The sequence below is a fragment of the Microcebus murinus genome, chromosome 12, assembly GCF_040939455.1.
Source record: "Microcebus murinus isolate Inina chromosome 12, M.murinus_Inina_mat1.0, whole genome shotgun sequence".
Classification (NCBI taxonomy): Eukaryota; Metazoa; Chordata; class Mammalia; order Primates; family Cheirogaleidae; genus Microcebus; species Microcebus murinus.
The window spans coordinates 58,877,596-59,013,541 of NC_134115.1; the positions used below are offsets into that span (position 1 = coordinate 58,877,596).

At 47.1% G+C, this 135,946-nt stretch overlaps 8 protein-coding genes and 1 pseudogene across 13 annotated transcripts; 4 read left to right on the forward strand and 5 right to left on the reverse strand.

Moving 5' to 3' along the window:
• The first annotated feature begins 14,682 nt into the window (after positions 1-14,682).
• On the forward strand, positions 14,683-31,869 carry NPR2 (natriuretic peptide receptor 2). 4 transcript variants are annotated; one of them, XM_012769991.3, is made up of 22 exons: positions 14,683-16,167; positions 16,958-17,163; positions 22,648-22,761; positions 23,028-23,163; positions 23,381-23,475; positions 23,700-23,832; positions 24,037-24,121; positions 24,605-24,725; positions 24,888-24,962; positions 25,174-25,251; positions 25,471-25,575; positions 25,697-25,768; positions 27,528-27,687; positions 27,854-28,009; positions 28,090-28,258; positions 28,418-28,564; positions 29,025-29,148; positions 29,323-29,391; positions 30,719-30,893; positions 30,964-31,062; positions 31,300-31,391; positions 31,526-31,869. In XM_012769991.3, exons 1-22 carry the CDS (start codon positions 15,495-15,497, stop codon positions 31,589-31,591), a joined length of 3,150 nt encoding a protein of 1,049 aa, XP_012625445.1. In that variant the 5' UTR covers positions 14,683-15,494; the 3' UTR covers positions 31,592-31,869. The 4 variants fall into 4 exon arrangements, with proteins under 4 accessions (XP_012625445.1, XP_075864959.1, XP_012625446.1 ...); XM_076008844.1 differs by having other exon boundaries at positions 14,698-16,167; positions 23,700-24,121; XM_012769992.3 differs by lacking the exon at positions 24,888-24,962 and having other exon boundaries at positions 14,698-16,167.
• A 92-nt stretch (positions 31,870-31,961) lies between these two features.
• SPAG8 (sperm associated antigen 8) lies at positions 31,962-35,140 on the reverse strand. Its single transcript, XM_012769994.3, has 7 exons — positions 34,084-35,140; positions 33,270-33,981; positions 32,972-33,146; positions 32,744-32,789; positions 32,550-32,664; positions 32,402-32,464; positions 31,962-32,285 (listed from the first exon to the last, which is right to left on the reverse strand). Exons 1-7 carry the CDS (start codon positions 34,116-34,118, stop codon positions 32,091-32,093), a joined length of 1,341 nt encoding a protein of 446 aa, XP_012625448.1. The 5' UTR covers positions 34,119-35,140; the 3' UTR covers positions 31,962-32,090.
• Positions 35,141-35,268: 128 nt separating this feature from the next.
• HINT2 (histidine triad nucleotide binding protein 2) lies at positions 35,269-37,470 on the reverse strand. Its single transcript, XM_012769984.3, has 5 exons — positions 37,270-37,470; positions 35,958-36,098; positions 35,756-35,860; positions 35,574-35,646; positions 35,269-35,453 (listed from the first exon to the last, which is right to left on the reverse strand). The coding sequence occupies exons 1-5, from the start codon at positions 37,468-37,470 to the stop codon at positions 35,362-35,364; spliced, it is 612 nt and encodes a 203-aa protein (XP_012625438.2). The 3' UTR covers positions 35,269-35,361.
• Positions 37,471-40,783: 3,313 nt separating this feature from the next.
• FAM221B (family with sequence similarity 221 member B) lies at positions 40,784-51,314 on the reverse strand. 3 transcript variants are annotated; one of them, XM_012769979.3, is made up of 7 exons: positions 50,722-51,314; positions 47,334-48,366; positions 47,035-47,178; positions 41,961-42,071; positions 41,549-41,746; positions 41,238-41,357; positions 40,784-41,072 (listed from the first exon to the last, which is right to left on the reverse strand). In XM_012769979.3, the coding sequence occupies exons 2-7, from the start codon at positions 48,364-48,366 to the stop codon at positions 40,891-40,893; spliced, it is 1,788 nt and encodes a 595-aa protein (XP_012625433.2). In that variant the 5' UTR covers positions 50,722-51,314; the 3' UTR covers positions 40,784-40,890. The 3 variants fall into 3 exon arrangements, with proteins under 3 accessions (XP_012625433.2, XP_012625435.2, XP_012625436.2); XM_012769981.2 differs by having other exon boundaries at positions 40,784-40,860; positions 50,722-51,241; XM_012769982.2 differs by lacking the exon at positions 47,035-47,178 and having other exon boundaries at positions 50,722-51,310.
• A 226-nt stretch (positions 51,315-51,540) lies between these two features.
• Positions 51,541-76,166, forward strand: TMEM8B (transmembrane protein 8B). Its single transcript, XM_012769977.2, has 13 exons — positions 51,541-52,226; positions 56,601-56,790; positions 57,168-57,375; positions 63,806-63,939; positions 64,227-64,495; positions 65,104-65,429; positions 67,325-67,418; positions 67,584-67,707; positions 67,780-67,922; positions 68,192-68,370; positions 74,585-74,731; positions 74,895-75,011; positions 75,258-76,166. Exons 1-13 carry the CDS (start codon positions 51,719-51,721, stop codon positions 75,591-75,593), a joined length of 2,775 nt encoding a protein of 924 aa, XP_012625431.2. The 5' UTR covers positions 51,541-51,718; the 3' UTR covers positions 75,594-76,166.
• Positions 76,167-80,190: 4,024 nt separating this feature from the next.
• Positions 80,191-81,173, reverse strand: LOC105874297 (olfactory receptor 13C7-like; annotated as a pseudogene).
• An 8,367-nt stretch (positions 81,174-89,540) lies between these two features.
• Positions 89,541-90,479, reverse strand: LOC105874392 (olfactory receptor 13J1). The gene has a single exon (XM_012770186.2). The coding sequence runs from the start codon at positions 90,477-90,479 to the stop codon at positions 89,541-89,543; it is 939 nt and encodes a 312-aa protein (XP_012625640.1).
• Positions 90,480-114,964: 24,485 nt separating this feature from the next.
• On the forward strand, positions 114,965-117,428 carry HRCT1 (histidine rich carboxyl terminus 1). The gene is made up of 2 exons (XM_076008846.1): positions 114,965-115,525; positions 116,844-117,428. The coding sequence occupies exon 1, from the start codon at positions 115,058-115,060 to the stop codon at positions 115,433-115,435; it is 378 nt and encodes a 125-aa protein (XP_075864961.1). The 5' UTR covers positions 114,965-115,057; the 3' UTR covers positions 115,436-115,525; positions 116,844-117,428.
• Positions 117,429-117,622: 194 nt separating this feature from the next.
• On the forward strand, positions 117,623-120,253 carry SPAAR (small regulatory polypeptide of amino acid response). The gene has a single exon (XM_076008847.1). It carries the CDS (start codon positions 118,913-118,915, stop codon positions 119,204-119,206), a length of 294 nt encoding a protein of 97 aa, XP_075864962.1. The 5' UTR covers positions 117,623-118,912; the 3' UTR covers positions 119,207-120,253.
• Positions 120,254-135,946: the final 15,693 nt, after the last annotated feature.

The window sequence follows — 135,946 nt, forward strand, 5'->3', positions numbered from 1 at the left end:
GGTGAGGTTTGGTAGGATCAGAGTGAATCCCAATCTGTGGCCCTGAACCATCCCGCAAAGTTTGTTGCCTTCTTATCACTTTTTAGAAGCTGGTCCTCCCCCTTTTTTCTGTCTTTGCCTGTATCTTTGCCCCTCTGATTCTCTTGCCCAATTGATTGCCCTTGGCTGTTGCCCTCGGTTTAGTTTGGCTAGCATTCCTTTTCTGAGGAGTAATTTCCATGTACAGATATTTATAATAACCCCTCTTCTTGGCTGGCAAGCCCTGGAACCTGTGTCTTTATTCACGTCCCTAATAAGCAGGCACCACAGAGCACGGCCCAGCTTTGTAGGCCTTGATACTGTGTAGATGCTTCCCGTCCCCCTCCCGGAGGTGTTAGTGGCTCTGAGTCTTGCAAGTTCTGTTCTTCCCCTCAGCCATCTCCTTCTCTCCTGTTTTGCTTGCCTGAAGCATTTTATTAGGTAAGTGTTAAGGCTCCCTGAAACTTGGCCAAAATTTATCCCAAAATTGCTGTCTTCTTATTCCAAAAGTCTATAATTTCTATGTTCTGTGTATTGGGTCTGAGGGATGCTTCTAGATCTTAGCTTATTTTAGGACCTATAATTAACATACCCTGAGTCTCAATAATGAATCTGCAACCCAATGGTGGCTTGTAATTTCTATATAAGAGAAGCTTAAGGGCAGAAATCTGATTAGGAGGGGAGGGAGGCAGTGAGATTTATTTATTTATTTATTTTTTGAGACAGAGTCTCACTCTATTGCCTGGGCTAGAGTGCTGTGACATCAGCCTAGCTCACAGCAACCTCAAACTCCTGAGCTCAAGCAATCCTTCTGCCTCAGCCTCCCGAGTAGCTGAGACTACAGACATGCACCACCATGCCTGGCTAATTTTTTCTCTATACATATTTTTTTCTTTTAATTTTTTCTTTTTTCTTTTTTTTATGTGGATTTCTTGGGCCTCACATTTTTCTATATATTTTAGTTGGCCAGTTAATTTCTTTCTATTTTTAGTAGAGACAGGGTCTCGCTTTTGCTCAGGCTGGTTTCGAACTCCTGACCTTGAGTGATCCGCCCACCTCGGCCTCCCAGAGTGCTAGGATTACAGGCATGAGCCACCATGCCCTGCCGAAGCAGTGAGATTTGCTGTGAAGCTGAGGCCACAAGAGTAATGTGATTAGCTGGCTAGGATTGATCACCAGAAAAATAGAAAACAAAGATATGATTAATAAAAATGTGTACTTTGTTTATATAAGTGAATTTTATAAATGTATTAATAGAATCTAGGATCTCGTTTTTTTTACTTTCCTTTGTCCAATTATTGCATTTACTTAGTTTCTTCCTTCCCCAAACAAGGTATGACACAATTAACCTGAGAATTTGAAACACATGGTTTGCTGACTGTTTTCTATTTACATATTATTTTTATTTGGTTTGCTTCTCTGGGAAGGAAGGAGTTCACTGCCATCAGTGCCAACAACTCTTCCTCAAATCTTGTGAGCAATCTTTTCCTTGGTGAGTTGTACTGAAAAATTCTAATCATTACTGTTGGGCAATATCAAGATACCTTACATATGTAACAACAACAGTACACATGCCCACACCCAGTGAAACAAGGCCATTTTCTACTGGCAGTTATGTAACCTTGAGGTGATAGGTGAAGCCATGATTGTGGATGAACTCACCAAGGAAATGAGTCTGGAAAAAAGAATGCAACAATCTGAGGACTAGAGCTCACGTTCAGAGGAGGAAGAGGATCATCATGGTAACGTATCAGTTGGACATTGAGATAGAAGGATGACTAGGAGTATGAGCTGTTGTAGAAGCTATGGTAAGGGTTTTAAGAAGGAAGTGACAGTCAATAGTGTCAAATGTGATTGAGGTGTAACTGGAGGAAATTATTGTCATCTGCAAACTAACAACTTCCTTGTGTTCTTCCTGTTCTAGATCATTTATAATCTATTCCACAAATATTTATTGAGCTTAATACTTTCTGTGGTGGAGTTGTATAAAAGAGCTGTAAAGTTGTGTTTTAAAGTTATAAGTCTGTTTTTATCCTTCTCCAGCAAACACAACTGTAAAGTTGTGCTTTAAAGTTATATGTCTGTTTTTTTCCTTCGCTGATCTCTGATGCTGAGATCAGAATTAAAGTTACACATCTTTATAGATAAATACACTGGTAATTTATACATACAATTCTATCAATTTTTATAATTTTTGTTAAATGGAAACTACAGACCTATTTTGGTGACATTTTATTATTTTATTTTATTTTTATTTTTTTTAAGACAGAGTCTCACTCTGTTGCCTGGGCTAGAGTGCCATGGCATCAGACTAGCTCACAGCAACCTCAAACTCCTGGGCTCAAGCAATCCTACTGCCTCAGCCTCCTGAGTAGCTGGGACTACAGGCATGTGCCACCATGCCCGGCTAATTTTTTTCTATATATTTTTAGTTGGCCAATTAATTTCTTTCTATTTTTAGTAGAGACAGGGTCTCGCTCTTGCTCAGGCTGGTCTCGAACTCCTGAGCTCAAATGATCTGCCCGCCTCGGCCTCCCCGAGTGCTAGGATTACAGGCATGAGCCACTGCACCAGGCCTTCAGTGACATTTTAAAAAACTTTTGTTATTCTTTCATCCCTGTGGTACCTTTAAAAACTGCTTATATAGTTTCTCTTATTAGAAAAGTAATGCATAATTATTGAAAAATACAGATTATATATATTTTTATATATGTTTATATATAAATTCTAACTCTTTTTTTTTTTTTTTTTTTTTGAGACAGAGTCTCCCTTTGTTGTCCAGGCTAGAGTGAGTGCTGTGGCGTCAGCCTAGCTCACAGCAACCTCAAACTCCTGGGCTCGAGCGATCCTTCTGCCTCAGCCTCCCGAGTAGCTGGGACTACAGGCATGCGCCACCATGCCCGGCTAATTTTTTATATATATATCAATTGGCCAATTAATTTCTTTCTATTTATAGTAGAGACGGGGTCTCGCTCTTGCTCAGGCTGGTTTTGAACTCCTGACCTTGAGCAATCCGCCCGCCTCGGCCTCCCAAGAGCTAGGATTACAGGCGTGAGCCACAGCGCCCGGCCAATTCTAACTCTTATTACCCCCAGAAGATAACTACTTTTAACATTTTGATTTATGTTGTGTCAGGTTCCTACTATGTATGTGTATTTTTAATGAATGTGAGCTTGTTCCATACATTTTTCAACCTTCTGTTTTCACTTAATGAAGTATGGTGAACCATCTTTGAATATCATAAATCTCTGGAACAATGTTTAATGGGCTGCTTGGATTTTAATGTGTGAGTGTAACATAACTTAATTATACAGAGCCCTATTAATAGATATTTAGATCTTTCCTAATTTGTCATTATTATAAGCAGTACTGTGATGAGTATCTTTGAAGCTTAATCTATGATTGTTTTCTTTAGCTAAATTCTTGAAGTGGGATTGATGGTTAATGGTAAAATTGTTTTAAAGGCTTTTGATAGCGATTGTCAAGCTGCTCTCTAAAGTTATACTGGGTTGTACTCTCATTAGCAGTGTATGAGGTAACATTAGGTATTATTATTTCTAAAAATCTTTTTTATAGGTGAAAAAATAGGCTTTCATTTTTATTTCAATTTTATAGCCACTTTCATAAATATGCATTTCTTGGTGGCAAAAACTTATTCTTTGAAGATAAATTTTATCTGAAACAGGCAGAAATTATTCTAAATTGGTTGAATGAAGTGAAAGGTTAATCTGGCGCATATTGTTTTTGACTGAATGTTGACGTGACTGTGAGGCGTCATGTTCTAGTTCTGTCATACACTGCGCGCCTTGCAACAGCAGGTGAACCCTGCACATCCTCTTGCTCTCCTGGAGAAGCCTCTTAGGCCTGGCACATCTAAAGCCTCTTAGGCCTGGCCAGCTCACCTTCACTTCTAAATCCCACAGACCCCTCAGGGCCCATGTGAAACTTGAGAATTGCTTCTTGCCACTCTGGGGTCCTAGGGGACTCAGCTTTCAGCACCCTGCTTCCCTGTGGAAGCAAGTGCCACCCTCCTGGACAGGCTGACTGCTGAGGCTTTGGACAGGGCAGGCTGGACAGACCCTTCACTGCATGACCCAATAGGCAGACTAAGTGTGCTCTTAGGGGCACCAGCAAAGCTGGGGCACCAAATAGAATTGGAGGAAAAGATTTTGATATAGTTTTAAAAACATGGAAGTAGTTACTATGGAAAGAAATCTGAATTTATTGTACTTCTTTGCACTTATATTTTAGTTTAGGGTTAATTTTGGGGGTGTGGGGGAATACCATAATCTTTTCAGTATTTTGTTTTTTTATACAGGTCCATTCTCCTGTTTTACTCATCCACATTTTAAGAGGGCTTCAAGCATGTCCTTGTCCTTGTCAGCAGCCCCCTCCCCATATTGTCCTGAGGACTAGGAAGCAGGAAATCCATAATGCTCTTTTCTCTCTGTTTTCCTCAAACTCATTTTCTCTCATGTCTTTTGGGAGAAGAGGCAAATCAATTGTCTCTTTACTCTGTTTAACTCAGTCTGGACTCACAGTGATAGCAGTGAACTTTGAACTTGGCAATTTTTGAATCAGGGTCTTTGCTTTCAATACAGTAACCTCATTTTTGGTTTAGCTGCCAGATTTAGGGTCCAGCCAGGAAAACAGAAATCTCTCTAAGTATTTAAAAACAGAGGGAATTTAATATTAAGAATTAGCTAGCTGTCAAAGCAATGGAAGAGCCGAGAAGCTACTCCAATCTAAGGTGAGGCAAGTCGGGGAAGATTAGCAACAGCAGGAATTGTCTATTATTCCTAGGCTGAAGGAAGGAGAGGAAGTCCAGGGGCCATGATTATTTAGAGCTGGAATGTTGGAGGGTCTGTTCTAGAGAAGGGGGAGCCAAAGAGTTTCTGTCCAGATGCTGGCCAAGGCTCAGAGAAGGGGAAGAGATATCTGGCTTCTCTGTCTTTCTCTCTCTTTTTCTTTTCTTTTTTTACACCAACAAAGGAAAGGCAAATCTGGCTTCTCTCTTCCTCCTGCCTTCCAGTCTTCTGCCAGCGCTTCCTGTTGTCTGAACTCAGCAGGGTGGTCTTATACAGAGGTAGGACTCTGCCAGGGTCAGGGCCAGCTGGTGGGAATGGGAAGCACAGCTATTTATGATTTCACATCATCGCCCTGCTACGTGAGCTTGCTTTTGTGGGTGTGCAGGGCAGAGAACTATATTTTGACTTCTCTTTGTATCCCCTAAAGGCCCCTCAATAAATATTTGTTATGTTGACCCGAATTGAACAGTTTCTTTTCCATGGTCATGTATCAATGATCAGCTCCTCTTATTAGAGTTTTCAATGAAGAGATGAAAAATTTGAAAACCTTTACACAATGTTATGAAAACAAGCAATTCTTTTTAAAAAAAAAATTTTTTTTTACCTTTCCAGAAAATGGCCCTAAACTGCTGATGGTAGGATCTAGTTCACTTTTGGATACGCAAGACACCTAATAATTACCCTAGTAATTAACATTTATATAATGCTTTACAATATACAAGGTACTGTTATATTTATTTTTGTTGTAAATAGGTTTTAATCAGGGGATCCTGGAATCTGTTTACTTTACCTCTGTCAGGTTAGTTCAAAGCCTAGATTTGTTTTTCTTTTTCTTTTTTATATATTCTGCATTACATTTATCATGTGCTTTAAAAAGCCTAGATTTGAAAGAAAAAACATCAGTGTTCTTGTCTTGTTTTCCTTTGAACCACAGATGATGGAAAAACTTCTTTGACCTTTTTGTTAGACAGCTTACCTCAGTAAACTGTTGATGGGAGATGTTCTCAGCTGTCACTTGGTGGGAGAGGCTGGCATCACATTACTGTTGGTGACCTAGCAGGTGTTTGAGGACAATGACTGACTCATCTACTCATATGGAGTGTTTGCAGTAATATAGATCATGCCCGTTGTTTTTAAAATCCTATACTTATCTAAATAAACATTTTGGTTTGTTTTTAAATTATCATCAAGGAAGAGTCTAAGTCAGGTTTACAGTTCATTTTTGGTGTTTGGTCAAGATTTGCTTTGTGGCAAATCAAAATATTAATAATTTCATTCTTGGTCCAGAGATACCCCAACCAATCTCACCTTTGTTTTTATGACATTATACATGAAAGTATCTAAATCATGTTTTGTGGGTTATTTTTTCTTCTGGTACCTGTTTCTTATGTTCTAGTTCTGACTCTTCTTCTTTAAACCTACTAATCTTGGATTATACTTTCTGTAATAAATACCTAATTATTATCTTTTGGTCCCAAATTACTGGTTTTCAGAAAAGCTCTCTTAGCTCTGATGTCACCATTCTGCCTCTGATGTTTTTAATTTCCATCATGCAGCTATGAGGGATTCGTCGTGTGGGTTTATTTAATAAAGGAAATCCCATCTTTCCCTTTGACCTCCCATTGCTTTCCTTTAAGATATTTAAAATATCCAAACACCCTATATCAATATTATATATTTTTATACCTTCTTGTCTGATTAATACTAATTTCTAATTAAAAATTCTGAATAGGTAATACTCGCACGCATGTTACAAAATGATAAATAATGAAAAAAACTCCCTTTCCTGTCTTGTCCCTCAGATACCTTGTTCCCCTTTAGGGACATAGACAATGTTACCATTTCCTAGTCCAGCTTTTACATTTTAAGATATAATGAATTTTCTAGCCCCTTCTTCCAACTTCCTTAATTATTAATCATATTTACTACATAGTAGGATATATTATGGCATAATACTGAAAAATAAGTTAAATATACAAAAGTATTCAAGCAATCAGAGACTGTTTAGGATTATAACATTACATTTAGAGAACTGGTGTCTGGCATGGAATGCTTCTAGGTATACAAAAGTCCCTAGATGTCGGACTTTCTTTACATGCATTTTCTTTGCCTGCTTAAATATCCACTCCTTTCTCTCACATTATTATACAAACAACGAACTGTTTGTAATAATAATGAACAGTTTGTTCAACCTTTCTGTTTGCTTTCTCTTAGCCCAAGGCTTGTTAATCTGGGATTCTTTGGCCCCTTTGAGGGTTTCCAGATGATCCATGGGTACCTGAAATGATACCTAAAATTTTGTATAATGTGTATATGTCCCTTTTTTTTAAATGGGAAGAAAGCATACATGGCTTTCATCCAATGTTCTATCCCTAGTCTATCTCCGAGTTCTTTATTCTGCCTGAACCTGCAACTCCTGATCCTTTTACTCTCAAGATGACTTTGCCTGCTCACCTAGGAATGTAGTTGAATTCCTTACTTTATATAATCTTCCCTTCATGTCAGTATATTGTAGAAGATATGGAGTAGAATTTTTTCTATTACCCTGAAATTGGTGACTAGGGTCCAAAGCTGGGGATAAGGAAGAGCTAAGTACCATACATTCTAGAGAGAGCTGCTAATAATTGGGGTCCAACACCTTCTCCAGGGCTTACAAAGAGCGGAACTGGCCCTGCTATTTCTGATCACTAACCAACCCCAACCCATATCTTACCACCCCACCTCCATTCCCAGTCTACATAAGATATAAGAAGACTTAAGGGAGGGAGACATGGATCTAGCAGAGAATACTTTTCCATCCTTTCCACCAAGTGATAGAAGGGACCATATTCTCCTTCAATTCCAGGCCGTGGCTTAAGAGGGGTGGGGATGAACTCTGGATTGGACCTGAGACTGGAGTTTTAAAAACAGATTGGACTGAATTTTTTATTTTAATTTTAATTTTTTTTTCTTTTTGGACTGAGCTTTTAAATGATCAAAAAGGAGAAGAGAGTGTTATGGACTCTGTCCACAATGCTGTGAAGAAGTAAAAAGACTTTTTTCATGGCACAGGTGAAGACTGATGGGGTCAGAGGTTATGTTTCTAGCCTACCAAGTTCAATGCTCAACAGGTACGTGAAAGTTACCTATCACTATATCCATCTGTTGTCCCATCTTTCTTCAGCCTCAGAGGAATTATTTCTTTTTCCTGGAAAGTGAATCCCTTCATCTGTACTCTTGTTTATTCACTGAGAAAACATTTATTTGACATCTAAAATGTCTTGCCTGTGTTGAGGTACAAAATTTAAACAGGATAAAATTCCTTCTCACGAATACACAATATAGTGAGGTAGGTAGAAAGACCTACTTTAAAAACAATGTATTAAATTAAGGATTATGAAAAGTGGTCTGGGAAAGCCTCAAAGAAGAATAGTTAGAAAGCAAGGGAAGAGAAGACTTTCCGGCTGATGGAACATCCGTGGGCACGGAATCCCGTGGCCCACTTAGGGAACTACAAAGAGTTCTGTGTGTTGGGAAGGCATATGTAGCTGCAGAGGAGTCTGGAGAGGAAGGCAGAGCCAGACCTTGGTGGTCTTATTCTCTGTCCTGTATGCTTGCATCTCTTAACGACATTAGTACCTCCCCCAGGGGCATGTGGAAATGTGTGGGGCATGATTGGTTGCTATAGTGATGAGAGGTGGTGTTACTGGCATTTTAGTAGTTGGGGGTGACAGATGCTAGACTCTGCAATGTGAGAACTGTTCCACATAATTAAGAATGTAGTCCATGAGAGAAGGAACTTTATCTTTATACCTTGACACTAGAAATACATTTTAGATGTTATAAATGTCCTGAATTCTGCATGACTTAGATATCCCGAGTTCTGAACAATCTTTGAATGTTCCACCAAACAGTTGTGTAGGGTGTTATATAGAAATAAATCTGGTCTTTTATTACTTATCCTAACACTGGTGTTTAATCTAGTATCTTTCTTTATGAAATTGCTTCTGATATTATCTTTAATTCTAATTTACTCATTCCTTATAATTAGGTGGAAACATCTGAGTGCTTCCTTGTCTTCTATCACAGTCATATCTAACCATTTACATATTGAAATGTCTACTTTTTATAAGTTATTGTCTTTTTATTTCTCTTTTATATTACAGTTAGGACTTTTATTGCTGTTTTGAAATTATGTGGATAGATAGATTGCATTATCTATGAATTTCAATTTAGATTAGTAAAGGTATTGTTAGAAAATATTTACTAGAAGGAAGACTTAGATTTGATAGGATTGAGGGTCACTATGGAGCCATTGATTTTCAGTGTTGTTTTAAGCTGCAAAGCTCAAACATTTTTGCCCATGAGCTTCTAAAATAATAACCCACTAACACAATTTTGAGTTGGAAACTAACATTTATTACCACGAGTTAAAATGTATACATTGTTAATAGGAACTTGAAGATATTAATCACTTTAAAAGTTGAAATAAGCTCCAGATTGACTGTAATCATAATAAATATTTCATGATGATTTGATAAAGCAGATTTTTATCTATCTTATGGAATAAAGCACACCAACTATGAAATAACTTACTTAATTTTTTTATTCATGGATTTTATTCAATGTATCTAAAATTTTTTGGTGGCTTGTAAAACTTTTCAGTTACATTTTTCTGTTTTATTTTTTATTTTATTTTTAATTGACATGTAATAATTATACATATTTATGGGGTACAATGTGACGTTTTGATACACAGACACAATGTGTAATGATCAAATTAAGGTAACTAGCATATCCATCACCTCAAACATTTATCATTTCTTTGTGGTGAGAACATTAAAGATCCTCTCTTTTAGCTATTTTAAAACACAATATATATATATTTTTTGAGACAGAGTCTCACTCTCTTGCCTGGGCTAGAGTGCTGTGGCATCAGCCTAGCTCACAGCAACCTCAAACTCCTGGGCTCAAGTGATCCTCCTGCCTCAGCCTCCCGGGTAGCTGGGACTACAGACACATACTGCGCAGATAATTTTTTCTATTTTTAGTTGTTTGGCTAATTTCTTTCTGTTTATAGTAGAGACGGGGTCTCGCTCTTGTTCAGGCTGCTCTCGAACTCCTGAGCTCAAGCAATTCTCCTGCCTTGGCTTCCCACAGTGCTAGGATTACAGGCATGCACCACCGTGCCTGGCCCTGAAATATAATATTGTTAACTGTAGTCACCCTACTGTGTAGTGAAACACCAGAACTTATTGCTCTTATTTAACTGTAACTTTGTACCCATTGACTAACCTCACCTCATCCTCCTCTCTCCCAAGCCTTCCCAGCCTCTAGTAACTACTATTCTATTCTCTACTTCTATAAGATTTTTTTTTTTTTTAGAGTCCACAAATGAGTGAGATCATGCAGTATTTATCTTTCTGTGTCTGGTTTATTTCACTTAACACAGTATTCTCCAAGATTATCCATGTTGCTGCAAACTACATGATTTCATTCTTTTTAATAGCTGAATGCTATTCCATTGTGTAAATAGTCCATATTTTCTTTATCCATTCATCCATTGATGGACACTTAGGTTGATTCCATATCTTGGTTACTATGAATAGTGCTGCAATCAAAATAGGGGTGCAGATGTCTCTTCAACATACTGATATCATTTCCTTTGGATAAATTCCCAGTAGTAGGATCACTGGATCATGTGGTAGTTATATTATAGAACAGAGAAACTTATATTTGAGACTTTATACTATCGGGTGCTTCCAAGGGGTGGTAAGTAACTACTGGGGTTGGTAATGGCAAAGAGTGGTGATAGGAACATGGGGAAGCAGTGTATGTACCTAGGTAGATAGGCCCATGTGGGAGAGCAGAAGAGACCACGGGGGCCTTCCTGGACACTTGAAGGAGGTGCTGGTCCAGGCCTGGATGGAGCAGACACGTGAAATACGGTTCACCTGGAGCTTGAATCATCAAGAAAATAAATGTACATAGTTGCTTCTCTTGACAATTCTTAAATTTCTCTCTTAGGAATATTGGCTCTCCATAAAGCAATTTCCATGGGAAAACTATTTGTTTGGACTATTTTCACAAAGGTGATATTTCTGGCCCTCAGACTATGGTACCACTTCACCTTTTAGAACACATATCTGGACAGGTGAGTTGGAAACAGGGATATGATTTGAAAATATTTTAAATTTAAAAACTTTTTAACTTACAAAAGAAAGAGATGTGTAAATTCAAAGTAAAAACACTTCGCCCTTTAAACAATCATAGCAGCCCTTGGAGGCTGTTTAATATTTATGAGGAGGAGAACTAGACCCCAGGTCTAGAATCACACTGTGCACTGCTGTGGGCTGGGGAAGAGAGAAGGAAGTGGAGGGGGATGGGTCCTCGGTAGTTTTCAGGATTCTGGAAATTGTTTTGGATTCTGTCTCTCCCTCACTGGGGCTAAAATAAATAATGTAAAATTTAAATAAAGTCTTTCTTTTCTTTTTATATACTTGACTATGTTCCTCTTTTGACATTGCCTTCTTCTTTTCCCACTGAAATGTGTCATTTAAAATGTATCTTTTCTGCCTTATTTGATCTTACTTTCTGTGGCTGTTCTCTGAACCTCTACAGGTTCTTGTGGACCTTTCTTGTGTGTGGGTGACAATCACCATGTTGTCAAAGCACTTTTCTGCTGGTCAGGTCAACAGAAAGAAGACTGGAAGATATTTTGTTTCTCTGGAATCCTGTGGGTCTGGGAGGCATGGTTTGGTGTAGAACAAACCTGAAGGTCCTGATTTAGCTGTGGAATCTGGTCAGTTATAAAACTCTTCAGTGCTGTCAATTTGGGGCATCAGAGCCTGTCATGGAGAAGATTAGTATGAGCCTGAATCCCATGGTGGTCTCAGAACTCAACTAGGGTCTTAAGGCTCCTTTGGCCTGAGTGTGCATGGGGTTAGGATTTCTTGCCACTAGGGAACAGGGCATCTTGGAAACCACAGCAGCTTCTAGTAGCTGGTCAATTTGATGCTCTGCAGTTTAGTTCTGGATCAGAAATGAGATGTTTGGGCTGACCCTGTCCAGAAGAAATTGGAAGTGGTATCTGTCTATGGTGCAGTAGGAGGCCATAACAACCCTACAGAGAGAAAGTTGGATCCTAGCTGGGTGCTGTGTAGGCCAACAGAGTGTGTAGATTTCCCAAGCTTTGTATGTGTTGCAGCAGGGTCACCAAATACAGCCAAGATCTTATTGTTTCTATCAATAAACAGTGATAGCTTGGATCATCAGATATATAGATAACCAAAGATCTCATTTATCTACTATTTTCAGATTCCCTCCCAAAATGAAAAAGCAAAAAACAAAAACCTCTTATTGGATGTTAAAAAGAAAACTTCATCAGGGCATTTTTATCTCCCCAACCCTTCCCACTTTCTAGTATAAGTGGCCACTTGGAAGGAAGAGGGAAGGGGTAAGATGCTTTAATGTTTAATCCCTACATAATGAAGAATTATCCTTCGTATTCAGAATAATGACATCTTGTACCTGAACTTATCTGAGAGTCTGGGTAACAGTGATGGCTGGTCCTCACTGGGGTCTGCAAGTGTTCCAGAGGGATTCCTTTGGGTTATTGGTGGCCATTACACTGTAAGCATGGCTTTCTACAGTACATTCCACAAGTTAGCAGAATATCTGTAAGAGCTCCAACTTAGGGACCAAGAAGCCTGGATTTTAGTCTCTGTTATACAACTAAAAAGCACAGGGGTTGGGGAAGAGGGGCAGGGAAGGAAGCTATATGGCTTCCTTCTCTGGGACTCAATTTGCAATTATCTTTATTTTTTTTCTATTTTTTTATTTCACCATATTATGGGGGTACAAATGTTAAGGTTACATATATTGCCCATGTCCCTCCTCCCCTCTCGAGTCAGAGCTTCAAGCGTGACTATCCTCCAAATGTTGCACATCTCACTCATTATGTTTGTATATACCCATCCTCTCCTCCCTCCTCCCACCCGCCCAATACCTAATAAATGTTATTCCTATATGTCCACTTAGGTGTTGATCTGTTAGTACCAATTTGCTGGTGAGTACATGTAGTGCTTGTTTTTCCATTCTTGAGCTACTTCACTTAGTAGAATGGGTTCCAGCTCTATCCAGGAAAATACAAGAGGTGCTATATCACCATTGTTTCTTAAAGCCGAATAGTACTCCATGGTATACATATACCACATACAATTATCTTTAAATGAGAGGATTGAACAATATGTTTATAAGACTCCTCTTAGCCTTGCCATTCTGTGATTCTCTCAGAGATTTTGTCATTTTGGATTCATTTGTCTTATAAAGCTGTGTGCAGTTGCTTTAAAAAGCAATTATTTGGTTGACTTGGTCTAAAGCCTTTTTCAGATTGTCTTGTCACCCTTTTGACTGTTCCAACCTTCTCTGCCTTGCCCATATGGGATGAAATTGCTTTTCACTTACAGTGTTGGAAGTCTGGAACTAGGGTTACCATCTCACAGTGCTAAAGATGTTGTCCTAAGGCTTCCATACAGGGCTCGAGACAAGAGACATTGTCAGAGGCAGCCTATGAACCCTAGAGGGATTCCAATTGTATGTTCCTCAAAGGTAAGAGCTGTGTCATTTGGCTTTTTTTTGTATTCACCCTCGACAGCTTGTGCAAGGCAGCCAGTGTTCAATAAATAAATAAATACCGTGCAGAAGGTAAAATGGCATTGCTCTTAATTTCCTCCCCAAAACCACTAGGTGTCGCCTTCATCTCAGAGAAACTATGCCCCTCCTCACTGTACGCTCCCATCCGCCTCCAGAAGTCAAGGAGCGCTCTCAGCTCTTGGCACTGTGATTTCTGGAGAAGTGGCTTGAAGAGGGAGAGAAGCTGTGGCTCTCAGCACAGGGAGGAGAATGGGCTCATGTGCATGTCCTTTATGACAGTTGGAGAAAAGTCCCCAAGGTCCCATAGCAAATCTCTCCAGCAACCATGATATCATCCCTCACAAGCTGTTCCTCAGGATCCGATTGACGCTCCAGACATGGGGTGCCTGGGGTGCACTTTCTATCTAGGTTGGAAGCTTGGGAGTGGGGTGGAACCCAAGTGGGGTACAATGGGCTCTCATTGCTGGGGGCTATGTTTTGCTTAGTCAGTCCATAAGCTTTGATCGGTGCTAGCCTCTACTGTGTAGGAGACAAAGGAAAAGAAGATACCCTGAGCAGATGGTGTGGTGGAAGCTGGGTGGGGTGTGGTAGGCCTCTGAGGACGAGGGGAGGGCACGAGAGGGGGCATGGAGACGAGGAGCATGGAGGATTGAGTCCCAGGGAAGAAAGAGCCTCATGGACTTTATAAGGATTCATGAAAATGGAACACGGGAGCCCCTTGTTGCTGGAGGGGCCTGCCCAGTGAGCAGGCAGGTCTTCCTGGTGGAGCGAGAGGTCTCTGGGAGTTAGGAGGGTGGTATGGTTCACTAGGTGGGGGACTGGAGAGGATACCAAATGGGGATTTCTGACTATTCCGGGAGACTGAAGCTATTGAGAGACTCTGAGAGTTAAGAGAGGGGACCCTAAGAAGAGCAGGATGAGCGAGGGGGAGAAGACAAGCCCCGGGTCGCAGGAACGTGTGAGATGGAAAGAGAGCGGCGGGGTGGCCCAGGGGCTTGGGGAGACAGGAGCAGGCCCTCCCAGCGAGGGAACGCCCGGGAACCTCGCCGGCCCGCGAGGCCCTCGGGCGGAGCCCCCAAGCGTTCACTGGGGTGGGCTCGAGGTCCCTGGGCGCCCGGCTGGGGGCTGGGGGCTGGGGGGAGACAGCAGGCGCCGGAGGGTGGGGCCGGGAGGGGGAGGAGGAGGGGCGGGCGGGCGGAGGCGGGGGCAGGCGGCCTGCCCGGGGAGTCACACTCGGCCGCCGCCGGCGCAGCGAGCGGAGACTGGCCGGGCCGAGGCGACCTGACCCGGACGAGCGGCGCGCGCGGGGGCCCAGGCGGGGGGCGGGAGGAAGCGCCGGGCAGCGCCGGCCGCCGGGCCCAGGAGAAGCGGAGCGGAGAGGAGCGGGGACACGGGCGGGGCCGCCGCAGCTCCGGATGGGACCAGCGCCCGGGGCCCGTTAGTCCAAGCAGGAGCTTCGGGAGAAGCCTTCACAGGGAGATTTACCCCTGCCTTCCCTCCCCTCCGGCCCAGGCCTCGCTTCGCTCCCCGCCAGCCCATGGTCCCAGTCCTTCCGCGGCGCGGGCACCCTCCCACCTTACCCCCTTTGGGCCTATTTTCCCCAGTTCCCTGCCCGCCCAGCCTCTTCAGCTGCGAGGTTCCCCCAGGCCGTTTCTTTGTATCAGCCTCCCCCCAACCCCCATCCCATCCCAACCTCAGATCCCCTTTTCCTTCTAAGCTTTGGATTCATCAGGCTACTTCACCTCTCACTGTCCCCATCACGGCGCAGGCCCCCTTGGTCCCTCCCTTCTCCTGCCACCCTGCTCTCAGTCTGGAGTCCTTGCCCTAGGCTGGTAGCCCACTCCTTACCCACCAGGCGTCCTCCCATCTCCTCCTCCTCTCCCTGGTCCCCAGCACTTTCTGTATCCCAGCCTACTTGGTTTATCCCTCCGCTCTCCCTGGCCCTCCTCCCCAGTCTCCAGGTTAGGTGGTGCTTGTGTCTCCCCTGCAGGCCGGAGCAGCCCCCGGTTCTGGGGGCAGTGGGGTTGCTGCTTTATGCCCATGGCACTGCCATCACTCCTGCTGTTGGTGGCAGCCCTGGCAGGTGGGGTGCGTCCTCCCGGGGCGCGGAACCTGACGCTGGCGGTGGTGCTGCCAGAACACAACCTGAGCTATGCCTGGGCCTGGCCACGGGTCGGTCCTGCTGTGGCACTAGCTGTGGAGGCCCTGGGCCGGGCACTGCCCGTGGACCTGCGGTTTGTCAGCTCTGAACTAGATGGCGCCTGCTCTGAGTACCTGGCACCGCTGCGCGCTGTGGACCTCAAGCTGTACCATGACCCTGACCTTCTGTTGGGCCCTGGTTGCGTGTACCCTGCTGCCTCCGTGGCCCGCTTTGCCTCACATTGGCGCCTTCCCCTGCTGACTGCGGGCGCTGTGGCCTCTGGTTTTGCAGCTAAGAATGAGCATTATCGTACCCTGGTTCGCACTGGCCCCTCTGCTCCCAAGCTGGGTGAGTTTGTAGTGACACTACACGGGCACTTCAATTGGACTGCCCGTGCTGCCTTGCTGTATCTGGACGCTCGCACAGATGACCGGCCTCACTACTTCACCATCGAGGGCGTCTTTGAGGCCCTGCAGGGCAGCAACCTCAGTGTGCAGCACCAGGTGTATGCCCGCGAGCCAGGGGGCCCTGAGCAGGCCACCCACTTCATCCGGGCCAACGGGCGCAGTGAGTGTGGCCCGGGCAATTTTAGGGTTAGGGGAGGAGGGTCGCAGTGTCCCTGGAGCTGGGCATTGAGCTGCGTGTGGTGGTTGGGATCAAGAAGCACATGTGGACAGAGCACCTGTGAGGGGGCCAGGGCTTTAAGAGGGGAGCTTGTGGACGGCATAGGCAGGTGTGAACAAGGAGGAAGAGAGCAGGGGAGATGAAGCTTGTATGGGGGGATTGTGGGGGAGGATATTGAGTTTGGGGAGCAATGTGAGTACCCTGGAGGAGTAAATGTGCTTGATGGCCACTCTGAAATGTGCACCTGTGAGCAGATCTGCCTCCCAGACTGGTCACCAAGACCCCACAGGGGTGTAAAAATAGCCAGGATTCCATAAAGGGGCTCAGGGCTCAGCAGATTTGGTGAAAAAGACAGGTAGAACTCACGCTGAGAAATTATGAGCAATCAGTGTGTTTGAGCCCAGGAAACGGGCAGGAAAGAGTTGGGTGGGGGTTGAAGAGGGCTGGATGAGGAGCATTGAGCAGGGCTCTGGGGGAAGGAAGGGACCTGAGAGTGACAGCTCCTTTCCTCTGGGGTCTAGAATCAGGCTCTGATCCCTGCCAGATGGTCCATATGGCCCCAGGGTACTGATGGTATGGATTTCAAGGGAGAGGACTGGGGAGCATCTGCTGGATGGTTGATGAGTTAGGGCACTCTCTTTCTTGCTAGAGGGAAATGCAGATGATTCAAAGAGGTGGGTGTTGGGGGCCTTGGATACTTTCTCAGGGTGCTCTGTCATGTACCTGCTCCCAGTTGTGTATATCTGCGGCCCTCTGGAGATGCTGCATGAGATCCTGCTTCAGGCTCAGAGGGAGAATCTGACCAATGGGGATTATGTCTTCTTTTACCTGGATGTCTTTGGGGAGAGTCTCCGTGCGGGCCCTACACGCTCTACAGGCCGGCCCTGGCAGGACAATCGCACCCAGGAACAGGCCCAGGCCCTCAGAGAGGCCTTTCAGGTATCATTTGAGCCAAATCTGAAGGAGGAGGGGGATGAAGTAGTTCATTGGAGATTTGCTATCTCTCACAAGACCCCACAGAAACCCCAGGAATTGTGAGCTACAGGAGTGAAATGAACAGAAGCTTTCCGTGTCTAGTATCACTCTTTCTTACTTCCCCACTGTCGTGACTCTTAGTGAGTCTGCTGCCAAGATGGACTTTGGCTACCTCCAAAGATCCTAGTAACACTGACCTTCCTAAGTGCCAGTATCAGGGTATACTGTAGGGAGGACAGTTAAGGAAGTGATCTGATCCTAGTCGCTGGGTGGGCTTTCACCTTTCTGGAAAGGCGACGCATAATTATGGTATAGTTAGATAAAGTTCAAGAAAGGATATGATCACGTGTCCTGCAACAGACACTGAGAACTTTAGTGGTTCAGAGGAGGAAGAGCCAATGTAGGCTGGGTTTGAGGAAGGCTTTTATAAAGCAAGAGAAACTTTAAAGATATATGTCATATTCATAGTCAGAGTGGGAGAGGGCATCCAGGTAGCCTAAGCAAAAAAAAAGATAGGAATGGGCACGTTGGGGAGACCAAGAAGATACTGACCTGACAAGAAAAAGCGTTTACTTAAGATATAGGAAATAAAGTTGCAAAGGTATAAACAGATTAAGGAGAGCCCTAAACCCTAAGACACTAGGACTTGAATTTTGGGGTCCTGGAAATATTTCTGTGAAGATGAATATATAGTAGTGACAAAATTCAGGTTGGATTAGAAGAAGGGGGGACCAGAGGCAGTGAGACCACCTGTAACAGGCTAAAAAGGAGTGCGGTATTATGGCTTGAACTAGGATGATCATAGCAGGAATGGAAAGAAATGGCTTTAAGAAAATCTGTAGGGAAGGTTGGTATGACTCTGTTCATTTCACTCCTTTGCTCAAAACTTTCAATGACTTGTTGCCTACAGAATAAAATCCTGACTCCTTTAAGACCTTCTATAAGCTGTTCTCAACCCGTTTTTCCAGTCTCACCTCCTAGTGCCCTCATGTTGAGTACTGTAGCCCACTAGCCCTCTCTCAGACCCCCACCCCAGGCCTTCCTGCCCCCATGCTTTTGTGCTCTTTCTCCATTTGTATGGCATGCTCTATCTTCCCTCACCTCCAATCTCTGCCTCTTAAAATCATACCCATGGATTATTTCCTGATTCCCCACTTAACTCATAGTACAAAGTGTTTCCTACTTATCTTTTTTTCCAAAAAGAATTTGAGGTAGCTTATGGGATAACCTTAAAGCCCTTTAAATCTTGAGGTTCTTTGATTCTAAGTAGATGTAAGTATAAGAGCTGGACCTGGGTGGCCATTCTTCTCCAATGAGTAAGGTTTTATGTGGCTGTGATTATATATTTGGTTGTGACTGACGAGTGTGTGTCTGGCTGTGAATGACATGTCTGTTTGCATGCCTGAGTATGAGTCTGTGACTGTCACACTTGAACCTGGGCAGTGGGACAGGTTTTGTTTATGCTATAGCTTTCTCCTAAAACAACCTTCTCCCCTTTGTCTATCTGTATAATGTTTCCACATTCTTTAAAACAGACCAGTTATTTTCCCTTCTAGGAAACAATCCCTGAACCCTCAGGTGGAACTGAGTTTCCTACTATTGTGTTTCATTCTGTCTACCATAGAACTAACCATATAATTTAGTCAGTGTTTGATTCATTTAAACACTAACTCATTCCATTAGTATTTACTGAGCACCTATTATGTCCCAGTCACTGTGCTAGGTACTGGTGTGTGATAGAGAACATCTTATAGCCCAGTATCTTATAATACTAGGTATAGTCCCTGCCTTTTTGGAGTTTACATTTAGTAGGATAGACAGACGAACAAATAAGCAAAAAGTACAAATATAGGAACATATTGTGGTGTTACTTAAAAAGAAAAAAGAAGGAAAAGAATAGAGAAGAATAGAGTGGTATGAGAACAGAATAACAAGGGGCTTATACTTTAGCTAGTGTGGTTGGGGAAGGTCTGTGACCCTCCCAGGTGGGAGGACTCCATAACCTTCTGGCCTATGTTCTTTTTTTTTTTTTTTTTTTTTTTAAGGACAGGGTCTCCCTCTGTCACCTTTGTTGGAGTCCAGTGGTGCGATCATAGCTCACTGCAGCCTTGAACTCCTGGGCTCAAGTGATGCTCCCACCTCAGCCTCCTGAGTAGCTGGGACTACAGATGCACATCACTACACCTGGCTAATTTAAAAACAAACAAACAAACAAACAAACAAACAAACTTTTGTAGCCAGATCTCACTATGTTGCCCAGGCTGGTCTCAAATTCCTGGCCTCAAGAGATCCTCCCGCCTTGGCTTCCCAAAGTGCTGGGCTGTATTCTTTTTGTGGAAGAAAAACCTTTCTTTCTTCTGTGAGAATTCCTGCCAGCCAAGGGTCCCTGGCATTTTGGATCAGGGGAAGAGGGATCTAGTTAGCCAACAATCAGTTATATCCATAACTCTCAGTCTCCCCTCACTTTAGAAAAATAAAGAGGGAGATTTTGCTATAACACAAGGGAAGGGAACTAGGCAGTCAGTAATATGCTGAGGGGCAAACCAAGGCCTTTGATGGGGTGGGGATGAGGGGTGATGAGGTGTCCCCTGGCAAAGCTACACTCATCCTTTCCCAATGCTGAAGCAGGGTGGAGGCTGAGGGAAGTTGGGTGGTCAGTTCCAGCCAAGGATGAAAGAGCAGAGAGCCCTTCTCCCAGAGGCACTTGGCCTTCTGGGGTCCCAGACCAGACCAGCCTAGAAAAGGTGGCAGGACAGGCAAGGAGGCTTTGACGTAGCTGGCCAAACCTTTCCCAGCAGGGTGTCATGCTCAAGGAAAAGGTCCCAGCTCATGCTGGATGCCAGCTACTGGGGGGTGAGGGCTCTGACATCAAGTATGTTGATAGGATTTTCCTCTCCCATTCAACCATAGCTGCTCGAGGGCAGGGATCCTGTTCATCTTTGTATTCCACATGGCTAGCATATAGTAGGCGTTTAATACATATTTGTTAAATTCAATTAAGGTGTGTGTTGGGGAGAGCAGGGATAGGACTAGGAATCCTAGGAATTCGTCTAGACAGGAGTAGAGTTGGCAGGTACTGTAAACCAAGTGATCAACCAGGATAGGGAAGAAAAACAGATAGAGTGGAACTAAATAAGCAAATGACCAAGCTCTGAGGATCCAGAGGCCCAGACTGGGCAATTGAGGGTTAGAAGCTACAGGGTAAGAAACCCAGGCAGAGGTCACAACCTAGGTGACCAGCACGAGATTGGGTTACAGATAGGGAACACCACCAGCAAGAATGGAAGAAAGCACTCACTGAAGGGCTGTGTCAGGCAGACTCTTCTTGGAGACCATTCGTTGTCTGTTTAGGCCACTGTTGACAGCACCTCCTGCTGTGGCCGGAGCAGGTCTCAGAGTGGGTGGGCCCACAGGCAAAGGCAGGCGCCTCCTGCCAGTACACAGTTTGTAGGTACATTCCTGGCTTCCACCCACCGCTGCACCCATTTTTGGCAGCCTTTGCTTGTTTTTTTTCCACCAAGGGTCCACTATGAAATGGGACACGATACCTACCATCACCTTCTCTCTGGCCCCTGAGCAAGCACAGAAACTGTTTGGAGGTTTTTAATTTTTTTGTACTGTAGCTAGTAACCACAGCAAAAACAGGTTAGCATAGCAGTTTTCAAAGTGTGGTCTTAGGATCCTGGAGGCCCCTGAAATCCTTTTAGGGGGACCACAAGGTCAAAACTATTTAAAAAATAGTACTAAGATGTTATCTGCCTTTGTCACTCCTGTTCTTCCTTAACTGTGCAGTGGAGTTTTCCAGATGCCATATGAGGCGTGATGATGTCATCACTCCAACAGCTAAGAAGGCGTGTTTGTGTATTCTTGTGTTTTCAAAATTTGTCAGTTTTAATTTCTAAGATGGTAGATAGTGATAGATATAATCTACATAAACCAAAATTCTTTGGGATCTTCAATAATTTTTTAAGAATGTAAAGGGATTCTGAGACCAAAACGTTTGATAACTGCTAGCCTAGCAAATCAACCTAGAGAATTACTGTTTAAAAAAGTGCCATAAAAACCTACCATCAGTCTTTATTGAAATATAAGTTGTGTTCAACCTCATCTTTTTCAGCTCTTTGCTGACTTTTTACATTGTTGTCAGCAGTGTCCTACCTCCCTATTTTTCTTTTATTCTTGGAACAGGTGCTACTGCATGAACCCTTCCAACCCTTTCCTCAGTCCCCCTCTCCTTTTGTGTTTTGCCTGAGAGTGGGAGAATATTAGATTCAGGCATCCAAATGCTCCATAAGAATAATTACATCTTGAAGCAAATTCCAGTCTAATACAATGAATGCATTTTAGAAATTGACTTCATTATTTCCTGCCTGGAATGAACTGATATACAAGAGATTGTATGTGATGTATCTAGTACAGTTTATGGGTCCACATTACTTTCCATGGTAAGAATGGGCAAAACATAAATGACTAGATTTTAATCTATCATTTCACAGTCATGTGTCACGGAATATATTGAATTCTTTACCTGAAGTTGTGATGCCAGTTTCCTGTCCAAGCTGAGGCTGGTCTCAGTGACTGTGTAGCCTGAGGCAGAGGCAGAGGCTGGGAGGTCCAGCAGCTAAGGAAGGGGTGACACACGTGGCCAGTGTGAGCTGGGCAGGCACTTTGAGGAGACAGGCACACGCTGACTTGAGCACCAGTGAGATGCGTGCTTGGCAGGACCCCATGTGTCATTTGCTTATCTATGAAATGTATGTGGGCATGTGACACTGTGTTTGTGACACATGTCTGTTTCTTCATAAGTAGGACAGAGCTGCTTATGGTGGCTGTTCCACATGTGTTAAATGAATGAGCTCATAGCTTTTCACCACTGGAATCCCTGTCTGTTTCCCCAGTGTCATAGGGCCTGCAGTCTCCTTAATTCGCTGGGTGGATGCATTGTGTTCAAGTGGCCCAAATGAAAATGTCAACATTTTACTGGTAATATTAACAGTGATGACACCTCAGAGAGGAGCTGTTGATGAGTGTTGTCCTTGATGGTGAACAGGTACCCAGAAAGAATGGGACAGAGGAGCTGTGAGAGCCATGGCAGCCTGGCGGAGGGCTGGTGGTGCTAGGGAGTCAGGGAGATGTTGGGCTGGGTTTGGGGATGGACTTGGCTTCATCTGCTATTCTATTATTTCCCTGTCTGCGCCTTCCCAGAACCAGCCTTGTCTGCCTTTCAGGAGGAGTGCCACTCCCTCTCCCCAGTGGTATTAAACACACACACACACACACACACACACACACACACACGTGCAGATTAGTGCCCCTTTCAGCCTTCACACTCACCTGTGTATATTTTATATCATGTATATTTTGCCAAGTTCCCCTATCCTTCCTCCCCTCTTCCCCTAATGCCCGTCTTCAATCCTGTTCACTCTTCCCCATGTGCTGCTGGTACAGACTGTATTGGTGATCACATATCGAGAACCCCCAAATCCTGAGTATCAGGAATTTCAGAATCGTCTATTGATAAGAGCCCGGGAAGATTTTGGTGTGGAGCTGGCCCCCTCCCTGGTAAGTAGACCTGTCCCTCCCCTCGTGTCAGGCCAGGCTTTGAGGAAGGGTGCCACTCTGGAGGCTGACAGCTGCCATCCAAGGTGTTCCCTTCTGCCCCAAGGAGCAGCTAGGTAGGGATGGCATTTTAGGAATCACAGGAGGGAAGAAAATAAACCAGAAGAGAGGAGAGGTAGATGGAGACCCTAGAGATGGAGGCTGGGAAGGGGGCTGGGAAAGGGGCCTCGAGGATGTTTGGAGAGCACTGCTAAAGTTGCCACCTCCAGATGAACCTCATCGCTGGCTGCTTCTATGATGGGATCCTGCTATATGCTGAAGTCCTGAACGAGACAATACAGGAAGGAGGCACCCGAGAAGATGGACTTCGAATTGTGGAGAAGATGCAGGGACGACGATACCACGGTAATGAAGGGGGCAGATGTCAGGCTCAGGAGTGGAGTGGGCAGAAGAGGCAATGCCAAGGCCAGCAGGGAGAGTTAGTAGGGGTCAGCGAACATGGCAGAAGGGTGCACACCTCAAGAATGGGGACAAGGTCAGGCTAAGGTAGCTGGAAGGGCTGGGGGATAGAAGAAGAGTCCAGGGTAGACCTCCAAGCAAAGGGTGCTCTTTTCTGTCTTAGGTGTAACTGGACTGGTTGTTATGGACAAGAACAACGATCGGGAGACTGATTTTGTCCTGTGGGCCATGGGAGACCTGGATTCTGGGGACTTTCAGGTGATGGGGGAGGAGGCAGGGAAGAGTGTGGCCCTGCAAAATCCAGCTTTCAAGGGTTCAGTGGGGGGCAGAGTGAAAGGTACCAGAGAAGGGGCCTATTTTTTCTGCCAGAGCTGCATCCTGGCTGGGTGGTAGGCTGGGAGAAAAGCAGCAAAATAGCTGAGGTGCCAGGGAGGAGACAGGTGGGAGCAGGCCTGTGGGCCCAGTTTTCTGCTTCCTCACAGCCTGCAGCCCACTACTCAGGAGCCGAGAAGCAGATTTGGTGGACAGGACGGCCTATTCCCTGGGTGAAAGGGGCGCCCCCCTTGGACAATCCCCCCTGTGCCTTTGACTTGGACGACCCATCCTGTGATAAAAGTGGGTGTGTGCAGGGACTGGGAGCAGTCCTTCCTCCCTCACTCTCCAGTCTCTGCCCCTCACTGACCCCCACTCTTAGTCATGTTTTTACTTTTACGTCTACACCCCTCCCTTCTCCTCACCCTCGAGACCTATTACTCCTTCCTCAGTCTTACAACCTTACAACCCCACTACAGTCTTTCTCAGGGTCTCTCTCCCCTTCAGCTCCACTTTCAACCCTGGCGATTGTGGCTCTGGGCACAGGAATCACCTTCATCATGTTTGGTGTTTCCAGCTTCCTAATTTTCCGGTGAGTTCTGGGCTTTCCACTGACCTCCTCTCCACCTCCCCATTGCCACACAGCCTCTGGCTGAGGCTAGATGGTCCCATAACATGGGATAGGGGTAGTAGGTCTCTTAATTTAGTGGTTATCTCCTAGATCTAATGGCATCTTCCTCTCTAGTCTTTCTCTTTAGCTGTCTTCTAGCCAAGGTGTTTGCTCCACTTTTGCTTCTAGACTGGATATACTAACTAGTGTTTTTGAGTAGGGTTAAGGTCAAAGGTGAATTTTCCATGAATGCCCCCATTTTAAGAAAGAACTTTCACCTCCAGCCTCTGTCTCTGTAAGAGAACATGCCAGATATGTAGAGAATGCATCCTTATCTTTGAGTCCTTCCTCTCTAGTGTAACAAGTGCAGCTTTAGGAGCTATGGGGAAGCCCCTGCAGCCCCACTGTGGGCTTGGGGTGGCAGGGTTGGGCTTGCCAGTCAACTGAGGTGTGCAGTCCTTACAGAAAACTGATGCTGGAGAAGGAGCTGGCCAGCATGTTGTGGCGCATTCGCTGGGAAGAACTGCAGTTTGGCAACTCAGAGCGTTATCATAAAGGTGCAGGCAGTCGCCTCACACTGTCACTGGTGAGCCCTTGTCTCAGCTGTCCCCCTGCCTCCCTCTGAGTTCCTGTCCTTTCTTACCCCGGACCTTTCCCAGCACATTGGCCTGTAATGATAGCCCCTGCACCACCACTGCCATCTAATGTGCCTTTCATCCTTCCGCCTCCATGTTGCCCTTGGCCCCAGCGGGGATCCAGTTACGGCTCGCTCATGACAGCCCATGGGAAATACCAGATCTTTGCCAACACCGGTCACTTCAAGGTGAACAGTCATCTGCTTGTTCTGGTCCCCACCATTTCATCCTGTCTCATCCCCATCTGCCAGCTCTGCTCCTGAACCTCTGCCCCTCAGCACCCTCCTCTATATCCCACTGAGCTCCACAGTGGAGCTTCCACAGTTCTCCAGTATTTCCTAGCACCCAGAAACAACTTCTGATGTTCATTTTCCTTTCCCCTTTCTCTCCTACCATCAGGGAAACGTTGTCGCTATCAAACATGTGAATAAGAAGCGCATTGAGCTGACCCGACAGGTTCTGTTTGAACTTAAACATGTACGTAATGGAGTATGGGTTGAGGGCGAAGGGTGAACAGAGATGGGGAAGAAGAAAGGGAAAGACTATAGAATAGTAAAATTGGCTAGGAGGGCAAGGGGATTATTTATAGATGATTTTCAGTTGTAGGTGCAACTAAAAGTCCTCTTGTGTAGTTGTAGGTTTCTGCATCTAATTTTTAACTCTTTCAATTCTCTTGTCCTTCCCATTTCCTGCTAGATGAGAGATGTTCAGTTCAACCATCTCACTCGCTTCATCGGAGCCTGCATAGACCCTCCCAATATTTGCATCATCACTGAGTATTGTCCTCGTGGGAGTTTACAGGTGAGGGACAGGTGCAGATTAGGGCAAGGGTGGGGAGGATAGGCCCAAAGTTACATTGACTCTATGCCAGGTGACAGCTAATGGGACTAGGACAGATGATCTATTCCATGTCACTTACCAGGATATTCTAGAAAATGACAGCATCAACTTGGACTGGATGTTTCGTTATTCGCTCATTAATGACCTTGTTAAGGTGAGTCTTTCCCACTCCATAAGAGTTCACCACTTTAAAATGCCTTTGTTATTCTGTCTTTGCTTGTGATTTCTTTCCTTCTAGCCCTCTGAAAGTCTTGTTCTCTCCATCTCCCCTTATTCCTATGGTTGGGTAATAATGGGTAAACAAGGAGTCTGTGGTTTATGATTGGGGGAGTAAGTTTTATCTGCCATAGGAGTCCTGTAACTGTTGAGAATTTTTGTTTTCCTGCCCTAGACATCTCAGATCTCTTTCATCATCTCTTTTACCTCCAAGAGCTCATATTAAAATCCCTTAGCAGGAAAAAAATGAGTGGAGTCTCCAAACATATTTACCTTCTGTTTTTCCTCTCATTATTTTACCCTCTGACCAATATTTGGCATGTCTGCTTTTTTGTTCAGAAAACTGAAATTTAAACAGGAACATTTACAAGAAAAACTAAGAGAAACTAAGGAAGATTGTACAAAACTTTTGGTATTTTCCAGTATACTTGGTTTCAGCTATTTTCAAATGGTCCATAGATTTGTGGATCATAATGCTGAATATTGCCTGGGTTGGACAGGGGTTTAGAAGCAAGTCTCACAGCCAGTGAGCAAGCCCAGTGCATCACCCTGCATCTAAAGCTGGCTTTGGGGTTTTCTGCTAAATTCTCATTCAGTTATTTAAAATTTTTTTGGTTAAAGTTTGCCATCAAATGAGAGATAAAATATTAGGTAAAGTCGATGTAGTACTTAAGGAAAAGTGTTATAATAAATATAAGAAAAACATGACTCTTGAGAGAACAATGTTGGAAAAGTGATTTACAACAAAGCCAGAAGCTTAATCATTTCTGTGATTTTGGAAGGCATCCTTTGTACAGTTTCCACACAAGTAAATTCACAAATTTGGAGATTCCCAAAGATTTTGTTAATACCAAAAGGAATGAAAAGGAAGAGTTCACATGAAAAGGAAGAGTTCACAGAGAACAGAATTATGAATTAAATCCAGAGCTAAACATTTAGACAGGTATTTTTGGTTAGGATGATGAACCTTGTATCCTTTTCTGTCCCACCTGAACTGACTTGGGTGGCCTCCTAGAGTTTCATTTTGGGGAAGCACTATTCTGTCCTCGTAAGACCTGTCTTATAGTCCCTCAGAAGCAAAAGCCCCATGGGGCTGGCAGTTTCAGGCTTCTATATTGGCTTAGCAGTTGTTTCCTACTTTTGTCCATTTTCCAGGTCTTTCTAATTTGCTGTTTTCTCCACTTTTTCTCTGGTCCAACATCCCCTCTAGTAGATCACATTCCTCCTCCACTTTGACTTGCTCACCTACACATGGTTATGCATTAAAGTTTACAACTGGTTAGTCTTCCTTGGTTCCTCTAGCTACTCTAGATACTTGGGTCTTAAGCCATGTCTCTTCATAACCAGCAGCCAGGCACTTGAGGCCACCATGGGGGTTGTATCTTTCTTAGAGCTCATGTAAGTTCTGTTCCCTTCACTACTCAGAAGATTGACTGCCCATTTTGGGTAATAACTGGTAGCTCCTCTTATCTCTCTTCTTAAACATTTGTCCCTGGTTTCTGGGTATCAGGAAGGGATTACTCTCCTAGTCTACCTCCTTCCTTGGGTAGAAACTGCAAAGGATACCTTCCAAAATCACCTTATTGTTGTAATGGTCCCAAGATCTTTAGACAGCTAGCCAGTACCCATTTCATGGGTAGAGGGGGTATTCTAGGCCAGATATGATCCAGTCCCATAACTTGATCTGTATCCTGCAGGGTATGGCCTTTCTCCACAACAGCATTATTTCATCCCATGGGAGTCTCAAGTCCTCCAACTGTGTAGTGGATAGTCGTTTTGTGCTCAAAATCACAGACTATGGCCTGGCCAGCTTCCGATCAACTGCTGAACCAGAGGACAGCCACGCCCTCTATGCCAGTGAGGCCCCCACAATCCCCTTTTATATTGCTCCTCTGGCCCTGATCATTTCCACCTAGGGAGGGTGGGTGAGGGAGATGAAGTTGACAATAATATGGGAATGAGCCCAGGTGGGCTTTGGGGTGCCCTATTTTGGAGACCTGGCCAGCCTGTTCTCTTTTTTCAGAGAAGCTGTGGACTGCCCCAGAACTGCTCAGTGAGAACTCCTTGCCAACCACAGGCATGCAGAAAGCTGATGTCTATAGCTTTGGGATCATCCTACAGGAGATAGCACTTCGCAGTGGTCCTTTCTACTTGGAGGGCCTGGACCTCAGTCCCAAAGGTGAGAGTCAATCCACTACCCACAGCTGCTTCTTCCTGGGGGGAAGCCTGTTCTTCATCCAAACCTTTTATCACCCTCAGAGATTGTCCAGAAGGTCCGAAATGGTCAGCGGCCATATTTCCGGCCAAGCATTGACCGGACCCAACTGAATGAAGAGCTAGTTTTGCTGATGGAGCGATGTTGGGCCCAAGATCCAGCTGAGCGGCCAGACTTTGGACAGATTAAGGGTTTCATTCGCCGCTTTAACAAGTGAGAGGGCACTAAGGGGCAAGGGCTCCCCAGGGATAGAAGCCTCAGCAGTCTTCAGTGGATGAAATGGGGCTGGTGGGGCCAGAGGGTGGGTTGGGCAGAAAGTCCTGGGAGTCTTGAGAATCTTGCAGCAGGTGCCATTTCCTGGCCTCCCCCCAGGGAGGGTGGCACCAGCATATTGGACAACCTCCTGCTGCGCATGGAACAGTATGCCAATAACCTGGAGAAGCTGGTGGAGGAACGCACACAGGCCTATCTGGAGGAGAAACGCAAGGCTGAGGCTCTGCTCTACCAAATCCTACCCCAGTGAGACCTTTTCCCCTTCCTGAATATTCCTTTGGGATTCTTCTCTGTCAAGTTCTGCCTCATCGGGCTCCTGAGAACTCACTTCCAACCCTCAAAACCCTGCTTGCCACAGTGAGCCCGCCCAATGTAGACTACATGCTTCCGTTCTTTCTCCACATCAGCTGTGCTGCATTCTTTCTGACTTCCCTTCTTAGGACACTGCTCTACCATGCCCTTGCTTCAGCAAGTGTATGTCAAACAACCGCAACTAGAGACGCTTAGCTCCCATGTGCAGGGATCCCCTCACAGCCCCTCTTGCCCCAGACTGTAATGTCATCCCGGCAGCTTTCCTTTTCCTCTACCAAGCTCAGCTTTCATGTGACAACTCCTCTCTGCTGCAGCCACATACCCCTTTCCTCTCCCTCCTCCACTCCTATCCTCTTTCTTGGAGTTTGGCTCACACTGCACCCTTGCTTCCTAGTTCAGTGGCAGAGCAGTTAAAAAGGGGAGAGACTGTCCAGGCTGAGGCCTTTGACAGTGTTACCATCTACTTCAGTGACATCGTTGGCTTTACAGCATTGTCAGCAGAGAGCACCCCCATGCAGGTGAGAGCCATGGGTGAGAGGCAAGGGTGGGATTAGGGACCTGGAGGAGCTTCACTGACAACAGGTAAAATTGGTTTGTTCAGGAGTTCCCACATCTTATGATGGCTCGTGGGTTAAGAATTCTTAGAAAGGTGGGCACAAGTCTCAGGGCTTCTGCTTTCCTATACCTGTTAGGTGGTGACACTTCTCAATGACCTGTATACCTGCTTTGATGCCATAATTGACAACTTTGACGTCTACAAGGTGAGAGCTGGGGCCGCCCTCCTATTAAGACCATTTTAAAACCCAGTCTATAACCTTAAAGTAGAAGTGTAAAAAAAAAAAAAAAAAAAAAAAAACCCAGTCTCCCTGATCCCACATACCTTATCTGCTTTCCATGGTCAGTGTTCCCTCTAGGGTCTCCAGCATCCTAGTGCTGGTGTGTACTTCGTAGACAGATGTGGCTCTGGTACCATAAATGTACCTGCCAGGCTAATTTCTTGTAAATCCTTAGATTTTCCTAACTAGAACCTTCATAAGATTTAGCTCCTATCTCCCTGGGGGATAAATACAGCCTATCCATCTTTTCTTTCCAGTCCTCTCCAGACATGGAAGAATCATACAGGATGTAGGTATAGATTTAGTGGGATAAGGGGCAAGATATGAAAAAAATATATAAAGCTTTTTGTTGAAGCCACTGAGTTGGCAGAGGATTGGCTTTAATGTCCTTGGGAGTAAAAGTGATCTGGATTTGAACATTGGCTTGTTGTGGCCTTAGGTAAGTAACAGAATCTCTCTGAGCCTCAGCTGTTTTATCTATAAGATGGGAATAATACATTTACTGTATGGAAAGTGCCTAACATTGTGTTTGGCACATGGCAGGTAATATCTATTCCTGTCCCTTCGTTTCAGACTTACTCTACAATCTCTGCCGTTTCTGTAACAAAGAACTCCCATAAGCCCTTTGCCCAGATTCACTAATTGTTTATATTTTCCCCATTTGCTTCATTTTTAAAAATCAATCTACATAATTATTTTCTGAACCATTTGAAAGGAGTAGTAAGTTTCAAGCATACTACTCCTTTATCCCTAAATACTTTGTGTGTATTCTCTAAAAACTCCACTGTGTATTTCCTAAAAACAATGACATTCTCCTGTGTGGTTTCAGTACCATTACCAGAACCAAGAGCCTGTCTTCTCCTCTCTGACAGTTTGGGCTCTGTGGCCCATTCCATGGGGCCTGTCTGGCCTCCTTGCCAGCTTCTGTATTCTTCAGCTTAGCCTGTTTTCCTATTTCCCATTTCCTGACAGCAGAGCCTATCTGTCCATGTCCTGTTGCAGACAGGGTGTCCATTCATTCAGCAAACACTTACTGAGTGTTCACCAGGTGCTGGGTTTGGGGCAGGAGGATTTAAAGATTCCCTTGACATCTCCTTCCCCCCAGACTCTCAGGACTATGGCACTTGTTTTCTTGTCAACGTTCTGGCCTCCCAGGCTGTCAGGATGATCATGGTGGTATCTTGTCTTCCTCTATTCTCCTCATGCCCACTGCTAAAGATAGAGGTGACTTTTTAATCCTCCTCTTAATCAGGTGGAGACGATTGGGGATGCCTACATGGTAGTATCTGGCCTCCCAGGCAGAAATGGTCAACGCCATGCACCAGAAATTGCTCGTATGGCCCTAGCATTACTGGATGCAGTTTCTTCCTTCCGCATCCGCCACCGACCCCATGACCAGCTAAGACTACGCATAGGGGTCCATACTGGTAAGGCTGACTCTCGCCCAGCCCTAGTCTCCACCTTTCCCAGGCTCTCCCAACCAGCTTCTTCTCATAGGGCCAGTCTGTGCTGGGGTGGTTGGCCTGAAGATGCCCCGCTATTGTCTTTTTGGAGACACGGTGAACACTGCCTCTCGAATGGAGTCTAATGGTCAAGGTAAGACATTAGCCTTCAACCCTCATCAGCCTGCACTTTTCTTCTTTTCATAGTTCCCCCAAGTCTCTAAATCTGAGAGACCACAGTTCCTAAGTGCCCCATCCTTGGACATATTTTGGTTCTAGTGGACATGCGTTTGGAGGTCTGAGGGTGGTTGGTTGGGTAAAGTGCTCTCTAATACCACCAATTCTATTGCCTTTTCTTTGATTCTTCTTTCAACCCCACATCCCACCCCAGCCCTGAAGATCCATGTCTCCTCTACCACCAAGGATGCCTTGGATGAGCTAGGATGCTTCCAGCTAGAGCTTCGGGGGGATGTGGAGATGAAGGTGATGGCAGGCCATGGGGAGAGGGTCATGGAAAGGGAGGATGAAAGTGATCATGGGGGGTCATGGAGGAAGAGAAGGAGATAAAGGGACTAACACAGAAGAAATCTGAATTATGTCTACTCCCCTGCTTTCAGGGTAAAGGAAAGATGAGAACTTACTGGCTCCTAGGAGAGCGGAAAGGACCTCCTGGACTCCTGTAAACCCCACTTCTTTCCAAGTCAGACAATCTGCTGCTGCTGGTACCTGGGTAGGCAGTGGCCACCATCTTTCCACACACCAGAGATGGACATTTTCACATGAGATGGAAAACATGCACCAAAAAAAACCTACCTTATACGGAAGTTGTAGCCCTCTGCAGCTCAGCCTTGTACATATACCTGCCCCTCTCTGGCTTGGTCCCCTTCTTACTTACCTTCTGTAAATATCTGTATCTAAACCAGAATATTTTGGCCAAATATAAAACAACAACAAAAAACAAGTCATGGTGTCATAGTCTGGGTTAGGGATAACCCCAAGGAAAGGCTATGGGCTATGGACATGGTGACTCACAGAATCATTAAATTAGCAGTCTCAGGATGAGAGAGAACCCTTTATGTAAAGCCCCTTCATCAAGTACAGAGAGAATGAACTTCCTCCCAACCTCTCTGGAACAGACAGAAATAGATTCCATATGCTATATTCCACTTTCCTCCTCAACCCTTAGACAGGAGTCGTTCTCCCTGCTCCACCACCCTCCCCTCTTCCCTGACAGGCAAGGGAAGATACTTCTCCCAATTGCTGAAGGTAATCCTCAGGTTCATAGGGCAAAGGCTGCCCCAGAGACAAGGGCACTGGTGTTGAGAAGCTGCAGTTCTTCCGGAATGGTGTGTCCAATGTCCTGATGTTACTGACACCCTGGAGGAGTGGCAGGATGAGGATAGATCCCACCCTCACCGAGCCAGAACAGAACAGTCTCTGCCCCGCTTTCTCCGCCCCCTCCCTACTCTCAACCTCTAGTCACCCTCACACACCAGTAGCTGCGGTGCCCTCTGTATCCAGAAGGTTTCAGGCTGCTCGCAACGGTAGTCGTGAGGCTGTAAGGGAGAGTACTGAGTAACTCCTGGCTTTCAGCCCTCTCTCTCAACCTCTGGGCCTGCAGTGGGTGGAATGGGTTCTCACCTTTGTTGGGGCAGGAGGCCCAGCTTGCACCAGCTCCTTTCGGTAGTCATGGTGTGTCACAGACTCAACCTCAAAGAGCTTCTTTTTGGGTTCTTGTTCTGCCTCTACCTCTTTACTATGCAGCAAGGTGTCAAGGCCATTCTCCCCCAGTATTTTTCCTCCCCCATCCCCTTCCCTTTCCCTCAGTCTCTCACCAGATCTGGTGGTACAGGAGCATCTCCAGTACGGCTTCACGCTTCCCTGTGGGAGGGAACACGGGGGATCTAGTTAAGAAGCAGGCCCAGAAGAAACAAATTTGAGAAAAGGAAGAAAAACCTTGTGTTAGTGCCCTTATATCCATCAGACAATCCACAGTCCACCAGAAATTCCTTCCTCTCTTTTTTTCTCTAATGGACTCATTCTGGCCCTCTCATGCTTCATACCTCTAAGTGGCTGATAAGGCTTTCCCGGTGGCTGGTATGAGTCTTTCTGGGTGGTGCTGGAGGGCATGGGTGATGGTAGTTGCATGGTTAGCAGTCCCTGGTGTCCGTGTCGGAAGAAATAACTCTCAGAGCCATCCTGCATGCTTGGGACTTGATCCAGGTGGTTGGTGGCTCTCTGTGGGTCCCAAGTTGAGTGACTATGATATCCCTTCTGATTCTTACCCTTATCGTAAACTACTCCCTCCCCTAGGAAACAGGGAAGCCTTCAAGAAAAGGGTGCAGGTCAAAACCTTAATACCTCTTCCTCCCAGTTGTGGAGGAGACACTGGCCCCGTGGCAACATTTCACAGAAAACCTTAGGTTTCCCTTTAACCTCCCAGGGTTTCCATAGCCCTCGGGCACCAGGTTCTGAGACTTGCAAAAATTCCCAGGGTTGTTGTTTCTGGCAGCTGTGACTCAAGCAGGTATAATCAGCGGTGAGATTTCCAAACCTTGAAGGAGTGCAGGGGCTGAGCTCAGGGCCAGGGCCTGGACCAGGCCCAGAGGCAGGGCCAGGACCAGCACCAAAGCCAGAGTCAGGAACAGAGCCACAGCCAGCATCAGAGCTGGAGCCTGGAACAGGGCTAGAGCTGGAGCCTGGAACAAGGCTAGAGGTAGAATTAAGGTCAGCTGTAGTATAGGGATCCTCCATAATACTGGAAACATAGTTGGGTTCAAAACGAATACTCCCATGGCCTATTTTGTGGGTAAAGTTGGGTCCCCAGCGTGGTTCCCCAGCGAGACTGGTATCAGAGGAGCCCTCTGTGAGCTCAGAATAGGGCGCTGGGACCCATGTAGATAATGCTCCTGCTTTGGCAGTGTCGACGGCTGCAGTGGCTTCAGCAGCTGATGTAGCCGCTGCAGCTGCTGTGGTTGCAGTTGCCAAAGCAGACTCAGAACCGCCATCTGAAGAAGCAAACGGTTCCAAAGTGGGCCCCCGACCTTCAGAGCTGGGCGGTACGTCTGCAGATCTGAAAGAAAGCAAAAGCTACAAGGTTGTCAAAAACGCAGCAGAGGAAGTCCCTTTACCTTCCTCGTCCCCTTATGCCGGCAGCCAGAGCTGCGGCTCTCACCGCCAGGGCGATCCTTCAGTAGGCTCGGTCTCCATCTTCAGACCCCAGCTACCGGGTTGCCATAGAGACGGCAAACAATTCCTGGCGACTGCGCAGAACTAAGCTGGGCGGATGTGGAAGGTGAAGGTGGCGGCAGGTCCTCCGTGAGGCGGAAGTCTTAAACCTGGTGCGGTCTGGAAAGTCCGTTTTCCAGTCCGACTCCATTCTGCCTCAGCCGGGTTTTTAAAGTTCCGCTGGCCCAAGCCCTCGCCCTCCAAGCCCAGGCATGATTCTTGCAGCTTTCTGAGGTGATTCTTTATGTGGATATGTTAGAGACAGGCGCAGGGCTGTGGCATCAGGCAATAGTCTACTTGGTGTGTTTGTGGAGGGGCAACAGTAGCTTCCTCTCAGTTTGCTTAGTTCATTCTCAAAAGAAGGGTGGGTAGTCTTTAAAAAAATTTTAAGTATGCAAACACATGAACCAGCTTAAGAGCAAAATGATGAGACATATGGAGTAGGGAAAATGTAGCAGCTACCCCCTTCCCCCAGTGTGATTACTTCTCTAATAAAAGGCCCTCATTGACCACCCTCCTCCCAATTCCCCTTAGAACCTGGTTTGACCACTGAATAAGGGCCAGGACTGAGCAAGTCTTAGACCTGGGTTTCACGTTCTTCCTACTCATTCAGGCTCATCATACTCCTACTTTCTTAGAAGCTTGACCTAGGTTAGACCACTTGTCATGAGGACTCAATGATCTGGCAAGTGCTTCTTTTGAATTTTTCTTCTTCTTTTTTGAGGGACAGGGTCCGGCTCTGTCACCCTGGGTGGAGAGCACTGGTGGATCACAGCTCACTGTAGCCTTGAATTCCTGGGCTCAAGTGATACTCCTGAGTAGCTGGGACTATAGGTGTGCACCACTAGGCCCCTGCTAATTTTTAAATTTTTTGCAGAGATAGGGTCTGGTTTTGTTGCCCAGTGTGGTCTTAAACTCCTGGCCTCAAGCGATCCTTCCGCCTCAGCCTCCCAAAGCACTGGGATTATAGGCGTGAGACACAGTGCCAGCCAGCAGGTGCTCCTTAAACCACAGGTTGGGCCTCCTGAGGGTCTTTCACTCGGACCATAGTCAAGGGGGATCATAACCCTGAATCAGTTTTCTTTCCTTTTTGTGATATAAATCTTTGTATATTTAAGACAGGGATGCAAAATTGAGGGAGAGCAGGTTTATTAGCATCACAGAGTCCCTTCTTCCCTTCCCCATCCAAGCATCCAGGTCTGAGATCCTTGGTCAGTTTGTAGGTTCAACCTGGAGGCCACTGGAGCTGTCGGCCCCCAAGTACGTGAATATGCAGGTGATATACAGATTGTGCGCCCAGCTTTCCATCATTGATCACTGAAATGGAGCTTGGGGTTAGAGGGTCAGGATCACAGCAGAGGTTAAAGAATGAAGATCATATTGAGGAATATGAATTAGAATTCATAGGTGAGGGGCCAAGGGCCACAGGTCACTCACCAAGTCGGTATCCATCTCCCAGGCCCTCAGCCTTTGCTATCTTCTTGGCCACAAGAAGTAGGTGTCCTAGAAGCTATGGGGAGAGGGGAAGGACATATATAGGTGGCTTCATTCATAGGAAACAAAACCTCTAGCTGAGTTCAGAGCTTCTCCCAGCCAAACCTTGGACCTGTTCTTCCCACCTGCTGGTCTTCTTCTTCAGCCTGGCTAATCCGAGGAATGGGCTTCTTAGGAATGACCAGGAAGTGCACAGGAGCCTGAGGGGCCACATCACGGAACACGAGACACTGGAAGCAGTGACAAGCCAGAGGCCACCATGTTACTTCAATAGGCAGGATGGTATCTATGGAATTCCTAAGGGGATGGGTCCTAAGGGCACCCCACCTGCTGGTCCTCAAATAGAATATCAGCTGGGAGGCTTCTGTCCAGGATCCGGGAGAAGATGGTTGGGGCTGCTCCCCCAGGAGCTGCCTGCTGGGCCTTGGCCACTTCATTCCCATCAGTCACACCTGCAGCTCTTCGGACCTGAAGGTGGGTCACACACACCCATGGGAGGAGATTGGCAACACCTCTTCCAAGTACTTGGTTAGGGCTGGCAGAAGCTGGGCTCTGATAGTTAACTTTATCCTTCTAAGAACCTATTTGTGGTTCCCACCCAGGGGAAAAAGTTCCTGAATTTCAGAGCACAAGCAGCAAAAGGTAGGGCCAGATGGTACTGCACATGGTTAGATAACAGGCAATATTACTACCCAGGATTCAGCAGTGAAATTGATTCCTGCTAACATGTCTATGAAATCTAGCATTGTTCAGGGGAAAGCATCCAGAATGAGACTGGAGATTTAGGTCTCAGTTCCTATTTTAGCACTGAATTATACCTCAAATAAACCCCTTCTCTTGGCTTCATAAAGAGGTGGTGTGCATTATCTCTTAAGATGTCTTGAAGCTCCATTTATGCTCACCTTGTTAATACATTTCCACTTATTTCATGTTTTCTGATCTTTAAGCCTCGTTGCCTGTTTTATTTAGGTTTTAATGCAGTTGCCCTGTTCGATACTAACTGATCCCTCCTCTGGGTGCCACATCCGACCTGACTGTGGATTTTAACTCCTGTCCCTTGTATCAGTGGAGGTAAGAGTTCAGCTAATGACCTTAGCTCCCCCAGCCTCAGGAAATTTGAGGTAGGAAAGTCCCAGTTTCCCAGGGACTCGGAGAAGGCAGAAGTCAGTGTGTCACACTGGGGAAGAAAGGGACTGGGTGATGTTTTCTGATTCCTAAGTCGCTTCTGGTAAGTGGGGAAGAATGAAAGGTTAACGCGAGGGCTCATTAGAAGGCCAAAGGTCTGACAGGGGCAGAGGACTGGCTCACGTCCTGCAGGGGGCACCGAGGAGGCTGCCTGGAGCAGGTGCCAGGCCCGCTGGGCTTCAGGCAGGCGAAAGCAGCAGTCGCTGCGGTGACCCTGTCCCGACCTCGACGCCCGAGACTGTGCAGGGTGGCGGTCATCGCTAGTTCGCTCTCTGGAGCCACCAGTTCGATCTCACCGCACAGACCAGGAGCTTGGGCAGGAGGGGCAGCGGCCACAGCCGGACGCTCGGGCTGAGGTCCCGCGCGCTTTCGGGAGCTGGGAGGAACGCGGCCCCAGGCCGGGAGGGCGTCAGAGTCCGCGAGACGCCCTCCTTGCCCCCACGCTGCTTCTCACCTGCGCCCCCCACGGCCCCGCGACCGCCACGGCTCTGCGCGCCGCGCGCAACCCGGCGGCCAGCACTACGGCCGCAGCCATCTTCCCGGAGCCGCGGAAGGTCGGCCAGCACTCGGCTCCGCGGCAGCACGGAGGCGGGCAGCCAAGCATCCAGTGAGCTGCGGCCATTGGCTCCGCCCACGGGCGGCCCTGCAGTCCCATTGGAGCGCGCTCCTGGGCATGATTCACCCCATTGGTTCTGCCGCCACTTTAGAGGCGGAATCTTTTCATCCCATTGGCTTCTGAAAACGCAGGGACAATTTTCCACTCCGTTGGTTTCCCTCTAGTCGGCGTGAACGTTCTTTCCTTATTGGCTCCCCTAACTATAAGAGTTTCCATTGGAGGTGGGACTTTCTCCTAGTTGGATCTGATACCCAACATTGGCTCGGCTTAGGTTGCGGTGGCGCTTTTGGTTCTAGGCTAGTCCTCTTCAAGTCTGGCCCCAACTGGTGGGCCGGGAGGAAAAGGGCGGGGCTCGGTCACCTGCTGCACACAGGGCTAAGTCATATAGACCCTTTCACCGCATTGGTCAGGAGGAGGGCGGGGTTCTGAGGGCATTCGGCGCTCATTGGCTCCAGGGAGTACCGGGCTGGGCTAAAGGTGGACTGGGACAGGGTCCTTTTTTTTTTTTTAACTGGTAGGGTCGATAGCCAGCATTTTCTGCCCAAGGGCAGTTTCAGCCCCTGAACATTTCAGAGATTTTAACTTACTCATCTAAGGGCAATTCCTCTTTAATTTTATATTTTTGTTAACATATTCACTCCATAGACTAAAGTTTGCAGCTTTCAGGGCGGTTTTTGCATCGATTTTTCAAACGGGCAGAGATGGGAATGTCCTGTCTTTGCCGCACTACTAATACGCAAAAAAGTATGTATCAAATGTTCTTTTCTAATCAGAAAAGATGTGTGATACCGTTACCTTGGTGCCTGGCATTTTCCATGAATCAGGTTCTGCTGGAATATATTTTTACGTAAGATACATGGAGTCACAAAATGCTGAGACACTGGGTAAGTTTTAGTCTGATATCACATAGAACATGTTACCACTGTATCTTTAAGGTTTTTTTTCAGCACATGGCCTAACACATATAGTTGCTTAAAAATTGTTGAATGAATACCATTTGGTGTTTCCTTTCATTTCATTTCATAATATATATGTATTACATATTATATTATTCTTCCACTTATCAATTTTTCATATTTTTACATAGTCTATGTAAATATACTTTGTAATGGCTGTATAATATTTCCATAAATGAGTTTATCAAGTAACCCTTTCTCTATGGTTGACTATTAGTGGAATTAGTTATAGGTGAATGGTTGTCATGGTGCATATAACCAGTGTTGAGGAACTCTTTGCTTCTAGAGATAGTACAATCTCTTTTATGTAGCTATATTATTGTTAGAAAGTCCTTTCTCCTCCTAAGGGCAGACATTTGATCCTGTCATTTTCTCCTAAAAGTCCAGGCTGCATTCCTTCCCTTGGAAGGACAGATGGCCTCCCTAAATGTAGGAAATGTAGAATGGCCTCTTCTCTGTGCCCAACGGCTACAGATTTCTGTGTGCCTCTGGGACACTGGGAGACCCTAGAGCTACCTTGGAGAAGGGCAAGAGATACGTGGATCTGGGATATAGGAAGTGGAAGAAAATCAATCTGTAGGAGTAGGTGAGCACAAAGCACTTTGAAGCTCGTTATTTCTTTGGCTTTTCATAGAGAGCAGGCAACACAGAAGTTATTCCTGTTTTACAGATCCAGAAACTGTAGCTCAAAGAGGGAAAGTGACTTGCCAAAGGCTACAGAACCTGTTAATGTCAGAACCTCCTACTCCCCTAAGAATCATCTATGGCCTTCCTAGTCACTACCCCATATTCACTGATTTTGACTCCTGGCTCAATCTTCTCTACTCCAAGCACTTGCCATCACCTGCAGCTGTTCTCATCTGAAAACTGCAATGCTCTGCAGCCTCTGACCATTATCTCCCATACTTCAATCCCTGCCGCTACATCTGCTATAGGACCTCATTAGAGACTTCTATTTTTTTGACTGCTCCCTTTTTCAGTCTGTCAATTGCTTACTGGCATCACTTTCTTTCCCTATGTGTATGGTCTACTGCCGTCACATCTTCATGCCTTCTTTTGCCTTATTTTCCTGATTATACTCCCTGATACCCTCCTCTATTTTTTTTTTTGAGACAGAGTCTTGCTTTGTTGCCCAGGCTAGCGTGAGTGCTGTGGCATCAGCCTAGCTCACAGCAACCTCAAACTCCTGGGCTCAAGCAGTCGTGCTGGCTCAGCCTCCCGAGTAGCTGGGACTACAGGCATGTGCCACCATGCCCGGCTAATTTTTTCTATGTATATTAGTTGGCCAATTAATTTCTTTCTATTTATAGTAGAGATGGGGTCTCGCTCTTGCTCAGGCTGGTTTTGAACTCCCGACCTCAAGCAATCCTCCCACTTTGGCCTCCCAGAGTGCTAGAATTATAGGCGTGAGCCACTGCGCCCGGCCCCCTCCTCTATTAATCTAAATATTTTGCTTCTCTGCTCTAACTAGGTTCTCACTTTCAACTGCACCCTGAATCCTGAACTACTCACTGATCAGGTTTTTTTCCAACACCCCACATGAGCCTTCCCAAACCTTCACCTTTCTCTTCCTGTCTCCCCTATTCCTCCCTGGCCTTCTGATTATAGACTCTGGAATGGCCCCATCCCACTTTTATCCCTCATTCCATACCAGCAATTGGCCTTATTGCCTACTTCAAAAGGAATATCAAACCCATCAGAGGGGAACAAGATCTCATTCCCTGAAGCTCAGTGAAGGCACCATCTATCTTTTCTGCCTTCCTCTTGGTCTTAGGAAGTAGTGTTTCTCCTGTCCAGAGCAAATCCCTTCACCTCTGCCTTGACCTCATTGTTTGCCTCCATCTCTGGGATCTTAACTCACCAGGCATCTCACCTCTCTATTCTGTATCCTTCAAGGTCTTTTTGTCTACCAGCCTATTCCTCTTTTCCTTCCTAAAAAGGTGCTTCCTTAAGTCCACATTCCCTCTGGATATTGTCTGATTTCCCTCCTGCACTTTCCATCCAAGCTTCTAGAGGAGACTCTTTCAGACTCTTTCAAACTCACTGCTGTTTGACTTCTGCCCCCACCCCAGCATGAAACTGCACTTTCTGAAGTCCTCAAAGCCCTTCTAATTGCAAAACCCAAAGGCTGCTTTTCGAAGTCTTTATCTTACCTACATCTAACGTCACTTCCCACTCTATTGTTCTTGAAATTTCCTCCCTTCTTGGCTTCCTTGAAGCTACTCTCCTTCTGATATCAGAGCCAGCAGCTTGACTGTGGGTGTGATGGAGGCAGATGGCTGGATCCAGCTTCTCTCCTGCCCCCAATAGGCATTGACTCTAAGGTATCAAGCTGTCTGTCCCTGAGCTAGGAGCCCCATATAGAGCCACATAGCCCCATACAGAGCCACGTCATGTTCCAATGACTTCCCCTTTATTGCTGATCTAGGCCAGCCTCACACAGGCCTGCGCCAGTTGTTGACAGTATCTGTCCCTGGAGGAGGGAAGAGCAGAGGTGAAAGGGTCAGGTATGAGGGTCAGATGTAGGGCCAAGCCGGGGGCCGCGTGGGCCAGGGAGCCGAGGGGGACTAGGGTGGGGGCTGGGAAGGCCAGAGGGCCCCTGCCTCTGCAGGGCCTCGAAGTCAGAGTTGCGGATGATAGCTTCTCCAATGACAGGCATCTCTGCAAAAGGCATATAGACTGTTCCTGGGGGTGAAAACCAGTGAAGGCATGGATGTGGGGGTGGCGGTGGGAGGGGTGAGGGAAGGGAGTGTGGTAGTCCTGGAGGGGATGGTTGAGGATGGGGGTGCCTTCCTGCCTGGACTTCTCACTATAGACCCTGAATGGCCCCATCCCAGGTTGCTGCCTCACCGTGAGGCCTTCCTCCTCGCCGCCGGGTCTCCTCTGTCTCAAAGAAAGTCTCGTGTTCTTCCCAGCGCCGGTCACAGGCCACACAGAGGAAATTAGACTCAAAATATCTGCAGCAACAACCTAGGGCAAAAGGGCAACCAAAAAGAGTATAGGAAATTGGGGTATCCCCATGGGCCAACAACATTCTCATCTCTTCCTCACCAACCACACACTCAAGTCTCTCCTACCAGCTCCCTATCATTATCCCCAAACTATTTGTATCCTGTCCCCACCCATGCCCTTCCCAATTTGCCCCTTGCCCTAGAAGTTACCATGATGCCTGCAGGGATGGGACCCAGTGGCCGAGTGTTCTTCATGGCTGTGTTTGCAGCGACATTGGGCCCTCCAGGCCTTGGGGTCAAAAGTGGCCCGTCTCCTGAGCCAGAACTCACCCACCTCCTCTGGGCGTGACGGGATAAAGCAGAACATGAGGCAGCGGCACTGGCTCACATTGCAGGGCACAGATATGTCTGTGGGAATGGGATGGGTGGTAGGGTGAGACCAGCATCTGGTAGGGCCTGGCCTTCCCATGCCAACCCCTTCCCCTGTGCCAATGTGTGTGCACATGCACGCACACACACACACACACACACACACACACACACATTCTCTCATACATCCCAAGATATGACAGAGTACAGTTATCTCTCCACATGTGGCAGGGGCTGGTCAGTTCCCCCCTACCTGAGATGATTTTGTGCTCTCTCAATAAGTGTCCACAAAAACATTTGGACTCATCCCCAATCCGGAAACAGTCCCATAGGTAATGAGGGCAGCGCCAGCCTATGTAGAGACCTAGGTGTGGAGGGATTGAGTAATAAGGAAAAGTGAAAAGGAAAAAAATCCTAAGCTCCCCTCAGGGGTTCTCACCTACCTCCTGAGGGGGTGGGCTCACCTTTTTTCCCAGGTGTATTCATCTCCACCTGAAAATCCTCACCTCTGCCCCTTTAGCCTTTTTTCCCCTCAAGGTTTCCTCATTACCCCACAAGTGTCTTCAGTTCCCTTCCTACCCAGGATCCACTCCATCTCTGTCAGCCTGTCAGAGTGACTTGAGATGGTCTTCAGTTTCTGAGCAGGAAGATTATAGATTAAATTTTGTTTAAAGGCTGGGCGCGGTGGCTCACGCCTGTAATCCTAGCTCTCTGGGAGGCCGAGGCGGGCGGATTGCTCGAGGTCAGGAGTTCGAAACCAGCCTGAGCAAGAGCGAGACCCTGTCTCTACTATAAATAGAAAGAAATTAATTGGCCAACTAATATATATAGAAAAAATTAGCCGGGCATGGTGGCGCATGCCTGTAGTCCCAGCTACTCGGGAGGCTGAGGCAGAAGGATTGCTTGAGCCCAGGAGTTTGAGGTTGCTGTGAGCTAGGCTGACACCACGGCACTCACTCTAGCCTGGGCAACAAAGCGAGACTCTGTCTCAAAAAAAAAAAAATTTTGTTTAAAGATGAACATGAACCTCACTGATTTCTTGGTGGCTATGGGGATTCTTATCTCCTCCCCTCACCACATTGCAGCCCAACTTTGCTTTGTTTCCTTGAAGTGTCTAAGGCGAGGGAAAGGGAGGATGATTGGCCAGGTGTACAGAAGAGGCTGGGGACTGGCTCCGAAGGAGCATGGTTCTTGAAGGTGCCTGAAGAGGAGGAGGTTCGGCAACCTGGTGCCAGGAGGTAGGAGGAAGGCTTCCCTCACTTTTCCAGGTTGGTACCTTCATAGTTCCCTTTTGTGTTCCTGGTGCTAATGCCTTCTATGAAGCTGAGAAGGGCGGCCAAAGGTTCTCCAAGGGTCAGAAGAAAGGGATGAGTCAGAAGTCATAGGTGATAAAGACTAAAAATTACAAGTTGCCAGGCTAACAAGGGAGGCATGGAAGGAAGGTGAGGCTAAGAATTACCCCTGAGAGCAGGGACCAGCAAGGGGCCGCGTTCAGCAGTGAGGTCTGAAACTGGCTTCACGGCCAATGTCAGCACAAGCTGCTGTGTTAATGTGGGAGGAGAACCAGACAGAACTTTCCATTCAGATTCTCTCATCCTCCGTGAGAGCTGAGAGCATCCCAACTTCTGGCCAAGAATCCTGTATAAGTCCCCATGGAGAGGGACCTTCAGCTGTAGGACTCTTATTCCCACTTAAAGGTGAAAGGTCACCTCCACCAAAAACCTGTTCCTGACTTGCCTGGTTTGTCTGTCTAGGCTCCTCCTCTTGCCTTCCAGACTGCCTTGTGCTACTCCTGTCACACCACAGTGCATTATAATGCACTGTTCACTCGTATTCCCATTAGTTTATGAGCTCCTCAAAGGAAGGATCTGTCTTTTCGTCCGTATCTCTAATCCTAGCGTGGGACCTGGCATAAAACAAGTGCTGAAAGAAGCTAGACTGCCTGACTGGCTAAATGAATGAGCAGGGTCCTTCAAGAGGGAAGAGAGATCCAGTATTCCAGGCATAACCCTGATGTTCCATAAAAAAGATGAGAAATATTTGGAGTCCCCTGGTCTTTGACTCTGGCCAGGGCCACATCCACAATTCTCTGCCTCAGACTAGGTTTTCTTGTCTTACCCATAGCCTCTCAGGATCTAAATCCTGTCCAGATGTGGCATTTGGCTTTGCTGCTTGCTACTGACAGCCTGTAGTGTCGATGTCCTATTACATCAGGGAGCCTTGGTTGTGAGGACAGCATACAGACAGTCACAATGGGGGTGGGCGGGAGCCAGGATTCCACTAGAGGAGTTCTGGCTTCTGTCTGGAGTAGCAGGATACATTAAAGGATCAGGTGAGGTGCAGAGGTGAACAGGGTCAGTGCCCATAGATCAAAGGCCTGGTCTGAGGGCCTGGGGCAGTCAAGTCCAAGTACTGGTGTAGGAATCAGAGTCCAGCATTCAGATGAAGAAGACTAGAATTTGAACAGGGAGATTGGCAACTATTCCTCAGATTCTGTTGCAGGTTTCAGTGCTCTTAAAGAGGGAAAATTGGTATCTGGCAGTAGATTCCAGTGTGGGACCCTCTACTCTGTTCTGATTCCAAACTCCCTTCTTGTTGAGTGGACAAGGACTGGCAGGGAAAAGAGATGTTATCTGGGATGCCTTTTTAATTATGTACAACACAGTCTAATTCCATGATCACATAATCACATTTGCATCATAACATCTCTTTATGCATGGAATGTCTCCATACAACATACAGCTGTCTTTATAAGAAGGATGTCTCCACCCTAGACCTCTCTCCTGAGCTTCAGACCCACAGGGCCAGCTGTCTACTAGACTCTTTCACCAGCATGTTCCATAAGCACGTGTTACATCCATTTATTCCCTGCAAACGTGGCTCTCATCCTTTGTCCTGTGTTCATCCAACACATGCTTACCAAGCAGCTACACTGTTTTAGGCATTCGGTTAATGGCACCATCAATCAGTTATGTATGTCAAAAACCTAGCTGTCATTCCAAGCATTTCTCTCTCTCACTTATCCTACATATCCAACGATCCAATGGTCAGTTTTACCTTGTTAGCATTTCTGTTCACTTGTCTCCACTTATACCCATTCACTTCTTACCTGGATTGTTCCCATGCCTCACAATGTATTATTCCCATCTCCAGTCTTGTCTTTCTCTGGTCTATCCTAGTGCCAGGGTGATCTTTTTCTTTCTTTCTTTTTTGTTTGAAACAAAGTCTTGCTCTGTTGTCCAGGCTAGTGGCGTCAGCCTAGCCCATAGCAGCCTCAAACTCCCCGGCTCAAGCAGTCCTTCTGCCTCAGCCTGCTGAGTACCTGGCACTACAGGCGTGCACCACCATGCCTAGCTAATTTTTTTTCTATTTTTAGTTGCCCAGCTAATTTCTTTCTATTTTTAGTAGAGATGGGGAGCAGGGGTCTCACACTTCCTGAGCTGGTCTCGAACTCCTGACCTCAAGCGTTCCTCCCACCTCGGCCTCCCAGAGTGCCGCTAGGATTACAGGCCTGAGCCACCATGCTAGGCCCAGGGTGATCTTTCAAAAACACAGATCTGTTCATGTGACTGTCCTATTTGGAATCTCTTAGTGATTTTCAGTTGCCCTCAGGATATAATCCCAACTCTTTAGCTTGGCACAGAAATGCCTGCACAGTTCTGCCCTTCTAGAGCTGAGTAGGCTACTCCCCACACCACTCTCTGTACCAGGCGTAATACATTGCTACAGTTTCCTGTGGTGCCTTGCCCTGCCATGTCTCACCTTACCCCACTTTTTAATTGGCTACCTCTTCCTACTCATCTTACAGGTGTCAGCTGAGAAGTCATTCTTTCCAAGGATTATTATTCCTCAAGCACTCCAGATTGGGTGCCCCCTTTTTCTGCTTTTTTCATGCAGGAGTCTGGGCTGACCTAGATTATAGCAACTATTAGAGTGAATTATAATTGTTCCTTTACTTATCAGTGTCTTTCATTACAGTGTAAATTATTTGAGGAATTTTGTCTTTGAACCCCTACCAGCACCACCACCTTCTCAGCTAGCTCAGTGCCTGGCACATACTTGGTGCTCAATAAATGTTTGTTGAATGAATAAAAGAAAAGCTTATGCTTGATATTGCTCTACATATCACATACAATGTTATGGATTTCTGACTCTCCAGGGACTCAAGATCCTCAATATTAGAAGGGGATCCCAAATATTTTTGTTCAAGGTGAATGACACTTAAATTTCTATACAAAACTGCCTGTTTAAACAGGAAAATGAAGAAGTTCAGTTCAAAGAAGAAAAGGAAATACAATGACCTTGAAGAGTAGGGAGTGAATAGGAAGTTCTGAGAGGGGAAATGGGGGCTGAACAGACCCTGCCTTTGCAAGAAAATAAGTATAACAGAAGATGTTAGGCAAAGAAAGCCATTTCAATATCTGAGTTGAGACTGAGAAACAAATGAGATCATTGTGACTTCCTTGGCTGGTGGGGAGGGGCAAGGGTCCCTGCATGGGAACAGGGGAAGTAAATTAGAGAGGAGGGATAAGGATATAGTATTACTTCGTTGTCTTTATATCTTAGGCCTTTTGACATAGCTCTGTTCCGATCATAAGGGGAAGGAATATGAAAAAGCAAAATAAATCCAGTGACATCTATTGAATTTAGTCTAGAAATCCCAGAATCCTTATAGCAGCAGGTCAGGTTGGCGACCCTCTTCCTGAAGGTAAGCCCTATGGATATGAAGGCAGTAACACAGGTAGACATGTGCACTTACACAGTTCATCTGTACATAGCATGTGCTAACAGGACTGTCAAGAGTATTAATTGTGGGATGAGACTGGGAATCCACAGGGCCAGAGGACTTGGCTCTCCTCTTTGGTGAAGAGACCCAAAGCTTTTGGTTACCTAGCATGGGCCTGGCATGCAAGAGTGACAGCTTTTTAATAGAGTGCCACCAAAGCGACTAAGGCCTTTGGCATGTCAGAACAGCAAGTCTCCTGGAAGACTGTCTGGGATCCAGGGTCATCCTTACCTTAGTGTCTTCTCTGAGTATAGGCTGTCTGGGCCCTATATCGGGGGTGGGCCTGTCACCTTTGTGTTTTTAATAATTTTAGTTCATCCACCTGTCCATGTCTGGGCTTTATATGAATACCCCCACTTTTTTGTCTGTGTCCTGGTATTCCTTGGCCCACCTGCCTATTTCCCTTCCAGATTCCAGGCATGTGGCATTGCCATTTCCAAATGGAGCAGCCATCTGTTGAATGGGCAGGTTCCCAGATCCTTTTGGATTGGAGGATGTCCATGGGCCTGTCACAGGCCTTTGAAAGGCCACCTGGGCTCACCTGTCTGGATAGCATTAAGGGCAGCATTATTCTCCCATTGGAAAAGATGATTCATCTGTGCATTAAACTCCTTTCTGTGCATTGCCTTAGCCACTGCCACCAGCTCTGCCTGCTTAGCAGGGACCCCTGGGCGGACTGTGTAACCTGGGAAGGGAGGGTCTGAGTAACTAGTGGGAAGTGAGGAGGCCCTAAACCTAAGAGAAGGGGCCATGTCCAAGAGTAACTCAGTCTCCTCCTTCTGAGGCAGGTCAAGAACAGTGGATAGTGGTGAGGACAGGGGAAAGGGCAGGAGCAATTACGGCTAACTCCTTTCTTCCCCTTCTTCTTGCCCAGCTGGTGTCCAGGATGTGCTGTGTGAGTAGGGCTGTCACTGGCATCCACTCCCTCCTCATCCTCTCTTGCCTCTTCCTCCTGATTTTCAGATATGTTCATGTAGACCTGGGTTGAAGGGCCTGGAAGGGAGTCCTTTGGAGAGCTCTCAGATTCAGAGACCTGGGTGGACTCCCTTGGCCATGAGACCTTATTGGAAGAAGCCTCAGGGGAGAGGTCTTCCCTCAATGCATCAGAGGAAGACACAGGGACAGGGCCTGCTGATGGGAGATGAATATCAAGGTGTTTCTCTGGGACCACTGAGATGTGACTATCCAATGGACCCTCAGAGGTAGGGGTCTCCAAAGGGATCCCAGAGATGGAGTATTCTAAAGAGGTCTTAGAGTTGGAAGGCTCCAGATGGGTTTCAGAGGTGTGGGTCCCTAAAGGGGTCTGAGAAGGGGATGGTACCAAGGGGGACTCAGAGGTGTGGGTCCCTAAAGGGGTCTGGGAAGGGGCTGGCACCAAGGGGGATTCAGAGGTGTGGGTCTCTAATGGGGTCTGGGAAGGGGCTGGCACCAAGGGGGATTCAGAGGTGTGGGTCTCTAATGGGGTCTGGGAAGGGGCTGGCACCAAGGGGGATTCAGAGGTGTGGGTCTCTAATGGGGTCTGGGAAGGGGCTGGCACCAAGGGGGATTCAGAGGTGTGGGTCTCTAATGGGGTCTGGGAAGGGGCTGGCACCAAGGGGGATTCAGAGGTGTGGGTCTCTAATGGGGTCTGGGAAGGGGCTGGCACCAAGGGAGATTCAGAGGTGTGGGTCTCTAATGGGGTCTGGGAAGGAGATGGCACCAAAGGGGATTCAGACATATGGGGCTCTAAAGGGGTCTCAGAGATGGAAGGCTCCAAGAAGGTTTCAGAGATAGGGTCCTTCTGTAAGTCCTCAGCAGAGGGATTCTTTGAAGAGGGGTGCTCCTCTGCATCCATGGTGGTATGAGGCTCTTCTGTGACCTCGTCTGCTTCCATCTAGTGGTAGAATAGGGTACAGGCTACATTAGGTTGGGATTGGAGGGTCAGCATTTAGGGCAGAGCCTAGGATTCACAGGACATTATGGAATTAGGATAAGATTCTCAGTGCACCTGAGACACAAGAGGGAAACAAGATAAGCTCTGGGTCTTAGGGTATGATGCCAGCATGCCATGTGTTCAGACCTCATATCATATGGCTTGCTGGCGTGGGTTGTTAGGGAGTTGGAGTTTAAAGACTGAAGGGCTGAAGTAGGCAGAATCCCATCAGTAGATGGTAGCAGAGAACCATGCCCCAGGAGGGACCCGAAACAGAGCCACTTGGCCAGTCCAAGAGCAGGGTCCTTGGCATACCTTAAGACCCTGGAAGTCTGGCTGTGGGGTTCCAGAGACTGGGAATATCAAGCCAAAGTTGAGGTTGGCTCCTGAGAGTGCAGGAGAATGCAATGATGCATAAGTCAGAGCCCTGTGGATAGTCTGGTTTTGCCTAGGAACCACACACATCCTCCCTTGATGATGTCATTGATGTTCAAGGCTTCAACTACGTCTGGCTGTATGCTGATGACTCCTAAATCCATATTTCTAGTTCAGATAATTTTTGACTCCTGTACTTCACACTCATACCCAATCGCCTGCTGGACATTTCTAACTGGGTGTTCCCACAGGCATCAAAATAGAACACTGGGTATTATCCTAGTCATCTCCTTTGCCCATCTTCAAATAGGCACCAAGAACTGTATTTCGCATCTTCTAAATATTCCCAAAATGCATTTTCTCCTTTTGTTTCCCTCCAATTTTATTCATGTTTTCATCATCTTTGGCCTGGGTTGCGTAATAACTTTGCCCCTCCAATGCCATCCCTAGCATATTAATCCATTCCCCCTTTCTTTCATTCATTTATGAAACTTATACTTTCACAAAGAGCCTAATCATACAATTTTACTCAGGTACTGTGCTAAGAGCTGGACTTGGTTGAGTCTGGGAGAGAGTTTAACCACTTCGGTATGGGCGTCGACTATAGTCGATAGCCACAGATGAACGCGCACAGCCAAGCATCGACTTTAGCCGACAGTTGTGCTATGACTGAGCGTCGACTTTAGATGACAGCCAAAAGCTTTTACTTTTACAGCTTTTATTAGAATTAATTCTAATTTTTCATTTATCAAAATAAAATTGTGAACATTTAAAAATAACGTAATAGGCTGGGCGCAGTGGCTCACACCTGTAATCCTAGCACTCTAGGAGGCCGAGGCAGGTGGATCGCTCAAGGTCAGGAGTTCAAAACCAGCCTGAGCAAGATCGAGACCCCGTCTATACTATAAATAGAAATAAATTAATTGGCAACTAAAATATATAGAAAAAATTAGCCGGGCATGGTGGCACATGCCTGTAGCCCCAGCTACTTGGGAGGCTGAGGCAGCAGGATTGCTTGAGCCCATGAGTTTGAGGTTGCTGTGAGGTAGGCTGACGCCACAGCACTCTAGCCTGGGCAACAGAGTGAGACTGTCAAAAAAATAAAAATAAATAAATAAAAATAACATAATAAAAACATATATGTATATGTTACCTATTCTGATTTACATTACAAGTAAAGCTTCCAGTAAAGTAAAACAAGCTTTCAGTGCTTTAAAGCTTTCCTCATCACATGAGAGCAAAACGGACTATGAGTGCTGGCTGCGGGCAAGGTTTCGCAGCGGGTGAGCACCGTACTGAAGTGGTTAACCAACAATGACAATACAAATGAATTGATGTTGTGCTGGGTGAGATTGGGATGTGTGGGGAGGCGGGTATGCCTAATTTATGCTGGGAGGATTTAGTCCTCCTTCCTGACCCAATCAAGATCTTTCTAAAATACAAACCCAACACTGTCATCCCGTGACTTAAAAACATTCAGTGACTCAACCTAAAGCATTAAAGTCCAAATTTCTTGGCCTTGACATTCAGGGCCTGCCATTATTTGCAACACTGTCTGAGGATTCATTTCTGCCTTAACTTTCCCTGTTCTCTATCTTCTCCCCATGCTCCAGAGACACGAGATACATCTCTTCTTAAACTGATCAGAGCCTTTCTGAAGTGGAGGTTTGGGAAGGCAAGTAGAGGCAGAGGTAGGATGATAAGGAGGATGATGGCCAGAGTCTGCTAGAAGGAAAAGGGACCTGAGGGTGGTGAACCAGAGAATAGGAGGAGAGGAAGGGGAAAGAGAAGGAGAGGAGGAAAGGGGGTGGAGGGGAGGGTAAGGATGGAAAATACAGAGGGGAGGGGGTTGGATTGAGGGGTGGCAGGAGCACAGAGGTGTTAAGGAGGGAGAACGGGATGGAAGTTTGGAGGGGGAGGGCCATTGGAGAAACTACATACCTCTGGGCTTTGGCTTGGTTGTTACAAGTCCTTAGGTCAGGGTCTTGCCTTAGGATGGGAGGGGAAGTGTTGGTCCCGAGGGAAGGCTCATGGTTGTGGAGGAACCTCAGCTGCAGGTGCTGAGTGTTGAAAGGCCCTGCCCGAAAGTCTACTATTTGAGGGAGGGGACTTGGATATCTGCACAACTTCACAAAGGAGCGCTGGCCTGACCTGGGGAAGGATGGAAAGGGAGAAAGAAGGAAAAGGGGGTCCAGGGCCAATGAAAGGGGGGCTTGACTGAAGCTTCTGGAGCCCCTGCCGGGAGAGGAGGGATCCGTCACCAGAGCAACCGGAATGCGTAGTAGTGTCCAGGGCAACAGCAGTCTGGTCACCACCCTAGCAAGTGAGGTCTCCTGAGGGGGCTGCATTGGGTCCGGAGGGGCCGAACCCAGAGGGTTCACTTCTGAAAAGGGGGGTTTTGCGGGATTTCTGTGAGCAAGTCTCTGGGTAGGATCTGCGGGTATGTGTGGGTACGTCCGTGGGGAGTCTGGGCTTGTGCAGGCCTCTGTAGGATTCCTCTGAGATTGCGCGGGGCGGCCGGCGGAGGCTGTGAGGATGTGAGGGGGCACCGGGCCTCAGCGCTTGGGGTGAGAAGGGCAGGATCTCAGGTAGCCGGGGCCGGGGCGGAGTCTGTCTGTCCTCCGGGCCCAGCGGGACTAAGTTAGAGGCCAATAGAATAGGACAGGGGGTGGGCTTTACTGAGAGGGACCAGTCCAACCGGTCCGGGGGCGGAGCGTCACGCCGACGTCAGGCCGAGGCCGCCGCCGCGGGGCCTGGTTATCGCCGGTTCAGCGCAGCCCGGAGTCGCCCAGGCCTGAACTCCTACCCAGGTCCCCGGCCCCGGCCCCGGGCCCGCGAGGACGCCGGAGGCCACCCCCAGGGGGTGGGGAGCGGAGCCGCGGGTCAGCTCTGCGAGCGCCCCGCGCTGGCCTGTCCGGCCCCGCCCCCGCCCCGGGCCATGGCCCAGCCCTTGTCCCGGCCCCTCGTCCTATCCCGATCCGGGCCTCGGCCCCCGGCCCCGCCCTCGCCCCGCTCCCCAGGTCGGCCCCGGCCCGGGCCTGGGTCCCAATCCAAGCCCCCCTTCCAGTTCCTGCCCCTGACCTGGCCCCCATCCCCGACTCGGCCCCTGTTCCACTCCCTGTCACAAATCCCAGCCCAGTCCCTGTCCCAAGCCCGTTCCCAGTGTTTACTTAAGGCCCTGGCTCAACCCCGGCCCTTGCTCCAGTCCCCCTCACGGCCCCTCCTGCCATCCCACCCCCTGCCCTTGTTCAAGCCCCAGTGCCCAGCCCAGCCCAACCCATTATCTCAGCCTTTACCCTCATCTCTGTGTTTACCCAAGTCTCTCCCACTAGCACCCCCCCTCTCTCATACTCTGCCCCTCTCCCAGCCTAGACTCAGGTCTGGGCTCCAGCTGCCGCCAGCCCTATTGCTGCTGTTGCTGTTCTCTGTCCTTGGCCCAGGGGCTGGTGAGTGCAGAAGCAGGAAAGATTGAGGCAGGAATGGGGTTCTGGCAGGGAGGGGTGGGCTGGAGAGGTACAAGAGAGGTGGGACCTGGGCAAATAGGTCATTGGGGAGCAAGTGGGGAGATATAGGGAGGAGAGAGGTTTTACACAACAAAGGGATTGGCAGGGTCAGAAGAATGGTGATTGGCTTTGAGGCTCAGCAGGTGGTTAATAATTACTAGGACAGAGACTCCAAGATTTTCTTTTATGGTGTCTATCCTGACCCCATTTTGACTCTTGCTTTCCAAGGGAAGTCTTGAGGGCTTTGCTTCTGCTCTCAAAGTTTGATGGGAGAGACATAGTCCCACATCAGAAGCCGCTAATCCAGTGTGGGAAGATACAGCCTAAACCTTTGAAATATTGGGCGTGTGTTCAATCAAGGTTAAGAAACAGTTTTGAAGATAACATGAAGCAAACAGATGGACATAGATTAGCTGATGTTATAATGAGTTTCTTCTTGTAATGAGTCCTGTTCCAAAGAAGCTTGATTTGCCTAGGAATAAGTACTGATACTTTTGGAGCAGGGTTGGAACTCAGAGGCCATTTTACAGATGGGGAAACTGAGGCTCGGCAAGGGAGCAATTTGTCCAAGGTTATACAGCTTGTAAATATCTGTGCTGGGGCTAGAAAAAGAGGTTTCCTAATTCCTACCCTATACTAGTGGGTTTTTTGCGCTGCAATATATGCCTAATAGGAAAACAGACCTGAGTAGGGAAAAGCTCAAAGCACAACATCTCTCTTCCCCTGTCTGCCCACAAGGTGGCTTCATCCACAAACTGTTCCTCATTTGTCAGTTATCAGCCAAGGGCCACCATCCGGTGAGAGAGTGACTTGGCTAGGAGAGGGAGAGGTCCAATTTTTTAATGGGTGGAATGTGGGAGGAGAAGGGGGTCCTGGTCTAGGGGATGTACCATAAAAATGGCCCTATCATGAAAAAACTGTAGTCTTCATGGTCCTGGCCCCTGGCCACGACTGGTGTCACTCTGGATAGGCTGGAGATGTACCTGATGGAGTCTGAGCAGTAATAGCTAACAGAGCAGCTTGGGGTCGGGGGTGAGTTCCAGTGAGCCCTGAGGGCCTGGTTCATTGTACAAACTTTAGGAGATCAATGCACAACCAAGGTCACAGCCCCTGCAGAGATGCCTGGTCACTAATGCGTCTGTGTCTGACTGAGGGATCTGGGGGAATGCTGGCATATGCCGCATGTGTACATGCTGTGTGTTGGTGAGTGTAGACACATGTATGTGTGTGTGGTGCATGTGAGCTGGTGTATCTTCTGAGTGCCTGTTATTGTGTGAAGAGGAGGGGACATCATGTGGCCCATGCACATTCTTCTTTAGCTCTGTCTGCTCCTCATATGGATAGATCCCTGGAGCAGTGGATGGGGCTGTGGGCCCTTTCTCAGAGGAGTATAGTTCCTCAGATTAAGGCAATGTTGGGTGCCTCCCACAACATATGTAAGTAATTCATTCACCCCTAGCTAATCTTCTTGCAGGAAGGAGCCATGGGGGTGCTCAGCATTGGTTACTGCTGCTAGCAAGTTGGTCACTCAGTGGAGGCAGAGCCAGTCAGGTTTTCAGTTTTGATGAGGGGGAGTCCACACTGTTGAGCCCAATTTGTAGCTTCCATCCCTGCCATCATGGCTTCTTTGTTCATGATCCCATTGGGCAAGCACTGGGCTGGCTAGGGAAGGAGAGTGACTAATTGCCGTAGAGAGTGTAAAGCTGCAAATTGTAGATAAAAAAAACAATTGCCCAGAAGCAGGTTCAGGTGCTTTGGGGAGAATTGTAATGAAGTTGGGAAAGAGTACCAAATAGGCCAAACTGTAGGCAGGGCTGCTCTCAGTTCTCTTAATAGTCAGTGCTTTGGCCACTGTGGCCTGGAGCGCGGGGTGCTCTGTGACCTAATGGTGGTGCTGAGTTTTGTCTGAGGAGAGGCTGGCAGTGTTGCAGGACCATCATAGCACAGGGTCTTTTCCTAAGGCTTAATTGACTGCAGTTGATAACCCAGGCATGCCCTGCCACTCCAAAAAATGATCTTTTATTCTACCTAGTGCTGTCACTAGCAGGGCCAGCCTCAGCCTATGTGTGCATGTGCTTACGTGTGTGTGCTTTGAGTGGTGGTAGGGAATCACCGTAGCTTCATCACAGAAATATTGGGACCTCCAAGAAAGGTTCTTCTGAGCTTGGTCCAGAAGCTTTACTCATGCTTCCTCTGGACACAGCCCCGTTAGGCTCCATTCAAATCTGAAACCAAAGGTGAATTGGGTTGTGGACCCTTTTTCAAGCATCTGCCTTCAGAACTTCTTCCAGGGTCCTCCCAGAATTCTCAGCTCCTGCTCACTCCTTTATCCCACTAGCCTATTCTGTGACCTCTGTAGCCCCTGGCCACTTTGGGGATGGCTTAGCTAGTTCTGCAATTCTCCAGGGCCTACCATGATCCTTTGAAGCACAGAGATCTTTGTGCTTGTCAATCCATACTTCCCAAAAATCATTTACTAGCTCCCCAAGAGTCTGCACTGAGGGGACTGACCAACATTTCTCCTAACAGTAGCAATGACTGATCAGATGAGCCATCCTTGGTACCAGCTTTGAGGCAGAGCAGCCCTTCCCTAACCCAGCGGGGGGTGCTCCATGTTCTAATTTCTTCTAACAATAGTATCCATGCTGTTCAACTCTTGGCCTTCTGTCTCCCCAGTTATCCCAGCCAGGGCTCCTAGGAAACCCATCAGTTGGTTCCATTTCCTTCATCTCTCTCAGGCTCTGTGAGCCTCTCTGGGTTTCTGGGCAGTTCTCAGCTTGTAAGGTGGCAGGTCTTCCTTGCTGACAGTTTAGACTGATCATGTGATCTGAGCTTGACAGACTTGTCCTTGGGTGTAAACACAGCCTTTGAGCATGAGCACAGGCCAGTCTAGGGCCAATGGCTTCCACTTATGTAGGGCAGCTTCCCGGAGGGTGACTCCTGAGGTTGCTCCAGTTCAGTGTGGCCAACCCTAAACAGTGCTCCTCCTCCAGCAGCCTCCTTTTCCCTTTCTCTGTTAGTTCAAAAACACTTCATTTTTGGAGTTTTCTCTCCCATCTGCAGAGGGGGAGACTCTGCAGCTAGTCTTATCAGACTAGCTAAGCCTTTGGGTATTCCTATTTGGGTATTTTGGGTATTTCGTATTTGCCTGAAAACTCGCCTCCAGGGTCTCCCTTACTCCTGTCCTGAAGCTGCTGAGTTGCCCTCCTTCTCACCTGTCCTGGAGACATCCTCCTGGGCTTCTCTGGGGCTTGTCTGAAGTCTCCAGAGTAGTCAGATTCCCCAGAGATTTACTCTGGGGACCTCACTTGCCACTTGGGCCCCTCTATCCCTATGCTGCTGAGCTACTGGGTTACCTGCACTATTACAGCAGTTCTACCTCCATGTGTTTGCCTGGCTCACTGCCAACACGACTTCTGCTCACCCCTGATACTCGTAATCAGGTATCTCTGCATTTCAGCTGGAGATGACCACTTCCTCCCTGCCTCCCAGCCCAGCCTGCTCTGAATATTCCCAAGTGGTTTGAGATTTCACTGGGTCACCAACTGACTGCCTCCCTGGACTTCCCTCTAGGGAAACGGCCTCTCCCCTCTACACATTCTGACCCTAGAGGGCCTGATGACTCTCCTTTCCTGGGGACTCTCATGGTGGCCTGCCAGCTCCTGTCCTTGCTTCTGCCACCCAAGCAGGCCCCTTGCAGCCTCACCACACTTTTCCCTCCCTTCTCCTGCCCTGAGCCAGCACACAGACAGCTCTTGTGAGGCTTCTGAGGGATTTTACAGCTCCTGACCACAGGGGAACAGAAAAGGGAAGAAAATAAACAAGAAAGTCACACAGTTCCATACTGACTCCCAGGCTCCACAGGTGGAGTTCTAGCCTGCTTAGTGGCTTAGGAGTCTGTGCCAACACACACACACACACACACACACACACACACACACACACACACACACACACACACACACACCCCTTCCACACCTCTGTGTTGTTAGGCTTGGTAAGAGGAGAAAATGGCTTCTAAGTGAGGGGCAGCTGTCATAGAAAGGGTGTTGGTTTTGGATTTAGACAGAGCTAGGTTTGAATCTTCAGTTTGATCTAGGTTCGAGCCTCAGTTTCTTTATCTGTAAAAAGAGGTTATTATTTTTTTAGGTCACTGTAAGGATTAAGCCAGATGATGGCCAGGGCAGCACGAGATCCAGTTGCTGGCTCAGAGAACATTTGTTGAGTTGGTGCTATTGCTGAGAAGACTGGCATGCCTGTTGCTTAATGGAAATGCCCTCTGTCCTGTCCTGCTCCTTTCTTTCTCCTGCTTCCCAGGAGGCCTTTTCCTGACTGATTACTCCACCTGCTCACCCCGCAAGCTGAGTCCTTTCCGCTCCTTTGCCAGCACCGAGCTCTTCCACTTCCATGTTCCTGAGGACACGTTCCTGGCTGTTTGGAATCTCATCATCTTCAAGGAGCAGGGGGGAACCTTTGGGGACCACTGCCCAGACCAAAGTGTGACTGTGTGAGTGTCTGAGTTAACCTCCTGACCTGCACTTCCAACCCCAGACCACTTTCTAAACTAAAGTGTGACTTTGTGAGTATCTGAACTGACCTCCTGACCCTGACCCCACCCCTGTCCAGATTGAAGTGTGACTGAGTGAGGGCCATGACCTCTGTCCTCTGACCACTTCCTGACTACTGTATGACTGTGTGAGTGCCTGAGCTGACCTGTAACCCCTTATGGCCTGACCTCTGACCTGGAACCACTTTGTTATATGTGTCGGTATAGGGAATCCACTTGTTTTACTGGTGATGAGTGACAGTTCTCCTTTCTTTTCCCCATTTCCTGCCTCCTACCCCATTGCCTGCTTTTTTCCTCTTCTAATTCTGGTCCCCCAGGTATTTCCGGTCCGGGGCACCCCCTGTCATCAATCCCCTGCACACACATTTCCCAGGGGACACAGCTGTGCCTGGGGTTTTCTCACTGACTCTCAGCTGGACACTGCCCAACCGCACCTCAGGCATCTTTAACGTCAGCAGCCCCTTACCTGGGGACTGGTTCTTGGCTGCCCACCTTCCCCAGGCCCACGGCCACATCTCCGTCAAGGTGGGTTGACACTGCCCAGGGCAGGAGGGGCCAGAGCTGCCCTTCCATCTCTGCTGAATTCCCTCCACAGGCTCCCTGGTGCACCAGCTTTGTGCCAGGGTGGGCAACAGCACAGGGGTGGCTGAGGTGGGACATGGCTAGAGGCCAGCAGGTTACCTGGTGGGCCAGAGGCCACGATCTGCAGGAGGCAACTTGGGAGCCTTAGGGGAGCATAGTGGGCCCAGGTAAGCTGAGGGGAATGCCAATCGTCTGGAATCAGAGGCTCTGGCACTGGGAGTAGGTTCCCTTCCTATGGGAAGGCACAAGGGCTAATCAAGGTGGTCAGAAGCTATGGACTGGTCAAATCTGCACAAACCCAGAACTGGTCTTAGTCTACATCTTGATTGACGATAGCTCTGAAGACTCTCTTAGGCCACAGCTCAATCTTTAGTGCATCCGGGAGAATGCATTCCTCTTCCATCACAATTTCAGGCAGCTCCTCATGACCTATGGAACACCATAAGAGAAGCCTTTTCCTGTTAAAAGGAGGCTTTGGACAGCTGGTGTTCATCTGACTGTCACCTCCCTTTCCTCTAAATATCAACTACCCAGGCACTGCTTTCACAGAGCAGAGGTTGTCAAAGTCTGAAGGGCAAGTTCAAAGGTCATGATGCTTCTCTGGTTTGGAGGGGAAGGAAATGCTACAATGTTTTCCCGCCACTCTCATGTGTTACACAGGCCAGACTCCCTCCTTGTAGCGAAGGGATCTAGAAGTTTCCTACTCCCATTCACTGGAGGAGAAGGAGAGTATGATGAGCTGGCCACTGTCAGAGTGGAATGGCCATGTGTGGGGTCTGTGGTAAGGGTGAAGGACCAACCACAAGTAGAGTAGGGACTTAAAGCACAGGACATTGTAGAACAAGAAAGCTAGTGGGGTTTGGTCATTGAGAATTGAGAGGGGCAGAAATTCCCAATCAAGTGTAGATTTGAGTTGGATATATCTCCAGGCTGAGTTCCTTTTTTTTTTTTTTTGACAGAGTTTCACTCTATTGCCTGGGCTAGAGTGCTGTGGCATCAGCCTACCTCACAGCAACCTCAAACTCGTGGGCTCAAGTGATCCTCCTGCCTCAGCCTCCTGAATAGCTGGGACTACAGGCATGTGCCACCATGCCCGGCTAATTTTTTCTATATATTTTTAGTTGGCCAATTACTTTCTTTCTAATTTTAGTAGAGACAGGGTCCCACTCTTGCTGGTTTCGAACTCCTGACCTTGAGCTATCCTCTTGCCTTGGCCTCCCAGAGTGCCAGGATTACAGGCATGAGCCACTGCGCACAGCCCAGGCTGAGTTCCTTGAGGGCAGGGACTCTGTATCTGTGTCACACTCACCTCTTCTCCTCCTGCTGTGGCCCAGTGTTCAGAGCAGGTGTTAACAGTGCCTTTGAATGGGCCGAGACACACAAGGACAAGTGCCCAGCACTGCTAGGGCTAAAGTGGCATCTCTAGGCCTCAGGGGGATAGGGCTGTTTTTCCTGAGAGTGATCTATGAGAAAACTCCTGTCAAGGCCTGGGAACCTCTGGATGAGAGCATGTTGGGAGCTCACCTGGAAAAGGCTCTAGGTTCTAGGTAGGCCTTGGCTCTCATCAGAACTAAGAGATCTTCTGTTAGAAAGAATGACTTCATAGGTTTTTGGCCAAATCCCAATGAGCCTGTCCCTGATCCCAACTCTAATCCTTTATTACTTTGTAAGAGCTGACAGGGAAAACCCTCGTGAAGCCCTGCCCTAGTTATACAAAAACCTTTCTGGGTGAGCTGGAGGAACCTGGGGCCTAGCCCTGGGCTGGGATTGTGGGAGTTGAGGCCTAGCTGGGAGTGGTCAGGGTTGCTCATGGCTGCCGGAATGGGACAATGGTGAATCAGAGGTAGCAGTACAGAGAAAGGCTGCTCAAAACCTAAACAGTGATTCAAAGTGCCCAAATGGAGCAGGGCAGTGAGAAAAGAACGAAGCCCAACATGTCCATTTGCATCTAGATACAGCAAGTGGCGCCTGGGGGCCTGATGCTAAAACTGGAACACTAGTCCAGCAGAGCTCCCCAGGGACATGGTGAGACTACAGAGAAGAAGGCACAGTCCCCACTTGCCTGTGAGTGGCAGTGGGTCTGGACATGATGAGAGATGTAGCTCTTCAGTTAGGCCTGTTCTAGAGGTTGATAGGGTAAGGATTTTGTGTCTGGTTCTTCTAAGAATTTGATTAACTTCTGGAATATCTTATATGGGCCTCTAGACATTCTTAAGTTCTCCAGATCTTGGTTAGTTTCCCAGACTTGAGGCTTTGGGTTCATTGTCCAGAGGATTCCTCCATCTTCTCAACTTGTTTCCTCCTTGTACCCATGGTTCTGACTTCCTTAAGGCTTGGCAAACACAGGAAGTTGTGTAGGTTCAGGGATATCCTTTGGTGGGGACTACAGAATCCCAGTGATAAGAAGGCAGTGCTGTTTCTAGGGCTTGCCTCGGCTTTGGGGATGAGCCTAGATCTCCCTTTAGGGCTTAGTCCTTTTGTACCTGCTCCGTGCCAGGCCTTGGGATGGGTGCTGGGGACACAGAGTCATAAGATGTATATTAGTGGGATACAGGAGATGTTTTACGAGGTTAAAGGAGAGATGGCTAACTCAGCTTGCTAGCGTGGTGGAGGTGGTATTAGGATACAATTAGACAGTGGGGCCTGAGGTTGAGAAGGCAGGGAATGGCACTCCAGGTGGTGGGAGTAGCATGGGCCAAAAGTAAGCAGGGGGAGCTGAAGTGGTTCAGTGTGGGCCAGGTGTTGGGGTGGGGTTAGGGAGGTGAAGGAGTGAGAGGAGGCCAGATGATGAAGGACCTAGAAGTTTGAACTATATCCTTGTGTATATGGAGCCTTGAAAGGTGGTAAAAGGGAAGTGACTTATTTAGTCCAGGCCATATCCCTGAGCTCTAGTCCAGTGCTTCTGCTAGACCCTGTGTCTACATATTCCTAGAGCCCAGCACATAGCCTGGCATGTGGTGGAAGGTTAGCGAATTTTTATTGCCCTTCTGCCACCGTCTCAAAGTGTCACAAACTGATCTAATTTCTCCTCCTTTCCTTGTCCCCTTGGTTCTGTCAACCACTTGTTTCTTGCCCCCATGTCTCCATCTCCTTGTCTTTCCTGTCTTGGAGCATGTGTTCACTCTGAGGTGCCCAGCTGCCAGTCTGCCCTGCAGGGCTGGCCTTTGTGTTGTGGGTACCATTTGGCACCCAGATGGCTCATAAGGGGGAAGTTCTCCCAAACACCGGGGCACAGGTTCTCCTTGAACCTTCCTCTTCCCAGGTCTCAGATTTGAAAATAAATAAAAGTAGGTAAAATAATGAAAAACAACTGCAAGGAAAGCAAAGAAGCAATATGTACAGAAGAAAGGATTCTGTTGAACCTACCACCTAGCACCAAGCATGACTTAGTATCTCAATTGAAGTGGTTACAATCTGCTGATAGTGAGTGCTGCTTCTGCCTTTCCTCCTCCATCTAAATTATTTCATTTATATTTCAAATAGGTAATATATGCACCTGGTACAACATTTGAAAGGTACAAAAGGCATACAGTGGAAAGTAAGTCTTCCTTTTCCCTTCTCCTTCCAGTCCCCAGTTGTCTTCCTGAGTTAATTAGTGCCTAGCTTTTAACTACTTCCTTATATTTCTTTCTTGAAATACTTTCTCCTTTTGGCCTTTGTGACTTTACAGAATTATCTGGTTTTCCTCCTGCCCACTGCTCACTCCTCTGTGTCATTTGGCTTCTCCTCTGCCTGATCTATACTTGCTGTGGCCCAGTGCTTGGTCCTGGGGCAACTTCTTTTTTATTTTTCCATTCTCTTGCTTGGTGTCTCTGGCACAATAGTTTAAAATCCCACCTGTAAGTTCATGCCTTCCATGAGTATTCAGCCAGTCCTAATTTCTCTGAATCTCAGACTTTATATCAAACTGCTTACTTGAGATCTCCAATTGGATATCTAAGAAATTTCTCAAACTTAGTATTTACAAACCAAAATGAAGCTAAAAGTAAAAAACTCTTCAATTCCCATTTCACTTCTCCTAGTTCAAGCCTCTTCTTTCTCTAGTTGTGATCATCTTCTCAGTAAATGATATTGTCATCCACCAATTGCACAAGTTCAAAATTTAGGTGCTATCCATGATTTCTCTTTATCCTCTATTTTCTCACAACCAGTCCATAGAGAGAAAGTCTTATTGACTTTACTTCTAAAGCATGACCTGAAAGTACCTACTTCTCCCCATTTCAACTCTCAGCAAACCTTCCCCTAGCTCTCTCCTGGGCCACCAGAGTGGCCCTAAATGGTCTCCCTGCAGTCCATCCATCCCTCATTTACTGCCATGTTGATTGGTGCTGGCTGACTGTGGGCAGGGGCTCTGCTGGGTCCTGGGCTGTTCCCACAGAGAAGGCATCTCCAGTCTGCAAGCCCCACCCAGAGCCTGGCACTGGCCACTCTACTTGGGCCTTTCTAAAGAAACCCAGAGCCCACCCATATGAGGACATGCTAGGACTCCATCTACCTTGCCTTCCACTCCAGGATCTTTCAGACTGTATCCCATCCACTTCTCACCTTTGCTCCTCCTGGTTTCTTGAGCTTCCTTGCTTTGGCCTTATACCTTCTATGATGGCTGATGTTGGTTTAGCCTGTTGACTCAGGTTGGACTCTTTTGCTTGGCTTCTTCCTTGGCAGCTCTTGAGGACCTGACTTCTGGTGGCCTTTCTCTGGCCCCATCACAAGGTGAAGGTCCCTGTACTTCTCTGGTATACACTGACGGAACACTCTTACCACATAAAGAGCACTCTCACCACATAAAGAGAGGGGGACTGAATGTGGATGTTATATAGTTTAAGCAAGGAGCACATCTTAATCAGACAGGTCATGTCCACTGCTCCTTTGGTTAAGTCAACCATAAGCAAAACGTGGAGCAAAATGTTTCTTCCCCTGGACTGTCTAGCCAGGAGATAGGCCACCTCCTAAGTGTGAGCCCCTACCCTTGGGACTCATTCACTGCAATATTGTTGTGGTGGTGATTCCTGCCTTAGGAGATGGGGTCAATGACATGACTTGTGAGGGTATTTCTGGTCCTTAGGGTTTGACACCAAAGATAAGGGGAATCTGCTTTAGATATCAGAGATGGAAGTTTCTGAGCAGCTAGGTCAGTTCAAGAGCTCTCTGAGGGGCCCACTTGTTGACACCCTTCTTTAACCCAACAGCTACTTTAGCACCTGGTGTGAGCCAGCTGTGTGCTAGGCACTGATGCTACAGTGAAACAAAAGTCACAGACCCCCTTCCAGCCTTGTGGAGCTTTGCTGGAAGCCAGTGCCTTGGCTGACTTGTTCCATGCCTTGGAACTCAGTGGGATGTCAGGGCCTGGAATTTTTGTCCCAGAACAGAGTTTGGAGTATGCTGGTCAGGATAACCACATAAGTGAATAGTGGCTTCTGGTTTGCTGGGCCAGCATAAAGCCATTTGTCCAGAAGTTCAGAGAAGCCTAATTAGGAGCCCCTGCCTCCTCTGAAATGTGAGGTTTTTAGGGCTTTTATAGCTGCAAATGCTGCCGAAGAGGGGTTTATCCAGGGGAAGAGAAGCCAGGGAGACATTTCTGCTCTCCAGTAAGAGCAGAAATAGTCTGAGGCTGATGGAACAGACTGTGGGGGAGCCCCCTGAGGGCAGCGTGGAGGGAGGGGAGTCAAAGATGTTGGGGTCTAGTGTCATTAAGGTCAGAGCTGCCCCCAGCTGGGCCGATTTGTTTATTGCTTCATTTATTCAGCAAACATCCATCTGTGAGGTGTGCACTCTCTGTTAGGTCCTGTGTGCGGAGGAACAAAAATAAAATAAGACAAGGTTCGTGTTCTCAAACTGCTGATAGTCTGGAGGTGACCTGGGAGGTCATGAATGGCCTTCATCAGGGGTGTTCAAGCACTTGGAAGGGTGTAGGGTGAGGAATGAAAAGAATAAAGGGTCTGATTGGTGGTGGTAGTGGAGGGGGTTGGACAGGAGGCCTTGAAGGAGCTTTCCAACACCCCCCAAAGAGCTAGTGTTCTGAATTCTTGGGGCCCTGCTGGGTGAATGGGCTTGTTCAAGATTATAGTGCTGTGGGGCTGGTCAGGAATGCTCGGGGAGGAGGGGTTGGACTGGGGTAAGGGACGGGCAAGGCCTATGGTCAGGAGGGCCTGCACTGGAATCCAGAAACAGCCCACAGACCCTGCAGACTGGGGTAGGACAGAGGTGATCAGAAATGACTGCCCAGGCAGGAAGGACCCAGAGCTCAGAGAGACCTCAATCAGAGCAGTAGGCCAGAGGGGCTTCCTCCCTAGCCAGTCCAGCAGGTTCTGTTTGCCTAGGTTTAGCAGCACCCTTGCTGTTTCTCCTTCCACCACTCCTGCTTTTGTCTCAGGGTCTCCAGGATGAGTGTCAGTACCTGCTTCAGCCGCAGCTGATCGTCCGGCGCTTGCTGGACGTGGCTGTGCTGGTTCCTGGCCGTCCCTCAGAGCAAACCCTCTCCCCCCACAATCGCTCAGCCCTGTACAAGTAAGTCGACTACTCCCCAAACATGGCCCTTTCCCTCTTCCTTCTCTTGGCTTCTCAGCCTGCCTGCCCGCCTGGTCCTGCTCTCCCTCTGGCCAGACTGGACCCAGAGCCCCCAGGGTGGGCAGGATCTCTGCCTCCCCCTCTCCCAGAGGGAAAGACCTGGCAAGGCCTGCTGTATCCCTGTGTCTCCTGCCCTCTCTGTGCCCCTTCTTCCTGGCATTTCCCTCATCCTTGGATTCCTCTCACTCTATTTGTCCTTTCTTACCCCCACCCTCTCCTCTGCCCAGGGTCTTCGTGCCCAGCTTCACGTACAGGGTTTCAGCGCAGCTGGTGTGTGTGGGGGGCCGAGGCGTGTCTGCCTGTCCCCTGACACTCCGCCTACGTCCCAAGGCCCCACCCCTGCACAACTCAAGCTCTGTGGCCTGTGGAAGTGCCTCCGTATGCCAGCTGGAGCTGGCACTGCCCCCCTGGGGACACTGGGTCTATGTGCGTGTGGAAACACCATCCCGGGGCTCTGGCAGGACCATCCGCTTCCAGCTGTGTGTGCGGTTGCAAGGTCAGAACCCCACATCTGCCCCACCCACCCAGCCTGTGCAGACATCCATGGCTGGGAAGTGACTTGGGTGGCTGTGTTCAGTGACCCTCAGCCACATCCCTACAATCTCGCCTCCTGTGCCCAGGCTCCCTCACAGTCCCTGAAGTCCTCCCACTCAGAGCTCCAAGTCATGGGAAGGCCTTCAGATCATTTTTTGTTTTTTTTCAAATGACTTGGTATAACTAAAGGACCTCATTACTTTCCTTGATTTAATCTCTGTTTCAGTTTCCTAGGATAGGCAGGGACAGCCAGGACCTCTGGGATACTGTCCTTGCCAAAACCAGCATGAGGCAGTGAGACAGCCCATCATAGTTATCTCTTCCAACAGTGTCTTCACTGCCCTTGGAGAGGGACAGATGGCCTTGGGTCCCTCCAACATGACCTAACATTAGCTGTCACCACTAGGAAACCCCTGTGACTATGGATGCCCTACATTCCCAAGGGACATTGACTTCTAATTCTACCCTTCCCCACCCTTTGCTAAATCTTGTCTGGCTCAGATCTGGGTTATGAGTCAGATCAGGGCTCTGAGGGCTGCAGACCTCAGCTCTGGTTTCCTCTGCTCACAGAGTGCCCGCAGCCCAGCCTGTCCCGTGCCCTAGTTCCTGGAGCTGCCATGAACATGCCCCAGTCACTGGGCAATCAGCCACTGCCCCCTGAGCCGCCATCCCTTGGAACTCCTGTGGAAGGGCCTGGGGCCACGTCGCCACCTGAGCACTGCTGGCCAGTGCGCCCGACTCTGCGCAACGAGCTGGACACCTTCTCCGTCCACTTCTACATCTTCTTCGGCCCCAGCGTGGCCCTTCCCCCTGAGCGCCCGGCTGTGTTCGCCCTGAGGCTGTTGCCAGTGCTGGACAGCGGAGGCGTCCTCAGCCTGGAGCTCCAGCTCAACGTGGTACTCTTTGTGGACAGTGGGAGGTGCCCTGGGGGACAGCTCAGAGGGGAAGGTGTCAGGGGTGCGGGGGCCCTTACCTCTTCCAGGAAGCTTGTCCACGTTACTTCCGCCCATCCTGACAATGAGGCCAATTGTGGTCAACAAACATGCTCTGAGTATTGACTCTGCTATGAATGGTCAAGTCAGAGTAGTCTGAGTTTTCTCAAATTTGTAGGCTCACCTACCACTCACTGACAGCCTTTCTCTAGGGTAGTTGTCCACTTTTTCTTGCATATCTCCTGTGACGGGAGTTCATCACCTCTTGAGGCCGTGCAGTCCGTGTTTGAACAGCTCTAATTGCTAAAGACCACTTTCCCATCAACCAATCTGAGGCCTGGTCTATGGTTTGATGTGGTCTTTTATGGGACATGGCTCAAACTTTCCAGTGGTCCTGCTAAGTCAGGACAGAGCTGGCTCTTCAATCTGAAGATGGTCCTTATTTTTGTACTCAAATTCTCTCTCTGTTCTGGCTAAGACTGTATGCACGTTGTGTCTGCTTATTACCGTACCTTTGGGCAATGACAGTGAGGTCTTGATTTGACCTTGAAACTATAGACCCCAAATTAGAGGACAGCCTCACCTGCATTCTCTCTTCCTCCGTACTGTGAGAATAGAGGCCCAGGCCCGCTGCAGCCCTTTCCCCTTTCCCCCTCTACATTCTTGTCCACTCCCATTGAGGAGCATGTTTCTGTTCCACCTGTCTGTATGCCATGACACTTGCCACACACCGCAGACAGCCTGTTCTATTTGTTCTGAAAGATACATCGGCACATCTGCTCTGATCTTTCCCTCCAATTTTTTTATTTTTCTCTTGAATCAGATTGGATATTTGAATCAGAGAACTGCATAGCTAGAGGACATTTTTTTCCAGCTTTCTCCTAGAATGACTTTCACTGAATAATATTAATACTTTGGCATATTGCTCTGGGTTTGCATTAAGGGAAATTATAAGCAAGTTGTATGTAACTCCAGTGGTTGAGGACAGGATGCATGACAACTCAGTGCTCCTTCAATGAGAATTTATCTGAGAACCTCCCCTTTGGATGCTACAATTCTCCAGAAACTCTGATTAACTTTTATCTCAAATACTCATGAATTTTCCTCCTTTGCATTGGTTACTTAGAAGTCAGTATCAAATATGTGGCCCATATTAGGGAAGACTTTATTTTCCTATCCTGATTAAGTTTCCCTCATGCATTTATTTTTATACTGTTTTATATATTGAATAAGCTGCCTCAAATCTTTCTTGAATGAGGTGAGCGTATGGCATCCTGTTACCTTCATTCTTGTAGACAACCCCTTACATTTACTCTTGCTGATATCTGGTTTCTTTTAATCCCAGCCAGGTTGCTACATTTAATCTCTTGGGCATTCTGTTACCACCGTTCTGTGTCTAGGATCATTTCACCCAAGGAGGAGTGAGTTTCTTTACACTCCTGCCTTCAGGTCTGGGTGAAGGTGATGGGAAACCTAACAATTACTTTGTCCATAACTATTTAACAGTTTCTAAATCCAGCAACCCTCCCCCCCCAAGCTAGATAATACTAAAAAAGAGGATATTCTCTCTTGCTTGGATAGAATTGAAACAATTCTGCCCAAAGAAAAGATTCAGAATTGGTCTGTGCCTTCTCATTAGTCTTTGAAAGATTTCTGCTGTGGAGGATCTGGTGTTTTCTAGTTTTTCTGTTCCAAGGCTGGAGGAGAGAGAGCAGCTTTGGTGAGGACAGCCCAAGAGGAATGGGCTGTGCATTGTGTGAGTTAACAGGTGTAGGAGTCTGGGGGGTGATGGTGGTGGTTGGAACTGGAGGGTGGAATGGGGTGGTGGTGGTGGTCACCTCCATACCTGCCCTCCCCAGAGCTCCGTGCACCAGGAAAATGTGACAGTGTTCGGATGCTTGACTCACGAGGTGCCCTTGAGCCTGGGGGATGCAGCAGTGACCTGTTCCAAAGGTGGGGTGAGGAAAGGGGAGGGGAGGCGGCAGGAAGTGGGGGTGGGGGTATGGAAGCGGGAATGGGGGTTCTGGGAAGTGGGGGCGTGTGGGTGAGGGTCCTTGGGTCCTGACCCAACACTAACTCCTCCGCCTTTTCACTGTCCCCTCTCCCTTCTCCCTTCAGAGTCCCTGGCCGGCTTCCTCCTCTCTGTCAGTGCCACCTCCAGGGTGGCCAAGCTACGAATCCCGTTCCCGCAAACAGGGACCTGGTTCCTTGCCCTCCGCTCCCTGTGCGGGATGGGGCCTCGGTGAGCTGCGTGGGGCCGGGCGGGGCCGGGCGGGGGCGGCCTGGGGCCCCAGGTGACTGCGTGTGTGCACAGGTTCGTGCGGTGCCGCAACGCTACGGCAGAGGTGCGGCTGCGTACCTTCCTCTCCCCGTGCGTGGACGACTGCGGGCCCTACGGCCAGTGCAAGCTGCTGCGCACGCACAACTACCTGTACGCGGCCTGCGAGTGCAAGGCTGGTGAGCGGGCTGGCGAGGAGTGGGCCGTGTGGGCTTCGGGGGTGGCCTCAGTGGCCTGGCAGGAGTGGACTTGTGGGTCTCTGGGCAGGCGGGAGGGGTGGGGAGGACCAACCTGAATCAGGGATAGGTCTGGAGAGAATGGGAGCGCAGGGCCAGGGTGATACCCATGGCATCTGGCTTGGCAAGAGGCCAGGAGCAGAAGTGTCTGCTGAACCCATGGCTTCCGTCTGTCTTCTCCCTCCCGTGCGCTCCCCACCTGTTACCCGCAGGGTGGCGGGGCTGGGGCTGTACCGACAGTGCGGATGCGCTCTCCTATGGATTCCAGCTGCTGTCCACACTGCTGCTCTGCCTGAGCAACCTCATGTTTTTGCCACCTGTGGTCCTGGCCATTCGGAGCCGATATGTGCTGGAAGCGGCTGTCTACACCTTCACCATGTTCTTCTCCACGGTATGTGGTGGCTGCTCTGTCTTCACTGTGTCCTTTTCCATGGTGATGGGTGAGAGTCAAGTTCTCCATGGGTCTGGGGGTGTCTTCCACAGCAGTGCTTCCAACCTATCATGGCATGCATAGAAAAGGGTAAGTTTTGTAAGGCACGGCGGGGTAAATAAACACGGCTGTTTGCAACTTCGCATAATTAGTGTAGGTCTCCAGCTGCCTCACACTCTGTCCACCCTGAGGGCCCAGGAGACCTTTACTCAACACGCTGGCTGAGAAACTGTCCTACAGTATGGAATTGTGTCTACACCTTTGTGTTCTCGTGTGGGGGCAGGAAATCTATACTTTAATCTGCACCTGTGTGGAATGTCTTCACCCTGATCATGTTATCTCATGATGTGAGGGCTTAGCTACCCTGGCATGTTCTCCATTGTACTGGGGACTTCTGCATCTTTAACATATTGATTCTTATCCTATGAAATGGTGCCCCCCCCATTCAGTCACCGGGCCTCCTTGGTTTCTCATGACATCCTTTGGAAGATAGAGGGGATATCTGTCTGGCAATTGATAGGACAGTCTGATTCTCAGAGTCCTGAGAAACTCTTTGGACTCAACTATGTCCTGAGGCATTATGAGAAGTAGCAGTATGATATAAAATCCCAGCTCAAAGGAGGCCAGCCTCCTTTGGTGAAGATTAATATAATTTTAAACCTCTCTACTCCCATTACAGAATTTCCACAATCCCTTACTTGTATTTTCTCACTCCTCCATAATCAGAAGAGCTAAAAGCAGGCATCACAGATATTATAAAGAAATGTAGAGAAGTGAGTCTATAATGTGACTTAACCCCTAGGTAGACTGTTTTCTCCTTGAGGTACTGCATCTGGGGGTCTTTTCATCTCATCTCTGGGTTCTCAGCATCTTGTGATGTACAGTGTCTGCCTGTGGGACTGCATAACTCTTAGATGGATTCAGACTGTCCTCATGCCTTGGCAACAAGGATGTCACAGAAACTAAGACATGCCTCTCTGGCATCCAGCATTACTAGATCAGACATATGTCCAAATTACACAATCCTACTTATCATTTGGGAGAAAGCAGAGGACAAATGTGCTGAAACCGAGGGTCACGAGTCCTCCCAGAGATTCATCCACAGTGAAGAAGAGTAGGCTCTAACCATGCTGCGTAGAGAGACCTTGGTCCTTTAAGCTGGGTGAGAAGAACATATTCCAATTTTGCTTGGCTGGCTCCTTTTAGGCCTTCTGCAAATACGCCTCATTCTATTTTTATATTAGACTCTTTCACTTTCATATTGCCAGATGCCCTTCATACTGTGGCTCATCAAATTCTCTAGCAACAGCTGTTCCACCAGCCCACTCTTGGCTACATGTAGATTTAATGTGATTCACTGTTAGTAAGAGCACCTATGTGTCAGGAGCCTGGAGCATGTGGGGAGAGCATGCTCATTCTCTGGACTTGACACGAGCATCCTAGGCATTGGCTCCAGAGTGTTCGCTGCTAGATGACTCTTCATCATTTAGATACAGTGACATATCAACCTGAAAGAAAAAAGACCTTCCCCTTAATAGAAACACTGGGAGAGCCTCAAGTACCTGGCGTCACATAAGGAGCTCCCACTTTCTTGAATAAGGAAAAGCTACTGGCTTTGAGGTGTTGCCTTAAGTCCTGCTCTAACTCCTGCTCTTTCTCAGCATGAGCCAAAACACAGAGTTGCTGGTTTTCCAGTTTTCCCTGTTGTTCCTCCTTGGCCATTCTTTACTAAGACTTATTTCATTCTGCAGCAGGGTCCATTTAAGGACCCATTGGTCACATTGCAGCTGTCAGTACCAGGACAGTAGATGACAGTTATCTTCCTTGTCTCCAAATAATTCAGGACAGTCTTTACCCGGGAGTAGCACATCTATTCCTATCCAGGACATAGGAGCAGACAGTAGGTTTTTAATTCAGGAGTTTACAAATGTAAGATGTATTTAAAAAACAAAAACAGGCTAGAAACTTAGCACTTGATTTTATATATAGCCAAACAATTCAGGTAATAATAACAGCAAAATGGCATCTACTGAATATATGCTATGTGTCAGACACTGCTAATTTAATTCTTGTAATAGCATGATAATTATTATTATCTCTTTTTATAGATGAGGGAAAGTTAAATACTTTGCAAGAAGTAGAAGGCGAGTATTCTGTACAATCTTGGTGGGCCAAGGTTCTCACTCAGGCTGACTCCAGATGCCTCACGTGTAATCACTAAACTACATTGCTCCTCTCGCACCAGGGCAGTGAGCATGCGTTGATAAATTTCTAACCTGACTTCAGTTTCTCATAAATCCTAGATTATGTACAGAAACACATGACCTTAGTTTATTGGCTCTCCCCAAATTCTTATAAACACCAATCAAGAGATAAGAAAATGTAACCAAAGCAAGTATAAAAAACCATCAGGGAAAATGTGTCAAACATTTCGGTTGTGCAGCTCTAACCCATACGGCCAAGCCACGTATCTTTCACAGTGCTGCTCAGGCCCTTAGAATCAGATCCCGCATCTGCCTTCCTTGCTGACTGCTGACATCCTGGCTGCAAGCCCACCTTCTCATGACCTCTGCTGTTCCTCAGACTGTCACAAGTAATTCTCAGTGTCCCTTGGCAAACTCCCATAACTGCTCCCAAGAGAATGGGAGCGGAAAAAAGAAAATTAGACAGCAACAGTAAGTTCTGTTATCTCCCAAGTGCAAATATTCCAGTCTTTGCATTGATTAAATATGTTTGCATGTACAGTTTTACATTCTTTGGTGCCCGGATGCCCCATTTTGGAGCATTAGATGAAATATAGCTATAAAAATATAAAATTCCACAGGAAAAAAAACAATTTAGGATAATTTTCCCAAATTACTTCATAAATAATGACCAAACCTGAGGGAGTTAGATTGGATCAACTTAGATTGGAATAGGAGCCAGTTTCTAGTCTAAATTTCTTTTCTTAAATTCCCTGATTTTTCTGTGTAGTTTCGACTACTTTTTATTACTGTTGACAAAAGAAATACCAATCTAAAAATTAGCCCACAGTTTTTAGTGGAACAATCCCCTCATACTGCAATTTTAACTCTACCCTGTGGATTTTTCACAACCTTAAACAATCTCTTTGACCTTTTAGTGTAGTTGGGAAATAACCAGATATATAATATTTGTGAGATGATTTACCTAAAACCTCTCCTCTCCAGAGACAGTATCTCCATTTTTCTTTTCTCTTCTTTCAGTATAGAGAAATTCCCAGGAGATAGTCAGCCCTCAATTATTCTTCTAGATCTGTCTTCAGTATTTGGTGATTCAGCTTTGCTTTTTCCTGCTGATATATATCTTCTCTTATCTGAGATTGAAGGATTTATTGTAAGTTCCTCTTGCAGAACCTTTTGGGCATTTCCTTTTATATACTTGGAAGTCAGGCACATGGGCCACATCCTTGGTTAAGCCTGAAGTGCAAAATTAGTGCTTTAAAATAAAACCCAAATCATAAAACAGTATTGGATAATTTAGTGTCCCATAGTACTTTGTCTGGTCTTAGAGGCAGAGAACAATCAATTTCCTATAGCTAAAATAGAAAAAGACCAAAATATTGATTTGTTTAGGAACTAAATTAACTCCCAGTGAATCAGCATATATAAGAGAGAGAAAGAAAGAATTGAAAAAAATCTCTTAGGCATATTCAAACATTAATTCTAATGCTGATATGGACCCACAAGAAAAGTCTCTGAAAATTTCCCAGTAAGAACTTATTTTTTCAATTTAATAATAATATATTATGAAGGAACCAACCATGTTCCCAAACTAACAAGCCTTTTCAAAAGTCTAGGCATTCTTAGGCAGTCTCATCCTGTAGGGAAAAAATTCTTTATCTCCAAAGTGAAGGAAAAGAGAAGGTAGGCACCCACGTTTAAGTTTTACAGCTTAAAATTTAAAGGAATGAAACTCAGAGTTTCCCAGTGCCAATTAATATCCCTAGATTTTCCTTTTCATTTTATTTTATTTTTCCTAAGGTCCTAACTTCTCCCTTTCCAACTTTGTCTGTTGAAGTTATAACTTTTGCAATTTGAACAACCAGATGAAATCTTTAATAAGGTCAAAGGAAACAAGAGCAACTTATTTTGCATCCTTTGTCTCTAGAGACTGACTTTTGGGTGTGTTTTCCAGTTCTGTTGGGGGCAACCCTACATTTGGGCTGAATTCTGTCAGTTTTCATAATGAACCTGGTTCACTTTTCCTCTTGCTTTTCCATAATGGGTAGAGGATGCTATTTGATTAAGGTTGGGTGTCTGCTTGTGAGATGAGTTTGGGCTATAATATTCCTTTTCCTGAATCATTCTTCCTGACCTTACCCCCACCTTCTCATTCTCAACTATAATTCACTCAAACAGGAGACTGCTTTCTCCCATTTCCATTCTTTCCAGAAATTATGAAGACCCCATTGCTGCCAGTGAGTGAAGGGCTTGTGGTATTGCTCAGCTATTTCTTTCCCGAGCTATGGACCATATATCCCTGCCTTCTACCTACAACCCAAGAGCATGCCTCTGGAGGGCCTGGAGACCTGTCTCACTGAGGTCTATAAAGCTACCTCTGTTTTGGGATCAGAACCCTTGTGACTTAGGGTTGCCTTTTAATAGATGATAAACTGACCTGGGCTGAAAGGAGTGCCCAAAGGAACCCATCCATCAATGATCAAGCCACATCAAAGGCCACCTTTGGATGCCACAGCACTCAGTCTTCTGCCCAAGCTTCATTTCAGCCTGATGTACTTTAGCCCAACCCTGCCTGCAACTAACTTGTTTCTCCTGCCACAAGATGTCTTTAGTAGCCATGGTTCCCAGAGGACCTGGGGTAACATACTGGGGACGGAGATCAAGATTGAGTCATAGAATCTTAAGAAACCTTTTTTGATCTCCTAAGGTCTGCTGACATGGTTCAAGGTCAGCTCCAATGAGTAGATTTTCATAAAGTTTATATAGGTCAGAACGTTTTTTCTCCAGTAGTAGCCTTTTCATTTTCTTAACCCTGCCCATCACTGTAACAACCCATTCTTCCTGACGTGGAGCAGAGGATGTTAGATGAGAGGAGTGAGCATGCCCCTGTGATGTTTGTTCTCAATCTGGAGCCATTTGTCCTCAGACGTCCTATCCAGTATCTTTTCTTTTTGATGGGCTCATAAGGCACATGATCACTAGAGGGTCCACAGAGGGATTTGTGTTCTCATCATCTTTGCGCCAAAGACATCCTTACAACCATGCATGTTCCTATTGTCTGGCATCAGTAAGTACTGAAATCACATAAATTCTACTTAGAAATTCAGAGAAAGATGACAGCAAATGTTCTAAGATAAATAGAGCACAGGTTATCCCTGGACAACCCTTTACATGAATAAGAGAATGCAGGATGCCAGAAGCCATGGCATTGTCCAGAGAGACATGGGTTGGGACCACAGACCAAGGGGAGCTTATGGCAGACCTTGGTTCCTGAATTTGGATGCCCAGTATAGCTTGATCCAGTTCCACTTGTGTCCCCTGCATCCCCTTTGAACCTCCTCAATAGTCTACTCTGCTGTGTTCTCCACAGGGGTGGCATAGGTGGACACGGTCCCCTCTCTATACTCTTCCCCATGGTGTGAGTACCATGCTTTTCTCCATGGCCTTAGGGACTGCCTTTTTTCTTACTGTGCAGCCCCATGCCCACATTGGGTGGGGGTGATGAAGAGGGCCAGTTAGTATAAGTCCTGAAGCCCTGTTCAGAGTCTGAGCTATCAGGGGAAGCTGGGACATGGAGAGGAGCTTTTGGGTGTGGGCTGGCCCAGAGTTTGGGCCAGGGCTGGGGATTATAGGTTGGGCCGGTGGTGAGGAGATAGAATTGGCCTCAGCTTAAGTTATCTGGACCCTTGGCCTGGCATGCTCCACAGCATGTTCCAGAAAGGTTAGGAAGGTGAGGAAAGGGAGGACCAAGGTCAGAGCTGCGAGATACATACAGCTGATGAAGCAGACCAGGCCTCCCTACCTCATTCTTCTCAGGAGTAGAAGAGTCAGGCATTTCCCAGTTCTTCTTGCCTGTGACCTCTGACCTCTGCTTCTCTGACAGCAGCACACCACCCCTGTGACCTCCTCCTCCAGTTTTGTAGACCTGGACCTCTGCCTCAAGTTCTCTCAATTTCCGTCATTTCTTCCTCCAGTTCTATCATGCTTGTGACCAGCCAGGCATTGTGGTTTTCTGCATCATGGACTACGACGTGCTGCAGTTCTGTGATTTCCTGGGCTCCTTAATGTCCGTGTGGGTCACTGTCATTGCCATGGCTCGTTTGCAGCCCGTGGTCAAGCAGGTCAGTCCAGAGTGGGCCCGGGGGGACAACCATAGCCAAGTCTGTTGAAATCCACTCCTGACCTCTCCCCAGGGGCATTTCTGAGTGCCTCTTGCCATCCTGGCCCAGCCCCGGAAGTACTGTTGCCTGGCTATAGTCCAGCCCTGGAGTTCTCTTTCTCTAGGTGCTGTATTTGCTGGGGGCTATGCTGCTGTCCATGGCACTGCAGCTTGACCGGCATGGACTCTGGAACCTGCTTGGACCCAGTCTCTTCGCCCTGGGCATCTTGGCCACAGCCTGGGTAAGGGTGGGGAGGGCTGTTGGGGGTATCTCAATAGGACTTGGGTTTAGGGCCCTGGATATCTGGTCCCCAATTTAAGGTGGGCTTGGACTCTGTCATCATCACCTGCTGCTCACAGTGCCCACTCCAGTCTTGGCAGGTGCCTTTAGGTCACAACCAGGGCTCAGAGGAAGCCCCAGGGTGACCAGCTCTGGTTTGAGTTCCAGGGCCTTGTGTTCCTGAGCCCCACTTCTCTGCCTCCCCCAGACAGTACGCAGCGTCCGCCGCCGACACTGCTACCCACCCACGTGGCGCCGCTGGCTTTTCTACCTGTGCCCGGGCAGTCTCATTGCAGGCAGTGCCGTCCTACTCTATGCTTTTGTGGAGACCAGGGACAACTACTTCTACATTCATAGCATTTGGCATATGCTCATCGCTGGCAGCGTGGGCTTCTTGCTGCCCCCTCGTGCCAAGACTGACCGCCGGGTGCCGTCTGGAGCCCGGGCCCGGGGCTGTGGTTACCAGCTATGCATCAATGAGCAGGAGGAGCTGGGCCTCGTGGGCCCAGGAGGGGCCACTGTCAGCAGCATCTGTGCCAGCTGAGAGGGGCTTTGGGCCTGGCCCTGGGGGGATGTGAACCCTTGCTAGGGTTCTTCCTGGGGACATGGAGCCCTCCCAGGAACAAGAGACAAGCTGTATTTCTTGAGGACATGGAGTCTTTCTCAAGGACATAGAACTCTTCCAGGGACCTGGAGCCCTTCCCAGTACATGGAGAACTTCCTGAGGGCTTGGAGTCCTCCTGCATCCATGGAGTCCTTTGTAAGGACTGGAGCCTATGCAGGGCACAGAGCCCCCTCAGGACCAAGTTGTCCCTCCCAGGAATATGGAACCCTCCTAACGATGTGGATTCCTTCTCAGGGAGACAAAACCCTGTCAGGAACATGGCATCCTTCCAGAAGAAATGGAGTCCATCTTGGGGAAACTGAGTCTCCAGATTTTCCCAGAGGCTCAGCAACTCTGGCCTCAGGCTTCCTTCCCAGGGGTGGCCTCTGGGCTGTGCTGTGCTGGGGAGGAGGGATTATAGGGACGGATGGAGCTGGGGCTGGCCGGGGTGGCTGGTGTTCTGAGCTGATGCAGGTGGAATCTGTGTGCCTCCAATGAAGTTGTGCTGGTTGTGTGCTGCCTTCTTTCCTGGGGTCAAGGGTGTGGGGAAGTGGCAGGGGAGAGGGAGTCTGAGGAAATCAGCAGGGGTGATGGGAGCCCAGCCAGAATGAGCCGCTGGGAGCTGCCCACCATGTGTGCACTTGCCTCCCTCTCATGGCACCTGCGTTCATTTCCAAACACTTCCTAATGCCTGTTCCTCAATTCCTGTTGATGTCAGTGTGCAATAGTGGAGGTGTGTGCATGTGTGTGCACGTGCTGAAATGGTTTACATCAGTGAGACAAACCTCCCTTGTGATGCCCACACCCAACACAGAAGGAAGCCGAGATCCCAGGAAATTGGAGTAGCAGGTGCACGTCTCAGATGTACAAGAAATAACACAAGAATATAACTTCTATTTTGAGCCCCTGTTTTTCCTGAGTGCCAGAGAAGATCACTGGTCAATTCAGGGTTTCTTCTCTTTCCACAAGGGTCATAGCTGAGTTCTGAGGTCTTACATGATGCCAAGATGTTAAGGGAGTGTTCTCTGTGGTCACCAGTGTCCATACTTCATTTGTCCCCTGAAATTTCCATCATTCCACCTGGTCCCCAGTCAGAGGCCCCACCAGGTCATCTGGGGTACGAGGATGTTTCTTGTTCTCCTCTGTACAACCTTTCAGCCCTGAGGTCCTCTCCACCATATCTGTGCCACATGAGAAGACCCTTGAGGTTATCCGAGGCCTCAGCTACCCAGATACACCCGGAAGCCATTTCTGCTCTGGGGTTCTGTTCTGGGTTTTACTTGACAAACAAGACATGAGTTGCTCCATCTGTTAAATCCTGCAAAGCTATCCAGGGCCCCTCCCTTTGGGTACTTTCTGTGCCAGTACTCTCACTACTTCCCTCCTCCTCTCTCTTCCTCCCCTTTTTGTTAATATGGATGTGAAGAAGCCTTAGTTTCACTTTCCATGTTTCCTCCAAATCTTTTATCTATGCCTTAAGTCTTTTCTCTTCCCCTCAGGGCCTAGGCTTTTGAAGTGCAAAAGCCAAGAAAATATCCTTTTGTTCTCTGTTTTCTGCCATCACATCTCCTCCGTGGGCCACTGGGCAGAGAATGGTGTGGCCAGCTGAATGGTGAGAAGGAGCGAGGGGGTATGGGCTGGGTGTATGTTCCCATCCCAGAAATACTATTCCATCGCATTAAGATGTATAGAGCCAGGTCACTAGGATGCTTGAACATGAATAGCTGGGACTCAGGACAGGGTCAGCACAGTACAGAAGGCACTGAAGAGGGAAGACAGAGCTGAGACACACCCAGCGAGGAGGGGTCAGAAGGGGTTTCCTATAAGGGGGGTGGCATTTGAATAAGGATTAAATAAGTTGCCATAATGCCAAGATGTTGGGACTGCTCTCTGTGGTCACCAGCATCCACCCATATTGCACCCCTCTCCTGAGATTTCCATCATTCCATCTTGTCCCCAGTCAGCAAAGCAGAACACTCAGTACAGTGCCTAGCTTGGTATGTGATGTGTGTCCAATATATGTCACTAAAGGTCACCAAGCGTTTGGACATGGGGAGGGAACAGCAAGGGGCAGATGCAGTGAAAGGAAAGACTGATATTTACTCAGGGAACTTTTGTGTCCGGGGTATGTGTGTGTGTGTGTGTGTGTGTGTGTGTGTGTGTGTATGTGTGTGTGTGTGTGTGTGTGTGGAGTGGGGTGGTGGAGGCAAATAGCCAACTGTGCTTGGACAGATGGGGACAGTCTAGCCTTTATTCTGCCAGTAATGAGGAGCCACTGGGGAGATTTAAGCAGGAGAGTAGCATGATCAGATTGGTGTTTTGATGGCTGGGGAGAATATAGATTTGGGGGAGAGTTTGGAGGGCGAATGTGCAGTGACACAGCAGTTGTAATATTTGAAAGGGGATAGTGATGGCTTCTTAATTAACAAGATATCAGTGGAGAGGAGGGAACCAATTTAAGAGCTATTAGGAGACGAACTTTATAGGACTTAGCCACTGATTGGATCCATGGGGTGATGAGGTACGATAGAAAGTCTAGGATGACCACCATGTTTCTGATTTGGGGGTGATGGTGCCATTCCTTGAGATGGTGACACCACTTTGGGTGGGGGGATGATGAGTTTAGTTTTGGACAGTTTGAGGTGCCTGTGGGATTCCTGGGGGTGCAGGAAGTGGGCGTAGCTGCTGAACCAGGCCTGGAACCCTGGTCTCCTGGCTCCCAAAATAGGGATCCTTGGTCTCCCGACTTGACTCCGTGGGTGAGAGCCCAGGATCCAAACAACCCCTGCCTGCCTTGAATACGGTGCTTTGGCCAGTGGATATTGCTGCTCTCTTGCACATGTCTGTATGCACAACTAAACTAAGACCCCTGACCACCTATAATTGCCTGGAGCGTGTTCAGCAGCACAAGGTTCAATCCCCAGATGGTGATGATGTGAGGGCTTCCAAGTGACAGTTCCATTCAGCAAACCTTCTACAGCGAAAGTTCTGTGGGCGCTGCGGGCATGAGTCAGACCTGCCTGAGTCCTGCCCTGAGGAGCTCACGTGGTGGTGAAATGTCATGAATGCCAGTCGGGATGGGATAGGTATCGGGTCAAAGGCCGTGACAAAGTGCTGTAGGATATAAAGAGAACAATCTTGAAGTGCGACAGGAAAGGTTGAGTGAGAGAGACGGTGTCAGGGGTAGGTTGAAAACTGGTCGCAGGTGTCATCTGAGAACAACACCAGCAAAGACATGGAGGTGGGGGAGGTGTGGATGACATAGGGGATGGCCAGTGTGAAGGGCGTAGAGGAAATTCAGGCTGAAGAAGCAGGTGGGGCCAGATTCTCCGGAGGGCCTTGATGACTCAGCTGAAGAATGTGAACTTAATGCTTTGGTAATGGGGGCCATCAAAGGTTCTTGATCAAGTGAGTGATGAATCAATGGGGTTTGACCAAAGTAGCAGAACCACTGTGAGTGATTTAAGGAGTTTATTATTGACATTAGGCCTATGCTGTCATGGTAGCAGTTGGAGAAGTCTGTGCAAAGCTGCTACCTCTGCACTTGGGCTTGGGCCTGAGCTGCCGCAGGTCAGCGGGGCTGGCAGTCCGGAAGGAAGGCTGGATGTGCAGGCAGGGGAGTAAGGGCAAACTAGAGCCCAGGAGGACAGACTAGAACCTGGTCTGGGTCTCCCGCCTTCAATCTCAGTAACACCGGCGACCTGCAGGAGAAGCTGGCACCTTTTGTCATGAAGCTGCACTTGACCCAGGACTCAGACAGTTGAAGGAGGTGATCTGGTGAGGACTGGACGGGCTGCACTTGGAAGGTGAGCCAGCAACTTAGCAGCAGCATGCAAGCACTCCCGCAGTGTGTGGTGCTGTTTCACTCTTGCCTTCCACATCTCATGCACGCATCTCTCTGGTCAGCCCTAACACAGACCCATACTGGGAAGAGAATTCTGGGAAGCACACACTTCAACCTAGTTTGGTTGACCCAGTACTACAAAGCCACCACAGGTGAGCTAACCCAAGCTTGCTTGGGACAATGAACCTGGCAGCAGCCCACATGAAGGGTGTAGGATGGTCCACGAAGGATGTACGGTCGGGGAAAAGGAAGCGAAATCTCTAGTAGCTCTTGGGTCAACTCTGGAGGATGGTGTGGTGGTCATTAGGCTGTTCACCGAGCTCTTCGTCCTCTCTCTCCCTCATTCGAGACACACAGTAGCTGTGCTTGTCCTCCCCTTTGATGTCAGAGGTGGTCATGTGCCTTGCTGTTGCCATTGTGTCAGCCCATGACATGTAAGTGGAAGTAACACGTGGCACCTCTGAGTGGAAGATTTAAGAGTCATGCAGGCTTTGTTACTCTCCTTTTCCTTCTGTCATGGTGACCAGCAGTGTTCCAGATGGTAGCTGCTTTGTCCTCCTGAGTTCCAGAGGGATGAAGAGCCCAGATCAGAGCAGAACCCTAACCAGCCTTGTGTGGCCCTGCAGCATGAGCGAGAAACAAACCTTGATGGCTTTAAGCCACTGAAGATCTGAGGTCACGACACCGCGTAACCTAGCCCGTGCTGACTAACAGAGACGGAGAGCAGCAGTGACAGTGGGGCGCTTTCCTGCAGAGCAGGCGGCCCCCCAGCAGAGCTAGGGCAGCAGCTTTTACCTCTGCGTTCCTTAGGCTGTAGATGATGGGGTTCAGTGAGGGTGTCACAACCCCATAGAACAATGCGATAATCTTATCCAACCTGGGGTCCTTGGCCTTGGGCTTGAAGTACATGAAGGAGATGGTCCCATAGAAAATCACCACCACCGTGAGGTGGGCCGAGCAGGTGGAGAAGGCTTTGCGCCGGCGGCAGAGGGTACCCTGAGGATGGCAGCCAGGATGAAAATGTAGGATAGGCAGATGAGCAGGAGTGGGGCCAGCGTCAGGACAACTGTGGCCACCATTATTGTCAGTGCATTGAGGGAGATGTCCCCACAGGCCAGTTTTAGCACTGCCAGGATCTCACAGAAGAAGTGGTCGATGACACTGTGGCTGCAGAAGGGGAGGCGCCAGGCAAGGACCGACTGCAGCAGTGAGTTGGCAAAGCCTGTCTCCCAGCTCAGCACTGCCATCTGCATGCATTTCTGCCCACTCATGAGCTCTGGGTACCTAAGTGGCTGGCAGATAGCTACGTAACGGTCATACGCCATCACAGCCAGGAGCAGGCACTCTGTGGAGCCTAGCGCTAGGGTCAGGTACATCTGCAGGGCACAGCCGGGGAAGGAGATGGTCCTTCGGGCTTTCAGGAAGTTGACTAGCATGAGAGGAACGAAGGAGGAGGTGCCACAGATGTCCATGAGGGAGAGGTTGCTGAGAAAGAAGTACATGGGGCTGTGCAGGCGGGGGGCCAGTATGTTCAGCCCTATGAGAAGGGAGTTGCCCAGCACGTTCACCAAGTAGATGCCCAGGCACAGCACAAACAGGACCGCCTCTAGCTTACGGTGCCCGTGTAGCCCCAGCAGGACGTATTCTGTCACAGCTGTCTGGTTAGTTCCACTCATCTCATCCTATCTCCCTTTCCATCTGGACCACTCAGCTTTTTGGAAAAGTCTCTAGCTGGCCTGGAAGCCAGGCGACCTGCATGTGTGACCTGCAGCAGGTCAGCCTCCCTTTCTGGAATCTGGTTTCATCATCTGTATAAGGACAGAGTAGGATGTCAGGTCTGCAAGCTGGCCCTCCCCGCTCTGCAGTTCTGCTCGCAAAAACCTAGGGGAGGATGGGGCACATCCCAGTCCCCTAGACCCACCTCTGCTCACCCCAGGGCGCAGGGGAGACAACGGAGTAGGATTCATGTTTGATTTGCTCCTTTGGACTCTAAAATGTTCTTGGCTGTCAAGAGGAAGCATCTTTTCTAAGTTATGACTTCATATGACTGAATTATTATGCCCATAGTATTTCAGGTTCATTTATTCACTGAACATTTATTGAGTGCTCACCCTGTGCTAGATATCATTTCAGGTGCTGGGGTTACAGAAGTAGGAAAGGTGAGTGGACCTGCCAAAGGTGCTGGCCCGTTCCCTGAGTTAGGTGAGATTAGCTCTGGAAGGCGGGTGCGTGGTGGATACTGCTCACCTAGTGTTCCTTTGGGTCATGCAGGTCGAGCATTTCAGCTCCACAGGGTATGTTAGCCTGACTTCTGGTCATCTCTCCTTAAGGAATCACAAACTATTCATTGATTTTTAAAAAGGACATCAAAACATACATGTCGGCCGGGCGCTGTGGCTCACGCCTGTAATCCTAGCTCTTGGGAGGCCGAGGCGGGCGGATTGCTCAAGGTCAGGAGTTCAAAACCAGCCTGAGCAAGAGCGAGACCCCGTCTCTACTATAAATAGAAAGAAATTAATTGGCCAACTGATATATATATAAAAAATTAGCCGGGCATGGTGGCGCATGCCTGTAGTCCCAGCTACTCGGGAGGCTGAGGCAGGAGGATTGCTTGAGCCCAGGAGTTTGAGGTTGCTGTGAGCTAGGCTGACGCCACGGCACTCACTCTAGCCTGGACAACAAAGTGAGACTCTGTCTCAAAAAAAAAAAAAAAAATAAAAAAATAAAACATACATGTCCTAATAATAGAGTTACTGGTCACAGGATTTAACCCTGGTCATGAAAGCCAAGTGACTCACTTCTTGGCCTCCATATTGCTTTCTAGGATAAATGATATTGGCAATGATGCCACACAAGGAGGGAAGCCTGGCGCTAATCTGGCAGGGACGTGGTCAGTCATCAATTGTAAAGGGAAGAATGGGAAGAGGCTTTAAGTGTCTCCTAGGCAGCCACCATCGCCCTGCTGAGCTGGTCTCACTGCTTCTGAGGGAAAGGCCAATGTTAGGTGTTCACAGGAGGGAACCCAAGTGTCCCCAAAGAACAATAGTCTTGTTAGGACTGGAAAGCTGTCTCATGGCCAGGTGGACCCTGGTCTGAGGGAGAAATAGGAGCTGAGCGTGAGCTTTTCTCATTCAGAATATATAATTCCACCCATCCCTGCCCACTTCCTAGATTGACTGCGAGGCCAATTTTCTGTGATAGTGATGGAGCCCTGCCTGTCCTTCTGGGCTGGATTTTTTTTTTCTCATTCTTTCTGACTAATCATATCCACCATTTGTAGGGGCCACAGTTCTCACCCTCTTCTAAATAAACCATGTCTTTCTCCAGCTCTCCATCTTCGCCTAAGATGGAGGCACGTCCTCCTCCCTTCCCCGGTGGGGTGTTCCTGTTCACTCTTCAGGGCCCGTGCTGCGTCTCCTTTCTTCTCCCTCTTCCCCCTTGCAGAGCTTCCTGCTCCCTTCTTGTGCTCCCACAGCCCTTGATGGTCTCTCCATGTCGCGGTGTGGCATGTGGTGTACCTGTCTTCTCTGCTACACCTTGAGGTCAGCACTCTGCCTCCTTCCTCCCAGCCCCTCACACAGCGAGTGCTGCCAAGGGCAGACGCTCAACAGAGATCAGATGCGTGACCCCAGACCCCGACTTTGCCTCCTGGCTTCAGCACGAACTAGCCTGTGGTACTGACCAAGTCACTTGGCCTCTCTGAGCCTCGGTTTCCTCCTTGAAGATCGGGAATGCTGGGTAGCTCAGAGGAGACACACACATGCAGTGCTGCCTAGGTGGTGCAGTAACAGATTGCTACCAAGCTAGATAGAAGACTGCATCTTCAGCCACAGGTACCTGCTGGATCTGAGCCAGCCACCTCCTGGACAAGGGCTCCAGTGTCTATTGTGACACCCTCTTTCTCCAGAGCCTATGCCGGGTTTCCTTCCTCTACCCTGAATCAAGGTAATTATGAGGGGACAGTGTCTGGAACATGCAGGGGCAGTTGGTTAATCCAGGTTAGTTCCCGACTTTAAATCACCACGTGAACATTTACAGGTAGAGTTTCTCCTGCTTAAGTTTGGCAAAAAAATAAAGAATTGCCCAGGTGTGATGGCTCATTCATTTATTCATTCAACAAATAGTTATTGAGCGCCTACTATGAACTAGGTGCTGGGAACATAGCAGAGACATGTGGCTTCCGCCCTCCTGGGGTGTACGATATCTACTCACTCTCTCCTTACCTTGGACACCTCCCTTTCTCTCTCTGGGTTGTAGACCTCTGAGATTCTATCTGAATGTGGGATGTAAAGACCAAGTAAAACCTGAAATCTAGAAAGATCTATAAGGCCTTTGTCTTTGCTGGGTGTGTTGTTACAAAAAGACCTATGTTCATCTCAAAGTCTGGCACTGGACACAGGCGTAGGGGTGTTTTCAAGCAGGTGAAGGCTGGGAAACCACTGGGTCTGCATTTCTCTCCAGCACCCCTGCCTCTCTCCCAAACAGCAAGTGGGCGGTGGAGGCATTTGTGGGTGTCTGTGCTCAGGCTCTGGCTGCCCTCCTGACTCACACTGCTCCCCGCTCAGCCTCCCCAGGCCACTCCACACTGTTCAGACAAAGCCCACACGCTCCAGGGTCATCCCTCTCCTGGTCAGTTTCCTCAGGCTGGAGTGGCCTTTCTGTCCTCCTCACCCTTCAAGGCTCAGCTCACACACCACCTTCTCTGTGCAGCCTTCTCAGATGCTTCCACAGAACTGACCTCCCTGGCAAGAGGAGGGGCATGCAGCTTTGGGGCAGGTTCCTTTCATTCTGCTTTTCATTGTGTTAGTTTGTTGTGTGTCTCTCTCTGTGCTGTGAGCTATTGCAGTGGAAGGGCTGTGTCTGATTCATTATGGGCCGGGGAGCCACAGCCAGGAACTGTCAGTGATTACCGTGAATTGAACTGATCTGGTGCTGTTCTTCTGCCAAAAATCCAGATACCAATGTCTTACCTTGAGATCGATGTCCCCTTCTGTCTCCAATACACACACCCTGACAGGATGGTGCAGCCATTGTGATTCCTCGGAGAGCTTTGGGGGTTCCAGTTTCCTACCTGTAGTAACAGCTGCTCTCTCTGAAGAGCAACATTAGGAGTGGGGTGGGTTTCCTCACAACTTAAGAGTCTGCTCATAACACATTCATGGAAATTAAAGCTAGCCCATGAAACCACAGGCTTATGGCCCCAAAGAAATAAGTCTGTGTCTAGATAATACCATGCTGCCCGCTTGCCAAGAGCTTTGACTGCAGCATGGGCACAGGATGGGACATCATGGAGCAGCTGCTGTTCCCTCGGTGAGTCACTCAGGATGGGCTAGGTTATGCTGCAGTAACACACAACCTTGCAATGTTAGCAGCTCAACATGATGAAGGTTTATTTCTTCCTTATACTACATGTCTATTGGGGGTTTTCAGGGGGCTCTCCTCAGAGACCCTGGCAGATGGAGGCTCTACCATCTGGGACATCACCAGTTATTATGCTAGGGAAGGACACACTGGAGCATCTTGCACCAGAAGTTAAATACTCTGACCCAGAAGTGACATATGTCACGTTTGCCCACAGCCCACTGTCACTACCACGTGCTGAGAAGGAAGAGAACTAGAAATGTTGCACCTCTGCATTTGGGCACGGTGGCATTTCCCAGTACACTGAAAAAGCTGCTTTAGCATCTGTCTGTCAACATCACACACTGTCATGTTCTAGAAAACCAGAGTCACAGAGTGACAGGACATGAGTGTCTCTGAAAATAATCATCTAGTTCCATTCCCCACTTGTACACCTCCTGGGAGGCGGAGTGACGCTGGGAAGGAGCCCTGGGGACCCTCCTGGAGGGAGGGGACCCAGCTTTGATTCTCCGCCATTGTTCCTACTCTGCTATATGACCTTGGTCAAGTTTCTCCTGAGAAAATGGAGCCATTCAATTAGGTGACCTCTGGTACTCTGTAACCTCTGACACATTTCCTCACATCTTTCTAGCAGCTTCCAACCTGAGGTCTGAAAGGCCTAGGGTTACTTTGCAGGGTAAATATATCAATCTCATTGGCTGATAAATCCAATCTTAACAATTTAATACTTATTTTAAAGTATTTAAATAAGTTATTTTAAAAGAAAGGAAAGGGGCATAACAAGAAGAAAGCTTCAGTTACAACTTCCCAGAGATACCTCGACCTGGGTCCTGCCTCACCGCTTCCTGGCTGTGTGGTGGAGGGGCCGAGGGAGGGCTTGGAGTCAGACTGACCAGAGTCCAAGTCCCAGCCCTGCTGCTTGCTCAGTTTTCTCAGCCTCAGCTTTTCACCTATGATGTGAGTAATCGTGTTTCCTTCTGGGCTTAGTTTGAGGATCCAGCGAGATGAAGCATGCAAAGTTCTCGGCACGGAGCTGGCACATGGGTAAATAGTAAGTGGTAGATGATATGATGTCCCCTTTCCCAAGAAAATATTCTATTTTAAGAATGTTTTTAAAAGATCTCATGAGAATGATCAACATGGCAGATGAATTCTCCTTACCTCTCACGTCCTGGCCCGAGGCCTAAGTGTATGTAGGAAGCTGGGGCTAGGTGGGCTGAGCTGAGGCTTAGAGGTGCTGAGTTCATTACCAGTAGGTGCACGTGCCGGGCTGGGCCAGGGCCCATGGGTCCCGAGGACCAGCCTCCTGCTCCCCTGCTGCGTAGACAGCCTGCTTGCACCCTGCTCTCAGGGACCTTGCAGTCCCTGCCCAATTTAAAGTTCAAACTCTGCAAGCACACAAAGTTGCAGGTTTGGCAGCTGTGGGACCTGGGCTTTAGAGGCTCCAGGTTCCTTGCCCTGCCCCAGGGGAGCCCTGCTGGGGTGAGGCGGACACAGGAGAATGCTGGACAGAGAACCTGGAGACTGGGTCTCACTGGAGTCCTGCCCTTCGGATGCCACGGGCTCCGGGCCTGGGTGTCTGGGCTGCGAAATGGGCCGTCTCCTTCCAGGCATGCTGTGAAGACCCGGATTCATCAAAGCTTAGAGAAAGTACATTGCTTTGTAAGGTGTGAGATGTGAGGTGTACACGTGAGGGACTTCATTAAGTCAGGGATGTCGCCAGGCAAGTGAGATTTCACAGGTTTATTTTTTCTTGTCTTCTCTCCTTCACTCCCTTCCTTTCCTCTCCTCTCCCTCTCCTTCCCGTCCTTTCACAATAAAAAAATAACAACTTGACACAGTTTTGAGACTAAAAAGCAGTCTTAAATAAAGCAGCAGAAGCTGCAAAATTTCATATCACACTACGTTTTTTTTCTGGAATGTTTAGCAAGAACACAGGTCAAAGTAAAACATGGGAGGATTGTTACCACCTATTTTCCATCTGCTCGTAGAACATTGCCCTTTTGCTACCCCACGGATACCCCGAACTCCACAGGCCTAAGGCAAACTCATAATCATCATCTCCCCTGTCGCCATGGCTGCTGTCATCTCTCCCATCTCAGCATCTCAGTGGGTGGCACCTGTATCTTATCCTCCCAGACAAGCCAGAAACCCAGGCATCAACCCACAGCCCTCGCTCTCCTTCATCCACCTCTATAATCCCAAATTTTATATCTCCCCAATATTATTTTACATGTATGATATGTATAAAGTTGATCCTTGAGCAACACAGGTTTGAACTGCACGGGCCCACTTATATGTATATTTTTTTCAATAAATATATGGGGACATTTTTTGGAGATTTGTGGCAATTGGAAAAAACTCACAGGTGAGCTGTCACCCTGAGACAGGAAGACCAAGCCCTCCTCTTCCTCCTCCTCCTCTGCCCACTCAACGTGAAGACAACAAGGATGAAGACCTTTAGGATGATCTGCTTTCACTTAATGAGTAGTAAATATATTCTTCTCTTCCTTATGATTTTCTTAATAACATTTTCTTTTCTATAGATTACTTTATCATACGAATACAGAATATAATACACATAACATACAATGTACATGTTAATTGTTTATGCTCTTGGTGAGGCTTCTGGTCAACAGCTGGCCATTTGCAGTTCAGTTTTGGGGGAGTCAAATGTTATACGTGGATTTTTCGACTGCACAGGGGTTGGTTGGTGCTCCTAACACCTTTGTTGTTCAAGGGTCAACTGTCATCCCAAATATTATATCTCTGTCTCCCAAATGTCTATGTGCATATCTCTCCCCAGTGTACCTTGCTCGATGCCACCCTCTGTCTTCTACCGCCTGCCTGGCCATGCCGCACGGGGCCTGGGTGACTGCAGCAGCGCCCTCTCTTCCCTGTCCTCAGGCTGGAGCCCTTCTCGTCTGTCCTCTACTCTGGGGCAAGGTGATCTTCCATTTCTTAAAAATGGATAACATTTTTAAAGTTCAAAGGCATGGACATTGTAGAAATATTGGACAATATTGAAAAGAATAATTAAGATAATAGTAGTTACCTATAACCCCATCACCCAGAGGAGAAAATTCTTCTTAATATTTTGTCGCAGAATCTAATCAGTGACCTCACTAAAAGTAAATCTGATTACAAACTCCCAACGCCTGCAGAATAAAGTCCAAACTCCTGTTGTGTATCCAAGGCCTGCAGAATGTCATGGCCGCTGACAGCCTTCAGCCTGGCGTGGTCAGAGAGATTTGAGTGTCTCTGCCCTCGGGCCCTGCTGCTGTCCTCTGTGCCTCTGTTCTCACCAGCGGAGGAGGCAGGAGGAGGCCTGGGAGGGAACTGAGGGTTCACAAGGCAGCTGTTCCTTGCAGCCGGGGCAGGAGAGTGAGACTGCTGCCTGGAGTCCAAGCCCAGCTCTCCCATTGCACTGATGGTGCCACTGAGGTCAGGTCATGGCAGGGAATGGAAATGCTCTGTGGATCTGAATTCATTTCCACTTCGTGCTTGCTGAGTTTTGAGGAAGGAAAGCTGAGAAGAGGCTGAGCACCCGGAAGAGGCAGCTATGGGGATCCCAGAGGATGGGATGAGGAGGGGTAGATAGAGCAAGCCTCCCAAAGCCACATGAGGCCTGGATGCCAGGCAGGGGGCACTGGAAGCTGCTGCTGCTGCTAGTAAGGGTGGGGATAAGGGGGCTCCAGGTCCTGGGCTGCTCTGGGGGACTGGTGTCCCACGGCCAGGCAAGTCTGTGAACCTTGGATTCTTGGCCTCATTGCTGTCACCTTCCAGTGGCCTTTCCTGCCATCTGTAGGCTCCATCCCAGCTCAGCTCAGATTTGGGAAGGACTCCAGGCCTTGCCATTGTCACCCCTACATCGATGTGCTCATCCATGGCTGCCACACCCTCTCTCTGTGACTTTGGGCAATCCTCTGACCCTCTCTAGGTTTTTTAGGAAAACTGTGCAGGGCCTGGGGTTGGGCAGGGCTGGACTTTGGAACCTTGCTCTTGGAGTAACATTGACAACAAAGAACACAGGAAGGGTATGGGGAGAGGAGCGACATGGGTGGCCCTGGTGGAGGTGACGTTTGCACTGGGCCTGCAGAGTCAGGCAGTCCTGTTACACATGGAGTTGTGTGCTGGGCCGCTGCTGTCTGGAGAACCAAGAATCACACAGAGCGGCAGCGTGGGGACTGTCGGGCTGCGCGGGGAATGCTGAGGCTACGCTTGGCAGCTGTGCGGCTGTGAGGAGGGGTTGGGGAGCGAGTCAGGCAGGGCCAGCCATGTGGGCCTCAGGTTCTGCTCTGAAGAACTTCCACTTTGTCCAGAGAGCAGGGAGGGGCCGCTGCAGGTTTCAATAGAAGAGTGACATGATCACATGTGCTTTTTAAAGCTCCCTTTGGAAGTCCCGTGGGGCACAGGTTGGAGGGAGGGCAAAGACTGGAGTCCTGAGACAGCAGGAGGCAGGGCTGAAGGCCCAGGGGGTGGTGCTGGCCAAGGGCGATGCGGGGCAGGAGCAGAGGGCGATTTGGGAGCTGTTCTGTGGCAGGACTGGGGACCTGGTGTGCTGCCTTTTTCTGGGAGGAGGACGCTACACCTGGAGCACTCGGCCTGCCCCGTCCTCACCGGCCTTGGCATGTGTCGGCCTCACCTAACCCGAGGCCACCCGTGCACACTGCCGCCCTCCCTCACCTGGAGGCCCGCCCCCTGCCCCACACCTTCCTGGCGGCCTCTTTCACCTCCTTGTTCCGCAGGCTGTAGATGACGGGGTTCAGCATGGGCGTGACCACGGCGTAGAGCACGGTGAAGACCTCGTCAGAGATGTGGGCCTCCTTGCTCTTGGGCTTCATGTACATGAAGATGACGGTGCCGTAGAAAAGCAGCACCACGGCCAGGTGCGCCGAGCAGGTGGAGAAAGCTTTGCGGCGCCCAGTGGCCGAGGGCACCCTCAGGATGGTGGCCAGGATGAGCGTGTAGGACAGGCAGATGAATGTCAACGGCACGGGCAGCAGCAGGATGGCGCCCACCAGCAGGAAGGCCTCGCTGACCGAGGTGTCACCACATGCCAGCTTCAGCACTGCCAGGATCTCGCAGGTGAAGTGACTGACCACACGGTGGCCACAGAAGGGCAGCCTCATGGCGATGACTGTCTCCGTGACCGACTTGAGGAGGCAGAGGCCCCAGGCGGCGCCCGCCAGCAGTAGACAGAGCCAGCGGCTCATGAGCACGGGGTACCTGAGTGGCTGGCAGATGGCCAGGTAGCGGTCGTAGGCCATGATGGCCAGCAGCAGGCACTCCGTGGAGCCCGTGGCCAGGCTCAGGCACATCTGGACGGCACAGCCAGTGAAGGAGATGGTCTTCCGGGATGACAGGAGGTGGACCAGCATCAGGGGCACGAAGGTGGAGGTGTAGCAGATGTCCAGGATGGAGAGGTTGCCCAGGAAGAAGTACATGGGCGTGTGCAGGCGGGCGTCCAGCACGCTCACCGCCACGATGGCCGTGTTCCCCAGCAGGGTCACCAGGTACATGGCCGAGCACAGAGGGAAGAGCAGGTGCTCCAGGGCTGGGTAGCCAGAGAACCCTTTCAGAAAGAACTCAGACACCCCCGTCCTGTTGACCGGCTCCATGCTGAAGAGTTCTGAAGGGACGCGCACCTGGGATGGAAGGAGAGAGGGTGCAGGGCGGCGGGAAGCTCACAGAGCCCCTTCTGGGACAGGGGCAGATTGCTGGGGTCTTTTCCATGGCTGCCACACCATCTCTCTATGACTTTGGGCAATCCTCTGACCCTCTCTAGGCCTCAGTTTATCCATGTGAAAAGTGAGGATTGATTTAGATCAGCATTACCTAAGAGAACATTAATGGAAATGTTAGCAGGCAATCTGAAAAAATCAATTTGAGGCAACACTGGATGAATCAATAAAGCTCTTTACTGCAGTACTTCTCAGAGCCTTTAATATGCTAATGTACTGTAACTTTCCAAAGGCAGTGTAGAGCCTGTGCTCCCCAAACTTATTTGACCATGCATCCCCCTTTCACAGAATACCCATTAATCTACTGCAGGCATCAACATAGTTTGGGAAACAATGGCCTGGATCAGAGGTCCATAAGCTTTAACATGTACACACTTTTCTTCTTCTTCTTCTTCTTCTTTTTTTTTTTTTGCTGTCAGGCCACTCAAAGGGTTACTAAATCCTTCTTGATGTGGACTCTCTGGGTGTCATTGGGCCTCCAGCACCCATCAAGTTCCAGGCTGCATGGCCCCTGTGGATACTCTTTCCTCTCCAGAGCTCAGCCCTACACACTGAGACCTACCTCTGGGACTTAAGGGCAATTGTGCAGCAAGGAGGTCTCTGATCTAGTCCTGGGGCTTCAGATAGAAGGTCTTGCCTCAACTTGACTGTGACCAGAGTCACCATGGGGTCAGAAGGAGTGTGAGCTGCCAGTTTTCCCCAAGGCACAGCTGGAAATCTCTGGAAAACTCAGCTGGGTTCCTAGAAGGCTACCCCCATTTAACAGAGTGCCAACAGAGACAGGCATGGTGCCAGGGCTGGGGCGAGGCGGAGACAGCATTGTGCCTTCCCTGCAGCCCAGTGACGGGGTCAGGCGACAGCCTCCTCTGAACGGTTCCGTATACTACTGTTTATCCTCTAAAGTCACCAGGAGACATCAGTAGCCACTGGGTGCCTGTTGGGATGTGCATACACCCACATATGGTCAGCACATACATGCCCACATACATGTGAATGCACAGACACCTCTGTGACAGTGACATATAGGTACACATGTGCCTGTGAGTGTATATGCCACACATAAGCTCACGTGTGTACATGTGTGTCATTCACATGAGTGCATGTGCATAGGCACCACTCTGTGGCTCTGTCTTACACACACGCCCAGAACCTGTAGTGCATGCCCTTCCCGTGGCCAGGGGGCTTCAGGGGGCTTCAGGGGGCCAGGCAGATGGTCTCATTCCTGGGAGGAGGTGCATGGAGACCACGGCCAGGCAGGGGCTGCAGGGGCGTCATTAGGAAGGACCAGTCTGAGTGGGGGAGACAACTGGAGTGAGCTGGGAGAGCAGGGGTCACACACCAGCCTGGTGTCTGCTTCCCAGCCCGCCTGCCAAGGACTTGAGTCCTCTGGCTCTTTCTTCTCTCCTTCAGCTGGGGACTGGCACCTGGGGGAAGAGGGAGGGAGGACAGATGTGACCAGATGCTCTGGAACTCTGGTCCCCAGAGCAGGGCCAGGAAGCTTTGTCTACAGAGTTCACAGTGTCCTTTCTGCCTTTACCTCTCTCCTGGCTAAATGCCACCTAAAATCCAGTTCGAACGGCACCTTGCCCAGGGAGCCTTCCTTTCCCTCTCCCAGGCCACCCCGAGCGCTGTCTCCTTTGTGCTGCCTGGCCCCAAGTTTGTGCCCTCTCCCTCACTCCCTGCCAAGTGAGGGAGTGCTGCAGGATGTCTCCCAGCCTGGCACAGCCAACTTCTCCCTGTCTCGCTGTGACTTCCTGCAGCTAAAGCAGACTGGGAATGGGCAGCTGGCTGCCACACATGGGCTGGTCTCAGCCTAGATGACACCCTGGCAGAACTGGGAGGGGTCTCACAGATCAGCTAGATCACCCTCTTGTTATACATGGGGAAACTGAGGTGCAGAGAGGGGAAGGGGCTTGCCCAGCATTGCATGGTCAGTTGGAGGGGAGCCAAGGCCACAGTAATTCTCAGAGCCCTTGACCCCTTCCTCTGCCTCGGCATCCCCGTTCCTCACTTACCTTCAGACTCTTCCCATTCATGTCCCTGGCTTCCTAGAGGACACTTCAGAGGATCTGAGACCAGGGACCTTCTCCGCCTGGAGCTAGGGGACACAGGGTACAAAAGCGGCACGAGCCTCCTCTGTGCAGGGGATCTTGGTGGGCAGGACACAGGGTTTCACACTGGCCCGGCTTTCCAAACTGTGAAAACCTGCCTAGATTTTTGTAAAATCCAATTAGGTACTTGCAACTCAGTAGAATTAAATGGATCTTTTAAAATTTGGTAGAATTATACAAAGTGCTTCAAACTCAGTGGGGTTCTCTGAAGTGTGACAGGTTTGGTAGCATTAGGAAATAGAGTGGCTGGTGTTTTCCTGTGGGCAGCCAGCTACACCTCCACAGCCTCCGGGGGAGCAGGCAGGCCAATGCCAGCGGCACCTTTCAAAGCTCTCTGTGTGCCAAGGGACCGCACAATCCCCAAGGGGATTTAGAGGGAGAGAGGAAATGTGCCCAGTTTAGACACTTTGGGGTGCTTCAGGGATGATGTCCCAAAGACCCAATTACACAGAGTCTATTTAGAGATCGTAATTGGTGTGGAAAAGTTGGAGAAAGAGGCTCAGGGGCAGGATCCATCCTCCTGGGTCAGGCCCCAACCAGTGCTGGTGCAGGATTGTTTATGGAATGAATCAACGGATGGATGGATGGGCGATCAAATGAATGCAGAAGCAAGTTTTGATGAATAAATTTAAAAATAAATGAATGAGTGAACCAATGATTGGCAGAATTGCCTTCCAGGTGGAAAGTTAGAGGTCTTGGCTCTACTCTCCTAGGGATCTTCCGAAAGTACAAAATCTGGACAAGGGGGACATAGGGGAGTGGATGGGAAGAAGAGTCGCAGCAGAATCACAGTCCTTACTGGCCATCTTGACCAATCCTTGTCGTACAGACTGCAGATCTGCCCTGGAGAGGGGATGGCCACTTCACTTAGTGAGGCACAAGCACGGCCCGGGGTTGACTCTGACGCTGAGCTGTCCACCCTTGACTCCTGCCTCCCTCAGTCAACGCAAAGCTCATCCATCCAGGTCCTCTGCCCTCCCCATGGTCCCTCGTCCCCGCTCAGAACATACTTCTTGAGGGAAGTTCCTTCTTGTTTTCTGAGTCCATGCCTCTGCAGGCTTACGGGCTTCTTTTAAAAAGAGCGTCATTTTATTTTGGACCTGAGTATTGTCATTCGATTTTTATTTTAAAATCACAAGTAACTTTATTAGCATTTTATTTATTTACACAAGGAAGACATATAGAACATTCTTGTAAAAAATTTAAAGAGCACAGATGTATGCAGTGTAAAAGTGACACGCCCTTTTCACACCCTCCAGGACCCCCCTCCAAACCACTCCCTTTCCCCAAAGTAATCAGTGTTATTAGTTTTCTGTGTTTGTATCCAGATACTATCCCGAGCATTTGCATATGTATAGCTATACATAGAAATAGGTCTTGTGATCATCTATTAATATATGTATGGCCTTTTAGTATGTTTTTTGTTGCAGCTTTATTGAAGGATAATTGATGTATAATTGTAACTCTTTAAATCATATAATTTGATGAGTTTTAACATATCTAGGCAGTCATGGAGCCATGACCATGATCAAGATAATGAACTTATCTATTATCCCCCAAGTTTTTCTTATGCCCCTTGGTAATCCATTCCTCCTTCTCCCCAACCAGGCAATCACTGATCTGCTTTCTGTAACTGTAGCATACTTTAATTTTCTAGCATTTTACATAAATGGACTTATGCAGAATGTACTCTTTTATGCAGAATTATTTTTGAGAATCATTCATGTTATATGTATCAATAGTTAATTCTTTTTAAAAGTAGCATCTTTACTGAGCTATAACTTAAATACCATAGAATTCACCCACTTAAAATGTACAATTCAATAGTTTTTGGTATATTCACAGAGTTGTGCAACCATCACCACAATTAATTTTAGAACATTTTTATCACTTCCAAAAGAAACCCTATACCCATTTGTAGTCACTCCCTATTTCCCCTTAAACCTCCTCCAGTTTATGTAAATGGAATCATAAGATACATGTCCCTTTGTGACTGGTTTCTTTTACTTAGCATAATGCTTTCAAGGTTCATCTATATTGTAGCAAGTATCAGTATTTAATTTCTTTTTATTGCTAAATAATATTTCACTATAAGGGGATGTTCATCAGTTGATGGACATTTGGGTTGATTCCACTTTTTGGCTTTTATGAATAATGACACTATGAACATTTGTGTACCAGTTTTTGTGTGGACATATATTTTTATTTCCCTTGGATATTATCCTAGGATTGGAATTGCTGAGTCACATGATAACTCTGTATGTAACCTTTTGAGGAATTGCCAGATTGTTTTCTAAAATGGCTGTATCATTTTACATTCCCTTTAGCAATGTATGAAAGTTCCGATTTCTCCACAGTCTCACCAACAATTGTTATTATCTTCCTTTTAGATTATAGCCATCCTTATAAGAATGAAGTGGTATCTCATTATGGTTTTGAGTTACATTTCTCTAATGGCCAATGACACTGAGCATCTTTCAAATGCTCACTGGCCATTTGTATATCTTCTTTAAAGAAATGTGTATTCAGATCTTTTGCCCATTTATAATTTGGGTTATTTGTCTGTATTATTGAATTGTAAGTGTCCTTTACATAGTCTAAATATAAGTCCATTATCAGATGTGTGATTTACAAAAATTTTCTCCCATTCTGTGGTTTGTTTTTTCTTTTTTTTTCTTTTCCTTTTTCGTTTCTTTCTTTTCCCCTTCCCTCCTCTTCCTCTTCTCCTTCCTCTTCCCCTTCCTCCTTCTCCCTTCCCTCCTTCCTTCCTTCCTCCCTCCCTCCTTTTCCCCTTCCTTCCTTCCTTTCCTTCCTTTTCTTTCTCTTTTTTAAGAGATGAGGTCTTTCTCTGTCACCCAGTATGGAGTGGAGTGGTCAGATCATAGCTCACTGTAACCTTGAACTGACATTTTATATCACTTGCCTTTTTTGTTTGTTTATGATCTCTTTTGTTATATAGAAGTTTGACTATTTTGAATACTCAGATTTCCTTCTTTTTCTTTTTTGTCTTTTACATCATATCTCTAACATTTTAAATACATCCGCCTTTCTATATTTTCTTCTAAAACTTCTATTGCAAAGGTCATTCTTCTCTCACTGATTTAAAAATGCCACCTTTATCATGTAGTAATAATTTCAAATATGTCTATGAGTCTCTTTCTGGACCCATTGTTACGTTTTAAAGAAATTTTATTGTCTCTTGCTGTCCTCACACCACAATGTTTTAATTACTGTAGATTTATAGTGATTTATAGCTTTCTATTGCTATCTGCTAGGTCAAATCTCCTCTTGCCAGCCTTTTTCAATAATTTCTTGGCTATTCTTGCACATATTCTTTACCGGATAAATTTTGCATTGTTTGTCTCTCCATTAATCTAAGTATTTTATTGTGTCCTGATCATACGGTTCTTCTCCTTGTAATATGTTAATTAAGTGATTTACATCAAGGTATTTTTTCCTAATGTTGAATGCTCTTTGTACCTCTGGGATGAACCCTTCTTCCTTGTCATGTTATCCTTGTCAAGGATTCTGAATCGATTTGAGGTGAGCTAACCTGCTTCGGCTCATGGGCGCCCCCTGGTGGCCATTAGGCCATTCTCCATGAATGTGCGGATGGGGTTGGAACAGCTGTGAAATCCTGGACTCTGTGGCTGGGGACCAGGCAGGTCACTATGGCAGCAGTATCACAGATCTAGGAATCTGGTAAACATAAAATCTGTGTGCCAGTGAGGTGGCCATCTATTTTGCTTTCTTGGCCTCTGCTAGTTTCTCATTCCTAGGAGACCCTGAGGGAAAAGACCGTATCTGTGTTAAAAGAATCTATTCTCTCAGAAGCCAGCAGTCCGCTCACTATGTCCTTCCCACTAACCTTTACAATTATCTTTATGTCTTTTTCAATGAGGATAAACCCTCAAATATAGTTTCGCTTTTATGAATCTGGATAGCTTTTCATATTAGTACACTTATAAATCAGAAAATGATGTCCCAACTTTGGTCCAGAAACATCTTGAGTCCTTGGCACCAGCCCAGTTTGGAGGCTCAACAGTTGTTTGGAGAGTTTCCTGAAAAGTTGTGGAAGATGGAACTTGCACATGTTTAAACAAAAAATTCTTCTTTGGCTTTTATTATTATTTGAAATCGACATATAATAATTGTACATATTTATGGGCTACAATGAGGTGTTTTGATACATGTACGTAACATGGAATGATCAACCCAGTGTAATTAGCATATCCATCATCTCAAACATTTATCATTTCTCTATGTTGAAAACATTCAAAATCCACTCTTCTAGCTATATGAAAATATAAATATAAATTGTAGTCACCCTACATGCTATAGACCTGTGGTCCCCATTCCCCAGGCTGTGGACGCTGGACCAGTACCAGTCCGTGGCCTGTTAGGAACCAGCCACGCAGCAGGAGGTGAGTGGTGACAAGCGAGTGAAACTTTGTATTTACAGCTGCTCCCCATTGCTTGCATCGCTGCATAAGCTCCGTCTCCTGTCACATCAACAGTGGCATCAGATTCTCATAGGAGTGCAAGCCCTATTGTGAACTGCGCATTAGAGGGATCTAGGTTGAGGGATCTATGTTGCTCACTTCTTATGAGAATCTAATGCCTAATGATCTGAAATGGAACTGAGGTGGTCATGCTAGTGCTTGGGAGCGGCTGCAAACACAGATTATCATTAGCAGAGAGGTTTGACTGCACAATAAATGTAATGACCTTCAATCATCCCCAAACCATCCCCCCAGTACATGGAAAAATTGTCTTCCATGGAAATAGTCCCTGGTGCCAAAAAGGTTGGGAACCGCTGCTATAGACCACTAGAACTTATTCCCGCTATCTATAGATATAATTTTATATCCATTAACCAACCTCTGGCTATTTCTCTCCTCCACCATTCCCAGCCTCTAGTAGCCACTATTCTGCTATTTATGAGATCAACTTTTTTAGCTTCCACATATGAATGAGAATATGTGGTGTTTGTCTTTCTGTGCCTCGCTTATTTCACTTAACATAATGTCCTCCAATTCCACCCATGTTCTTGTAAATGACAAGATTTCTTTTTTAATGCCTGAATAATATTCTATTGTGTATATATACCACATTTTCTTTATCCATTCATCTCCTAATGGACACTTAGTAGGGTTGATTCCATACCTTAGCTGTTGTGAATAGTGCTGCAATAAACATGGGAGTGCAGATACCTCTTTAGCATGCTGCTTTCCTTTTGAATATATACCCAGTAGTGGGATTGCTGGATGATATGGTAGTTCTATTTTTAGTTTTTTGAGGGACAGTCATACTGTTTTCCATAATGGCTGTACTAATTAATTTACATTCCCACCAATAGTGAATAACAATTCCCTTCTGTCTGCATTCTTGCTAGCATTTGTTATTTTTTGTCTTTTTGGTAATAGCCATTCTAATTGGGGTAAGATGATATCTCATTGTGGTTTTCATTTGCATTTCCCTGATGATTAGTGATGTTGAGGATTTTTTGTACACCTGTTGGCCATTTGTATGTCTTATTTTCAGAGATGTCTATTTAGCTCATTTTCCCATTTTTAAATCAGATTATTAGTTTTTTTGCTGTTGCACTGTTTGGGTTCCTTTTATATTCTTGGTATTAATCCCTTGTTGGATGAATAGTTTGCAAATATTTTCTCCCACTCTTCAGGTTGTCTCTTTATTCTGTTGAATGTTTCCTTTGCTGTACAGAAGCTTTTAAATTTGATATAATCTCATTTGTTTATATTTGCTCTTGTCACCTGTGCTTTTGAGGTCTTCTCCATAAAATCTTTGCTCAGATCAATGTCCTGTAGTGTTTTCCCCATGTTTTCTTCTAGCAGTTTTATAGTTGAGGTCTTACATTTAAGTATTTAATCCTTTTTGGGTTGATTTTTGTATATGGTGAGAGGGCTCTAGTTTCATTCTTCTGCATATGGTTATCTAGTTTTTCCAGTGCCATTTGTTAAAGAGACAGTCCTTTCCCCAGTGGATGTTCTTGGTGTCTTTGTTGAAAATCAGTTGGCTGCACATATATGGATTTATTTCTGTGTTCTCTAAAATTCTCTTTCATTAATCTATATATCTGTTTCTATGCCAGTACTGTGCTGTTTTGGTTACGATAGTTTTGTAGTATATTTTGAAGTCACGTCATCTGATGGCTTCAGCTTTGATCTTTCTGCTCCGGATGGCTTTGGCTGTTTGGTGTCTTTTGTGGTTCCATATAATTTTAGTTTTTTTTCTTTTCTATTTCTGTGAAGAATGTCATTGGCATTTTAATAGGGATTGCATTGAATCTGTAGATCACCTTTGGTAGTATAGTCATTTCCACAGTATTACTTTTTCCAACCCATGAACATGAGATGTCTTTGCATTTTTTGTGTCCTCTTCAATTTCTTTCATCAGTGCTTTATAGTTTTCCTCATAGATATCTTTTACCTCTTTGGTTAAATTTATTTCTAAGTTTTTTAGAAAATAAATTCTTATCAGCACTGAAAACAAGAGAAAGTGCTAGCAGCCAACCAGAAATGTTGAAGATTTCCTGAAAAATGGTAAGCAGATGAGATTAGGTTGTTGAAAGAAACCACAGCCAAACAAAGTAAGGAAGGGATTATTACTATAATAAGGGGAGCGATTCTGAAGGCATTATCACCTCAGAGGCAACAGTTATAAGAAAGAAGAGGAAGGGCCTGAGGCAGTCATCAGGATGACTGGTTAGGGACTCTAATTTGCAGCAAGTGTGCTGGTTGAGGCAGTGGGCATTAGAGATATTTGCCCTTAAACTAAATCAGTCAGTATCAATGCTTGAACTCCAGACTAAGAGCAGTCCCTGGAGGAATGGAAAGAACCTATATTATTTTCCCAGTAACACTTCCAGCTTCTCCATAATAATTCCTAGAGAAAGTAAATGGAAACTGCATCCACAGGCAGACCAACATGGAATCAATCTTAAATGAGAAGATTAGCCTACCAGTAAGAATAAGCACACACATAAGGAAAACTGACACCATGAAAGAGAGAAACCAAAACTAACAAAGAGAAATTAAAATTGAAGGAAATAATTAATCAAGTAAGTGGAAAACTTTGAAAGAAGTGTAATTTATGCCATCAGAGAGACAAGAATGGATTTTTCATATATAGAACAATAACAAGTTTATGTGAAAACAAAAGCCAATTAGAGAGTCTGTTGATTGGTGAAATAAATACAAGCAAAATAAAACAAACAAACAAAAAACCTCAGTGAATAAGCCTACTATGAGTGAACACGTTTGATAAGCAGATTATTGAGTTAGAAGGTCAAGTTGATGATTACATCCAAATACAATGCAAAAAGCCAAATATGTGGAAAGAAATATCAAATAATATGAAAGATATATCCATCATTTCCAATCTAGATAATAGGAATTAAAGTTGGATAGAATGGAAACAATAAGAGTTGGGGGAAGAAATTCTCTCTCCCCCGTGCAGAAGAAAATGTATCAGGGCAGAAGGAATATGCTACTCTTCATTTCAAAAGGTCCCACCAAACAAGTTGAAGAAAAACAAAAGAAAAAAACCACTCATATCTAGACATGTTTTAGAGGTCCACTGATAGAAAATTCCTAAGAGCTCTAGAGAGAAAAAACAAAAAGAAATTTCTTACAAAGTCTGCACTCTAGCCAGGGTGATAGAGCGAGATTCTGTCTCAAAAAAGCAAACAAAAAACTTAAAACTTAAAAATAGATAAATAGATAAAATAAAACTTTTTACAAAGAATTAAGAATTGTATCAACTTCAGACTTATATATACACTCGAATGTCTATTAGGCATTGAAACTTAACTTGGCTGAAACTCAGCTAGCGGTTCTCTCCCAATCTCCAAGACTTCCCACATCTCAGTGTACTTTTCAGCTACAAGCCTAGTAGTCATACTTATCTCTCTTTCCCTTACCAACCTAGTTACTTCATTGACAAGTTATTTTTTCTTTTTCTAAAAATTTCAATAGATTTAGGGGGTGCAAGTGGATTTTTGTTACATGGATGAATTGTATAATGGTAAAGCCAGGGCTTTTAGTGTACCTGTCACCTGAATAGTGTACATTGTACCTGATAGGTAGTTTTTTGATCCCTCACCCTCCTTCCACCCTCTTCCATTCTCAGTCTCCAAAGTCCCTTATACCACTCTGTGTGGCCATATATGCTCATTGTTCAGCTCCCACTTATAAGTGAGTACATGTGGTATTTTTTTTCCATTCCTGAGATGCTTCACTTAGGATTATGGCTTCCAGTTCCATCCAAAAAGTTGCTGGGAAAGACATTATTTCATTCTTTTTTTTAATGGCTGAGTAGTATTGCATGGTATGTATATACCACATTTTCTTTATCCACCCATCAGATGATGGGCACTTAGGTTGATTTCATATCTTTGCAATTTTGAATTGTGCTGCAATAAACATATGATTTTATGTGTCTTTTTGATATAAAGAGTTCTTTTCCTTGGGTAGGTACCCAGGATTGCTGCATTGAATGATAGGTCTACTGTTGATTCTTTGAGAAATCTCCATAGTGTTTTGTAAAGAGATTGCACTAATTTACATTCCTACCAAGACTGTATAAGCATTCCCTTTTCACTGCATCCACACCAACAACTAAAGTTTTTTGACTTTTTAATAATGGCTATTCTGACAGGAGTAAGGTGGTATGTCATTGTGGCTTTAATTTGCATTTCCATGATGATCAGTGATGTTAAGCATTTTTTCATATGTTAGTTGGGTATTTGTATCTCTTCTTTTGAAAATTGTCTGTTCATGTCTTTTGCCCCTTTTTAATGGAGTTATTTGTTTGACTCTACCAGAAAATCATGTGCCGACTCTGCCTGCCTTTCTCATTTTTCACTACCTCCTCATCCTATCCAATGTCATCCATCCCAGACCACCTGCCTGGTGGTGCTCACCTCTTTCCATTCTTCCTTTTGTTTACTCTCCTTCCACTCTCTTTTTCTGACAATATCATCCTTCTTTTCCTCCCTTAAACAAACCAAGCTCATTCTTTCTTTCTTTCTTTTTTTATTTTATTTTTACCACTTCCCACACGAGAGGGCCAGGGTCCCGCCCCCTCCCCACCGGAAGTCCCCAGCTCATTCTTATATGAGTTTTTTTGTTGTTGTTGTTCCTTCTACTTGGAAAACTCCTGCACCCTTAAAATTTTATAGTTTTAGCTCTTACATTTAGGTCTTTGACCTATTTTTGTATTTGATGTGAGGTAAGGGTCCAACTTTATTCTTTGCATTTGGCTGTCCAGTTGTTCAAACATCATTTGTTGAAAGCACTATTCTTTTTCTATTGAATGTTCTTGGTACCCACTTCTACATTTGTTAATAGATTGTGAAGAATCGGTATTCATTCTTTAAATGTTTGGTAAAATTCATCAGTGAAGACATCTAGAACTGTGCATTTCTTTGTGGGTAGTTTTTGATTACTAATCCAATTTCTTTATTTATTATAAGTCTAATCAGATTTTCTGTTTATTCTTAAGTAAGTTTTGGTAATTCTATCTTTCTAGAAAGTTGTCCATTTCATCTAACTTATTTAATTTTTTGGCAAAAAATTGTTATAGTATTTCTTTGTAATTCTTTTTATTTCTGTAAGGTTAGTAGTAATGTCTCTTGTTTCATTTATGATTCTAGCAATTTGATTCTACTCTCTTTTTTTATTGGTCAATCTAGCTAAAGTTTTGAAATTTTGTTTATCTTTTCAAGTTGTGATTTTGTTGATTTTCTCTATTGTTTTACTATTCTATATTTCATTAATTTCTTTGTTTCCTTTTCTTTTCTTTTTCTTTCTTTTTTTTTAAATTTTTCTTAGACATGGTCTCACTCTGTTTCCTGGGCTAGAGTGCAGTGGGGTCATCACAGATCACTGCAAACTCAACTCCTGAGTTCAAGCTATCCTCCTACCTCAGCCTCCCAGTAGCTGGGACTACAGGCATGTGCCACTGTGCCTGGCTAATTTTTTCTATTTTTGTAGAGGTGGGGTCTTGTTATGTTGCTCAGGCTAGTCTTGACCTCCTGGCTTCAAGAGATCCTCCTGCCTTGGCCTCCAAAAGTGCTAGGATTATAGGTGTGAGCCACCACACCTGGCCCTGTTGATCTTTTTTTTTCCTTCGATTTTTAAGTTCATTAAATTCCAAACTTTCCTTTATCCTAATATAAATGCTCCTTTCATTTTAATTCATGAGCTTTGATATATAGTATTTTTGTTTCTGTCTTAAATAATTAAAATAGTTTTTAATTAAATTAGTTAATTAAAATTATAATTAAATTAAAAGTCTTTAAAATAATTTTACATAATTTCTTATTTCCATTATTATTCCTTCCTTCCTTCCTTCCTTCCTTCCTTCCTTCCTTCCTTCCTTCCTTCCTTCCTTCCTTCCTTCCTTCCTTTTTTTGAGATAGAATCTCACTCACTTTTGTCACCCACCCTGGGCTAGAGTGCAGTGGCATCATCATAGCTCATTGCAACCTCCAACTCCTGGGCCAAAGTGATCGTCCTGCCTCAGCCTCCCAAGTAGCTGGGACTACAGGCGTGTACCACCAGGCCCGGCTAATTTTTTCTATTTTTAGTAGAGATGGGGTCTCACTCTTGCTCAGGCCAGTCTAGAACTCCTGACCTCAAGCAATCCTTCCACCTTGGCATCCCAGAGTGCTAGGATTATAGGAGTGAGCCACCATACCCAGCCTCATTATTATTTTTTAAAATTATTTAGAAGTATATTTCTTAATTTTCCAACAACTGGGGATTTTGGGGTAAACCTTTTAATTTTTAAAATTGATTTTAGCTGGATTTTAAATGTAATTTAATTGTGGTCATAAAATGTAGTTTGTATGATACCCATCCTTTAAAATTTTTTGAGTATTGCTTTATGACCTACTCTGTGGTCATTCTTCATAAACATCTTCTGTGTGCTGGAAAATACTGTGTCTTGTTCGTTGAGGGTAGTGCTTCTATATATGTCCATTTTATCAAGCTTCATAATTACTTTGTTTAAATCTAAATCCTGACTGACTTTTTGGCTCTCAATTACTTAAAAGATATGTGTCAAAATCCTTTTCTTTATTGTCAAAGTCTTCTAATAGTTCTATAAATTTTTGCATTATATATTTTGATACTATTTTATAAGACTAGAGTTGATATATCTTCCTGTTGAAAATTATCTTTTTAAATTTTTTTATTTATTAGACAAAGTCTTACTCTGTTGCCTGGACTAGAGTGTTGTGGCATCAGCCTAGCTCACAACAACCTCAAACTCCTGGGCTCAAGCAATCCTCCTGCCTCAGTCTCCCCAGTAGCTGGGACTACAGGTGTATGCCACCACGCTCGGCTAATTTTTCTATTTTTAGTAGAGAGAGGGTATCATAGCTCTTGCTCAGGTTGGTCCCAAACTCCTGAGCTCAAGCGATCCTCCTGCCTCAGGCTCCCAAGGTGCTAGGATTATAGGCATGAGCCACTGTGCCCAGCCAAAAATTATCTTTTATGTTTATCTCGAGATCCTCTTTATCTTTTTTTGCCTTAAAATTGATTTTATTGTTAATATAATTATACCAGCCTCCTTTTGGTTAGTATAAGCCTTGCATATCTTTTTTATCCTTTTGCTTTCCACTTTTCTGTAATTTTACTTGTGTTTTGGACCTTTCTAGTAAACAGCACATAACTTAAAAAATGTTTTTAAACGTGGGTATAAAGAGAGAGGAATGAGGACCGAGAAGGGTCACTGCAAGGTTCTAGTGACCAGGAGGCTCATGACATCAGGCACTGAGACCAGAAATCAATCTCAGAACATCCCACCCCACCTCTGTCCCTGACCCAAAACCCCTCCCTTCTTCAGGGACCTCATTTTCTGTATCCCAACCCTCTCCCTGGTGACTGTCTTGAGAATATAAAGCTCAATGTTCTTGCACATTTATAATAAAACCCTCTCTGCTATAATCCCCCCTCCAGCTGCTGCCTCATCTCTCTCCTCCTCTTCACTGCAAGTTGCTCAAAGTTATTCCTGCCTGTTCTACCAGTCAGTTGCTCAATCCGGATACACAGGAGCTATAGTCAGCTCCTCCTTCTCCTCAATGTTTCTCATCAAATGAGTCAGAAAGTCTTCTTAATTCCATCTCAAAAATATATTTTAAATCTGTTCCACCGGCTGCTCTCCCTGCCTCTTCAGTGACACAGGCGCCCATCATCTCTTGCCTGGACCTCTGTACCTTCTTCTGGGAATGGATTTCTGATCCTTTCCCGAGCTGACAGTGCTCCTCTTCTCTTCTCTAAGTCCTCACATCCTCATTTGTTCCTCAGACATGGCTTTCTGGGATCTGTTGAGGTTTGGGACCTCCAAGTCCTTCAACCTGAGTTGCATGGAAGACCCACCCAAGCTCCCCAGTTTCCATAGCTCCAGCCCCTGAGATTATACCAGAGGAATGACTCATTGTCACTGGGCACCACCCCTGGAAATGCTCTCTTGCTGTGGCATTTTAGGGCCTGATGCTAAGGGCTGGTGTGCTGAGCTCTGGGGACAGCCTCCCGGAAGGCCAATTAAGCCGGGCTAATTGAACCCTGCTATTTGCAGTCTTCATAACCAGACAGGTTTCCTTCTGGGACTCAAGCCCTCAGGTGTTCCTGATCGTCCCAGGTGTTTTTCCTACCCTTGAAGAGGCATGCAATTGGATTGTGTGACTTAGTATCCCAGGAAATTCCTCGTTCTTGCCTCCGTAGAAATGATGTTGTCCCAGTGCAGTTGGAGAATAGGCCTCAGAGTCCTCAAGCAGAGGGCACAAAGAGGTGTGTTACTTGGCCTCTACTTTTGGGTTTCTCGACAGATGCACTACTGGTGTTTTGGACAGGACAAGTCTACCTCCTGCAGGACCATCACACTCATTGCAGGGTATTTGCCATCTCTGGCTTCTGTGCATGAAGTGCTCGACCAGCCATCCTGATAATTCCAAATGACCCCACATACATCCACGTATTCTCTGGGAAAGTGATTATGCCCCAAGCCTAAGCCAAAGCATCAAGTGGACACCCACAAGCACGGAAGCCACTGAGATAACAAGGTGCTGAAATCATCTGATGTTTTTAGGTCTGTCTTGTTCCCAGGACCCAGAGCTTCAAATCTCTGAGGTGGGCGACTGGCTTTGATTCATCCCCCAGCACAGGGCTTGGTCCAGAGCACCAGGTGCAGGTGCATGGTGTGGTGCTGTCCAGTAGAAATACAATGCAAGCTACAGCTGCCATTTAAAATTTTCTAGTGGCCACATTAAAAAAGTAAAAAGAAGCAGGTGCAATGAATTCCAATAATATATTTAACACAAATATATGAACGAATGCTATCATTTCAACATGTAGACAAGATTAAAAAATTATTAATGGCATATTTTATGTTTTTTTTGTGTACTAAGCATTTGAAATCTGGAGTGTGTATTACACCTACAAAAATGTCAACTCAGATTAGCCACATTTCAAGTGCTCAGTAGCCATGTGGCTAGTAGCTACCATATTGGACAGCACCAGGAAACTCTATTCACCTATTTTTCCCCACAACTATTGCTACCTTTTTAAAAAAAAAAATAGAAATAGGGTCTCACTATATTGCCCAGGCTGCTCTCGAATTCCTGGCCTCAAGTAGTCCTCCCACCTCAGCCTCCCAACTAGGTGGGACCATGCATTTGGCTATTGCCTACTTTTTTCTCCCAACATTTTTTGTGTGTGGAAAGTTTCAAACATAAAGAAACGTTGACAGAATTGTACAGTGAAGGGCTGTATGCTAACATGCAGTCTCTACAGTTGCTAACCACTTGCTATATTAGCTTCATCACATATCTGTCTGTCTGTCCATCTCTCCATATCATTGTTTGATTATTGTCTACTTTCTAGAAGACTTTTTTTTTTTTTTGAAAGCGCATGTAAGATAGGTTGAAAAACCCCTCAGGAAATGATTATTTCTTTGAACATTGTTCTACGAAAGCCTAATCAGGCGTTTTCTAGATGTGCAATCACATCATCTCCAGTATTACTACCTTTTATTATATGTTCTTAGTTAATTGTACTAAGCTAAGTAAAAATGGTGAGAGCTAGCATTCTAGCTTGTTTCTGGTTTTAAGGGGAATGCCCATTTTTTTCAGCATTAATCATGTTGGCTACTGGTTTGACATATTTTTCCTTTTAACCATGTTAAGAGTGTATCCTCTTAATAGTATACTTTTTATTTTTTTGCTCATTTGTAATACAGGCATCCCTGGAAGATATTGCCTTGCTCTGGATTAGGTTCAGCTTAAGGGGATGTTGTGGCTGGTCGCATGTTCTATCCAGACTACGGCAACTTTCTCCGTATATAATAAGGCTGTTTCACCTTCTTATTATTCGTGTGTTCACTGGAGGAGCAATTTAATTTCCTTGAAGAACTTTTCAATTTCATTCACAATTTGGTTAACTATTTGGTGCAAGAGGTGTAGCTTTTGATCTATCTTGGCTTTCAACCTGCCTTCCTCACTGAGCTCAACCATTTCTAGCTTTTGATTTCAAGTGAGAAATGGGCGACTCTTTCTTTCACTTGAGCACTTAGAGACCAATGTAGGGTTAGTAATTGGCTTTAGGTTAATATTATTGTATCTCAAAGAATAGGAAGGCCCTAGGAGAGGAAGAGACATGGAAGGATGGCTGGTTGGTGGAGCAGTCAGAACACACAACATTTATTGATTAAGCTCACCATTTTATGTGGGTGCAGTTTATGATGCCTCAAAATAATTATAATAGTAATATCAAAGATCACTGATCTCCAAAACAGATGTAATAATAATAAGAAAGTTTGAAATATTGCAAGAATGACTAAGATGCGTGACACAGACATGATGTGAGCACATGCTTTTGGAAAAATGGCGCCCACAGAATTGTTCCATGTGGGTTGCCACAAACCTTGAACTTGTAAAGAATGCAGTATCTGCAGTGTTCAATAAAGTGAAACTCGATCAAATGATGTATGCCTGTATTTATCAGAAATGCAGAGGGAATTTTATCAAGTGTTTTTTTGACCATCTGTTGAGATAATCATATGTTTTTATTTTTTTCATTTATTTATATAATTAAGTACAACAATAGATTTTTAAAAGTATGAAACTACCCTAACATTCCTAGAATAAATTTTATGGATTACTAGTCTCTTAATATTCTTCTAGGGATATAAATATGTTAGTATATTTATTTGTTAGGAATTCAAGATTTGTCTGTATTTTTTTTTCGTGCTATGGTTGTTAGGTTTGGTATCAGGGTTATGTTAGTTTTATAAAGGAAATGATATAAATTAAAAAATAAGAGGTTTCTTTCTCTATTTTTTGAATCAGTTTAAACAGCTCCTATTTTTGTTTGTAGGATTATTTTCTTTATCCTTTTCTTAAAAAAAATAGACTTTAGCTTTTAGAGCAGTTTTGGGTTCACAGAAAAATTGAATAGAAGCTACAGAGATTTCCCCCCTTGCCCAGCCTCCCCTATATACATTTGTTATAATCAGTGAACCTACATTAACACATAATTATCACCCAAAGTCCATAGCTTACATGAGGGTTCACACTTGATTGTGTATATTCTATCGGTTTGGGCAAATGTATGATGACATGTATCCACCATTATAGTGTCTTATGCAATAGTTTCACTACCTAATAAATCCTCTGTGTTCTAACTCCTTCCTTCTTCCAGCCCCCGGTAACCACTGATCTTTTTCCTGTCTCCATAATTTTGCCTTTTCCAGAATGTCATATAGTCACACTCGTCATATGACGCTTTTCCAGATTGGCTTCTTTCACTTAGTAATATGTGTTTAAAGTTCTCCCATGTTTTCTCATGACTCTTAGCTTGTTTCTTTTTAGCACAAAATAATATTCTATTGTCTGGATGTACCAGTTTGTTTACTCATTCAGCTACTGAAGGACATGTCAGTTGCTTCCAAGTTTGGGCAATTATGAATAAAGCTACTCCAGCCTGAGCAAGAGTGAGACTCCATCTCTACTAAAAATAGAAAAATTAGCCGGGTGTCATGGCACACAGCTGTAGTCCCAGCTACTCGGGAGGCTGAGGCAGAAAGATGGCTTAAGCCCAGAATTTGAGGTTGCTGTGAGCTAGGCTGATGCCACGGCACTCTTCTCAAGGTAACAGAGTGAGAACCTGTCACAAACAAACAAACAACAACAACAAAAAAAAGAATAAAGATGCTATAAACATACATATGTAGATTTTTGTTGGACATAAGTTTTCAACCCATTTGGGAAAATTCCAAAGAGTGTGATTGCTGGATTGTATGGTAGAGTGTGTTTATAGTTTTATGTGAAACTGTCAAACTGTTTTCCGTGGTAGCTGTATCATTTTGCTTTTCTTTATCCTTTTAATGTTAAAATTTCACCTGGATATACCTAGATGATCTGGCCTCTTTAAATAGTTTGCCTAGTACTAAGTGATCTAGTACCTTTAATCTAAAGACTTAATTCTTCAGGTCAGGAAGTTTTCTTTATTTCTTTAATGACTGTTTCTCCATGGGCTCTGTTCTCTGCTTCTAAAATGTCTATTATGTAAGTATATTTGATTTTTGGACATTTCTTCTCTTTCACTCTCTTTTAATCTCTTTATTTACTTATTTTTTCAGGCTATACAGAAGGTTCTCAAAGCAGTCTTGCCTGATTTGTTTTTTAATCTAAAACAAACTTCTTGCTTTTGCCTATTTTCCGATATTTATATATAGGTTGACCTTTGGAATTGTACTTAGAATATAAATTAGGGAATTTTACTGTTTTTATTTCTTAGATTCTAGTAACCCTAGTGATAAGGATATGACATCTTTTATCTTTTTTCTTGGATCTAAAAAATTTTCTCTATTTGCTCACTTTCTGAAGGGACCTAGATCTAGTTTATTTGGGATTGGGATTCAAAATGGCTTTTATAAAAGATTGTTTAGATCATTTTCAAGCATGTTGGTTCCAGACAATGGGGAAAGAAGAAAAACTGATTATAGTTTGATTTTCTAGACTGGGAGATCTAGTTGGCCATGATTAGGGAAGGCAGAGCTTCTGAGAAGAGGAGAGAAGTTGGCTGCTGTGCTGGGCAGCTTCTTCTCAGCGTTTGCTGAGGCAGCCTGAGGTTGACTGGAGGAATGTCTCCCTGCTCTAACTGGCATGAAAACCTGGGTTAGAGACCTGCTGGCCAATGTCCCTGCTTTTCTGTGTAAACCAAAAGATGGGCTGAGCCTTGGCCAACTTCTCTGTGAGCAGACACTTGTAATTCTCAAGGTCGCTCAGTCTGTTTCCTGCCTGAGCCCACCTAACCCTTGTTCCCAGTTCTGGCTGCCTATTGTAGGGCTTTAGGGGGGCTCCTCTGGGGCATATCCTCTGTTACTTCCCAGGAGTGCGCCCTTCCTAAGTCAGTATGTCCATCATCTTGGCTCCATTTATACTCTATCTTGTCGAAATTCATTAAGGTTTGCACGACTCTTTACTGATTTCGGGTGTGGAATAGTATCTTTCATCTTTAAATTATTTGTCCATTTCAATGGGAATTTGGAATAGAGAGGAATTAAATGAATGGGCCCACATTATGATCTATAAATAAGAATCAGAGGCTGAACTAGTTTGCAGTCCCACCAGCAATGTAGAAGTGTTCCTATCTCTCCACATCCGCGCCAACATTTATTATTTTGGGATTTGTTAATAGGGCCATTCTCACTGGAGATAAGTAATATCTCATTGTGGTTTTGATTTGCATTTCCCTGATGATTAGAGATGTTGATCATTTTTTCATATGTTTGTTGGCCATTATTCTGTCTTCTTTTGGAAAGTTTCTGTTCATGTCCCTTGCCCACTTTTTGATAGGGTTGTTTGCTTTTTTCTTGCTGATTTTCCTGAGTTCTAAATAGATTCTAGTTATCAATCCTTTATCGGATGTGTAGCTTGCAAAATTTTTCTCCCATTCTGTGGGTTTTCTGTTTGCTCTCTTGACAGTTTCTTTGGCTGTGTAGAAGCTTTTTAATTTGATCAGGTCCCATTTATTTATTTTTGTTGATGCTGTGATTGCTTTGGGGATCTTCTTCATAAATTCTTTGCCTAGGCCAATGTCTAGAAGAGTATTTCCAACATTTTCCTCTAGAATTCTAATAGTTTCACACCTAAAGTTCAAGTCTGTTACCCAGTGTGAGTTGATTTTTGTGAGAGGTGAAAGGTGTGGATCCTGTTTCAGTCTTCTACATGTGGCTATCCAGTTTTCCCAGCACCATTTATTGAATAAGGATTCTTTTCCCCAGTGTATGTTTTTGTCTGCTTTGTCAAAGATTAGATGGCTATACGAGGATGGTTTTATATCTGGGTTCTCTGTTCTGTTCCACTGGTCAATGCTCCTGTTCCTATGCCAGTACTATGCTGTTTTAATTACTATAGCCTTGTATCATAGTTTGAAGTCTGATGAATTGATACCTACCATTTTATTTTTATTGCCTAGGATTGCTTTTGCTATATGGGGTCTTCTCTGGTTCCATACTAAGTGTAAAATTATTTTTTCTATATCTGTGAAAAATGATGATGGTATTTTAATTGATATTTTAACGATGTTGATTCTGGCAACCCACGAGCATGGTATGGTCTTCCACCTGTTTACATCCTCTGCTATTTCCTTCTTCAGTGTTTCATAGTTCTCCCTGTAGAGGTCTTTTACCTCCTTAGTTAAATATATTCCTAGGTACTTTATTTTCTTTGTTGTTGTTTTGAAGGGAATTGAGTCTTCGATTTGGTTCTCACTTTGATTGCTGTTGGTATACATGAATGCCTCTAATTTATGTGTATAGACTTTTGCTGGTGGGACTGCAAACTAGTTTAGCCTCTGTGGAAAGCAACATGGAGATACCTTAAAGCGATACAAGTCAATCTACCATTTGATCCAGCAATCCCATTACCGGGGATCTACCCAAAAGAACAAAAGGCACTCTATGAAAAAGACACCTGCACTCGAATGTTTATAGCAGCACAATTCACAATTGCAAAGATGTGGAAACAATCCAAGTGCCCATCAATACATGAGTGGATTAATAAAATGTGGTATATATATAGCATGGAGTACTATTCAGCTGTAAGAAACAAGAGTGATATAGCACCTCTTGTATTTTCCTGGCTAGAGCTGGAACCCATTCTATTAAGTGAAGTATCCCAAGACTGGAAAAATAAGCACCACATGTACTCACCAGCAAATTGATATTAACTGATCAACACCTAAGTGGACATATAGGAATAACATTTACTGGGTGTCGGGCAGGTGGGAGGGAGGGGATGGGTATATACATACATAATGAATGCAATGCGCACCAACTGGAGGATGGACATGCTTGAGGCTCTGACTTGAGGGGGGAGGGGGGCAAGGGCAATATACATAACCTTAACATTTGTACCCACACAATATGCTGGAAAAAAAAGTATGTTTACTTACACTATACTGTACTCTATTAAGTGTGCAGTGTATAGCAACACTGTGTCTTAGAAAACAATGTATATACCTTAATTAAAAATATTTTATTGTTAAAAAATGCTAACAAAAAAAAAGGAAAAAAAAAGAATCAGGATACCGTAACTTGACAGAATACAGAACTGATTTATTTACAGTGTCACCACTAGGTGGTGCCACCAATTAGTGAAAACAATGTGATTGCTATTGCTGGACAACCAAGGACCGCCTGCAGCTAGTACAAGCAGAAGTTTGTGAGCTCATCTGGAACTTGTATGCACTTGTGCATGTGTACATCAGTGTGGGCACACACAATTGTTAGTGTAATATTGATTTACAAGTGTTCACAGGCATGCAAGTATATTCACGAGCCTGTGCACCCTGGAAAGTACAGGCATGAAGCTGAATGATAAGAGCTTACCCATCAAAAGGCTTGCCCATCAGCCCTATCATCTGGAACTCCTGTTCCTTAGTGAGGAAGGCTGCTTGCAGAACGTGCAGAAGGCCACACCCTGGGGGAGAAGGACAATGACAAGGCCACAGAGCAGCTTTTCTGAGGCAGGGAATCCCTAGACATAGTCATCAGTCTGCATCTCTAAAGTCATCAGTCCTGCAAGCCCGTGTGCCAGTCAAGCTTCCAAGAAGGTTTCAGTTACTTCTGAAGTCACTTGGAGGACTGTCTGTAGTCTCAATGCCTGGCCCCCTCGCCCCGAGTGCCCAAAGCATCTACTAAAATGTCCGTCTTGGGATCCTATCTTCTGTCTAGATGGGGAGGGAACCTGCACCTAAGAAGATAGATATCATGTGTGTGGGGTCCCCCCAGTCCCTGCCCCTCAGGCCCATCCACACTCACACATCCTCTTCCCGTTGTCTCTGTGGAGGACCCTCGGCTGATCTCTGGCCCTGGCTCTGGATAGCCCCCTTGCTGCAGGACTGCTGCTGTATTGAGTACCTGCTGTGTACAACGCCCGCAAAGCTGGGGGAACTTTGCATATTCCCTCCCCTTCTCTGGGCTCTGTTTCCCTATCTCTCAGTGAGGGCTGGGTCTGGGTGGTTCCGAGGGCCGTTTGTGCTGATCGAAGTTCTTCAAGTCCACGTGTTGCAGGCCCCTGCCCCCACTCCAGCGGCTGGTGTGGAGCGGGAGTCTCCTTGGAGAAGTTCTGAAGAAGAAAATTCCATTTGTCTTCCTCCTCCTCCTTAGAGCAGACTTACCTCCTTAACTTCCCCCCCAGGGAAGATAGCTCAGGAAGGCTCCCGGGGCCCCAGCAGTCTGCAGAAGGAATCTTTACTGCAGCATCATTAAAAGTTCAAGTGACTTCCCCCGAGGGCCAAAGAAGCCCTAAGATTCATTAGACCTGCTGCCTCCTGGGCCCAATTTGGTAGAAGGGAACACGTAGCCTTTTCAGCCAGTGAGGGTTTGCACTAAGTGTATAAGGCGTCCCTGAGAGAACTCTGCTAGGATAGAGTCAGAGGGGGAAGGGTCCCTGGAGGTCACCTCTTGCCCTGGGACTCCTACAGAGGAGGAGACAGGCTGGGTCAGGAGAACGGGTTTGCCCAAGGTCCCCGGGGTGGAGTTGCTGCCAGAGTGCAGAGCAGCCTCGCTGGTGCCCGCAGACATCCCTCCAGGTGGCAGGGAGATGTGCACAGACCCAGGAGGACCCTGGAGGAAGGGGCAGGGACCCAGCCTGGAGGACCCCTGGGGAGCTGGACACAGAGCCTGGGCTTTGGGAGCCCCATTGTGTGTGAGCAAGAGCTTCGAGAACAGCCCAGCAAGCATGCAGCAGAAAGGGCTGCCCAGGGAGAGTAAGCGCTTGTCCCTGAGGCCTGGGAACAGGATGGGACCAGTGCTTCCTGTGAGGAACTCAGGGACTTGGGACCAGGAGGAGGAGGAGAGAGGGTGACTGCTCAGATCCTGGCTGCTCTGTAATTTCTCCACCAGGCAAGAATGGCATTCATGGCTGCTGGGCTGGGATCGTGGGACACAGCAATGGGGATACCTTTTATGGCCCATTGAGACTGTTGAACTGGGAACCAGGAGGCTGGGCCTGGAGCCTGGCCTCTGAGCCCAGTGGCCTCCTTCCTGGCTCCCAGCAACCTTGGGCTGACACCCAGGCCCTCTTGCCTCCCAGCCCCAGCAGGGCGGAGGACCTCCCCAGATGGTGAAAGTCTGCCTGCGGTGCCGCCCAGAACTCAGGATAATTCACTTGACAGAACCTGACCCTTAGCCCCGGAGGACTCTGTGGGCTACAGGATGGGAATCACAGACTGTCAGATGACAACAGCTCCCAAGTAATCTAGTCTGAATCCATGGCAATAGTATCAATGGCAAGCATGTGACAGGAAATGCTTTAAGTGCTTTATGTGTCTTAACTCTTTAATCCTCAGAAAACCCTACGAGGAAGGTAGTATTAGCCAATTCACAGAAGAGAAAACTGAGGCACAAAGAGGTTAAGTAACTTGTGCACAATCACAGAGCAAGTGAGTTGTGTGCTTCCACAGCCCATGTTCTTAATCTCTGTGCTATACTGCCCCTACAGGGGGAAACTGAAGCCCAGAGGGGGCATGTCCCTTAGCCAAGTGGCAGAGTGGAGCCGGCCCCTGCTTCTTACTTCTACACTCAGGGCTCTTCCCTCAACCATACCAGGCCTGACAGCGCCTCTGTCTCTCCCCGGCCTCCCTGCCAGGCCTCCGCAGGGTTAACACCAGCCCGGCCCTGCCCTTGGCCGGCAGCTCCAGTGCAAACAGACTTCGCCCACATTCCCTGGCTGCTGTCCAGCCCGAAGGAGCTAAGACAACAACGCCCAGTGGCTGTGAGGGCTGAGCAGAGGCTGAGCAAGGAGCCATGAGCGGCGAGGGCCCGTCCAGCTCCCAGGTGCTAGGCCTCCTGGGGAGCACAGCCCTCGCGGGGTGGATCCTGGGGGCTGCGGTGGCCGTCCTGCTGCTGCTGCTGCTGCTGGCCACTTGCCTGTTCCATGGACAGCAGGACCATGATGTGGAGAGGAACCATCCAGTCGCAGGAGGAAACCGAGTCCGGTGGGCCCGGCCGTGGCTCTTCCGGCGCCAGGGCCACCCACGGAACTTTCACCTTCACCATCACCATCTTCATGGCCATGTGGGTCACGTGCGGAACGCGGGCCTCCATCATCACCACCTCCACCACGCTCGTCACCACCCCCACGCCCACCACCCCCACCGCCATCACCTCCGCCACGCTCACTGAGGCCGCCACCGTGGATGCCACCCCTGCCATCCATTGCCAGGACAAGCGGACCTGCCGTGTAGAAGGATGCCTCTCTGGAGTGAATGAGGGGTACTGTGACCTGGGTCCTGCTGGGGCTTCATTTGCATACTATGCCCCAGTGCACCAAGGGACACTGGGGAGCCCTGCAGACACTGGAGAATTTGGGGGTGGAGAGCAGGGTGGCCCTTTGGGACTGGACACCACTTTGTGACTATAACTCCCAGTGGGCCCTGGAAGTCACAAGGGTGTCTTGGCAGAGCCAGTGCACAAGTGGGTGTGAAGTACTCATCTTCTGATTTCTTCAAGAGGCAGCTGCAAGCCTCTCAGGCGGTCACAGGAGAGGCCCTGAAAATGCCCTTTCGGTTTCTAGAAGGCAGTGTGGCGCTCACAGTCAATTCATTGGTGCCTTAGTCCAGGAAAATGAAAACCACTAAGAAGCCTTTGGGAAGAGGGTCTTGATTGCAACACAGTGGGAGGGAGAGAGCCTCTGGGCCTGCAGCTGTGTTGCCGGATGCCCTCTCTGATGGGAAGTGCCTGCCCAGAGCCCGGCCTGGGGGGCCTGGGGCTCCGTGCTGGCAGTAGAATGGAGAGAACTGAGTGGGCTCTGCCTGAGCCCGGAGGGAGGATTCCAGGATTGCATGAAGTCCTTCCCAGGGAGGGTCCTCTGTGCACCAGAGCGGCTGTGGCCTTCTGTGGGACAGTCTGGGGCCTCAGAGCAGTGTGGGCACCACTGAGCCTGGCTCCCCCGGGCTCTGCTGCCCTTTTCCAGCCCATGTCGGGGCATGCTGAGCTCCCTACTCAGGGAAGCCCCACTCCACAGGCTGCGTGGAATTCCGTTTTCTTGGCCAGGGTTAGCCCAGCCCGAGTCTCCAGCCAGCCTGCCCCTAGCTGTGCCTGTGTGTGCAGGGCAGGTTGGGAGGGAGGGCGTGGAGTTCTGGAAACGGGAGGATGGGGAGTTGGGTGCTGGGGTGCTGGGTGGCCTCAGGAGAGTGCTTGCCACTCTGGATCTCAGTTTCCTCTTCCCTAAAAATGAGATGGCTAAGAAAGACTCCCCCCTTGCCAAATCTGTCTTGTTCCCAAACACTCTATGAACAGCTGGTGGAATCCACGGTGAGGAAGGAGGTCTGGTTCTGAGGCTTCGGCCTGTGCCTGTGAGCTGAGTGGGCAGTGGAGGAGACAGGCCTGGGGGCCAGGCAAGCAGTGGGCAGGGCTGGGAAGCCGGCCAGGAAATCAGGGGCCTGGTGACTCCCTGGAACGGAATGTCCTCTTGTTATTTCCTGGTAGATTCTCTGTGAGAGCTGGAGGAGGGGGAGTGAGGGGGACAGACACAAATTCGCACTAGGTTCCTGAGGTGGGAAGTGCATTGCTGATTTTATTATCTCTGCAGTGACCCTCGAGTCCAGCCTGAAGCATCTCCAACCTGATTTTACAGAGGACTCAAATCAGGGTAAGAGGTTCCTCCAAATCTCAGAAATAGAAAAGGAAACCCATAAAGGCAGAAGACAGCAGGGCTGAGCCATCATCCTTCATTCCAGTTTAACAATGCTACACCACTCGCACCCACAGCAGGCGGCCTACAACTGCTTGTGCCCACAAAGAATAGGCACAGAAGTCAAAGGAACAAATGATCAGGCTTGAAACACAGCCCCCTGGTGCCCTCTGCCCCCTAAACTGATGTTGGCAAGTGAATCAGAAACCCAGGCACCACAGATTAGCTCATCGTTTCCTTCCCTCTGCTTCTGGACACCCAGTTCATACCAGTAACCCGAGGGCTCCACGCGGGGGAGGGCCCAAGGCCCACACCGCCCGGTCGTCTTAGCCAAGGGACAGAGAGAGAATATGACAGGGCATCATTTTCTCTGAAAAGTCAACTCTGCCATTCTGTGTGTAGGAGTTTCTTAACCCTCATTCTAAAGAAAGTTCCCTTGGGCCTTGGAGAAATTGGAAAGGACCCAGGCTGTGTGACCTCGGGCCAGTCCTCTGCCCTTTCTGGGCCTTTCTTTGCACGCTGATCAGGACTGCAGAATCAGATGAGCACTCTGTGGTCACGTGGTACCTGGAGCACGGAGCTAGGAGTGGGGGGGGGGTCCCTCCTCCGCTGTCTGGTGCTCTAGTTATCACTACTAATTTGCAAGGGGCCACGGGTGGGTGGGTCTTTTAACCTCTGTGACTGTCAGCATCTTTGTCTGTAAGATGGAGACAATGTTGCTACATGGGGAAGATCACATGAGACAAGGACTGGCTGTCTCCAGTACCTGGAGTTACTGTTTCTTACTACTTCATGTCTCAGAACGTGGACAGAGTGGCACTAACAAGCCAGTGTCCTTCCAAGAGGTGTTGGGTGTGCCAGGGCTCTGACCTAGCGAGGCCCGATGGAGCCCCTTCTTGCAGATGAACTGTGTCCCAGGCCTGGCTCATTCCCCTCCCCGATTCCCCCAGGGGGCGGGGCAGGAATGGCTTGGAGTGGGGAGGAGCGGGGTAAGTGCCGTCACTGAGGAGGGCAGCTGTGCAGTCCTGGGCCCCCACTCACAATTGGAGGAAGGAAGTCACGAAGTGCTCACAGCTGCTCAGACATCTCCGAGCCAAGTTCCGAGCAGGACCAAGGCTGCAGCACCCAGGGAGGAGCGTCATGGTCCCTGGTGTGGCCACCAGGCCAGGAGGCCACTGCACCAGGTACAGCCAGGGCTGGTTCTTGAGGAGTCCAGGGTAAGTCTACACAGCTCCCAGATGTGGGCAGCGGGCCTGAGCAGACAGCAAAGAGGGCTGGGCGAGGCCTGCCCGGAAGAAGGCTTCTCCCAGGCCCTGCAGTCACTGAAGGGGCCGGAATTCCATCAGGAGCACACTCTGCTCTATCGAAATTGCACGCGCCCAACAACATGCAGAGAAGGAGGCCAAATGCAAAGGGCCCCTGACCCCAGCCTCTGCTGAAGGCCCTGGTGCCTGTGATGACTCGTGAGCGCTTTCAACCTTGCCCAGAGCTGGCGCTTGCCGTCTTCTCCCTCTGCGTCCCTGCCCCCAGCGGCTGGGCCCACTGAAGGACTGGCCCAAGCTCCTTCCAGGGAGGAGTCCGGCTCCCCCTGGATCCGCAGGAGGGGGAGTATTTTGTCTTTTGACTGAGTGTACAATCGCTCTTGAAATCTGTAGGCGTCACCAGAGAGCCAGGGCTGGCCAGGCTCCCTCTGAGCAGCGTCTTTGGCCCCCTTGTCCCCACCTCCTCCGTGTCCAGGGAGTCTTGTGGTCATAACTTCCAGGATGGTGGTGCTTCTAGAAGCTGCCATGGACTTGACCACAGCTCTTGGAAGCCTGGCCTGAGGCTTAGAAAATGGAGATCATCTGAGATCGGAGAAGCAGGGCCACATGAGCTTGACCCAGCGCCTCAGACCAGCCTCTCCTTAGAAGGCCAAGGGAGAGTGGCTGGAGGAGCACAGGGCGCCTGCGATCACCAAGAGCCCCTGAATGGATGTGGGGCTAAGGCTCTGGGAGGACCCAAGTTTGCTCGGCGGGTCAGCGGCCACACGGGCCATGGAAACGGCAGTGATTGGGGTGGTTGCGGTGCTGTTTATGGTCACCGTGGCCATCACTTGCATCCTCTGCTGCTTCAGTTGTGACTCAAGGACCCAGCATCCCGAGGGGGGCCCTGGCCGCAGCTTCACGGTGGCCACATTTCGCCAGGAGGCGTCTCTCTTCACAGGGCCCGGCCGCCACGCCCCGCCAGCGCCCAGTGCCCGGGACTTCTGGACCTTCATGTGAGGCCTAACAGTCCCTCGGGAGTTGCTCTGCTGGTGGGTCACACTCACCCACCCTCAGCAAGCCTTCCCTGGGGTCCGCCTCTGTGATCCTGCATCCCTGTCCTTCCCCTCCTGCATCCCGTGTCTCCCCATCTCCTCCCATCCCGGCTTGCCGTGCCCTCCAGCCTGGGGGATCCACCTGTCGTGGCCAGGGGGGAGTTGGCTCTGACCAAAGCTCAGCTGGGCCCCACCCACAGGAGGGCCCAGAGAGTCGGTGAACAGACACCGCGTGGGATTGCATGCTGGGCCAGCTCTGCTGATCTGCACCCGCACTGGCACATCACTGGGATTTATTGTAAACAGAGTGCTCAGGACACTGGTTCTATTGCCACCAGGGGAAGCAGCGCCCCCAAGCGGACATTTTCAGGAACCATTTCTTATCTGTGCCCCTCACGGACTATTTTTGCACATTGCACAGAGCCCAACCCTGAGGCCTGCGCCTTGCCAGGTGCCTGAAATCAGTCCTGAAATTCTGAAACCAAAAAGCTGCTTCCTGGGGACAAGTGATTTGTTTTGTAATGGAAAGTATATGGCCTTTTATGGGTCTTTCCAAATCTGGTTTGGAAAACCACAAAAAGAAGCAGAAGAGAAAACAAGAGTCACAGAAAGTACGAGATGTTTTATTAACAGGAAAGCCAGAAAGAAGACTTTGAAACATATTTTGAAGAAGATTTTATTGCTATATTCTAACAGGTCACTTCTATTCTTAGAGAATGTGAGTGACTTGCGTCACTTAGGAATGATACAAAAATCATGAACTGAAAGATAATTCCAAAAAAGTTAAAATGCTATGTTACATTCGGAGCATGTAACAAAGCTCTTGTTTTCATCACAAATAAAGACCTATTCAGTTTTTATTAATAGAAAATCTGTTCTCTCTGTGGCTGTGGAATAAATAAATGCCATGCCATATTTAACACATTGACTGCTGCACTAGAAAAAATTTTTTTTCCTTGGGGCCGTGGAGTTTTATTACAAAAATAGAATAAAAGCTTTGAAAATAAAACAATCCTGTCTAATTTAATGAAAAATTTGTTATTTTTTAAATTGTTTTCTGTGCATGAGTTATATACAACTTCAAAATAGTTCACTGTGGCTCCCAAGGTGAAGAGACGTGAGTTACGTATGCTTCATGAGGCCCCGGGTGCAAAACTAGCATGAGTTATATCCAACTCACATGGCAGTTAATGTGTTAAAGTGTATGGTTTGAAGGGTACAAACTTGTGAGTCTCCTAGCTCCTACGTCTGCATTCGGCCCTGAATGGGTGGCTCTCCTGGATCTTGCATGTTGAGGGGGGCTCTGGCCTCTAAGGGTGCCCAGATAGGCTGCCCTTGCCATGTGGCTGCCATAGGAAGGGCCCCAGAGAGAGAGGATGGGGCAGGAAAGGATCACAGGGGCAGGTGCAAGGAGGGAGACTGATGAGGAGGGAAGGGGCTGAGCCTGGGAACAGGAGCTCCTGGGACTATGTCCCCGTCACTCTGGACCCTAGAGCCCCCACCCAAGCTGAGGCGAGTGGAAGGGAACTGGCTGCATGCAAGGAGGCCATGGAGACCGAGTGAACTGTTGCAGATGGTGTCTCTGACAGGGAACTCTGAGACAAAGTTTGGGTGCAAGATGTTTACTAGGGATCAACACCTGTGAGGGGAGGGAGGAGGAAGCAGGGTTGCGTGGAGGAAGTCAAACTGTGATGTGAACCCCCTTAATAGTCCCCCACCTTGCTCTGTCTCTCAGTCCCCCCACCCCCTCCCCGGGTTTGCCCTCAGGCAAGGCAGCGCTTCCAGCCCAGGCTGGCCCTGAAGTCCCTCCTTGAAAAGGGGCCTGGGCAGTGTCTCCACAGGAACGGAGCGGTCCTGTTCTCAGAGGTACTTAGACCAGTCAGAAGTGGGTGAGTGTGTCCAGACACAAAGAAAAGCCTGGGCACAGGCTCCCCAGGAGGGGAGAGGCAGCTGTGCAGGATCCGGAAGGGGAGAAGAGTGGCAGCAGCCACCCCCTGCCCGCAGGCAGAGGCAGCTCTGCTCCAGGGCAGCCATCTTTCTGGAGCCAGGCCCAAGGCTCTGCTCTTGCACTGTGTGGCCACAACCCTCACTGGGTCAGTGCAGGGAGGGCCTACAGGCTCAAATCACAGAACTATGAAAACAAAGCAATGACAGTGGTAGGGGGTGGCTTCCCTGCTCAGGAGACAGGCAATCTGTCAAGCCCTGAGTTCTCCTCATTTGCTCACTTGCTCATCCACCCACCCACCTATCTACCACCCACCTACCTGTCTATCCATCCACCCACCCATCTATCCATCCACCCACCCACCTATCCATCCACACACCCACCTATCTATTCATCCACCCACCTATCAATCCCCCCACCCACCTATCCATCCCCCCACCCACCTATCCATCCACCCACCCACCTATCTATCCACCCACCCACCTATCCATCCATCCACCCACCTATCTATTCATCCACCCACCTATCCATCCACCCACCCACCTATCTATTCATCCACCCACCTATCCATCCACCCACCCACCTATCTATTCATCCACCCACCTATCCATCCCCCCACCCACCTATCCATCCACCCACCTATCCATCCATCTACCCACCTATCCATCCCCCCACCCACCTATCCATCCACCCACCCACCTATCTATCCACCCACCCACCTATCCATCCATCCACCCACCTATCTATTCATCCACCCACCTATCCATCCACCCACCCACCTATCTATTCATCCACCCACCTATCCATCCCCCCACCCACCTATCCATCCACCCACCCACCTATCTATCCACCCACCCACCTATCCATCCACCCACCCACCTATCCATCCCCCACCCACCTATCTATTCATCCCCCCACCCACCTATCCATCCCCCCACCCACCTATCCATCCACCCACCCACCTATCCATCCCCCCACCCACCTATCTATCCATCCACCCACCTATCTATCCACCCACCCACCTATCCATCCACCCACCCACCTATCTATTCATCCACCCACCTGTCTGTTCATCCACCCACCTATCTATCCACCCACCCACCTATCCATCCACCCACCCACCTATCCATCCACCCACCTATCTATCCACCCACCCACCTATCCATCCACCCACCCACCTATCTATTCATCCACCCACCTATCTGTCCATCCACCCACCTATCTGTCCATCCACCCACCTATCTGTCCACCCACCCACCTATCTACCCACCCACCTATCTATCCACCCACCTGTCTACCCACCCACCCTATCCACCCACCTACCTATTCATTCACCCATCCACCTGTCTATCCACCCAGCCATCCACTAACCCATCTATCCATCCACCTGCCCATCTGTGTACCCACCCATCTATTCGCTCTGAGTCTTACTTCCTAAGTAATCAGTGGGGTGTGTGTGTATGTCGGGGTGTGTGTAGTGTGTTAGAGTATGAGTGTCTGGGTCTGTGTGTGCTGTGTGTGTCTGGTGTGTGCATGTGTATGCTATGTTAGAGTATGAGTGTGTGCCATGTCTGTGTTTTTGTGTGTGAGTGGTGTGTATGTGATGTGTGTGTGGTGTATATGTGTGTATAAGTGGGGCAGTGTGTTTGGTGTGTTAGAGTATGAGTGTGTATGTGATCTGTGATGTGTGTATATGGTATGTGTGTTGTGAGTGTGTTATGTGTTGTGCATGTGAATGGTATGGGGTGTTTTTATGGTGTGTTAGAGTGTACATGTTAGTGTTGTGTGTGGTGTGGTGCATATATGTTGTATATGTGCATTTATATGGGGTGGTGTGTATGGTGTGTTAGAATGTGAATGTGTGTGGTGTGTTTATGTGTGTGATGTGTGTTGTGTGATGTGTGTGTTGTGGGATGTGTGTGTTGTGGGATGTGTGTGTTGTAGGATGTGTGTGTTGTGGTGTGTTGTGTGTGTATGTTGTGGTGTGTGTGTTATGGTGTGTTGTGGTGTGTGTGTATGTTGTGGTGTGCTGTGGTGTGTGTTGTGGGGAGTGCGTGTTGTGGTGTGTTGTGGTGTGGTGTGTGTATGTTGTGGTGTGTATGTGTTGTGGTGTGTTGTGTGTTATGATTTGTGTGTGTTGTGGTGTGTATGTGTTGTGGTGTGTTGTGTGTTATGATTTGTGTGTGTTGTGGTGTGTGTGTTGTGTGTGTATGTTGTGGTGTGGTGTGTGTGTTGTGATGTGTGTGTGTTGTGGTGTGGTGTGTGTATTGTGGTGTGGTGTGTGTATGTTGTGGTGTGTGTGTGTTGTGGTATGATGTGTGTATGTTGTGGTGTGTGTGTTGTGGTGTGTGTGTTGTGGTGTGTGTTGTGATATGTATGAGTTGTAGTGTGTGTGTTGTGGTGTGTGTATTGTGGTGTGTGTTGTGATATGTATGAGTTGTGGTGTGTGTGTGTTGTGGTGTGTGTTGTGATATGTATGAGTTGTGGTGTGTGTGTGTTGTGGTGTGTGTGGAGATATGTATGAGTTGTGGTGTGTGTGTGTTGTGGTGTGTGTGTGTTGTGGTGTGTGTGTTGTGGTATGTGTCCGCAGGAGGTGCTCCTGCCATTGTCCCTGGTGCAGCCCAGGTGTGAGAAGAGGGCGGGCCCAGCAGCAGCAAGCTCGCAGCCCCTCTCTGTGAAAGCCTGGCCTCTTCCCGCTGTTCCCACAGGAGGGGAGACTTAGGCTGGCACCAACATGCTAGCAAGGCTGGGAGTGTTCATCTGGTGGCAGTGAGAGAGGTGGCTGCTCAAGGTCACCCGGAGCTACGCTTGGCCCCAGGCCTGCCAGTTTCCAAATCTAGCGTCCTCTCCATCCTGCTATTGCTAGTTTCTATTTATTGGATCTTACTGTGCACCAAGCACTTTTTTTTTTTAATTTTTTTATTTTTATTTTTTATTTTTAAGATAGCTGTAGAAGATGAAATGCACCAAGCACTTTATGCTTTCCATATGTCACTTGTCATCAGTGCTCACTGCAACCCCATGACCTTCATTTTACAAGGAGGAAACCGATGTGAGCCACTTCGGGTGGATGCTGTACCTGCACGAGCAATGCTAAACAGTCATTTTCCTCCCTAAATGGTGTCTGCACCAGGCAAGCCCTCAGCAGAACCCACCTCATATATTCAGGAGGAAGGGAAGGCAGGGGGTCTGATTCGGCCAGTTCGACCTGAGCAAAAGTCTTGCCGACACCTGCCCCACCTGCCTCTCTGGCTTCGAAGAAGAAAGGGGTCTTTGCCATCTGCAGTTCTAATGGGCAGCCCACGGTGACATTTCTGTTGCGGGCTAGAACTCTGGGTTAACAGACACCAGTCCTGAGCCGTCAGTCCTAAGGCTTTGCACCCGCAGAGAGAAGGGCTGTGCTACTCTGAGCAACAGGTCTTGCCTCCCCTGCACGTCCCGGGGCTACCCCGACCCCCAGCTCCACCAGGGGCAAAGGGCAGCAAGACCCCTGCTCTGTTCCCTCCCAGCCCTACCGGGCACAGTGGAAAGGGCTAATCCTGGCCCTGCCTCTATCTCTCAGTTCCCTGGTGGTCCAGAGGAGATGAGAATCCCGTCCTGCCTTGTCTACAGGATGCCTGGAAGTGGGGAGATCCTTAACACCCAGCTGTCAGGAGGGCAGAGGGTAGAGGCACCCTTCACCCCACCCGCCCTGCTCTTTCTACACACTGCTCGCCAGGAACCCAGGGTGGTGTTTCTCTCTGGGACAGGCTGGATTCTGGAATCTAGAAGGCCTTGAAATAACTTATTTGCCGGAAAAGTCCCTTCCTTAAAGGAAACCACTTGTTCCAAGGAGTAGAAAAGGGTCATTGTGCTTTGCCAGGTCCTCATTCCCCTGGGGACATGACACTTGAGAAGGCAGACACAGCAGAGACCTGCACCCCCGCTCCCCTGATGGGACGTGTAGGAGTGACAAGTCAGCAACTGCCTACACCCCAACAAAAGGGTGGGCCGCAGATCTCAGCACAGCCCGGCACACTAGGTGGGCTTAAAGACAACGCGGTAAATTAAAACTCATTAATGTGAAAGGGCGTTTATCATATATTGGTCAGTAAAAAGAGGAGTAAATCAGAGAATTATAGACGAGACTGGGCACTGACGCGTGGAAGAGGGCGTGGGGAGCTATCAATAGACCTGACGGTGTTAACAGGTGGCTGCCTGGGTGGGATTGTCTGTGTTTTAAATGTTTTCCCTTTTGTTTAACTGTATTTCTCATGATGAATAGTTTGCTTTTGAACAAGAAAAAGCAAGAAACTAACAAGGGAACAAAAGTTATTTTTTTTAAGATCATAGAACAAACCAATTCCAATCTAAGATAGAAAAACGTAGACACAGACACAGAAATGGGGACAGACACATTCTCGGGGCAGACACATGGAGGGGGTGGACACGCACACACGCACACACACGCACAGGCACACGCCCCTTCAGTGTAATTCACACTGTTGAGGTAGGCGAGGCTGGGGAGTGCAGGGGTGGGAGGGTTGCTAAGTTTCCAGAAAGGCTGGGGTCTGGGTGTTGAGGGCGACTGCGGAAATTGTGGGCCTGGGGGGGTGCTTGGGTGGGGTGAGGAGAGCGGAGGGAGGGTTCTGGGACTCAGTGGCCTGAGTGAGGGCTGCCTGCACCCACACCCAGCCTGTGCCTCCTGGGACAGGGTATGGATCCTTGGCCGGCATAGCAGCAGCCCCAATGTGGGGCCTGGCCCTAGGCAAGGGGCAGCTGCCTCCTAATTCCAAGTTAGCCAACTGACCCTCCCTGTCCCCTCCCCCCACCCCCACTGTCACTGTCCTTGCACAGACCTGCCCATTGGCATCCTCTGACTGGCCTCCGTGGCCTTACCTCACCACTGCCCGCCCAGCCACCAGAGGGAGCTTTCTCAGACATAGACCTAAACTACTTAGAAGGTTACCTGGTGGGCCTCTGTTCTCACCTTCAGACTCTTGGCGTATGTGGTAGGGATAATAATGGTCTCCCAGAGACGTCCATGTCCTAACCCCTAGAAGCTGAGAATGTGCTGTATTCACAAAGGGATGACACCGCAGTTGCTCATCAGTTGACCTTAAAGCAAGATTATCCTGGATTATCTGGGTGGGCCCAACACAATCAAAAAGGTTCTTAAATGCAGATAAGTCAGGTGAGAGTGATATGATGCAAGAAAAGCTCAGTGATGAAGGAGGCCACCAGCCAAGGGGTGTGGGCTGTCCCTAGAAGCCCAAAAGGGCAAGGCAAGGATCCTCCAGATGAGACACAGCACCTTGTGTCAACATCTTGATTTTAGCCTAGGGAATCCTATTTTGGACTCTGATCTCCAGAACTGTAAGAATACATTTGTGTTGTATTAAGCCATTAAATTTGTGGTCATTTGTTACAGCCACAAATTATCCTTAGCTCAACCATTAGTGCTTACCAAGACTTAGCCTTGAATTAGCTCGTCTAGTTAATTCCATTCCTGACTGCCAAGAAACTGAGTGAGGTGGCCTGGGAGGGGCCCAGGTCTTAGAGCTGAAGAAGGCTGTTGGCCTGGGGGAGGGCTGGGCTGGACCACCTTAGAGAGAAGGATGGGAGAAAGAAATCACACTTCTCAGTGGGTAGATGACAGTGATGATGCCTCAGTTGTCAGGCTTGTGTGCACCCAGCAATCCCAGTCTTGTCCTGTGGAAACCCCTACGCAAGTGTGCAAACGTGTCCGAGGATGTTCTTTCAGTGTTGGTTTTATTAGCAAAACATTATAAAGGTCCAAGTATCCACCAGTAGGGAGATATTTAAACACATTATGGTCCATCCACAAAAATGGAATAATACTGACTTGGAAACTGCCCACTACGAATAGAGAAAAACACAGTGAGTTACGTAATGGTCTCATAAAACACACACATACACACACAGACACACACACAAAAAGACTAAAGCCCAAAATTAAAAACAAACAAAACGCCCCCCCACACAAAAAAACCCCAAAGCAAACACCTCCCCGCCCCAAGGAAAAAACTCTTAAATAACACAAATGTATAGGTGTGTGTATGAACATAGAAAAAAGTCAGGAAGGAGTTTTTACTTCTTTTTACTTTCTAACCGCCCTGTTTGACCTTACTTGAACAAGCATGTGTTGCTTTTGATTACACATATTAAAAGGAAAAATCCTGAGACTAATTAAACTCAATAGAGTTTACCTTGAGCAATTAAAATGATTCAAAGCACAGCAAAACAAAACCATTCAAGAACTGGGCAGCCCCGAAAACAAAAACAGGTTCAGTGAACTCCAGCCAATATCATGATCCCGCAACATTTTTAGATGGAAAACGGAAGTGAGTTAAAGAGACAACGTAATTGGTTACAGCTTAACTGGTTAATTAGAAACCAATGTTTCACATTTATTTCAATCAGCTGGATTCTGTGATTAACTAAGACCTGCTGGTGCCCCTGACTGAAACCCAGCCATTCACAGGAGTATGTTCCTAAATTAATTAGCTTCCTTAAGCATGAGTGACTTCATATTGGTTTGGCCTGTTGGGCCCAGTAAAGGAGACTAGTTCAAATCAGTGTCCTCCTACGAATTTTATTTAACACATCGTAATATGTTTTTAAAAGACGGTACAAAGGTTAAATAAAGCAAACTTGACCATTACTGTTCTATGACAAACAGCTGTTATTTGCAGAAAGGACCGCCTGGGCCGCGGGATACCAGAGCTGCACGCAGCAGGGACATTCAGGACACAGATGGACAAAGCTGAGTTCTTTTCCTGTCTGAGCTCATCTGGGGAATGAGGCACCATGGATCTTCCTGGTGGAAAAGTGGAGTCACCCGAGCCCTCCCGCTTTTACAGATGTGACAGCTGAAGTTCTGAGAGGGGAACTGATGTATCCCTCCATGTTTTATGGCACCTCCAGACTAAAATAGAACTTTCTGGCTCCCATTTCAGTGAACTTTGAACTTCCTCATAATTCACACTCCCCTTTTTATAATGCACAGCTTTCATGTGATATTTTTCTAGGTCTTATTGCCTGATCCTAACTAGTTACAAAATAACTGCAATTAACTCACGGTCTTGTTAGCATTGCGAAGCCCCAGCCCTTAAAAGGGACGGGTGCTGGCGGAGAGACATCCCAGGGGAGCAGCCAGCGTGGGCTGCTGGAGCCCGGGCCTCCAGTGCCAGCTCTGCCCTCCTGGCCCCCATCACAGGGCTGATCCAGGGTGAGAACGTCCTCTCTCCCCAACGGGCCGCAAACCCTCTAGGCCAGCGCAGAGCCTGGGAATGGCAACACTGACATCTGTCCGGCACATGGCGGCCTTCAAAGTGTCTCAAGTTTACAAAGCTTTTCTCTAGGCATCCCTCAGGTGTCCCCCACAAAAGCCTGGGGCCCAGTAAGCCAGGCGGTTTTAACTGCAGTTTTCAGATGAGGAGACCAATACCTAGAGACACAAAAGTGACGCGCCCCCTCCCCATTCCCCAAGTCATCAACACATTGGTCACAAAGTTGAGGACAGGACCACTGCTCCTTATCCTCTCCTCCCCTTCAGACAGAGCCTCATTTGATCTTTTGTTTCCAAGGCAGATTTTGTTTGATAAAAAAGGGCTTATAGGCTGAGGCGGGAGGATTGCTCGAGGTCAGGAGTTCGAGACCAGCCTGAGCAAGAGTGAGACCCCCTTCTCTACTAAAAGAATAGAAAGAAATTAGTTGGACAACTAAAAATATATAGAAAAACTTAGCCAGGCATGGTGGTACATGCCTGTAGTCCCAGCTTCTCAGGAGGCTGAGGCAGAAGGATCGCTTGAGCCCAGGAGTTTGAGGTTGCTGTGAGCTAGGCTGATGCCACGGCACTCTAGCTCAGGCAACAGAGTGAGACTCTGTCTTCAAAAAAAAAGGGGAGGGGGGTGCTTATTGCTTTAAAAAGTGAATAATGTTGCCAAATTCCCAGCTGACATTTAAGTTCAATATTCAAGAATGAGAATCAGTATTTCTGAGAATTCTCGAGCATCTTGAAATCAAATTATTCCATATTTTTCATAACACACTGTTGACATGCTTTTAAATAATAATGAGTGACCATAAAATAAAATAAAAAAATAATGTTCTGTGATAGAATGATGCTAAAAGTTTCAACACTTTCACATTATGGTTTATTATTATGATGATGATGAACTGGTATATTATGACAAGATTATTTTAATAACATGTAAAAATTATCTCTACTTGATATAGGTGCTGGGTATAGAAAATTTTAAAAGGAGGGAACATTAACACAAAATAAATGCCAAATGAAAATCACTTAAAAATTGAAAGTACCACAAATATTTAATATTTAAAGTAACCATTTTATTTTTTTATTTTTTTGGAGACAGTCTCGCTTTGTTGCCCAGGCTAGAGTGAGTGCCGTGGCATCAGCCTAGCTCACAGCAACCTCAAACTCCTGGGCTCAAGCAATCCTGCTGCCTGAGCCTCCTGAGTAGCTGGGACTACAGGCATGCGCCACCATGCCCGGCTAATTTTTTCTATATGTATTAGTTGGCCAATTAATTTCTTTCTATTTATAGTAGAGATGGGGTCTCGCTCTTGTTCAGGCTGGTTTCGAACTCCTGACCTCGAGCAATCCGCCTGCCTCTGCCTCCCAGAGTGTAAAGTAACCATTTTAAAAATGAACTTTTAGGCCGGGCATGGTGGCCCACACCTGTAATCCTAGCACTCTGGGAGGCCAAGGCGGGAATATTGCTTGAGCTCAGGAGTTCAAGACCAGCCTGAGCAAGAGTGAGACCCCGTCTCTACTAAAAAAGTAGAAATAAATTAGCTGGACAACTAAAAAAAAATATATATAAAATTGGCCAGGCATTGTGGTACATGCCTGTAGTCCCAGCTACTCAGGAGGCTGAGGCAGGAGGATTGCTTGAGCCCAGGAGTTGGAAGTTGCTGTGAGCGAGGCTGATGCCACGGCACTCTAGCCTGGGCAACAGAGTGAGACTCTGTTTCAAAAAAAAAAAAAAAAACTTTTAAAGCACAAAGCTTTAATTGCTCCATCTGACAGATGTAGAAAATTTATTTTCATTCTTCATTGATGTGGCTGAATTATTGAATATGCCCCAAACATATTTAACTTAGGCATTAGGATACATTTTGCTTTATAGAAGCTCATTTCCTTTTTAAATGATGAATGGTTTTTATTTGCTTATCCTAGTCTTGATTTTGTTGTTAAAATCAATATTGCTCTTGCTAATTCAAAATTTTAGAGCAGTTTCTGATTTCATGTTGGAGTGTTCTACAACAATCACATCTTATTTTTTTTCATTTCTTCTCTTAAAGTATTTACAAAGAACTGTTGCCTGTAGTGACTATTCAAACACTTGGAAATGCCAGGAATCATCATTGGGAAGTTTTCAAATAACATTAACATTCAGACTCATGAGTAAGGTGAACGGAATCACTTGTTGAAATTGCCAACTTAAGAATGTATTTTGCTTCCAAAATTCGTTATTTTTTCTGACACCAGTCACAGGATTTGTGTAAGTATCCTATGTGTATAAACTTACTAATATTTATTTTATTTGCAAAAATGACTTACCGTTAGAAGCAGACCAGGCCACAAACGCACTTAAAACCAGTGTGTGCTGGTAAACCTACACTCCTGGAAAAAAAAAAAAAGCCCTGGTATGTAACCTTTGCCAGATTCTGAGGGGAGGCATAAAGGCCCCCTATGGCCAGGGCCCAGCCCCCAGTCACTGAAAGCTGGGAAGAGGCTCTCTCTTGAGCCTAGGGAACCAGTTCTACTGAAACATGGCAGTGGCTGCCAGCAAGACCGATTAGATGATGGTGGCTCTTGCATCCAGCAACTGTCAACTTTAATTTTCAAATGCATGCTTCAGTGTTTTCGACTCTCACTTTTGATTAGGTGTCAGTGGATTTCTTTGAACCAGCAACACTTATTTCAACATGTTGACTGTTCAACTTTAATTCTCATGGAACACTTTTCCCAAGTGCCTAGATTTCTCAACGTATTCCCTCCCCCACAAATCACAGGATTTGAGATTTGGAAAATCATAACACTTCTGAGAAATGCCGGGAAGGAATTCCTGCATGAAAATATGAATCCAGGAGATCCAAATTAAACCATTGGCTTGAGTGATTGTGATTCTACTGGATACATTTTCATGGGTCATTTTCACCGATCTCATTTTAGGAGACTTTAGGTATGGAGCTGTGAACTAAAATGCTCAACCCCTACTGGCTGATTGAATGGACCCCCTCGTGGCCAGAGAAATATTCAAGGGCAAAGTTGTCTGCCAGGAGGAGGGAGGTCAGACAGGCCTTATCATGCCCCCCTCCCTTCTGGGAGACTTCCTTTGTAACCCATTAACAGGCCTAAGGGTATGCAAGACAAACCTGCAGGCCCTCAATTTGCAACAAATGGTGGCTTATCTCTGGTAAACAGTTTATGTTAAAACATTCCACATCTTTAGACAAAGCTTCATGTCTTTAGCCAATTACAATCTAAAGAATCTTTAAACCCACCTATAACCCGTAAGCCTCCCCCCCCCCTTTGAGATGGCCCGCCTTTTTGGGCCAAACCAATGTATGCCTCCCACACATTGATTGATGGCTTTACCCATAACCTTGTCTCTAAAATGTAAAAAAACCAAACTGTAACCCAGCCACAGCGAGTCCACTTGCCCAAGGCCTCTTGGCAGTGGCTCCGGGTCATGGTCCTCAAATTTGGCTCAGAATAAATCTCTTTAAAATTATTTTGCAGACTTGGCTTTTTTCTGTTGACAGAGCCCTATACGACTTGGTGTTCAGTTTGGTGAGTTTTTGAAGAGGCTGATCACCAGGATTGGACCAATGACCATTTGACTTTATGTCCGACCTTGTGCACAGGTGTTGGGACGCGCAGCTACTTGAGTCCCAATCTCAGTTTTCCTCGTTTTTCCTTATTAGAAAACAACAACAGCAACAGTAACAGTTTCCCCTGGGGCTAGGGAGCTGCGCGGAAGTGGTGTGCAGCTTTGGGAAACGGCCTTGCACACAGAGAGAGCGGCACTAGTTCTTTGCCTTTCCTTCCGTCTGGCCAGAATACAGATAATACGGATTTGACAGCTGGAGCTACCGAAGTCACACCGGACCACAAAGTGACCTTGGGAATAGAAACCACGCACAGGGGGGCAAAAAGATAAAAGGAGCCTGAGTTCCTGATATTGTGGGAGCCCGTGTCAGCCCTACGCTGCCAACTTCCAGGCTTTTACACCAAAAACAAAACAAAAATCTTATTTAAACCAATATTCGTATAAGGTTTTCTATCATTCACAGCTAAAACAAATAGCATACCCATGAATTTTATTCTGTTAAGTTTATTGGGAGGCCATTGCTTTGAACCAGCCTCCTGCACTAGGCCCTTACAAACTAGATCAAACCGGACTGGAGTCACTCGTGCTAAGTGCCGCGTAATCAAACCAAACTTTGAAACAAGCCAGTTTAAAAAAAAAAAAAGCAGAAAGGAGAGATTCCAGTGAACCTGAGTCAGCCTAATAAGGAAGTCCCCTCTGTCCCCTCTGCCTTAACCCTATAAGGAAAGTAACTTTGAAACAACCAATCTTTTTTTTGGTCCCTGTTTCTGCTTTCTTCAGCACCCCCACCCCCACCTGTTTTTTTTTTTTTTTTTTTTGGTCAATGAAGCCAACCTGCTCTGCTCACTTCATGGCAACATCTCATTCTATTTTATAGAATGAGATGTTGCCCTATTCTAGAATCACAAATAAAAGCCAATCGGGTCTTTAAACAAAATTTGTTGTAATTTTGTCTTTTGGCAGTTCTTATTGAAAGCAAAGATCACTTGCAAGAGTCTCTGAGAGGTCAGTAGTGGAGTAGGACCACTGAAAGACCTTAGCGTCTTCTGGTGACTCAGGTGTGAGGCAGGGGACTGTGTCTAGAGGAATGGACGACAAATTTGTAATATGACAGAATGTGGCTCCATAGGTGCTTGTCATCAAGAATGTTGATAAATAAGTAAACTTTTATACCGCTCCAAGTTGGTTAGCCTGGGGAAAGTTTTCAGACTTCTTATCCTTTGAGGCTCTTTTTCACAAATGTGTGTGATCTGTACTTTGTAGCAACCAGAGCCTTGGAAGACTAGAATGTACCTTGTTGCTCTGCCAGCTGAAGATTTAGGAATTGGCTAAAGGAACTGTGGGTTCAGTCTAGGGGAGAGATCATGGCAGGTGGGGATTGGGTCTGAGAGCTGCTTTCACACACCAAAATACAAAGGCTTTAGCCTTCTTCATGGGGGGTGTCAAGCCAAAGCCAGAAGCAGTGGGTGGAGGCTGCCAATTTTACCCTAAACTAAATATTTTACCCTCCTATCGGCCAGGACTGGACAGAGGTAACCAAGTATATACCTACTTTTTGATAGCAACTCTCCACTGCCAAGGTTATTTCAGTAGAGTATCTAAAAGGGAATCATTAACTGAGTGGCAATTCCAACATGCCAGTCTACATATTGGTACCCGTCCATCAAATTTTCTAGGTCTCACTTCCAAATGAGAAAAAAAGGCAATGTGGTACCTTTTTTTAATAAATATAAATATTTGCAGTTTGAAGTACATTTCCTTTATTCTGAGATTATGTTCTTTCTATTTTGGGAGGTATTGGGACGCTCTTTTTTGTTAGATAGTAGGTGGTATTTGTTGTTGTTTAACATCCTAACTCGACAAAATAAAATTTTGGCAACCCCATGAAAGTCTCCATTTTGAAAAAAGTCTCCATTATACTGGCTGTGAAATCTGGAAATCCGGTAACCACCGACAATATGGACAAGATGACACTTGTTTGTCTCTCTGAACTGACATTTCAAGGATCTGTAGTTTATTCGAGTGGCCACTAGATGCCATCCTTGTACACTTACGGCAGCTAGATAATTTCATGGTGCAAATTAGAAAAGTAGGAAATGTGATCTACTTGCATACAGTGAATTAAACTTTCGACAAAGTATCCATGTTTGCCACATGTAGCTACTTTTTGATAGACATTAATTTTTATTAGCATTTGAAAATAAAACTAATTTTCAAAGTTCTAGTCTCAAAATTGCAATGATTATCTTCCTAAATACTCTCTTGAAATAAGCTTCTAATATTTTCAGAAATTTAGTGTACTTACAACAAACAATTTCTGTAGGTCAAAGCCTGTGGTGAGCGTCTCAATTGGCTGATGTCTTTCTCCGTGTGAGCGGGGACTATGTCCTGTCCATTTTTACAGAGCACTCAGGGTCTAGCATGACGGCACGTTAATGTAATGATGATCGTTTCCATTTGTCCTGAGACTTATGCTTTACAAGGTCCTTATAGTTTATTCTCCCTCAGTGGTAGTTCAAGTTGCAGAGAATGACCTTTCCTTTGTCCTTCTCTCTGATAAGCCAAAGGAAATCTAATGCACACTCTTCATGGTAAAGGCTGTGTTCCACCTTCACTCATTCACAAAATATTTATTGAGCATCACCATGTGTTAAGCACTGAACTGTGCTCTGTGCTGCTGGGCACTATGCTGTAGCAACAAACACGACAGATGAAGCCCCTTCCTCTAAGGTGTGGACATTCTAATGGGGAGATGGTCAGTAAATAAGCAAGGAGATTATTTGTCGGGTGGTAATGAGTGTTATGGGGAGGAATAAAGCCTCAGGGGCTGGGAAGTGATGGGAAGATGTCCCTGTTAGCCTGTCATGCGGCGACTTGTGCTGTGTGAGGGGAGGACAGTGTGACGATCTGGAGGTAGCATGTTCCAGGTCTCGTGGCAGAAGGGAGTTTGCCGTTTGGGCATCAGCTTTGACACCATTGTGGCTGGAGGTTGTTAAGGGGGACGAAGGATGGAAGGTGAAGTTGAAGAGGTGGACAGGATGCAGATTGTGTGGGACAATTCATTCCAAGTGTGACAGGACAGCACTGGAGGGTTTTGAGCTGGGGAGAAACACGCTCTGACATGAGAAGTTGGCCTGAAGGGAAGCATGTGCACCAACTGAATGGGTTCAAATGGGATACATTTTGAAGGTGGCAGACAGGACTTGCTGAGTGTAGAGGGTGAGGGAAAGAGTAATCTAGGATGATCCATAGCTTTTTGTCCCGAGCAGCCAGGTGAGCGGTGATGCTTCCATTTACTTATATGGGAAGAATTGGGCAGGAACAAGTTGGAAGTTGGGATTTGAAATACTAAGAGTTTCATTTTGGACTTATTAAATTTTGAGGATTCTATTACACATCCAATTACAGATAGTATGTGTCCAATAGGCAGGTAGTTATTCAAGTCTGGACTTCGGAGGTTGGGTTGGGGCTGGCAAACTTGCTATGAGACTCAGCCTTGTGTACTTCTGCTACTTGGGCAGCTTAAATACAATAGAAGCCATTTAACTTATTCTAATGGCACCTAGAAATTTAGCATGATCCCATAATATCGTCACTGCATTTCATCTGGAATATTTACTAAATTCTATATCTAGTGAAGCTGTCAGATGTAGGACTAATATGTTTCAAAACATAGAAAACATATTTTGAGAAGTGAAAGAATACAATTTTCTATTGCATTGACTTGGTTTCTTTAGAAGTTACTTTTGCTCTGAATGACAGCTGTATCCACTTGAGAGAGCTTTCTTTGAGGATCCATTGGTAACAGCTTTGGGGTGCAGATATCTGTTGAACCAATAATCCCTTTCTAGAACTCAGTCCTAAGGAAATAGTCAAAGGACCAGATCAAGTT

Excerpts from the sequence above, each read along its gene's own strand:
- NPR2 (XM_076008844.1), top strand. The coding sequence starts at position 15,495 with ATGCCCATGGCACTGCCATCACTCCTGCTGTTGGTGGCAGCCCTGGCA. Across the intron at positions 24,963-25,173 it reads CCAACACCGGTCACTTCAAG|GGAAACGTTGTCGCTATCAA; the intron begins GTGAACAGTCAT and ends TCCTACCATCAG. Across the intron at positions 28,259-28,417 it reads TTCATTCGCCGCTTTAACAA|GGAGGGTGGCACCAGCATAT; the intron begins GTGAGAGGGCAC and ends GCCTCCCCCCAG.
- SPAG8 (XM_012769994.3), bottom strand. The coding sequence starts at position 34,118 with ATGGAGACCGAGCCTACTGAAGGATCGCCCTGGCG. Across the intron at positions 32,790-32,971 it reads GCCTTATCAGCCACTTAGAG|GGAAGCGTGAAGCCGTACTG; the intron begins GTATGAAGCATG and ends TCCCTCCCACAG. Across the intron at positions 32,665-32,743 it reads CTCCTGTACCACCAGATCTG|TAAAGAGGTAGAGGCAGAAC; the intron begins GTGAGAGACTGA and ends CTTGCTGCATAG.
- HINT2 (XM_012769984.3), bottom strand. The coding sequence starts at position 37,470 with ATGGGACTGCAGGGCCGCCCGTGGGCGGAGCCAATGGCCGCAGCTCAC. Across the intron at positions 35,647-35,755 it reads CTGAAGAAGAAGACCAGCAG|CTTCTAGGACACCTACTTCT; the intron begins GTGGGAAGAACA and ends CTCTCCCCATAG. Across the intron at positions 35,454-35,573 it reads GGGAGATGGATACCGACTTG|TGATCAATGATGGAAAGCTG; the intron begins GTGAGTGACCTG and ends GCTCCATTTCAG.
- FAM221B (XM_012769979.3), bottom strand. The coding sequence starts at position 48,366 with ATGGAAGCAGACGAGGTCACAGAAGAGCCTCATACCACCATGGATGCA. Across the intron at positions 42,072-47,034 it reads CCTTAATGCTATCCAGACAG|GTCTCTACATAGGCTGGCGC; the intron begins GTGAGCCCAGGT and ends CTCCACACCTAG. Across the intron at positions 41,747-41,960 it reads AGAGCACAAAATCATCTCAG|ACATATCTGTGCCCTGCAAT; the intron begins GTAGGGGGGAAC and ends CCATTCCCACAG.
- TMEM8B (XM_012769977.2), top strand. The coding sequence starts at position 51,719 with ATGGCCCAGCCCTTGTCCCGGCCCCTCGTCCTATCCCGATCCGGGCCT. Across the intron at positions 63,940-64,226 it reads AATCGCTCAGCCCTGTACAA|GGTCTTCGTGCCCAGCTTCA; the intron begins GTAAGTCGACTA and ends TCCTCTGCCCAG. Across the intron at positions 75,012-75,257 it reads GCATCTTGGCCACAGCCTGG|ACAGTACGCAGCGTCCGCCG; the intron begins GTAAGGGTGGGG and ends TGCCTCCCCCAG.
- LOC105874392 (XM_012770186.2), bottom strand. The coding sequence starts at position 90,479 with ATGGAGCCGGTCAACAGGACGGGGGTGTCTGAGTTCTTTCTGAAAGGG.
- HRCT1 (XM_076008846.1), top strand. The coding sequence starts at position 115,058 with ATGAGCGGCGAGGGCCCGTCCAGCTCCCAGGTGCTAGGCCTCCTGGGG.
- SPAAR (XM_076008847.1), top strand. The coding sequence starts at position 118,913 with ATGGATGTGGGGCTAAGGCTCTGGGAGGACCCAAGTTTGCTCGGCGGG.